Source organism: Lepidothrix coronata, unplaced genomic scaffold (assembly GCF_001604755.1).
Source record: "Lepidothrix coronata isolate B3197 unplaced genomic scaffold, Lepidothrix_coronata-1.0 Scaffold15, whole genome shotgun sequence".
Taxonomy (NCBI): domain Eukaryota; kingdom Metazoa; phylum Chordata; class Aves; order Passeriformes; family Pipridae; genus Lepidothrix; species Lepidothrix coronata.
In genome coordinates, this window is record NW_016690195.1 from 5,531,339 (window position 1) to 5,675,517 (window position 144,179).

The window sequence follows — 144,179 nt, forward strand, 5'->3', positions numbered from 1 at the left end:
GTTACTATGACATTGCAATATATTTATGTCAGACTTACAGGTGTTTGCATTTTGATGTGGGGAAACATGCACAGGAAAACCTAAACAGTAAAAAAGATAAACCAAAACCATTGCAAGGCAGATTCCAGGGGCCTTTGAACTAATAATCAGCATTTATTCACATTCAAGAACTTATTCCCAAGTGTAAATCCATGTTTTAGAATACAGCAAAGTATTTATACTTAAGCTTCACAACAGAGTCATGAACAGGTTAATAAAGAATCTGTGCTTTGCTGTCAGTAATGTTAAAAGATTCTCCTCTCTGGAAGTGTGTGCATATATAGATGCAGATGAAAATACCAATGTACATACACACACAACTCTGGCACATTCAGAATGTAATTAATAGATTAAGAAATGTATTAGTGGAATACACTAGTAGTTAGGGTCTATTCATCATAGCATAATGATGAATTATGTGACAGTCTAAAATGATTAATTTTTAAAAATTTACGTTCCCCTGTTGTTCTTGACAATTCTTTGCAACTGCCAATTGATTTGTCAAATCATACTGAAATATAAAGGATATTTTGCCTAGAGCATTAGATTAGTAAAGATTACAACAAGCATTTTCCAGGTCTGCTTCTGAAATTGTTAATTATATCTATCATCATACTTTGATACTCAGCTACCACTTCATGATAAATATCTTTATGAAAAAAAAAAAGTAATTTTTTTAGGAGTAGCTTAAACCTTTTATAAAGCAAAAATAATATTACTCCAGCAAATACTTCTCCGAGCAAAAGGGACTAAACTTTGAGTTTGAAATGCTTGCGACAGTCTTTGAGGTAGAAGAGCCAAGCATCAGCTAAGCCTTTTGACCTTGCTGATCTTTATCCATAGCACAGATAAAAATGGGGAGAAACAAATCCCACCAGATTTCCAGAAATGTGTTACAAATGGCACATAGGACTGGCAGCACAAATTTTTAAACCAAAATTAATGTGTGATTGACTGCAGGCTTCAAGTTCATCTAGGCTGCATAATGAGAAGCAAAAACAAATTGACAGAAGGCAAGGAAATTACAAAGATCTAGTGGTGCATTATTGAAACAAAGTACAGAAAACTGAAATAAAATAGAAGCTTCAACCTTATTTCTACTCTCACAGGGTCTACTGCTTCATTAACGAAGAGCCACTTTCTGACACAGGACATACACACAGATCAAATCCTTCGTCTCCTTCACTTTCCTGCAAAAAAGGAAGTGCTGAGGTAGGGGAGAGGAAGGAAGGGCAGATCTCCCTCTTCCACATAGAAGGGTTTGCCCAGATCATTTGGGTCTTGTACACAAAAAAAGACACAGGATAAGAGGTGTAATGTGCACTTTAAAACAAGAATATATAATAAATAATGGTCAGTCTTCGTGAGCGAAGATTTGGGAAAGGTCATTGACGCTTCGAGCCTGCGCAGTGGATTTTTTAGGTGAGACACAGCATGCGCTGAAGTGAGCCCACCCTTTAATCCTGAGGTTCATCTGCCGGGGCCGAGCAAGCTTGGACAGTGGCAGTGAGGTCCTCAGGACGTAGGTTTGTTTAGAGTGACCTTCTCTTAGATGGATTGCCTTACAGGGCTGACGAGCTCCATCTGCCCGGGGGGCTGGGAATCGAACCCGGGTCGCAGCGGTGAGAGTCCTGCACCCTAACCACTAGACCACCAGAGGCCCCGAATATATACCTGAACAAGAATATACCTGAATACTTATCAACCCCCTTCAGTAACTACCTCTGTAAATTTGTATGTTGGCAGAAATGGAACATTAACAAGATTTCAAAGAGATAAGTGAGGAGTGCAATAGTGCCACAGTCTTGCAGCAGACACTCTTTAGAACTTTGCCCTAACAGAAAGCTCCTTAACGTAAGTCTTACTTTAAGGATTTATTTCTATTTTTCTATTTTATTTCAGTAGCATAGGAAGGATAAAGATTTGAAATTAACATAAATCCTTTAAAATAATAGAAAACCCCTTTATTAATAAATTTTATATTTTTTCCATTTATTTAAAGTTGTAGAAGAATACATGATACATTTCAAACATGCAGCCAAGGAAAGCACTGAAAAAGAATACTAAAAGCAAATAATGCAAATCTGTAATAGCCAAATAATTTCTCAGAAATTCTGTAAACAGATTGTGATTGGAACCTCTCTGGAAGAACTGTCTCTTAAAATGTTAAGATTTCAAGAAATAAAATCCTAGAAAAATTGAAGCACGATTCTCAGTTCTCAGAAGACCATTTATTTTAAAAATCCACATTCTATACTTTGTATAAGCCTACTCAGGATATGCTGAATAAATGAGCCTTAAATGTAAGTGAACGCAGAAATGGAAATACTGATAGTGAGTGCATCCCAGAGGCTTGCAGCCATTTAGTTATTATTGAATGGTTTGGGTTGGAAGGGACCTTAAAGACCACCTAGTTCCAACCCCCCTGCCATGGGCAGGGATACCTTCCACTAGACCAGGTTGCTCAAAGCCCCACCAGCCTGGCCTTGAACACTTCAAGGGAGAAGGCAGCCACAGTTGCTCTGGGCAACCTGTTCCAATGTCTCATCATTCTCAAAGTAAAGCATTTCTTCCAATCCTAATCTAAACCTACCCTCTTTCAGTTTAAAGCTATTCTTCCTTGTCCTATTACTACATGTCCCTCTCCAAAGTCGCTCCCCAACTCTCTTGCAGGCCCCCTTTAGGTACTATAAGGTCTCCCCAGAGCTTTCTCTTCTCCAGGCTGAATAACCCCAAGTCCCACAGGCTGTCTTCATAGCAGAGGTGCTCCAGCTTTCTGATCATCTTCATGTCCCTCCTCTGGACTTGTTCCGACAGGTCCACGTCTTCCTTATGTTGGGGAGCCCAGAGCTGAACACAGCACTCCAGGTGGGGTTTCACCAGGGCAGCTGGTTTCACATTTTCACCTGGTTTCACCAGGGCAGAATCACCTCCCTCAGTCTGCTGGTCATGCTTCCTGTCATGCAGCCCAGGACGTTTGGCTTTCTGGTCTGTAAGCGCACATTGCCAGCACATGTCCAGCCTCTCACCCACCAACACCCCCAAGTCCTTCTCTCCAGGGCTGCTCTCAATCCATTTCCTGCCCACCCTGCTTTTGTGCTTGGGATTGCCCTGTAACAGCATGCCAGGTTCCTCAAGATAACAAATCTTTTAAATAATAAAATATCCTTAACTCTCATAGAAAGCAAAATAAGAGAGAGAGTATTTAATACATCCCTTTTGAGAACACCATGATTGCAAACAGATGAGTAACATGGAAAAAGGGATGTTCAGTTGTTTCCAGAGTAAACAAGAACTCCCTTGCAATGGACACATTTGGGCAGAATGTGAGTTTTAGTCATTACATATTGTAATATAGCCTCTGAAGAGGTAACCATTTTATTTGTTTCCACTGTTGCCTGAGACAGCAGAGCATGTTTCCAGATATCTACCTCACAGCAAGATGAATTTGACAAAGCTAAAATTCTCATCTATATTGAAGCTTCCTGCAGTAGACCCAAGGTGACAAAATCATGGTGGCTATGAATCCTTCACTCCTCCATTTCCCAAATATCACGTTCTTAACTCCGTGTTCACAATGATTAAATCTCAGGTTACTAAGTAATATTCATATACATGTAAAAGCACTTTATGCTGCAAAGTAATAAGCTATATCAAATCTTTTCTACAGGACCTCTGCTGGAATTCTACCACCTTGTTTGACATTATTGCCCAACAATTAAAATTTAGATGCAAAACAGTCATGAAATGGTAATACATTCACTAAGCCTTTTGAAAAAGCATTTCCAAGATAGTTTTAAAAGAGCAAGGAAAAACTTTTCAATATTAGATATATGACATAACGCTGCTGTAAGGAGAAGGAAAATCAGGTTCCTTGGAAAGTTTCTGCAAGGGTTTTTGCAAGGTACAACTGCTTGCCTCCCTCTTAAATTCTCACTCATTATTTAATCAGTTCACCAATACAAGTCTGGAAAATTTACAGGAGAGTAAAAACAATCACAACTAAAGAAACACTTATTTTTCTCTCAATACTCTTAACAGAGTTCTGAAATGATATCAGAAGAGAGATGCAAACTAGAAGGCCACTTGTATTTGTGACTCTCTCAGTACTTTGGTACCACAGATAACAGCAGCTTTCCTGCCAGTACACAATATATTAGGCATTCTTTGTTATGGAGTTTTAAACAAACTATGAAAAAAAACCCAACCCAGGGTGAAGCTGTCACAACTGACCCTTTGGTTTAAATGTATTGACAATGCCAATCTAAAGAAAAAAAAAAAACAAAACCAAAAATCTTCAGACACAACTATTCAACTCAACCACAGCTGTTTGTCAAACCAAAGCATCCTCACTGGCCTGAGTACTCTTATGTTGCAAATATACCACACCTGGACTTGAGCATCACAGACAGAATGGTAACACAGCATTTACAGTGGGATCAGAGGCAGAAGTAGCACTTCTGAGTTTCCCATCCCAGGTTACAATACCAGTGCTTTTTACAATATTGGTGCTTTTTCTGTCAGCCATTTTCTCATTGTAAATTAGTCACTTGAGATGAAGTACAAAGTCAAATGAAAATGGCACAACTGAGAGTATAACCAGACCTTAACTAATAGCATTCAATGTGTATTTGCCAGCTATACTTTGACTCTTACTTTGCTTCTGGAAAAAGCTACTAGAAGGTATTCTAGTGTCTCTTAAAATATGAACAGATTGCACTGCAAGCATAAGTAAGTCCCAAACCAATAATCTAAAATGTGCATATGCCATGAAATTGCTCCACTTAAGTACCTGTATAAGATACATAACACTCCATTAATTTCATTCACATTTTACTCAATACTACTGAATGTCAAAATATCAAAAGTTTTTGGTCAAGAGTATTTGAATTGGGGATTTTTTTTTTTAATGATACATTCTACTTTGCACATCATACACTTGTAACTCTTTATGCCACTTTTTTCATAGGTAAACAGTGGCATTTAAAAACAGAAGTGAATTCTCAAAATTCAGAATTATGTCAAACAAAGTCATTTGGAACAAACAATGCATAAATCTATTCACATGTGCAGTAGCAGCCTCTGACAACTGCTTTGACAAAGCTGTTGATGCAGAAGACACTTTCCCATAGCTCTGAAAAAGCTTATTTCAGTGGCAGCAAAGTCAAAAAACTTTGTCGCTATCTTACAGACATATTCTAATGAAAAAGTTTGATTCCCCTGTAAAACATCCCCTTTTTGAATTTCAGCAAATTGCACTGAACTTGTCAGATCATCTACCTATCCAGTTCTACAACAAATTGTTAACACAAACTACAGCAGAGCACACTGAATAATTAATTTCCAGAGTTCACCTTTATTAAAAACAAGGTTTTTGTTGTGAGAACAAATAATCTCTCATTTGTAGCTTGAAAGCCTAAGATAGGATCATTTGATTCCAGGGTTGCTACTAGCTGCTTAGCAACCTGTCCTACTTGTCTTCCTTCCTTCCTGTTGTAGAGAACTGTGGCCAGAGGAGTCGGCTGACGATAGATGAAAACTCGTCGCAAGCACTCGCAAAGAGCAGCGTAGGAGTAATCTGGAGCACAAGCCATGAACTTCTTGTCTTGCTTTGATGCTTGGACATAACCTGTGTAGCCCAAAACCAAGCAGAATAAGTAATATATTGGTTTCAAGAGCACTTTAACTGGCCGATACAAAACCAAGCTTAACTTAAAAAATAATATGCAATTAGTAACAAAAAAAAGAAGATATATGTTCTTATTACATAAGGCAACAGTTTCTGGAGGGATGCATTAAACAGTTTAATGCCAATATACAATTCTTCTGTACATCATCTTAACTGGTGTTTTTTATACATATGTATGTACAGCTAGATAAAAGCCCCACAAGGTCTTTCATTTTCTCAGCAGGATCATAAGGCACAGATATGGCCCTTAAGGGCAGTCTTCACCCAATATTAGCAGAATAACTCTTTTCTCTCCCTTTATCTCCCAGTGTGTAATTACATCTAAAAATTAAGATTTCTGAGCCTCTCTAATCTCGAACAGACACTTAAAACCTGTTTTCTATTTAGAACTGACTGAAAAAGATGAGTTACTTTTCAACACACTGTAATTTCCGTTAATACTCACTCGGAGAAAAATCTTCCTTTTTCTCTTTCATTACAGGACTCTATTAGCAATCAGACTTATTTCAGACTGATTTCTTTTCACACTTTTGTAGAGAGGCTTGAGACACAATCTTTGCCAAATGATCTACCATCTTTCTGAAAGGTTATTTGCTTCACTCCCATTGAACAACGCATGGCAATGGTTATGACATGGGACAACGAGACAGCAAAAATCTAGAGGTCTCTTATTAAAACATCTTACCTTAAGTTTACATATACCTAGACACATAATCAATTAACTGTAGCTATTTCTTGGATGTTTTCTGTGTGGGTGTTAATGTGGTGATTGTGCTTTTCAAGTCTCTAATTCAAGTTCACTTATCCAAGGAACTCTCCTTTTAACTGTGCAGTACTGTGCTTGCATCCTGTACATGGTCTGAAAAGGCTTATTTTCCTTCCAGAGCATAAACATTTTATTTCTATGCTCTCTTATGTCTAAAACTAAGCTACCACGCTGCTATCAACAAAATTATAGTAACTTCCAATTAAGATTTAAGTAAGAGAAATATCAACAGAAGCCATACTAAAAGCACTCAGATAGAAAAGTTTCAGGTGTGTGACACAGAACTTAATTTCCTACCTAAAGCATTAAAAGTTGCAATGTGTTCCCACATGTTCTCTGGTTGGTCAGAGTGAGGTTGCCAGAGAAGAGCATCAACATCGTGTCTCAGGCAGAAGCATGGCATTTCTCTGGGATTCACAACAACTGAGAAAAGATACGGGTTGCTTCCAAGATTAATCTGAAAACAAAACAAATATTGATTCAAAGCATAAAAAGCAGATTCTGTTACACATATGCTAAAGTCAGATGATCAACGGTTTCATGTCTGTTAGTTGACAAAATGCTTGAATACATTATGCTACATCCCCACTGGTCAATAGCTCAATACATCACAGACACCTAACACATTTCAAACAGATGCAATTAAGTTCCTTGGGATAATATTTAGAGAAACATTACCTCTAGTATACAAGCAAATGGGAATGTGTTTTGTGCAGAAATGGTTTTCTAGGACAGAGGATCCTAACCTGCAACTTCTAATGTTAGGAAAAGATTCTCTCTAAGTAATCACGTCTGGTTTTCTGCAATGCCAACAGGGAAGGACATACTGTCCCTCTGAGGTAAAAGCTGGTAAGCACTGAAACAAGGATTAGTCAGAATACTAAAACTAGAAAATGTCAACATTTTTAATTTAGTTACAATCAAATAATTACTAAATATCAGATTGGAACACTTGTCAATAAATATGTCTGTAGGAGTTGTGGGTGAAAAGCTGTACCAGCCACATTTGTGAAGGAACGGGCCCCTGAAATGCTAACAAAAACAACTCCAAACAACTTGAAAGAAGAACTAAATAAAAATGAAAATACATTTCTGTAAGATGAAAAATATACTGAAATACTCATATTCCTACACACTCCAACAAGGACCAAAACCACAAGTTCACATAGATGAAGTTGAAACAAAAATCTATCCACAGTAACTGTCCTTTGTCCATAATGCTTGACACACATTAACCTTTGAATTACTTTTATGCCACCCATTTTAGGAACTCTTTACAAACATTTTGTGGAGTTCAAACTTGCACTATAATATCTTGCTGCCCACTAGAAAGCAACCTTTCTTGATGCCATGATCTCATGTTCCTCCTGATCTGGGAAATGTCTCTGGGACACAAAATTCTTACCCTTCAGAGTGAGAAGCAATAGTTTAGGCTCAGTTATTCAGGACTGTATCCAGTTTGGGCTTCAAAACCTCAGGGATAGAAGCTGCACAGCTTACTAGGCAACCCAATCCATGCTACAACAATGGTTGTTTTTCCTTTTATTCAGTTTGAACCTCTTGTTTCTACTTATGCCTGATGTGTTTGGTATATCACTGAATAGCTAAAATCCCTTTGAAAAGAGTTTCTGTAAAATGTCCTCCTACCAATAACAGATTTTATCTACTGACAAATGTCTGTCTATCACACTGTACCCACAAACCAGACTATTTTCTTGGTGGAGCCATGTATCTGTACTGCCAGAGGAAAAAAGACAAGAGATTAAAAAAAAAATCAAGGAAGAAAAAAAAAAACAAACAAAACACCAAGCTCTCTAAGATACAGACGTCAGACTTCTTCTCTAGCTTTTTCAGAGGAAACAGAAAATTATGAACTGAATCAAATCTTATCCTGTAACTATGACATGTTTGTACAAAACAGGTTATCCTACATGTACTTTGTGTGACACAGGGTAGCGATGGGGTGCAAAATCAATGTTTATTACAAGTTTAATAGAAACATCTTGAAAAAAAACCCCAAATGACCACAAGACAATGAGTTGATCTGTAATGTTTTTGTAAGATTTTGCTCTTTCCCACTCTAGCCAGATGACCAGATCAGGTTCTAATTTTACTGTTAGTCAAGGTTGCTTACAGTCCAGATCAAGCACGTTATTAAAGCATTTTGCCTACAATCTGTTATTTTCAGTGTGATTGACAAAGAAGTATCATAAAGTGATCTATGCTCCACCTTCTTGGTAAAAAGGGTCCACTTTCTACCAGGCTATCTGAAAAATTACTAAGAAAATTGCAAACTAAGCCATCTAAAGAATATTATGCCACTGAAAAAGACCCTTTTCTTATAATTATTTTGACATAACTTTGCTTTTTCAAATGGTTGACTTGTGAAAGTATATATATTTTTAAATCAGAACAAAAGGAGCCTTGTTTTTATATTAAAATGACATTGAAGGACACATCTGGGTGGACAATTTCTGTTGCTACTGTGATACGATGTTATGGAAGAAATTAATGTGTTTTCAAGAGTTTGCAATTTTTGTACCGATAACAGAATTCAACTTGCATATAAAAATGTTTTAAAGTACTTCTGTAGTAATTTGCAGTACTTACTATATGAGTAACTTTCAAGGTATCGCCATCAAATCTGCACAAACTTGCGCCATCTTCAAGAAAAGCATCACATTCTTCTAATTCCTGAGCATTACAAGGTGGTTTTTCCTTTTCAGGGTTTGGATTCTGAAATAAAGACAATGGACGACACTGAAAATCCAAACTACAGAAAAAAAAAATATAAATCTCTTTACATAACAACAACAAAAAAAAAATCAACAGAACTGGAAGAATCATTTGCCTATCCATACATACTGAAAGATTAAGCTATTATGAAATTATTCAAAATTAATAGAACCGTTTCTGATGTGGAGGATAGCATGAGTGGTAGGTATAACAAAATCCATTTCAGTTTGAGGAAAGGCACATAAGCAACTAAAACATGGTCAATAAATTCCCTTCTCTAAGTAGCAAAAGTATACAACCCTGAAAACCTATGTACATTTAGTAAATGTACACCAGTGTAAGCTTGTTTCAGCCTGTTATTGAAAATGCTATTAAAAAATGGATTAATTAATTTTGTGAGGAGTTCTCAATACATGCTTCCTTTTAGCTTTGCTAATAAAAATTTTAATTTATTTAAATATATTTAATGTTTTTTAAATTAATGAAAACTACAATTAAAAAAAATCATCATTTTAACCTCAGTATGGGGTACAAAAGAAAAGATATTTGAAGTTCCCAAAGAATCTATAGTCAAAAGATATACTACAATATTTTACTCACAAATAGTGAGGGAGAGAGGAGAGAAATCAATTTGAAGTACTAAACAGAATTTAGTAACACTTTTCAGCCTTATTTAAAAAAAGTAATAATCCAAAACTGATACATCAAGAACCACAATGAATCACACTTCAAAAATTTTAGATGAGATGCCATTTTCTAATTAAACCAAAGGGGAAGTATCAAGCAAACAGCAGTTAAAAATTACATTTTATTTTGTTTTAAGTAGACTTCCTGCATAACAATAATGCCAGAAAGTTCATGAGTCATGTTTTTAAACATGTCATTTACGCTCACCGTATGTAGGTCAAATACAGTATTGCTAACCTATTGATAAACAAGAAACAGACAGCCTCCAAAATCAAATTAACCGCTTTAAAACAAACGGCCACATCCTAAATGGTGGGAACAAAGTTTATTTTCAATGTTAAATCAGGCTTCTGTTTGGTGCACAGACACTATCGTGTAAGCTAAATTGAGTCTCATATGAAGATGATATTACTGTTGAAAATACATTCACAACTCTAGTCCCATTTGTTTGTTAACAGTTTCAATTAAAAATGAATGTAGTTAGGAGTCTGAATAGTAAATGAACTAATGAACCAGGTCAATGAACTGCAAATTAGGATATCAAGAAAAGACGACATGCAAATGTACAAGAATTTTGAATGCTTTATTTTCAACTCTTTACCATTACTTCAGAAGTCAGATGCATCAGGCTTTCAGCTATTTCGGAGCATTGGGAAGGGTCCATAATGAATTCCCCTCTTGTGTCACCAACTATTAGCTCTGGCCACCGGGATCCCTCATTTTTCTTAATTAGAGAAATTTCCAAACTAAAATGCAAAGAGAATACAAAGAGTAGCACATGAAAACACTATATCCATTTGTCAGATTAGTAAAAAAATCCTCTAGATTAGAGCACCTCTCATCAAGCTGAATTAATAATGAAAATCAAAGAAACCATTAGCATTCAAATTATAAAACAAACCATTCTAAGAAAAAAATATTCTAAAGAAAAACAGACCAAGGATTGATTTCTAAAAGCCTAAGCACAAACCTCAGGGTTTTCAATGTAAATGCAGTTTCCCCTGAAGTAGACTCATTAAAATATTTCATATACAGCAGGAGATCACTTGTAAAACAATTTTTTCAAATACTGCCAGACTTTTACTACAGCAGTTTATTTGAAACATAAGTAGTGGTTCCTAGGGCTACTTAAGTGTGGATATCTAGGACAAAAATATTTGTTTTAATAGACTTCAGAAATACTACAACAGCTAATTATATATACTATCTAAAATAATATCTCAGAAGAAGTAAGATTTCTGTAACATAAAAAAACCCAACAGAATAATCATTTCTCAACAGAGAATAATCATTAAATTATTAGGAATAACTAATTAACTAAATGCAAAATAAGACACTTAGCTCAATGCACCAACACAGCAATTCCATTTAAATACTCTCTTAGACAAACACACAGATATAACCATAAAATTAAAGTTAGTTTTATTACACTCAATTTTTAGATACACTTACAGGGTCTCCAGCGAAAACAGCTATAGTGTTTCTGACAGAAAACCCTTTAAGTTACTAACTACTGTATCATAGCAACAACTATTTGGTGAACTCTGAATCAGTTTCTGAAGCAATTTCATTGGTATTAGAAATAGCACACTTTTACAGAAGACATTTGGAGCAAGTTTTAGACTTTTAATCAACAGATTTATAGTGGCACTTCAGTATAAACATTAAGAACCGAGTGCAACTAATTACACTGAAATATGGAATTACTATTTCTCATTAAAGTAAGCCTGAGATTCATGCAATATCACTCACTCAACTGAATAAAAAAATTGAGTTACTCAGCTGAGTTATTTTTCAGCATGATACCTAATAACCAACAAACATGAAGTCATGAAGTTTAATATACAGTATTAGTATATTATATACAAACATATAATTCTTCTGGAGCATTACTGTTTTTTACATTTAACCTTTTGGGGACCTGATCTTGACACAAATGGTGGCCTTTGCTGTAGATAAACAGCTATCAACTGTTAAGTGGATCAACTGGTGATGTACATGTTTCTCCTTGAGTTCATGATAAGAGTGTGACTATCTCCCTGAGTTAGCCTGACCAGTGTGGTGAGTGAATATATGGCTCAGTCTAGGCAGAGTGTGAAAACTAGACAACTCATAAAACAAAAATCTGACTGTTTTAGGGAGATCTGAATTATTTCCCCCCCCATTATTTCATATTTTTATTTCAGAAAGAAAACTAAAATTTACTTCTCAAATAAAAGGATGAATATTTCTGTTTGTGGTCTACAGCATATTAGGTTCACACAGATTCATTTTCTATAATGTACATAATGTATAATTGATTAGGAAAGTATAATAAGGAAATTATAAGTCAAACCTAAAGAATTTCTGTTATATTATTACTAAAAAAGCCTGTTTGTGGAAAGTTGAAGTAAAAAGAGAAATTATTAACACAAACAATGAGATACATTCAAGTTGACTCTGCTTACAAATCTGTGTTTAACATTTTGGTGTTTGAGTGTTTTGGTTGGCTTTTTTTTTTCCTGGCAAGTTAACTGTAAAAGGAGGGTGTGGTGGGGGATTACTTTACAATTAGATAAAAAACCAGTACTGTGAGACAGCATTGCAAAAGACAGTGAACTGTTTTCAGCAGAGGAAACAGATTCTTGCAAGGAGGGACATTGGGTGTAGCATTAAAAGAGCCCATTCCCAGAGAATACGGTATAAACTCTGAAACCAGTTCCTACCAACAGGAAAACTAAAATCATATACAATACCTTTTGTTCTCTCTAATTATCCAGGTGCAGCTTTCATGGTCCACAGATGAATAGAGTTTTCCTTCCATTAAAGGAGGTTGGTCTCTCAGCGTAACACATATGTTATCAGGAGAAAAATGCACTTTTATGTCATCTTTAGTGATGTCTTGAGGCAGATGAACTGTTATGGTCACATCATCTTCGGTCTGCTGCCAGTAATAAAGAGGGTCTACAATTGGAAACATGCAGGAAAATACAAACTAGATTATAAGGATACAAGGATTACTCGATCCCATAGCATACAATGCTGGGACATATGAAATTTTGTGAAAGAGTGGAAATTAACTTTTACTCTGAACAATTTACACAAAATATATTCTGATCATAAAATGAAGAAACACTTTTTTAGCAATCAAGTTTGTCTGTGTCCTTCATTTGGAAAGTAATTTATATTCATGTCTATACTCAAATATGCTGGTAGAGTTATACAATGGACCTTAACTATTACTCAAGTCAATGTAAACTCTTTAAGTTTACTGTAGCATGACAAAATTGATACCCAAAATGTACTTTAATACACTGAAACATTAATGATTAATAATCTGGTTGAAGAGACATCAGGTACAGTGGTACTTCTAAGCTACTGAATGTTCAGAAGTATATGCCATTCAGAGATATGAACAAGTTTTCTTACGTATTTTGCCAGAGGTTATGCTGACTATTCAACAGAAATGATTTTGGAAGACCAAGTAGTCTTAATAAACAACTTTATTAATAGGTTTTTAGATATTTAGTTTTATTTTGATTGCAAAGAAAATAAAGTATGAATGCCTTTTGTTGAAATTATTATTTTTTTCTGAACCGCTTTCCCACTGGAGGAAAGATAATCTTTTACAGGATTCTCATTCTTTGAAAAGGAAAAGGTTTTTTAAAATTATTACTTAAATTTTAGGGAGGAGTAAATTACATATCAAAAAGCTTTCTTAGGAACAACAATTTGAGGGGGTCAATGCCCTCCTCCCATCTCGGAAGATTGGCTTCCTAATTTGAGTACTTCAGCCAGATGCATAAATTTAGGTGTTACCAATCCAACTACTATCAAATACTTAGTATAGTTCTGTTTCCAAAATAGCCTCTTTCTTAAGACAGAAAAATTGTGTCTCCTATCCAAAAAAGCACCTCATATAGGTTTAAGCAAAAAACAAACAGAAGAAGTAGCCAATCTGTCTAGAAGACAGATACTAAAACAAACATTTATAGCTAGAGTTTCCAAACAAATGCGAAACTGACAAGATATTTTCTAAGCCAGAGAGCAGCCTACATAACAGATAAGTCTTACCTTTCTTTTCATTTAATATTTTTGTATCATCATTTTCTTCTAATTTGTCACTTTCACTTTCCATAAATTTGAATGGTTTGTGGGAAACAATCATTAGACCACCTCCACTTTGCTCTATTGCTGCATAATGGGGGACTGATTTTCCTTGTAAAACTCTCCTTTTAATGATTTCATATTTATGAACACCTATAAAAAAAAAAGTGGTAATATTTTTCTGGAAGACAAATTATTATCTGAGAAACACATCACACTCAAAACCACTATGCAAATCTACTGCTTAAATCACAGGACTGTATTTTAAAAGAAAATTTCTATTTCCCAATAAGTTTGTTAAATATTGGATTATTCTAAGATTGCCTTTTTTATTTATGATGTCTTTGTTGATCACAGCTAGCCCAGCACAGTCTCTGTACAAACAAGTTTTCCAAATAATTTTCAAGCTGCTGTAAAAACCTGAGAAACAATGAAATAGCTAGTGGTAATATTTTACTCATAATGGAAAATGCCCATATTCCTCAACTCTTTTAAGGCACTGTTCTCTAAAAGGGAGGTCCCAGATGTCAGCTACTGGCATCAAGGACCACATCACTCCCTACTGTGCTCTGAAACACCAGTAAAGTCACAGGTCCTAGCACGTTTGTTCTTTTTCCATCAGAATCTTACTGCCCACAGTCTTCAAGAACAACTTGATAAAATTGTCACAGATGATAAAATCATCCCCAGGAATTTTAGTTTAGTTTTTCACATTTCTGCTTCATCTCTTCATTAAAAGAAATCACTGTACTTGTAGTTACGACTTTACTTGCAAGAAATTGGGAAATCATTAGATTTCTCAATCAGCAGATACATTAGACAAGACCAGAGATTATGATGGTAAAAATCCTCTATGTCCCCCTAGCTCTCCAAAATGTTTGACCTCAATGTTAAACTTAGAGAAACATCAAAGTCATAGGAGAACACAGATAATAATCACAGAATTACAGAATAGGCTGAGTTGGAGGGGACCCACAAGGATAATCAAATCCAACTCTTAGCCCTACACAGGCCCATCCATCCCCAAGAATCACACCATGTGCCTGAGAGTATCATCCAGATTCTTCTTGCACTCTGTCAGGCTTGGTGCTGTGACCACTCCCCTGAGGAGCCTGTTCCAGCTCCCAGCCACCCTCTGCGTGAAGAACCTTTTTCTAATACTGAACCTTAACCTCCTCTGACACAACTTCAGGCCATTCCCTCAGGTACTGTCAATGGTCACCACAGAGAAGAGATCAGTGTCTGCCCCTCTTCCTCACAAAGAAGTTGTAGACTGAGGTCTCCTCTCAGTCTCCTCCAGGCTGAACAGACCAAGTGACCTCAGCCCTTCCTCAGCCTGCTTCCCCTCAAGGCCTTTCACCATCTTCGTTGCTCTCCTTTGGACGCTGATGGATAACCCAGGTATAATTTAAATCCTCTCAGTTGGTTACCTTCTTTGCTAAGCAAGAAGTGGATTAAAGGTTAGTAACTGGACTATAATGTAACTCCAGTACTTAATGGCGTTAATTAAAGCACCACTCTTTTTCTTAGAAGCTTTGGTTGGACTGAAGGGAGGGCAGCATTAATTGAAGAGATTCAACCATTCTACTTAGAGACAGAGTAAGACATTCATATAATTAGAAGACTCCAAGCAAGAGGGCAACATGCTTTATAACATTAAAAAATTACTTTGGCTTAGATATATAACCAAAAGGAGCATGTTTTTGTTGCAGTGAGCAGTTAGCCACTCTGTGAATAAGCTGTTTTAACTGACAGAATCTAATCATGCACTGAAACATAACAAATTAGTTTGTACGTCTCTCCTACAGCATTTGCTCACCGGTTAAAAGGCATTAAAATATCACAACTTACCGTTGTGTGACAAAACCTTTGTAGAGTATTTTTAATCAAACATCAGAACTTCAAAAAGTTTTAAGTAAGTCTTTATGATCTTTCTGGTAAGTTTATACTGAATGATTTTTCTTGTAGAGAAGGTCAGAAGAAAGCTAATGCCACATTTCCTTAGCCTGATAAAGCAGCAAGGTGGCTCTTCATTTCAAGCTTTTACAGTGAGGATTCCTAAAACATTGGTTAGCTGAAGAAAATAAAGTTTGAAAGGGTATACCTTTGTTACAGTCCTCTGAGGTACCACAGAAGATGTGAACAGACCTAACCACTCCCTCCATTCTGATTTATTTTCATACTTCCATTTTTTTTGTTCTTAGGTAATACAATAGTGGTGGGTGTGATTACTTTGTCTGGCCAAGCAGACATGGCAGAGACTCTCACAGTTTTTAGTGTCAAGAGACATAACTATGTTTTAAGGCTTTGCTTTGATGAATCACAGATTTTGGCAATTTGAGAAATGGCTTGTTGATTAACTACTTACTCTTACTACAATATGATTTGATAAACTGCACCCACAGGCAAAGTTTCAAGAAAAGTTAAGCATAGCAATTGACTACGGATGAAAGAGGATGAAAAGAATTGTAATTCCTCAAAGAAGTTTTGTCTTTGAGACTGGTTCATACATCAGTCTGATTTTTGAGTTGTTTATTTAAATTAACTCAAAACTTATTTTTCTCTTCAGTTTGCTTTGAATCTTGTTATTTACATCTCTACTGACAATAATCTCAAAAATTTTGTCTGTTTCTTGGAAATGCTGGAAAACTGGCAAAACTTTTTGAAAGATTTTTAAATCCACGTCTATGGATTCCATGACTATTTGTCATAAGTTATAAAAACCACATTGTTAAAAAGAATTTGTTCACGAAAATGTACAGTATGAGACAACATAATAAAAATTTGTGTTACTGCTTTCACTAAGCAACAGTCTTAGTTTAGACTGACCGTGTTACTGATTTAGTTTGCCTTCTAAGTTATAACCAGTAATGTTCAGAGGTTTCTTTTTCTTGTTGAGCTGGTCACAAAAGTATAAGGCAGTCAGTCTCATGTGGCTTTCTGTCTCTCTGAGATATACTGGCATCACCCAAGATTTCAATAGCAGAAAACATATATAAAGTCACTGAGGGCAACACAGCTGATGAAAGGGCTGGAAGGAATATCCTGTGAAGAGTGGGTGAGGACTTCAGGTTTGTCTAGTTCACAGAAAATGAGGCTGAGGGGCCACTTCATTGCTCTCTACAGCCTTCCTAAGGAGCAAGAGTGGAGAGCTCTTCTTCCTGGTATCCAGTGACAGGACGTGTGGGAATGGTTCAAAGCTGCACCAGATGAAGTTCAGACTGGGCATTAGGAAGCACTTCTTTAATGAGAGGGTGTTTAAACACTGCAATAGGCTCCCTAGAGAGGTAGTTGAAGGCCCAAGTCTGTCTGTTGATGCCCCAAGAGGCATTTGAACAATGCCCTTGACAACATGCTTTAACTTTTGATCATCTGTGAATTGGTCAGGCAGTTGGACTAGATGATTGTTGTAGGTCACTTCCAACTGAAATATTCTATTCTATTCTATTCTATTCCTACAATATATGTAGGAGATTGAGTAACATTTGACTATTAAGACCACAGGATGCAATCAACTGCTTTAGTTCAAGTATTTAAAGATCTTGTTTCTATCGGTATCAAAATTATACTTCTTGGAAGATAATGAGCAAGACCATATCACAGTCTTGCCAAGAAGGTATATTAATTTAATCCATGCATCTTTCAATCAGACAGTGAAGCATGGGGTCTTGCATCCTTTATGTAAATCATTACATTAATGTATGTATATATGGTCATATTGAACATGAAAAGTACCATTTGCCAAACTTTATTAGGATAATATATTAATAGGTATTAATACACTAACTAATATGTTTTTAATGTGTAGCTCTAAAATTAATGTAATAACTTCATACTTTTATTGCAGGAAAACCTAGAATATGCAGCATTTATTTTTTTATGTTACAGTTGTTATATTTATCTCATACTAATTCCAATCCCACTATGTCGTTAATTGGAAGCTACAAAAACACCAAGAAAATCCATAACCAAAGACACATATCCAGCTGTACAACATTTTGAAAAGTAAACCAGAGATTAGTTAGGAATAGTTTTGTATAACCTCGATTTTACAAGACCAAGCTAAAACAAAATTTCATTTCATAACATCAAAGTAAAGTTCTATCTTGTTTTTTAATTATCTTCACCACACATACATAAAACTTTACTTCTTCCTGCTTTCCAAATGTCTGTCAGAATTTAGGCCTACAACCAATAGCTTGATCCCAAAATGTAAGAAAAAATTACGTATGTAAAATCTAAATTGAACTTTTGGGGGAAAAGAAATATCGGCAGTTGTGGAAAAGCAACTTCTAAGACAAAAAATAAAAGCACAATTTTTATTTTTTTAAACATTAATCACCAGTAATATAAACGTAAAACACTTACCCTCTTTGCTTATCTCTGCAATCGTAACCCATTCCAAGGTAACATGAAATCCACTTCCTTTTGTGTCCAATTCATCTTTTTCTACCCTAAGCAGCAGCACAGCTAGTGAATTTGTATCAGATTTTACAAATGAAACACTGTGTGCTATAATAAATGGACTTCCTAGTTCTTCATTAAACATAATCTAGAAGACAAAAATGTAGAAAAAAGTCAGACAGTTAAACCTGGAAGCCCTGATCTTTCACAGGAAGCAGTGAAAGGTTTCAGTGAATATCAAATTAGTAGCATTTTGCCTCACAAACCTCTCTGCCAATATGAATCCATGAATGTCACACATTTCTGGCTCCTCCTTCTGTAACTGTCAAAATACTATTTTCAAATTTTTTTAGTTACTATTGTTTATATTATACGATCATTATAAGGGTATATTAAGCAAAGCACAAAGATCCCCAAACCCATCTGCATTTTGGCTGTTTACTACCACATATGTGGCGGTACAACTGATCCATATGGATCCTGAGCACAACAGGATCCATAAACACTGTCTATCAACTGGGGAAACAGTCTCACGCTCAAGATGAAAATAGAGGCATTTCCCCAAGGCCCTCACTGCTTCTCTGGACACCCCAACATTCTGAAAATCTTTGTAGACCTTGACATGTGCAAACATGAAGATAAAAAGGTCCAGTGCATCACTGCCAGTGTTTAATTATCAAAAATAAGGGGAGGAGGAGTCTCTTTATTTGGCTACTATCTTTTGCAAAGAGATTCCATTTTCCTTATTTATGAAGTACTATGAAGGAGAGTAAAAAAGAAAAACCTATAATGAAATTAAGAAGCTGGGGTTAGAATTCTTTTAATTTTTATTTATACATACAGATAGGAAAAGTCCATCCAATATCTGATAGGCCAAGTAGATAAGTATTACCGCCATATTGAAAGGCTAATAAGCACCACTGTGAACATGAAATAATTAAACACAGAAGGACTCCACATTTTGTAGCACAAGATATTTAGTATTTGGTACATATAACAGGAAGTTTTAATTCTAGAAACTATGTATTTCAGCTTTTCTCAAAAAAGTATCCATTCAGAGAAACCACTGGGTGCTCTACATACTCAGGAAATCAATTTAAACCATGACAGAACCTCAACATATAAAGCTCATGTTTTTGTTACACTGACAACTCCAATGTAACTTGTAACTCCAACGTATCAGCATTCTCATACAGAACAGAATAAAAACCAGTTGGTATTTATTACCAAGCATCCAAAGAACAGGATGACCAATTTCCTTTACTAAACTCTCAAAAAGTGTAGGGAAAGGAGCTAACCCATCATCCTGAACTCTTCCACTTCACTATATACACCTATATTTCTGCCAGTAGTAGAACATCCTTGATTACTTAGGAAACTTCCCCCTAATTAAGAAAATAGATGCAAAGTGCAGGCATTTCATAACAGATTAATCTTTCATGAACAAAGAGGAGTGCACCACTGAACAGGAGAGTCACAGTTTCAGGTAGGAATGTAACTTATATTTGTTGTGTCCAAGGAGGATAACTAATACCATTATTAATGTAGAGATTACTTTGATATGGATACAAAAAATTGCTACTTATCAAGACTCCTTAAAAGAATTAATTATGTAAATAATTTAATCATAAGAAACATAAAATTCAGCATAAGAAACATACAATCAACAATTTTAATTTTAAGCACCAATTATTTTCCAGAGCTAAGTACACATTATGAAGAACGAGCCCTACAAGAGAGGTGGAAATAATATTGCTTAAACACTATACCTACTTTTAAAGTAACCCTCAGGGTTACTTATCAAAGCTTCTAACCGGCACTTCTGTTCAAGTTTTATTCTAGTCTTTGTGGACGTATTTTTAAAATGGGGTAAATTAAATGGTGAGTATTTCAAGCACAATTACACCCACTGAGAAAAACATCATGCAGACCAGAAACCTCGTAACTTAAAAATGAACGTAGTTTTTAGCTTGGTTGAGAATAATTTCAAACTTAAAAAAAAAATATATTATTCCACAGGCCAATGGAAAGACTAAACAATAAGAGGTGAAAAGTGGGGGAAGAATCCCAGACAGACACATATGAATGGAGAAAGGAGAAATGTTTTTCAGAAAAAGTTTAGCTAGATAAGCACCTAACCACCTTTTAGAAACACTCACTTTTACTTAGATTCCTCTTTAGTGAAAAGGCTGTTCCCTTTCAAAAACTTGAATTTCAGGTATTTTGTTTATAAAGAAATCATTTAGTAATTTAGAACACACTTCTGTATCAGTGATACAGAGTTACGATTTAAAGCTTAATTCTTCAGACATTACATACATGCAATTCTCATAAGAAATGTGACAATAAGAATTACTTGGTAGACATACAAGTCCTAAATATGTTATTGCAGGACTCACCTCCCACTTTTCAGATGCACTGTTTCCACGTTTGCCTGATTTAATTAAATACAGTCTTCCTGTACCATCAGAAAGGGTCACCTGTGTGGGGGATGAGAAGTGTATCGAGGCACAAAGGCGATTATCACACGCAGTCAAGTCTGAAGGCAGCCTGAAAACTTCTCTTGGTTTTTGTAGAGCAGTGTCCTATAAACAAACAGTCATGAACTAAGAGTCTGTGAGGTATTTATTAGTTTCAGTTAATATTACAGACAAACTAAGAATACCAAAATCTCAGCAGCAACGTACCAGCTTCTTTGTGCCATTAAGCATTTTTAGAAAGAAGTGGCTAGCAAGGGTAATTCCCACACATGTAGAAAAGGTGGTGGAATTTCAATAAATTGGTTTCTGTGAGTGTTCCCTAATTGATATTTCAGCACTCTTTTTTTCTTTCTATTTTACAGCATTAATTATATTTTGCATTAAATCAAGGTTTTTCATTTCTTTTCCCCTAGCATTCCCATATAATTAATCACTTACCTCATATAATTCTAGTCCCAGTAAAAATGTGGAGACTTAAAAATAAATTAACTTGGAGAAGAGTGGCTGGAAAGCAGCCCAGTGGAAAAAGACATGGGGGTGCTGGTCTACAGGTGCTGAACATAAGCCAGCAGTGTGCTCAGGTGGCCAAGAAGGCCAATGACATCCTGACCTGTATCAGAAATAGTGTGGCCAGTAGGACCAGGGCAGTGATTGTCTCCCTGTACTCAGCACAGGCGAGGCTGCATCTCAAATCCTGTGTTCAGTTTTGGGCCCCTCACTACAAGAAACAAGTCTGAAGTGCTGGACCACATTCAGCAAAGAACAACAGAGCTGGTGAAGGTTCTGGAGCACAAGTCTTATGAGGAGCAGCTGAAGGAGGTGGGGGTGTTTAGTCTGGAGAAAAGGGGGCTTAGGGGAGACCCTATTGGTCTCTACAACTACCTGAAAGGATGCTGTAGACAGGTGCGGGTCAGTCTTTTCTCCCAAGTAATAAGTGACAGGACAAGAAGAAGTGGCCTCAAGTTGCGCCAGCAGAAGTTTAGATTGAGTATTAGGAAAAACTTCCTCACCAAAAGGGTTGCCAAGCATTGGAACAGGCTGCCCAGGGAAGTTCGTGGAGTCACCATCCCTGGAGGTATTGAAAAGACATGTGGATGTGGCACTTACGGACATGCTTTAGTGGTGGAGTTGGCAGTGCTTGGTGATTCGTTGGACTCTATACTAAAGGTGATTTTCAACCCAAACAATTCTGTGATTCTACTACTCATCAGGATAACTTTATTTAGCATTCTCTTGCAGTGGCACACTGCAATCTTTCTTAAGCAAAACTACAGATAGTTTTTGAGCATGAATAAACAGACACTATAGTGAACAAATTGCGCAGATGATGTGATTCTCCAGTGAACAATAAAGATATGCAGATTTTTAAAAAATTATACATACCACTGTATTTTAAAAAAAAAAACCAAAAACCAGTATTTCCTTCTGTATTATCTTTAAACAAAACAGCCTGATTCAATAATAGTGCAAAATGAATGCTAGATAACCAATTTCGTCTTTATTTCCAGTAATTGTTCTCAGAAGTCCTGCTTTAGTCTTGTGATGTGTTCTTAATTTCCTGCTAATTCTAACAGAAAAAATGGCTTTCCTGCTGAAAATTTGATTTCCAACTATTTTCATTAAGTACAGCAGTATGTCTTCCAGGGTATCTTTTAGGGATTTTTCTTTATCTTGTGCCTTCACTCTCACATACAGCTCCTTCTCTGCTGAGTAAGGCTTTGTAACTCTGCTTGTTATTTGGTTCAAGGAATGCCAGCAATGTCACTGCCTTCTCAGGACTAAGATTTACCTACTTTTTTTGTGTTGAAGTAATCTCTGAATACCTAAGAGGCTTGTTGAGGAAAAAAACCTGATGTCCTAGTTAGGACAGCTGAGACCAGTTCATCACGGTATGGGTGTAACCCAAAACTGTGTATTCTATAGCCTTCCATGCCATTTCCCAGAAATTGTTAGCAGTAGAGGCCTGTAGATGTTCCTGTCGTCATACCCTTTTATGGAATTCCCCGCTCTGAGGGGAGGACTGAGCATTCCTGCCTGAACTGGAGAATATATAAACTTGGAGTTTTGGAACCTTTTTTTACCACTCCTGGGATCCAGAGGAAGACTGCATCTCATCGCTCTCAACCAGACTGAGACCACCACCCTCAACTGGACTGCAATCACCACTTTTGACCAGACTTCAACAGCTCTCCCACCAGCAGGTTTTTCCCCTCTCCCTTTACTTTGGACTCGGGGGGGGGGCAAGGAACACCACTTTGTTCATGCCCCAGGGTGCTGGGTTATACATTTGGGTTTTGTGGGTTAAGACCAATTGTTTGTTTGTATAATTGTACTTATTGTATTATTTTATTAAATTGTTATTCTGACTTATACTCTCTCTTTTGAGTTGAGTTCATTTCCCCTGCTGGTTAACTTTTAAACCAGCACACCTGACAAAATCTTTATGATTTGAAAAGAACTTGGCATCACAGCTTAAAAAAGACAGTCAGGACATCCTTAATCAGCAATACAGCTTGATCTGCTACTCATGATGTTGATCAGGCTGCAGTATTAAGAGAACAAATAAAATATTCTCACAGAAAAATATAAGAAGTAAACTGAAGATTCAGTAACATCACAGTCACATCTCTACAATCTCTCAAATAAATGAAATAGAACTTAATTCCTTTAAGTTTTTCAACTGAAATAATCAGCTGTTAAATAAAATGGGCTGGCAGTCTGTCACAAGTGGGGTCCCTCAAGGATTGGTACCAGGCCCCACACTGTTGAACATCTTCATAAATTATCTGGATGATGGGATTGAAAGCATCCTCACCACATCTGCTGATGATGCAAAACCGGGTGGTGACATAGACATGTTATAAGGGAGAGCCATCTGGCACAGAGAGCCAGTCAGCCTGGAGGAGTGGGATAGCAAGAACATTGTGAAGATAAGCAAAGACAAGTGCAAGGTCCTGCACCTGGACTGAAGAGCCCAGTACAGGCCAGGATCTGTGTGGGCGCACCAGGAGAAGTTTCATCTAGACATAAAAGAATTTTTTTAGAACAAGAACAATCTGTGACTGGAACAACCTCATCAGGCACATGGTAGAATCTCCCTTACTGGAGGTTTTCAAGATGTAACTGAACAGGGTGCTAGATAATCTCATCTAGGCTCCTTTTGCCAGGAAATCTATGATCTTTTGAGATCACTTCCAATCTGGGTTGTTCTATAACTCTAAAATAAACTCCACACCATATTCAGCACCTTGTCCCTTTCACTGATTCATAGACTTCAGGATCTGATTTGAAGACATCAAATAGGTCTTCCAGTGATAAGAAAACAAAGGAATTCTTGTTATGTCTTTTCTATATCTTAGATGAACATTTCTCACTGTTATTATCCTTTCCCCTCATCTCATAGACAGTTTATATATATATATATGTATCATAAACGAAACAAAATTAGATGCAATGGGTTTCATAGATATTTTACAAGCTAGTGTACCACTTGTATTTGAACAAATAAAGTCAACTCTGGAGAAAAAAACAACTGCCTGATTGGCCTTTAAAGATCAATATTTCCCTTTATAAACCCAATTTATCTTTTTAATCCAACAACAAAAAGACTATGTTGAGAACATAACTAGTGGTCATAGAGCTAACTAAACTATTTTCTGTTTTATTTCACTAGGCTAATTTCCAGTCAGCTGATCTACAACTATTTTTGAAGCTCCACAAATCAGAAACCTCTGTTTAACAAGGAAATTCCTCCCTTATTACTAAAATCTGCATTAGTGTCACAAAAAAAATGTATTTAAGTAGAAGTATATTTGTAAAAACAGAAAAACAGAATTTGAAAAATATTACAGGGACAGTTTTGAAGATATTTACAAGTATGCAAAAGGAAGCACAAACAGAAGAATATTTTTGTATTGAAAACCTGAGGGGGAAACAAGTAATTACTTTTGCCACACAAAATATGTCTTAGTCTCAGGCTCATCCTTAATTTAATAAGGCAAGAGACTAAGAAATAGCAGTGAAAACATAACAAACTAAATTCAGCTGCAAACTGGCTAATCATCTTCTGTCTCTCTATTTTCTCTCAAACTATCAGTAGCTTGGGTGGGGGAATAATCTGTATACATATCTACTTCTTGCAAAAGAAACTCACTTATTCTGCTCTGTGAAATAAGCAGTGAAAAATACACATACAAATCACCAACTCTAAAAGAGTACTTAGCACTTGGGTACGTGCATACGATACAGAAAGAGCACACTTGTGAATGCAAAGCACACCGTGGTCTCATTTGTTGAGAATCCAGCATTCGAGGGGATTTCAAATCCTTCACACTTTCCAGATGTTAGTAACATCAGATGTGCATTTAACACATGTTCAAAGGTAAGCAAGAGAAATTGGATTTGGGTAAGTACCATTTTAATAAGCAACAGGAAAAAAAGACCAGATGACAAGCAGATAGCCTGCTTGCCTTTTGGGCCTCCTTGAATTCATATTAGAGATTACTGTGTGCTACATAAAGGTTATGAAACCTGCAATGGAAAATATGCAAATTTGATTTTTAATTATTGGAAGCATTCAGGGTCTGTTTGTAGATTCAGTTGTATCATTACACCCCTTGAACTATTTTAATGATTTTAACACATTCAGTAGGGGAGAATGAAAGAATTAAAATGAAAAAAAAAGCGAAGAGACCAAACCCGCAACCCAAAAAAATATCACACAAACACTAGAATATCAAGAATTTTGGCTTACTCATATTTTACTTAATTTTTAGATTTCACTGAAAGGAGTCTTTTCTACAATGAAGTTGTTCCATGGTAACTAGCAATGACTACTGAGCCTAGGAAAAAAAAGTCAAAATCCCATGTATCTTACCATGAAAATAAGCAGCAGCATTCCTCTTGACAGTGATTTACAGGGCTATATTATATAACATTACAGAAGACCACATGTTTGTTAGCCTTCAAGTGAATCTTAACAGTAAGCTTCAAAGAGTTTTGGATGCAATTAGAAAAAGAATTATCTACTCCTTTGTCTTCAAAGCTCACATCAGATTTATCAGCACTGAGCGGGAATTTCAGAACTCAATAGATCTGAAAAAATGAAAAATAATCTTCACTACAAAGCCCTTCTCTCAATAGGCAAGAAAGGAAATGCTCTTATTCACAAACTTTTTGTACAATAATTTAACCCTAGGCATTTATTAGAACAGTTCTTAATCTCATTCTGATGATGAAAAGGATGGTCTTCCTTGAAGCTGAAACAAAACCTGCCCTCAAAACCCTTCTGTGTCAGATTTGCTTTGTAACTTACTGTTTCTTTGTTTACCAGCTTGTTAACCAGTGTTAATAGTAATTCCCTGCTTCAGAAGTACGAGGGGATAGTGATGTTCTATAGTCATGCATTTTACTAGCAAGAACTGGCTAAAACAACTTCTGCAATTTTAGCAGAACTCAGGTTTACTCACTGCAATTAGGTTTAAATGGCAGCAACACGGTTTCTTTAAGAAAAAACTAGGTACAGCTTCTTGTCAGACTCAGTTTTTCATCTCTCTTCAATTCCTACAAAGATTCTTCCTTTGTTTAACTATTTTTCACTCCCAAGTCTCTCTCTTACCTTTTGCATTGGCCTTCAATTCTCGCTTTGCCCACCTCTACACTGCTTGACAGTGCCCTCTGCTTCCTTTTGGCCTCTGTTGTTCCATTCATCTATTCCAGATTTCATCTGGATGCCTTTGCTATTACAACTACCCCTTTGCTTTAAGTAGTTCATTTGCCTCACCTGCCTATGGCACTAATCCTGATTTTGAGCCTTTGAAGAAGCCCAGGTTTCAAGTTTGTATAAAAATTCTGAGCAAATGGTTCCTCCACAGGCAAAGTCAGGCAGACCAAGCCAGGCTGTGCAGGTACAAGAGGCAAAATGTAAGACACAGGCTTAGAAAGTCTCTCTACTGTTCCTGACTCCCCCATGCCAGGTCCCGTTTAAGTAAGCATGTCTTACCGTCATAATTAAGTAGTAACATTTTACTTAGTTTCTTTGGCATGCCTGTAAGACTTAAATTTTTTAAGTTGCATTAAGAAATTGTATTGTTCCAAAGACACAAAAAGTTTGTCATGCTGTCCTGGTTTTGGCTGGGATAGAGGTAGTTTTCATACTAATGCTTTGTTCTGGATCTAGTATGAGAATAATGTTGATAACACACTCATGTTTTGGTTGTTGCTAAGCAGTGCTTTCCCCAAGTCAAAGACTTTTCAGTTTCCCATGCTCTGCCCATGAGGAGGTACGCAAGAAACGGAGACAACATGGCCAGGGCAGCTGACCCCAACTGGCCAAAGGGATATTCCCTACCATATGGAATAATGCTCAGCATATAAACCCAGGGCAACTGTCCAGCAGGGACCAATCGCTGCTCAGGGTTGGGCTGGGCATTGGTCAGCAGGTGGGGAGCAACTGTACTGTTCATCACCTGTTTTTCCTTGGGGTTTATTTCTCTCGTTCTGCTACCATCCTTTTCATTATTATTTTTGTTGTTATTATTATTATTAAATTTTACTTTATCTAAATTGCTAAACTGTTCTTATCTCAACCCACCGATTTTACCTTTCTGGTTCTTCTTCCCATCCTACTGGAGATGGAAGAGGGGAAGTAAGCAAGCAGTTTCATGGTGCTTAGTTTTCAGCTGGGGTTAAAGCATGATACTTAGTGTACAAACACGTGATATTGCATAAAGGATTTAAAATGAAAATGAATTTTCCAAGGAAAAGACAGGGAATGAGAAAAGACAAAATATACCAAAAAAGAAAGGAAAAATAAAAAACATGTCATATGGCAATTCCCACAAAATAGCAATAACAAATACAAAACTTTATATGAAAAATCAAAATACCTAGGCATTTGACACATCTCTCTAACTGTGAAAAAATGTCCATACCCTGCACTCTGAATAACAAAGAGACAAGTATTTAAAACCCTGAAACAGAACACTAAAAGATTTTGTTATTCTTTACTTTATCTGCTTCCTTATTCTGACTTATTTTAAACAGAATTCCCACATTGTGTCTGGTGCCACTAACAGTTGTTCTGAATTGAAGCTAACTGAAAGTTATGGAAACAGTATTCCACAGCTAATTCTTCTTGGAATTCAAAAAGATGACAAAAAGATGATTCGAAAAATATAGACATCACTTAGGGTTTTAATTAAGCACGAAAAGAGTTCCTGGCACAATTTCTTCATTTGATTATTTGGAAAAAAAAAAGAAACAAAGTTGTCTTTGCAAGAAGAGCTTAAGGTCAAGAAACCAAATCCAAGTATTTAACTGCTAGAGGAGAAAACTTTGAGTATTTTCCAGCTATATTCAAGTACTACAAACAACAAGCAAACAACGTTGAGTCAGATGCAAAAAAATGCCCAACCAAAAAAACCCAGCTCAGTAATCCTGTCACTACTCTACCCATTGGGTCTTTAAAGCAAAGTATCAATCAATGCTTCTTATTGAATGAAAGAAGTCCAACAGCTGTAACAGCAGAATGTTAAAGCTATTATACAGCATTTCCAGCCAAATTAGGGTAACAACTTCCTCAAGTTGGTATAAAAAAACCCCACCCGAATACTCATCAACCAACACTGAAAAACTGCTCATGTTGATCACTTTTCTTTTTTCAATTATGTGTGATTTTGAGCAAGCGGCAAGGTATTACAAACACTTTTTGCCTTCACAGATGACATCCTTCTAAACACCTAAGTTGCAAGGATAATTCATGCTTTATGGATAACACACACACTGTTATATTAGAATCAAAGTTGCAACAAAAATAAGAAATAAAACTGGAAATAATGTGTTAGCCTATGTGTTCTTTCACTCTGGATTTAGGATGAACTTGTTAGCCTGTTCAATCTTCTGTTTTAACGAAGACTGAAATTAATTTTAATTGTAAGCTATACTTGGCCAAAACCAATCTTACTTGTAATATACATTTGACTAATATATGACCAGGCACATTTGTAATGGGACACCTTGTTGATGTTTCTGAACACATATTCCTTTTCATACATATGCAAACATGTTTCCTTTGCAAAACAGCACTCTACTGTGTATTAGGACACAAGATAGTGCCTATTTATTTCACAGTTTAATCAGTTTTATTTCCCAGTTCAGGTGGAACTGAAACTTGTGACAAGACATTAATCAAGTGCCATTATCTTGAAATTGGTTCTGAGGAAGAATATTTCTTATGTCAATTCACTGCCTGTTGCAAAATCCTTTATCTGCTAAGAAATAATTTTACACACACAGTGCCCTCCTAATAAAGGAATGTAGTGGGTGTCTGTGTTGTGAAGGCAGGGGGGGCCTGCAGAGGTGGCCTCAGTGGGGAGGGGCCAGGGCTGTCCCATGCCACATACAGCCACTTCCAACTGGCTCCACGGGAGTCACCATCGGGCACAGTTGAGCCTGTCAGCCAAGACGGTGGTGGGGAGCAGAGGTTTGCCTGCAGCTGTCCCCCTGCAGCCCACAGAAAACAAAAGTGAGGCAGATATTCACAAACCTCTGTGTCTTATTTTCTCCCCATCTTGTTGAACATGGGGAGTGAGAGATTCTCTGGGTGGATATCCAGCAGCAAGCCAAGGTTAACCAACCTCAAGGATAAAACACAAAAAATGAGATTGTGATAAGCAGAAGGCTTTCCCTGGCAAGTTCCTTTCTTTTAGGTGTTCCTACTAGGAATCCAGATGAGTTCAAAAGATTTGGAAGAAGTCCTAGAAGATTATTTTGCCTCAGTAAGAGTCTGCCAAAGGCCCCAACTGCTTCTATATTCTATGAAAAGCAAAGGAACTTTTCAAATTCAGTGATTTAAAAAAAAAGTTTATTCTTACCAGAGTCACTGACAGATTCATAATCCTTCCAAACTGATCAACATAGTAGACATTATCCTGGTACCAGGAATCAAGGTGAAGATAATTATACATGCCAAAAGCACGCATGTGGTCAAGGGTATATTGATCATCATGAAGTTGCACTTCTGCTACAGCTGGAGGGAAAAGAAAAAGACTATTTTAACAATTACTTATTTACAAATTAATTATTTAAAATTCAAACTAATAATTTAAAAATAATGATTCCATTTTCATTCCATAGGTCTGCTTTATTTTAAAAAAAATACATTACATATACATAGTTTAAAATTTCACCATAAAGTTGGAAAGAAAGTCATCCACCCTGAAGGCCACTGCAAGTCATTGGCTTTGATCGTGTAACAACTCCTTCCATTTACAGTGGTCTGTTGTGGTGGCTTCACCCTGGCTGGAGGCCAGATGCCCTCTGAAGCCATTCTGTCATTTCCCTCCTCAGCTGGACAGGGGAAAGGAAAATATAACATAAGGCTCATGGATGAAGATGAACACAGGGAGGGATCACTCACCTATTACTGTCACAGGCAAAACATACTCAACCTGAGGAAATTAGTTTAATTTACTGCCAATCAGAGCAGGATAATGAGAAATAAAACCAAATCTTAAAATACATTCCCCCCCCTCTTCTTCCCTGGCTCAATTTCACTCCCATTGGTCTCTCCCTCCTCTCCTCCAGTGGCACAGGGCGACAGGGAATGGAGGTTGTGGTCAGTTCATCACACCTCTCTGCTTCTCCTTCCTCCCCATTTTCTTCCCCTGCTCCAGCATAGAGTCCCTTCCACAGGAGACAGTCCTTCACAAGCTTCTCTAATGTGAGTCCTTCCCACAGGCTGTAGTTCTTCACAAACTGCTCCAGAGTGGGTCCCTTCCACAGGACCCTCAGGAACAGACTGCACCAGCGTGGGTGCCCCATGGGGTCACAGGTCCTGCCAGCAAACCTGTCCCAGCATGGGCTCCTCTCCCCCTTAGTTCACAGGTCCCGCCAGGAGCCTGCTCCAGCATGGACTTTCTGTGGCATCACAGCCTCCTTTGGGTGCATCCACCTGCTCCAGCATGGGGTTCTCCACAGGCTGCAGATGCATCTCTGTTCCACTATGGACCCCCATGGGCTGCAGGGGCAGCCTCACCATGGTCTGCACCACAGGCTGCAGAGAGATCTCTGCTCTGGCACCTGGACTGCCTCCTCCCCATTCCTTCTTCACTGACCTTGGGATGTGCAGAATTGTTTCTCTCACAGTCTCGTTTCTCTCTCTGGCTGTGGTTGTTCTTGTACAGCAATTTTTACCCTTCTCAAATACATTATGCCAGAGGTGCTACCACCATGGCTGATGGGCTCATCCTTGGCCAGCAGTGGGTCCATCCTGGAGCTGGCATTGGCTGTGCTGGACATGGGGGAGCTTCCAGCAGCTTCTCACAGAAGCCACCCCTTGTAGCCCCCCTGCTACCAAAACCTTGCCATGCAAACCCAATACACCTATCCTGTCTCTTACCAGCATGTGTTGAATTACAGTTTATCAATAACCCTCACAAGATGAAACACATATGCAACAACAATGTAAAACCAACTTCTAAGTTTGTACATGGTTTGTACAGTAAGGGAAAAAAAAAATTCTGCTCTACAGTAACTCCAGAAAATAGCAAGCAAAAGAAATATAACTACATATAACTACATGGCTTTCATAGTCTTAATTTCTGAACGAAGTTATGAACATTTGCAAGGCAAAAGATTAAAAGAGTACAAATCAGTATTAATTCATGGTAATTAAAAAAATAACAACCAAAAAAAAAATCAAAGCCAAAAACCTCCTATGTCCCTAGTACTCCCACTGAGGCTGAAATCTTCAGGAATGTTCAACATAATGCCAAAATTTCAGGTTAAGTTTTTCTAATTGAAAGAGGCTGCAAAGAATGGCTGTTCACTAGAACAGTACCTTCTTAAGGCAGGAAGTATGCCACCTACAGTCATCCACCTGAGCAAGATTTTTCCAAACAGAAAACCTCTACTCAACTAACAGTAGTCAAAACTAGGTTATCTTTCAAAGACTAATCAGGTTTTTATTTAAATTATCTGCAGCTCTTTTTTTCCTATTCCCTATCTATGCAGAGATCAAGCAGCTGTAGTCCCAACATCTTAAAATACATTAGCAGAGGTCTAGTCCATCCTTCTGCAAATAATAGATAGACCAGAACTCCATTTCACTCTCCACTAGTTATCCCAGGATCCTTAGCTTTCCTGCAGAAAACTTATCTTGAACTTCACACAACAAGCAAAATTCTTTAGAAAGCTATAAGTAAACTCTCTCAGTCCATGATGATTAGCACTCAAGCCCAGAGAATGGGGAAAGCACATCAAGGCTAATTCCTTTCATAGCAACAGTTCACAGTTATTTTAGTTCCTAATCATCCAACTTCTGTTTTCTTCTCTTTTCTGCTGAAAAACAGAGCAAGGAAATATTTCCAGCATTTCACTTCCATCTCATCCCATAAGAGGGACCACTCACAACTCTGTGCAGCAGCACTCATCTTAGATTTCCTAAACTCTTCTATAGCACCCACTTAAAACCTACCGAAGCAGAAGTAGTTTACTCCGCTCTGTCAGAACACCAATTACTGCAAAGAGCTGTTCATTTGGCAGTGCCACTGCACAGCTATCACAAACCCAACAATCAGACAGTCACTAGATGGCTCAGAATTGACCCCATTAGAGACACTGGCTATTAACATAAAAGTGGTTTCAGGAAACTATGCAAGATTATACTGCCTGATTAATAAAAAATCCAGTCATACTACACAAAATGCTTTCAAAATGACAGTATAATTAGCAATTAGTCTCCTAATCACTGTTGATATTTGCAAACCAGCAGTATTAATTCCACTCAGCTCAAATCATTATTCATATTCACCACACAGGAGGGATTTCCGTACTTTTGCAATTAATAAATTACTGTTCCACAAGCTATGGCCCTTCAAAACAAGCTAGGATATTAACAAAGGAGTGAGAAGAAAATACACCTTTGTCATAATGGCAAAGACTGCTACCCATTCCCATTTCTATTTTAACTAATTAGAATATTTTACAGTAAATTACACTGTAAAAAAACTTAAAAGAATATATTGTGAAAGTGCATTTTAAAGCTGTTTATATAATCAAGGTTTATCATAAGATATTTTTCCCAACAGGACAAGAGATGACAAGACATGAACATTCTGTAAACAATTAAAGACCAAAAGAAATATAATGCAGGATAATTATTTTCAGTGAAATCAAGCACATGTCATCTACTTTGTGCATAGCTACATTAACTGATCTTCTGAAATTAGAATACACATGCATAAACACAAAGATTTTTAGCATAAAAATCCTAAAATTGTAAGGCTTCCTTTCACCACTTCTCCCTCCCCACTTCCCTAGATATGTTGCTCCTGTCAGAACTGCAACTAAAACACATACAAATAGTAAAACCAGTCCAAATTAGATGAATGTATAACTTTTCACAAAAATTATGGGAACAATATACTATTGATTAGCTGATTGTAGTGTTATGAACTTTATAAAAGCTGGAAGAACATGAATAGATTCTCTGTCCTTGAGTTTTCCAGCCTGTAGTCCTAATAAGCCCTGAATAATAAGGGGGGGTCAGGAACAGGAGATCCAAATCCCTTGTATTATTGCAATATGTAATTAATTCCACATAAACAGAAGTCAGAGACTATACAATTTGTAGGCGATTTTAAACCAGGAAATCAATCAAAGGTATACTGTCCTGTCATGAAACATTTCAAATGAGGTTATCAACTGCTTTCAGAATGTATCACACATATATGTTCCATATATGTCAAGATGAAGCAATTAAAGAACCTATTCCATCCTCCATTAACTGAAACCCATATTGTGATCAAGTGAAATCTGTGCACAGCTGCCATCTGCTATCACATACCATGTGCTCAGATAGCTTATATAGGAGATTCTACACTAGGATGAAGTTCATTCCTTCCTTTTTACAGCCTTCAAGGTTTCTTGATGGTCCTTGGAAAAAAGAAGAGAAAACCAACAGAGCTGAGTGAAAAAAAGTAAAGGACAAAAGAAAGAAGAAATGAAGACTTTTACTGAAGTAAATTCAGAGAAAGATAAGTTAATATAAATGGAAAATAAGAAATACTTCAATCAGATCATCACCTTATTCAGTCTCACAGTTACACAGTTTTGCAGGTTTTTATTTGGGTTTCAGTCAGGATTTTTTACTGGTTTGTTGCTTCATTTGGGGGGACGGTTGTTTGTTTTGGTTTAGGGTTTTTGTTTGGGTTTTTGGGGTGGGAGTTTTTTGTTGTTTATTTGCTTTTTAAGAGTCAGACTAATTAATTCAGTAGCTTCAGCTGTTTGGGTTCAATTAAGAAACAGCAGTCAAAGGCAGGTATTCAACAGAATGATACATGGCCTCTTTCAAATTTCTGATAAATACACTAATAACTAATAACTGCACTGCTAAAACCCTAGAAAAAAAAGAAAATATAGAAAATATACAAATTAAACCTCAGCTTTTAATATTATTTCCCAACAACCCTAGTTTGGTGGGATATTTTGGACCAGTACAAAGAAAAACACAATTTGAGAAAAGTAGCATGGTTATCTCCAGTTCCATGCTTTAAAAAGTCATTTGACTCAAAATAGTTCAAAGATAATTAAGCAAAGATTTTCACTCACAATGCCTTTACTTAAAAGCAAAAGCACTAAATACAAAGCAATTCAAAACAATCAACAGAAGTAGTAACATATCCCTAACCTAACTGCTATAATAAAGTCCCTAACTGGATATTATAATCATTATTGCTCTGCACTGCAAAAAAAAAAAAATCTCTGAATGAAGAACGCTATCAACAAACTTATACTTTAAATGAATAGAGAAGTCTTACATTTGCCATCAGACACATCCCCCACCACAGGCCCTCCATTTTTAGATGTTTTACTGAATACACCAAAGCAACTTTACAATACAGCCAAAGATGCAAAGTAATTATATCAGCATATTTTGTGGCATCAAATATATGCTTGCATGTCATGCCTTGTTTTGCAATGCCACCCAGTGGAAGCAATTTTGTATTTCATACATGCTGATCTACTGGTGGAAGAGATAGTTTATTTTCTAGTATCAGCATTCAAAGATCCTTCTAACCCTGCATTAATGCTTTCTTTTTTAATTTAAAAAAATATTTTTTTTATTGTTAATGGCAGTGTCATCTCATTGCTGTTGTTGAGTAAAAGTACAAGGCTCCTTTAATCTACTGCAATAAGTATGTTAATAGAAAAAAACAAAAACAAACCTGACTAATGAACAGGTAGCTTGCTGAAAACAAGCACGGGCTGACGGACACCATGTAACGAACTGGTTTTGCCTGATGAAGTTATTTACACAGGTGTGAATTCAACAAGATCCAAAAACTAGCAAGGCATTTGTTAAAGTATCACTATAGCAATGCCTCGATTGACTATAGCTGGCACTGACTTGTCCCAGCTGCAAGAATCATTTTCTTTAACAGCAGTTCCAAGGCAGAACCTGCCTCTACATTATTTTTTTTCCCCTCAAGAAATAAAAGTTCAACAAAACAGATACACACATGCCTGAGACACAAACCTTTATGAACTACAGCTGTAAATGTCTGCAAGAGCTCACAATTCCATACTATTTCCCATACATTAAGACTTTTTTCTACATTTAATTTTTCAAATGAAAATGGAAAATGAAAATATCCAAGTGTTTGAAACATATCAGTGCCTTTTGCTCCATAAAACTTCATTACAAAGCTCAATGCAAATACAATGTTTGAAAATAAGTTATGGAAATAAACTAAAAAAAAAAGTAAGGAGAAAGAGAGACAAAATTTAGGATGAGGAGTTAGGAATTAAAGGCACAATAGTGTGAGACTCATTACTAGCTGAAATAAGTTACCAGGATGAGAGATGAGACAAGAAATGACTGTGAAAGTTTAGAATTAACTAGGGCAGAATGGGTAGGAGTAAGGAAGAAATAAAAGAACATGCAAATCATAGTATTTAAAGGGGAAGGAAGGGTATCAGAATTCCCCCATTCTTCTTCTCTGTGACCATACATTTTAAGAAATTCACTAGAAAATTCCCTTGTACCACAGATCAAATAAATAAATAATTTAAAAAAATTTATTTTGGTGTCAGTTGCACATCTGACAACTGCAAATTCCTGGCAACCACAGTTTGACAGCTGAAGGCAAATTAGAACTGAATACTAAGCTGAACACAATGGTCAGAAAACGAAGCTCACTGTTGTCCACATGAACATGACAATCACCACAAGTTGTCACACAGTACCACATTCTGCTATCTACCTGCTCCAGTGGTAGAACCCTGCATCAATTCCATATGGCAATTTTTTTTATTTTATTTTATACCTAGCAGTGAAATTAATAAAAATAGATAAACATAAAAACACAGATACAAATATTGACAAAAAAGATTGATACTTTAAAACTTAATATGTAAGTTTGTAATAACATTGCATAAATACTTCAACTACAGCTGAGATAAAACTCAGTTTTACTTAAGAAGGAGCACCTATTTCTATTTATTGTCATGTATTTCAATTACTCTAAACCTCACATATTCCTCTTACTGCCATAAAATTTGGGATGCCACACAGGCAGAACTTCAAATCTCAGGTCATTTGAGACAAGCACTCAAAAAGTATTTTCCTGGAAAACAAACAAAAAACTCAACAGCCTTTTTAGATTAATCTTCCAGCCTTTTAACATTAATCTTCCAGATTCTACTACCATATTTGTTCAAACAGTTGTGAGTAAAATCAGAAATAATCATGCTGATAGAGTTACTAAATATTTGACATTTCTTTTAGCTTTTGTATTCAGTCTCACTTTGAGGAAATCAAATCAAACTTTTCACACAGTGACAATTATTAATTTAATAACCCACAAACTACCAAGTTCTTCATCATGTTCCAGAGGCTTTGAATCTGCTCACAAATGTGCTGGAAAGTAGAAATTCTTGGCCTTTTCACACAGTATTAGTTTCTTCTCACATGCCATAATTTGAAAAAGTCACAGCCTCCACATCATTCATGGTCTCTACAACTCAGCCCATTTCTCCTGTACAACATAAAACCCAAGTTTTGGAAGGAAACCCTCAATTTAACACATCTGTAGACCACTGACACCGGGAAATAAAAAGTTCAGGTACAGAACACCTCTGCACTGTGAAGAAACTGCCTTGAAAGAAGCAGAAAAAAAACATCAAGGAGGAAGAGGCAGCTTGAAGGCCTAAGAGCAGGCCAAAAACAAAACATCTAGAAGACAGCTATAAGGTCTGATATACTTCCTGCTACTAACTTCCAAACACAACAACAGCAAAACCTTTCCACTGTCCAGAGGACCTATATCTGTACTTATATATACATACACACACAGAGAACAGAATAAGTCAGTTAATGTTAATGAGTCTGTAGGACAGATTAAGTAAGTTAGACTGAAATGAGTCAGGGTTTTTGTGCTGTGAGAAATGGGGAAAGAAAATACAGTCACACATACCAATTCTCTATCACACCAGTTACTGCAACTATTATTTAAAATGTCTGAATGAACAAGAACTGAGTAGATCCACCTGTCCATTAGCAACTCCATCATTTGTGTATTATAATGAAAACCTGTAAATCCTCACACTTTAGAACAGGTGCACAACTGACTAGCCAAGAACCACAAAGCTTGTTTGATCATAGGCAGAACATCAAATAAGGGACAAACTAAAAGACTGCACCTACGCTATGCCATTGCCACCTTTGACACAACTGTAGCACGCCTCCACACAACTACATTGGACTCTTTTGAAAGGTGACACCTAAATCAGTCTTACAGTAAAATTGTCAAAATATCTAATAAAAAAGTTACTCGTTAGATTTTCCACTCCCACCATAGACAGTACCACCTCGGTTTGTTCCCTTGTCCTTCAATACACAATTTACCTACAACGTCCATCTTACTGCAGACAATTCAGAGTGGCAAACATACCTCTCCGGTCCACTACTGATACAATGTACTCAACACAGCTAAAGTAACATATAATGGGTAACTCTGTAGACAAGTATATTGTCCAGTAAATATATAGAGACAGCAATTAGTATATTACAGTCTCAGCATTATTAAAAAAACCAAAAAACTAATTCATCCACCTTACAAAAGACTTAAATTTCACGAATCACTAAACGCACAGTGTTGAGAGATTTCAAGGGGCATGTTGCAGGCACATATTCAACAGGACTTAGCACTAATGTACTCCTCAGTGAATTAGCCTATTAATGGAGCAGCATCTAAAATACTGATGATGCTTGGCAGAAAAAGCAGGGCATAGAATGTATAGCCTGAGGATCCACCTCTGAACTGTGGGCAGAGCAAGAAAGAAAAACAGCTAATTTGCTGAAGTTCGTATAAGATATTAATTTCACGTGCATTTATCTAAATTCCACATTCTCCGTTCACACTCCACCCTGAACTACCTCAGGTGGTCATCAGCCTCAGCTCGTCTGCACAACCCAAGAACAGATTTAGCACAAGGCTTTCCTCACCCATTTAGAAACTAGCCCAGACTTCCAGAGGCAGGGAGCTGCGAGGCAAAGATCTGACAGAGACCTCGGCCCACCATGAACCCACCCGAAGCTGAGGAGAACGGACACCACTGCCAAACCGCAGCCACTTATACCGAGAGAAGCCGATCGGTCCCTTGAGCCCCCACGGGGCTCCAGCGGGACGGGCTGTGCCAGCTCAGGGCACCTGCACCCAGGGCCGCTGCCGGGCCGCGCCGCACCGCCGGGGGGACGAAGGGAAAGGCGGGCGGATCCGGCCTCCTGTGCTGCCCAAGGGATGCCCGGCAGGATCAGCCCCAGGCGGGATCAGCCCCGCGCCGCGCCCGCCCCGCACCCGCTGCTCACCCGCGTCCAGCCCCAGCTGGTAGCAGGCCAGCGGCTCCAGCGACAGCTTGTACCCCTCGAACTTGGGGTCCAGGAGCAGGCGCTTTGCCTGCAGAGAGCAGTGAGCGGCGCCCGCCATCCCGCGGCTCTGGAAAAACTTCGGGAAGCGCCGCCAACTCCGCGGCCCGCGGGTAACGCGCGGGAGACGCCGCCGAGCTCCACGGGAAAGGGGGTGCGCGGGAGCCGCGGGGCACACTGGGAGTCGTAGTTCGGGCACGGCGGCGGCCGTCAGCCCGTGGCGCGCCGGGAGCTGTAGTCGCCGAGAGCGAACTACATTTCCCGGCGGCGCCCGCGCGGCAGGGGCGAGTGGCCTGTTGTGCGTGCGGCCCGGCCGCTCCGCCTCCTGCGCTCCCGGAGCGGCGGCGCTGCGGCGGGTGAGGGGGGAGCGCTCCGGCACCGGGCCCTGCCCCGCTCCGATCCGGGGCGCCGCGCTCTGCGGGGGCGCCGCCAGTCGGGAGAGGCACCGGGAGGGCGGGCCGGACTCCTGGGAGGCCCGGCGAGGGGGGGCCGCGCCCGCGCGGGCGGCCCGGTGGGCTGGGGCAGGCGGGGGGGGCTCCACGCTATGAGCTGGCCACACGCCGGCGCTCCGGTCATTGCCCGCGGGGGTGTGTCAGTGCGGACAGCGCGGCGTGTCATTCTGCCTCGGTGACTTTGTGTTGTGGGAGTGACACCAGCGCTCGTCGAAACTCTCCTCTGCTCTCTGTGCAGGTTTGTGGAAAAACCAGATTTCCAAAATGAATAAAGATGCCCAGATGAGAGCAACCATTAACCAAAAGCTGATAGAAACCGGAGAGCGGGAACGGTAAGTTGGCGTCCTACTCCGTGCCGGTGAGAGGCTTTAAATACACCAAACATGAGCTACACTTAGAAGTAGAGATTAAGTAAACTTAACTCTAAATTCTTCAAATGCCTGCACGTGAAAGTTTTAGGCATTATATAAAGCCATTTAAAAAATGCTTTTTGAACAGTTTCATTTTAGTTTTACACTTGAAAAGAGATGCTGGGGAAGTAAAGGATGGGGTACTTGGCTTATGAACACTTATTCTGATATTTTATGTTGAAATACCCTTGATTCATATAAAAATTACCACTGTTATTTCCTGATTAAGAGAATGAGACAAAACTTTCCTTTTTGCTTTTAAGTTTTTCTTATGTTTCTATCTCTTCTAATGTTACAGAAAGAAATACATGGTAGAACACATAAAACAGCACTCGTGCAAGTCATTGTAGAGATCTCGATAAAGACAAACAAGCAAATTGGGCAATGTAATGTGGCAGCCAGTTCTTGGCCTTTTGTTTTCTCTTCCCTCTGTTTTATTTGCATTGCATTTACATATCATTAGCATGCTTATGACATTTCCCTCATTGTTTCACTGTGCTTGTAACCCCATGCACCAAAAGCTCTGTTTGCTTCATTTTCAAAGGCTTCTATGAGGAGTTTTTTCCTGGGTCATGGTGTAGCCCTGTACCTGGTGTAACCTTTTGCAGCCTGACGTGGTATCTGTGCTCCACTTATTTCCTGTTTGTGACCATCCCCTTGTAGATTGCACAGAGCTTCAGCAGAGCAAGTAATTTCTTGAAATTATATTGGAACCTATTTTATCCTAATTTAAGAGTAAGAAGAGTTTTAACAGAATGTCAAAAGCTGTATTATAAACTGGCTTTGTCAGAGCTGTACTGTGATCAGAGGCAGAGCACTTGGAATTTCTTTAATTAAGAAATATCCAGAAGCAGTCCATTTCACCTGTATTGTTACTCTGCTTTTTGTCATCACTTCATCTGCCCTCTACACAATTCACTGAATAAAAGGGATTAGACCTGCACAGTTCAGCATTTGCTGCAGTCCTTTCATTTATAAAACTGGAGTTTTGCCAAGAGTTATTTAGGATGATACAAGATAAGCAGGATTGTTAACTGATGGAATAAAGGGTAAGATATTAAAGCTTATTTTATCATAGTTTATTTTCATTTTCCCTTCTGATTTTTAATACTAATTTACACTTTTTTAGCTTGCTTTCAATATTTTTTTTGGTATATGGAGGTAGTGTGTTACTGGGGAGAGAAGCCTGCAGTTGGAGACAGTCATGCAGAATTCTCTTTTCAGAAGGCGGGGAGAAGGTTTTACTTATTTTGAAGACTTGGTTTCAAGTGAAATACTCCTGACTTTGAAAGTTAGCATACATCTGCCACTAGAGTAGACTCAGGCAGTTCAAGTGATGCAAGGGCTTCTACTCCTTTGCTGTGGCTGCAGCATCAACGCTGCCTGAAGAAATTCTGTGAATTAGCTCCTGAGCCACCAAGTCCTCATAGTCCAATGTGGTAAACTGAAATTGGTACTCATTTGGTTTAGGATTCATGTGCTGTTCAGCCATTTCTGCTGCTGGTCTGGGAGTTCTTGGTTAGTAACCGTAGGCTTAACTTTCACGCTGAGGCATATTTAAGCTGTCAGGAGTGTTTGCTGTTCCTAACAAGTTTGTATATTGTCTTAACAGCCTTAAAGAGTTGCTGAGAGCCAAATTAATTGAATGCGGCTGGAAGGATCAGTTGAAGGCACATTGCAAAGGTAACTGTGGTCAAGTAATTAGTATCCTTTGTAGTCAACTGAGATGAAGGCTGCACTGCCTAACAGTCAATTTAAAGGAGACCTGGGAAAGAGGAAAGTATCCCTGGCAGTTAGTTTTCCACGCAAGAAAGCGTTTCACTATCTTAGCAAAAAAAATCTTGGAAGAACTCTGATCTGAACCTTATTAAGCTTCTGAGACAAGGGTAGGAATTGATTCCCTAAATATTAATGATGATACAGCTTTTTGTTTTGAGAGAGATGACTTCATTACTACAGGAGAATAAAAAAACAGATAAAGGAGAATTGAGCAAATAGAGTGGTTTGCAGCTTAGAAACTCTGAACTTACAGAACTTGCAGCTTACAGAACTTTTTCCACACATGGGATACAAATAAGTGCATTTGGACTCTTTCTGAATACAATTCTTGAAAATAAGGTGATCTGCTTAGAGGAGCAAAACAAGCAGATGAACTTCTACATACTAAAATCTTTAGTTTTGAGTTAAGTGTTTAGCATTACTACAATTCACTGATTTGTAAATCATATGAAACTGTTATAAATACTATTTAAGCATCCAGGAGTATTACCATGGGATGAAATTTCCTTAAAGCGAATAACAAATCCCTTGAGATTTCACTTTAATTCTGATTTGGTCTATTGTGCCTGGAAACTCAATATTCCATTACAAAGTTGTTTGTTTTTTTCTGTGGGGCTGGGTGTGTTAAATTGTTTTCATAGGTTCAGCAGAGAAGGCTGAAATTATTCACGCTTGCAGTCGTCTGGCTGATGCCACTGCCAGAGATTATCCATTTCAATAGTACAGATAATGAAAGGGATGTTTATTTGCCTTCTCAACTATATGCTTTACACTCTGCTATAGTAAAGAAATGTAAAATTATTTGGCTTACATTAGTACTTTGAACTGTAACTGCAGCTGCTGAGACTGGAAAAATATAAGTTAATTTGTCTGCTTTAAGAGCCTAATAACCTCCAAAAGAAAGGACAGAGAGACATGGAGCTCCTGGAGTGGGTCCAGCAGAGGGTGACAAAGATGATTAAGGGATTGGAGCATCTCTCTCATGAGGAAAGGCTGAGTGAGCTGGGCCTGTTCAGCCTCGAGAAGAGATAACTCAGAGGGGACCTCATCAATATTTATAAGTATCTGAAGGGACGGTCTCAAGAGCCAGGTTTTTCTTGGTGATGCCAAGCAATAGGACAAGAGGCAATGGGCAGAAACTGAGCCACAGGAAGTTCCACCTGAACACGAGGAAGAACTTCTTTCCTGTGCAGGTGACCATGCACTGGAACAGATTGCCCAGAGAGGTTGTGGAGTCTCCCTTACTGGAGACACTCAAGAACCGTCTGAACACAATCCTGTGCTGCTCGAGGATGGCCCTGCTTGAGCAGGGAGGCTGGACCAGATGACCCACTGTGGTCCCTTCCAACCTTAAACATTCTGTTATTGGGGAAGGTTGTTTTGTTTTGGTTTTTTTTTTTTTTTTGGCTTGTTCCAGAGCTTCTTGCCATTATGGATTAGGACCAATAATTGAGCAATCCAGGATTAATTTCAGGGAGTTCAGCCAAAAAAAGCAGTTTACAAATAGTTCATGTGATAGCAGTTCAGAAAACATTTACTGTCTTGGGGACAAACAATCCTATGTAGTGACATACAGTTAAAAACATGTATGTTTAAATAATATTTTAGGTTCATGCTACTGAATTGAGGTTACTTCTCAGCTTTGACTTCTGCATTCTTCACTAGAGTGCAAGGCACTATAAGTAGACAATTGTTTAAATACAGATATGTATTAATCATACACTATATCTTAATCATCACATTTATTTTGCTATAGTTGTATTCCTTTCTTCCAGAGATACTTTTTGACTTTGCTGAAATATAGAGACATGTTGTTTAAACAAGACAGGAAGAATAGTAAGGATTTACTGTCCATGCTCTCCCTTTTTGTATGTTCCAAAGTCTTTTTCCAGTTGCATCTTTCTCGCTATTATGTAAATAATGTGTTCTAAGAGATAAGCAGCCAACTTGTGCTACAATACTCCAATAATAGCCACATCTGGTAATGCTCAGATGAGATAAAACTTTGTAATGTTTGCTTTTAAAATATGAGCTGAACAAGATGCATCAGAAGAGACAAGTTCCCATCCTTAAACCTGTGGCATGAGTGAGAAACTAATCCACTGTAAAATGCAGTAGGTACTGAGTTAATAACCTATATTTAGGTAATTTGCTACTTCATATTCTCTGATGACATATGCATGCAGGTTTTGTATTCTAATCGCTGGCACAGGTTTTGTCTTCTAATGAATGGATTAAAAGACTTAAAATATTGGTCTTGGTCTTCCCCAGATGTCATTAAAGAGAAAGGATTAGAGCATGTTACTGTTGATGATTTGGTGGCAGAAATCACTCCCAAAGGCAGAGGTAAGAAAATGCATACATGGGTGTGGTAGTACATCGATAAACATACCTGCCTCTATTTCATTAATGTTTTGAAAGCAACATTATGAACTTGCCTGTGTTGGATTCAAGGAAAAATGTTAGTAGCCTAATTTTAACAACAAATAAAACATGTGAATATGTATTGTGTAACAGTCATTCAAAATCTGTAATGAGCTGTGTGTGTAGACTACTTTGCAGCTTACATTATTTAGTCATGTCTGTATTCATTTTTATAATTGACTTAATGGTCCCAAGAAGAGTTGGAGTATGTAGCACAGATGTTTTAAAATTCATGATCCTTTGAGATGGAAAATCTGGACTAACAGCTTTAGTGTAATGGGAATGGGAAGAGTAAAGGACACAGCATACAGATAGAGGAAAAAGTGGAATCACTTAAGTCTTCTTTATATTGTTCCTCTTGGGCTCCCTAATAAACTTTGATGTTAGTGGGAGAAACATCATTCAGTTTTAAATAAAAATAGGCTTTCAAAATAACTTGCTGGAGACCTTTACTCTGAGGTCATGGCTGAGATTTTTGGTTTTAAATTTGTGGAGAAAAAAGTTGGGATAATCACACTTGTTGTGGTGATTATATCCTGTTTACTATTCAATAATCCTTTCCCTCAAACTTTCCTATTTTCTGGAGTATGACTAGGCAAAAAAACCTACCAGTAACAACAGTGTTCTCAATAGACCTCAATTTTAGCCGATTTTTAATGGGAAAAATATAGATGTGCTATGTGAAAATCAAGTAGTTTCAGTTACTCAATGTATTAACAGAACTGTGAGAACAAAAAAAGGATCGATGTCACTGTTATGAGAGTTCGGTATTGGCACATGTTTTGTTTTGTCTTTTTGACTTTTTGCCTTCTTATTTGTGTTTCAGCATTGGTACCAGACAGTGTAAAGAAAGAACTCTTGCAAAGAATAAGAACCTTCCTTGCTCAGCATGCCAGTCTTTAACTTTGACCTTCATCTGCGTTACAGTGTTTCTGTTTCTGTATTGCATCAGTTGCGTCAGGATTGGAATGCAGTTTACATACTTAAGGATGGAAAACCATTAATTTTTTTTGTATGACAAATTGAAATTTCTTTGCACTGCATTGATTTCTTAAACTTGGTGTTATTTTAATAAAGAATTTTGTGGACTCATGGCTCTAAGGCTCTTCTCTCTATGAGTGCACTGTAATACGGTGTCACCTGTTCCAGTTTTTAACAATCTGTAATTTTATACATTTGTGAAACCTTGCTCAGATTTTCAAAAAAGAAGCGCAGTTAACAAGTATGGTGACCACGAATGTGAAAGGGTGTAAAAATTGTGGGAAATGGAATATGACATACTACTGAGCATATTCTTTCTGATGAAGAAGTTAAGACTACATGAAAGTGGTGGTGGTGTGCCTGTCGGTAACATTTTTTTAGAGAAGGAGTTGTTTGAAGGCTCTGACTTGTGTTACAAATATTTACTCAGAAATTCATAAGAGGTTGAATTCTTCAAAAAAAAAGGCAGTTTTATCTTGCATCAATAATTCTCTTCTTTTCACATTTACTTTAATTAAAGAGTCAGTATTCTAATCCACAACAACTACAATTTTCTAGCTTTGCCCATATTACTGGTAATTTTTATTTATTGGATCTTTGGAGCCTTCTGAAATTGCAGTATAATTCAGTAATTTGCCAGCATAAGTCTCTTAATGTGATGGATTTTAAATTCTTTGAGGTGTTTGATTGACTATGAAGTGGAGGAGAAGTATAAGCAGAAACTGAATGAGGAATTGGATACTGTTGTGTCTCGGTGGCTACTAGGAAAAGTTAATTGACCCAACATAAATATTCATGCTCCTAACTACAATACTCTGAAAACTGCCATTTAGAAAGTCATTCCTGTGGCAGTGGGCTGCGCCCGTTCCGTGGTCGCTGTGAGTCCCAGCCGAAGAGCCGCTCGGGGGCACCCGCGCCCCACTCATGGGGAGGGCGGCGGCTGCTCCCCCTCCGCTCTCCAGTCCCTCCTAGTCCTGCGGCTTTCGGAGAGAACAAAAACTGCTGTGGTACAAAGCCAAGTGTGCGCTGCCCGCGCTGGAGGCGAGCGGTGCTAAGCCGAGAGCATCACCTACACTGGGCTGGAGCGAAACAGCAGCGGCAGGATGTCCGTGCCAGGCTGAGTGTGCTACAGTCTGCTCAAACTGGGGAATAGCTGGGAGAGAAGAGTCTGGCAACAGCCAAAGGTGAAATTTGGCACTAGACAGGAGTCTGTATAACCAGGGCAATATCAACATCAATAGGACAGGATGTAATTGGTCATGAATACCTTTTGTCTACTGAAAACTGTAATATCACAGGAGCCAGGATCAGCAATCTGCTGAAGATATTCCTCCTGACAACCTAGGCTGTATTGTTTTAAATCTGTCTTCATGTCAGTTTGAGCATACTTGCTGCATGTCACTGTCTCCATGCTGATAAATAATGGTGGGTGTCAGATATAAGAAAGTTCTTTCTTCCACTTAAAGGTCCACCTTGTTTTTGAAAAAGTTTTTTTGCATTCAATTATGTGTCATGGATTAACCCCAGCTGGCAACTCAGCCCCACACAACTGCTTGCTCACTCCCCCCTCGGTGGGATGGGGCAAAGAATCAGAAGAGTAAGTGAGAACACCCATGGATTGAGATAAAGTCAGTTAAACAGGTAAGGCAAAAGCCATGCACACAAACAAAGCAAACCAAGGAATTAATTCACGACTTCCCGTTGGCAGTCAGGTGTTCAGCCATCTCCAGGAATGTGGGGCTCCTAAGTTATTTTGGAAGACAAATGCCATCACTACAAACATCCCCCCCTTCCTTCTTCCCCCAGCTTAATGTGTTGAGCTTGTCATCATATGATCTGGGATGTTCCTGTGGGCAGTTGGGGTCAGGTGTCTCAGCTGTGTCCTCTCCCAGCTCCTTGTGCACCCCCAGCCCCCTTGCTGGTGGCGTGGGGTGAGAAGGAGAAAAGGCCTTGGCTTTGTGTAAGCTCTGCTCAGGGATAACAAAAACACCCTTATATTAACACTGTTTTCAGCACAAATCCATAATAGCTACTATGAAGAAAATTAATTCTATCCCAGCCAAAACCAGCACAGTATGTTAATTCAGTTTTGGACTGCAACTTCATTTGCTACAAGTATGTTCTGTCTGAATTGCATATATGTAATTTTTTTCTGAGTTCTTCATTCTACACTTGATTTACCCAATACTAGTAATTGATGGAGTACAGAATGTTTCTTCACACGATCTAGCAAAATATATGCTAGCTGAGTGTGTTTTATATATGTCAAAGCTATAAAATACCATCTGTAGTCTTGCTCTTAGAGGTCTTTGCTGATGTAATATATTGCATAGGATTTTAGAAGTCTTTGCTTGATGAATGGCTGCAGCATGTCATGGACACACAGCAACTTGCTTCAGTTTCCACTTGATTTCCTTCACTGTGATGGGAGAGGCTGAGATTTAAGGTATTCATACAGTTAACTGTGGAAGGCTTGTTGTCTAATTAGAAGACATTTGAGATTCCACCTAGAACATGACAGTTCAAGTGCAATTGCTATAAGTGCAGTGTAGTTCTCTGCAGGCAACTCATACTTGGCACAGAATGAAGACTGAAGGCTGTATAAATTTTCAGAAAATTGTGCTGACCAATCTGAAGTTAAAGGTTTGACAAATAGCTCTTTCACTGGCTTCCAAAAATAAGCTGTAAAGTTCTGCCCAGAGCGGCTTTAAATGCAAAGGCGTTCAGAGACCCAGAAGGAAGGGGAGAGAGTGACTGCCTTCCAGAGATATACCAGTGGCTCTTGTCTCAGATAACACTGGCTGCTCTCTGATACAAGCAGCCCAACGCTGTGTGTTCCCCACATGAGTTCTGTCAATAACACCAGTGCAGCCTCCATTCAGTAGCTAGGCAAAAAACATGTCGGACAACATGTGCAGACCCAAATTACACTGGACTGTGCTGGTCAGAGGTATCTTGATGGATCTTCTAAGAATGAAGTCAGATTGGGAGTGATATCAGCAATGGGAGATGGTTTCTTTTTACCTGCAGGTTTATTCTCAGATGCATAGGCTAGCTTGTTCTGCAAACTGTTCTCTGCAGAGCCTCAGTTTCTACTCATTTGGTTGAGTGTTGAAAACAGTAACATTCAGGAGTCAGTCAGAACATTGTCCTGATGAGGTTTGTTTTTCCACACACTGAAAAATAAGATGATCTATGTTGTTAAAGGTTCCATACCTGTAGCATGATACAGACAGATAGATGCATTAACTGATTTTTCTTCAAAATTTCAGCATTTTCAATGTCACTAAATACATCAGTTCCTTACAGAGGCAGACAGCACACAGAACTAGACAGCCAAGAAGTGACAACTCAGAACTGATGTGAATTACCTTGGCTGTGGCCATATACTTCTTTTAGCTGGCAGCCCAGTGTATATACACTCTAGTAGCTAATTTAGCCCAGTCTTTCTGTAATCAAGTCTGCAAAAAAATAAAACCAGTTTGTACATAGACAATGAAAAAATGGGTTGGATAACAGCTAGAGTAAATTGGTATAGCTCTGGATGCACATTAATCCAAATTCTATGTGACAGTGAATTGAATAGTTCTACTGCTGTCAATGAAAGGCCAATAGAAAAAAGTTAACTTAGCCTCTCCCTTGGTTAGGCCCTGAGGGGTATGAAGTGCACAATGAACTGAAATTGGTTAGATTCTAATTTGTTTGATAATTATTTTCCCATGAGTACTTCTCCATATTGACATAGTCCAGTCAAAAAATGTTACAAACCAGTGACATCACCAAGAAATTCTGCTGGCATGTCAAACTTACTTCTTAGACAGATCATTGTGATTTTGCCATCACAAGTTTTCCAGCTGGTTTTGGGGGGTTTATTTCTCTCCTTTTTTCCTCGTTGTTCTTCATTCTTGTTTACTGCTGTAATGTTTCAGTATGGACCTTTACCACTTGGAGAATAAGTACATCTGAAATCTGCTCAAATTCAGTAAGAGTCCATTAGTGCCATTGCAAAATATTTGCTGCTTCTCATTTCTCTCTGGAGGGTCCTTTGGGGTGACAGCTCTGCAATACCTTGCCCATGTCCTCATCTTATGGAATATCTTTAATTGTAGTGGCACCTTGAGAGTTTGGCTTTAACTTACTTAGTGATTGAGTTTTCATTGGAGCAATGAAAATATCCAGTCCTTCTATCTGCTGTATTTCTTTGGCTTTATTTAAATTTCTAAGTATTTGCAATTGAAATCAGAGTTGTGTTCTACTTGGCCTGTTTTTTCTCAGCTATTCAGTTTCTAAAAGAAACAGCTGTGGCTGCAGAGCCAAATCCGTAATGACTGGAGCTCAAGATGAGGAAAAATAAATTCCTTTCCTCATAAATAATTTATACTTCACCACTTTAGTGTAATAAATTGGTTAATCAGCATTCTGCTTGAAATGACAAAAGGCCTAATCTCACTTCAGTGTATTTCATATTTACCATGGTGCTTTCCACCTGAACAGTACTATTCTTAAAAATGTTCTTTTTGCTTACCTTATGACTAGTGACGTGATTTAGTAGCAGATCATAAAAAATTTCTAATAAATCCCTGCTGATTCCTGTTTGTTGAAGTCACTAGGAAAGGGGTATCCATCCTTTAGATCATTGATCCTGAGGTGAGGTATAAAGTTGCTGCTGATAAAATCTGACAAGGGCAGAGCAACCTGGCCTCTTCTGCTGGCTGGCTCTGATCCACTGCCTGTGTACAAAGTCAGTGTAGTGTTGGGCTTTCTCATCTAGTGCGGAGGGCAAAAGCAACACAATTCCCTGGAAAGCAATGACACTGGAAATCATAGTGAAAAAATCATCTGGTTCCATGGGATCTTTGAATACAAATGAGCAGAGATAACACTGATCTTAGCTTTGCACGCTGCATTGGTGAATCTGACACTCATAATGTACAACTCACAATTTTGAAAGGAAGAAGGAAAAAAAGGAATACTGCAAGAGAAAAGAAGTTATTGAGGGCTAACACTGCTAGTTAAGCTTTAAAAATCTCCCAATGTTACTCTATTGAAAAGAAAGCTGATACAAAATATGGTTGTGATGTGTCATAATCTCCTCAGGGAGACAAAAAGAAACAAAGGGCACTTTAATCTAACAGAGAATGGCATAAAGAGTAGCTGGAAATAGAAGCCAGACAGATTCAAATTTAAAAGTACAGCTGTTTAATTACTAGGACAAACCATGAAGAAATATGGTGGATCCTTCATTTTTCAGTGCTTTCCTGAGTACAACATGTCTTTATGGAAGAACTTTCTGGAAATACAGTACTCGCCAATGCATGCTCCCTTCAGCTGGCAGCAGCTGCTCAGTTTCTTCCAGCAGAGAAAGGAAAACCAAAATACTTTCCATAAGGAGAAATGTTGCTTTAGTTGAACACAAGCAGAAGTTGTTAGCCTCAGTACCAGTGTAGCTGGGTGGAACACAATGCCTTCAGAAGCTACGATGAAAGAGATGGTAACAGTTAAGCATTACAAAATCTTGTTTTGTAACTTGGATTGGAAAACTACAGCTAATGTTTGTTAACTTTTTCACGCTATTTCATTCTGAGATAAGATTCTGCCCAAATCCTGGATCAATTTGCTGACATTTGAGTTGTTCAAATTACATTTCAAAATGCCTGTTGACATATATTTTGCAGGAGGTGTTTCATCAAATAGTCAATGGACAGAAGAGGATTGTTCTTCCTTTGTTGAATAAAGATCAGAAAGAGTGTGATCTAAGCCCCGTTTCTGCCTACTGACTGCTGTAATGATAAAGATAACTTAAAATGCTTCTTCACCATCATACAGTGAACAGAAAAACTTGATAATGAAGGAGAAAATGTATTTCTTTCCCTTCATCATACCTCGTCTTTGATTGCTGTCTCCCCTAGGCTGTATATACATGAGGTTACAGAGCTATAATCAAAATGAGTTTCGGTTTTTTTCCCCCATCAAAATTGGGATCTAGATTTCCCAATCCAAATTTTACTGAGACAATAAAGTTTGTTTGAGGCTGGCATGGATTTCAGACAGATTTTGGGAACTCAACACTTCCAATGGCCACTTGGTCTTGATACATAGGTGTATGTATAAAAACCCAAGTTTTGAAGTTTGGGGGCTATAACATAGGTCTTTTTTGCTGAATTGATTTGTTTTAAACTGGGAAAAGGGAGAATTTTTTTCTATTAAGTTCTTTTCCTAACTTTAGAATAATTATTTTGAAATTAGACAATAAGATCTGGCAAAGAGCATGAATAAAAGAAACTCATGTTTTACCAATAAGTAGAAATTCTTCTAACTAATGCTGAGGTATGAAGAAACAAAGAACAGTTTCATTATTCTCTCCCCTCAAAAAACAAACATACAAAACAACAACAACAACAAAATTAAAAAGAAATTTTTTTTGCCTTCCTAAACGCATTTGCCAACAAAATTTCATGACCTTACCTTTCCATACTATTCACTCTCGTTTCCCTAAATGCAAATCATATACATGCAGGCACAAACACACAAGCATATACATGTGGATAACTATTTTTATAAAGCTACATGCTAGATACTCAAGTATTTAGAGGATTTGAATTCAAATGCTAACACGATGCCTAAGATGCAGCTTCTAATAACTTGAACTTACATATTTTTTTTCCTTGCTAAGAAACACAAGAAAGGTGTGTGAGTCAAGCAAGATTACTTAATATCTACATACAACAGGATGGAAAGGAAGATTTCCTATTTAGTAATGAAGTGATAAATTAGCTGTATAAAAAAGAGGTCCCATTATCCTCTCCCTAATTTGTAGTTGAAAAATATGAGGAATATTGCAGGGACAGGGAAAACTGGGTTCTGGCACATATTCACAGCATTCTGTATATTAACTGACTAACACTAAGTACAGAAACACCCTAGGAAGGAGAAGCCAATGCTGTCAACAGAGAGAAGGACCCAAATAATATCCCCGGGAAATTTCTCAGCATCAGGTTAAAATCACACATTCTTCATAACCTCTAAGTTCTTTACAGCACTGAACAAACCAACCAACCTGTTTCAACCTGAGGTGGGTATTCTTCTAGGCTGACTGGGAGTTCTGCCCCACAAAAGGTCCTGTCAGCTGTCTGGGCTCCAGCATGAAGGTCAGTGTTTCACAGAGAGATGCTTAAAGGAAGCAGGATGCTGAATCATTCTCAGGGGAGCAACAAAATTGCCCACTCCAGCAGAGGACCAAACCTGCACAGTCTCCTCTGAGCTCAGGGAGATCTAGGCAGTCACTGCTGCTCTTTGGGCTCTCTTGGCCACTGCTTCCAAAAAAACTACTTGGGGTATGCTCCTTTTCAGTTTTGAACATGATTTTTTATATGCTTTTTATATGATTTTATTATATGCTTGATAAGAGTTGGTTGAATCTTCCTACAAAGGCCTCTCACCAAGATCATTGGCCTGGAAATTTCCCCTACAAGGCACATCAAGCCTTAGTGGGAATAAGGGAAGGAATTTAAGGTATGCTGGCAGACACAGCAGAGAGTAGAGCTTCAGCCAGGAAGACCTGTAGAGTGAAAAGAGGCTTTCATGAATACTTGACTACTTACTTGGGAAAGGGGTCATATTTTCTACAGGCTAGGCTACATACTTGCCTAGACTTAGTCAAACTCTTTGGACAGTGCTTAGATATTACCCAAAATAGGCACTTAGAAATACTACAAAGAAATGGAAAATGTATCTAACAGTGGAACTGCCTCTTCTCATCTAGAATTTCAACATGACAAAATTTCAAAGAGCAGAATACGAATTTGTATCAGCTGTATAGAAAATTACTTCTGAATTTTGTAGTAAGAACCTGTAATTTTTCTGTGATTAGAACTACGAAAACCCTACTTTGACCAGAATCAAACACTTGTTAAAGGTAAAATTTCTTCTGGAAATGTGAAACTTGAGGTACTACACAATTCAACAGGACTGTAATTGAGGAAAGGTACCCTTAGTTAAAAAACTATTTGTAGCTTTAATAAAAGACTTAACAGCAAGAGAGCACACAAGTAAATGAAGTGCATATCCCGTAGGAGGGAGAATTCATATTGAAAGAGAATGTATCCCTTTTACAGACAGAATGAGGTTATTAAATAGAAACATGAATGTATCAGGATGATGGAACCATCAGCCTCTGAAATGACGGAAATTGCTTTAGATATAAAAGAAAGGACACTAACAAACTTGTAAATTGTCAGATAATGTGGTTCAATATGTTTATGCCTTAATATCTGTAAAACAAAAGCATTAATTTAAAAAGAATAGTTCCCTCAAAAGCTTGATTAGTTTACTGTAGCAGAACTGCGTTGGATGTGGCAATGAAATATCTAAGATTTCAGAGGATCTCTTTAGGAAAATTAATTGATCCAAAGGAATCCAAGTTTAAAACTTCAGAGCTGAGGGTTAATGAAATTTTTAAACAAAGAAGTATTTATTCATGTGAACATTTCTTTTATAAATGATGTTTATATTATTACTAGTTTTGAAATTGCATAATTATGTTTTTAAGAAGGCAGTTATTTTTCATTAGTGGTCTGCCAATTTCCAGGATTTTTTCATTGATGCAACAGCCACACATAGGTCTGTTGTGCACTTGGGAGGATGGTGTGGGTGAACCACTCCGGCAGTTTTTATATTAAGTGTGGGTGTTTATACGCATATGTTAAAATACTTTCTTCTCACTGTGTCATATTCCCTTTTGAGTATATAGACAGTAATGACACAACCTGAATGCATTCCCAAAAGAAATGGAACTGGCTATTGTCATAACCTAACCTTTCCCAGTGTGTCATGCTAGCAGTTTTGCTTTTCTGTGTGACTGCAGATGAAGATTATTTTCTAGTTTCAGCTTTAGAAGGAAAGCTATACTGAGAGGTATAACTCTGCTACACAAATGCTTTTGACATGGTCTTAAAACCAGAGTTTCTCTTATTGAAGGCAGGTTCTGCAGGCGTAAGCGTTTCAATCCCACATGAGTAACACTGTAGAAGTGCTTGAGCTTGGCCACAACTGTGCCCTGACTCGCTAGGGACTCTATTGATCTTGGACCAGCACACTGACTCTTGGCTCGTCCTCAGATCTGCTCATCACCAGAATCCTGCCCTGCAGGCTGGACTCTGAGCTGCCTCCAGACTGCCCTGCCCCCATCCTGGCTGACGAGGTCTTTGCCCCACAACCAGCCATATCATGCTTGGCTCCGTGTCCCTTTGGGGCCTGTTTCCTGATGAAAGGTTGGGGAAATGCAGTCACAGTGTCTGTCAGATCATGGGACTGTATGATACCAGTGCCTTCTCACAAGAGCCATCCCCCTATCACCCATCTCCTCACTGCCAGAACCCACGGTACAGAGAACAGCAGCAGGCTGGCTGACTGTACGAGCAGAAGAGGAAGGGTTTAAGGGAAAATGCTTAAACAGTGCAAAGAGAGCTGGGCATCATGGCTTGGAGTTGAAGGGAAATTATATTAGTGCTGCCCTAGAATTGACTAGGTTTCCCTGTGAGAAGGGGACAAAACCTCCCTTTACCTCACGTACCGAATGAAACAGAAGCGGAGGCTTAGAGAGCTCTGGAAAATCTTACGTTAGATCACTTAACCAGCCCGTTAGATCACTTAACACGGACAAGCACTTCTCGAATCACCTCGGTGAACAAACTGGGACGCTGAGGCCGCACCTGTCAGCGGTGTTTGTTTTTTAGTAGCAACCACATTTACAGCTCAGCATCCCGACGACCACACGGGAACATTTACTGCCACGTGTGCAGCACCTTGAGACCGCTAAAGCACAATGTCCTTTGATCGCAGTTCCTCCAAGGGACAAAGACCCGGGTGGGACTCCCCCGCGGCTCGGCACAGCGGCCGCCGGTCCACGCGGGAGAGGCGGGCGTGGTGAGGCCGCCGGGGGCAGCGCGGCCCGGCCGTGCTCCGGGATCGGGACCGAGAGGAGCGGCGCGGCCGGAAGGGGCGGGAGCGTCTCCCGGGTGACGGGGCCGAGATGGCGGCGCGCGAGGCGGCGGCGGAGCGGCGCGCGCCCGGCTGTGGATGAGGGGCGGCCGGAGGCTGCGGGAGCGGCCGCCTCGGCCCCTGGAGCCCCGCGCTCTGCGGCGAGGCCTCCCCGCCGGGGCAGGTGAGCGGGGAGGGTCGGTCTCGGTCCTGCGCCGCCGGGCGCCGCTTCCGCCTTGCCGGGCAGGGGCCCGGCCTGCGCGCCTTCGCGCCGCGGGGCAGAGCCGCCCTCGCGCTTCTGCCGGGCCCGCCGCCTCTGCCCGGCTGGTCCGGGCCCCGTCCGAGGAGGAGAGGGGGGAATCTCACGGACTGGGAAGAACGTGGAGCGACGGGCGAGCAGACAGGCAGCGTTTGGGGAACTGGGAGGCTTGGCACCCTGTGTCAAAGGGCGGGGGGCGCACGTCCTGTCAGAGCTGGCAGTGGGACGGCGCTGCTTGGGGTTACTTGGTCTGAAACTCTTCATTGTTCACGCTGGCCGGCAGGTTTCATAATAGGTAATGTGAAGGTTTCTTAGCACACTTATAAAGTCTTGGGAATCTCTAACAGATCACAGAAAAATTAAGTGCTACCATCTGGCTACAGTGCTTTCTTCAATAACACTAGAGCCTAGCCTGGTCGGGAGAACGGTGGGACACTGTTCCGTGGTCGTGAATTCACAGCGTAAGTGCCTTAGTTGCACTAACTAGAAACGTTACTTTCATTTAATGAGAAATAGCATAGCTTGCTGCTTTATAGCTCTCTGGCAATACAGATGTGCATTGCAGAAATTTCCTGTAGGCCGTCTTGTAGTGTACATTCATTGTAAATAGCTGGTGCTTGCTGAGACAGCATGCATTGCAAGGTAATTTTGTGGTAGTAACAATGAGAACGTGTTAATTTGTCTCTGGTGTTCCATGTAGTTACAGAAAATTTAAGTCCAGGGTGACAGATAATGACTGGAACAGAACTGGGGTCTCTTGAACTCTGGTTCTGTGTCTGACAACTTTTTCAGTGTTGCGAAGTGATTTACATGAGTTAGTGCATTATGTAAAAGACTTGTTGCAGAAGTTGTAGTGTAGTATCATGGGACTGTGTTACTTCAGTCTCTGTTCTGCATGGTTTTCAGAAGACAGCAGCATATGTAGGTAAGGAATTGTCAAAGAATGACTATGATCAGTCAGTGGACATAAACTTTCTATTTTAACTAATGTTGCCTTGAAGAGTAGAACTTATTCTAATTCAGAACAGAAAGCTTCAAGAGTCCACATTAACAAGATTCGAGCTATATTCAGTTTCTTGGAGAGGAAGGGGTGAGATGTGGTGGTATTACTATGGTAGTTTTATGGCTCTAGGAGTGACACGTTTAAAAAAGAGCTGAAACTCTGTATGTTTTATATCAGAGTGTTGGGTGTCTAGGAGTAACTTAGGAACTGCCTGCAGTCACAAATTTTTGTTGCCTTTAGTTAGAGAGACAAAATACTGTCTTGAATTTTGGTATCTTCTCCAGCTCTTAATAGTCTTGAAATCTCTTCCTGGATTTGAGCACCTTGGATGACTTTACCTGTGATTTATAGGAGCGAGCTGTCTTTCATCACAGCTACCTCAACTGCCTAGTTAGGATGCTTGCACTGAAAGTTGGAACTTTATTGCTGAAACAACAGTCCTTATTACAGAGATATAATTAGATAAAGGAGATGCCTTCTGATCTTCCCTTTGGGTTCTGCTCCTTTGTTTAATGGCATGGTAGCATGGCTTCGAGGTTCAGTCATGCTGTTTATCTACCCATTTATCAAAATCAGTGGTCAAGACTGTGGTAGGTTCTTTTTCCACCACATTCAGTGTTCCTAATATTATGTTTCTATATAAAGAGATGAAAAAACAAGCAAACAACCAAAGAAAAAACAAACACAGAAATCAACCAAGAAGAGGGAATTTGAACCTCTGATTAGGCTATAGAATCATGGTGGCTGTCTTTGAAATGCAGGAGATGCTGGTTGTGTCTGTTAGTACTTGACTGACTGCTGTTCCTGAATCATTATGTTGCTGTTTTCAAAATACAGAATGTCTGTAGCTCTTGTAATGTACATGATTTGCAGGAGGATTTGCGTGCTTGAAAACAGGGGTTTTAGCTCTATCTACTAATTTTCATGAAATTCTATCTCCCTATAAACCTGCTTGCTCATCATCAGATTGACGTGGCCACTCTACTTTTGTAAAATTTCATACAAAATAAACTTTTAAGAAATCCTGTCCTTGCCACTGAAACCTTGCTAGGTTTCTATCAGCTGTTCTAGTGAAAACATAAAAGCACCACTTAACCAGTATGGAGTTTTCGTGCTGACAAATGTAAACACTCAAGGCCATGTTAATCTTTTGTACTAGGAAATGAACTTCTCCTTTTACTTTAGAAGGGTGAGGCGTTTTTTGTGGCTCCTTATGTAAATATGTACGTGGAGGGGAACCTTTCAGTTTCAGACAAGTTATTTTTAATCTTGATTTAGAAGCCATACTTTGGCTATTTATCTAGCTGTGTTTAATATGGGTTAAAGTCACTGATTCCAAAGTGTCTTCATGTTTTCATTCTAGAGTCACAGATGAGCTGATGTGAAAGAAAATGTAATCAATTCACAAGGCACTAGTAATTCAAGGCAGAAATTGTCTTTCAAAGATGATATCTAAAGTAAGCTGCACAAATCAGTTGGCATGGTAGAAGAACAAAGGAGAGCAGGATAGGTGCTGTGTAATGAGTATTTTGGCATCTTTTTCACTGACAGTAGTAGACGAGTCCATTAGGAGAAAAAAAGTTTCTAAAGCAATTTTAGTGCCACAAAGTGACTTTATTTTAGAATTAAATTTTGTCTGTTGAAAAACTATTTAAGTGGTATTTGTGTGTACAGTTAGATATGAAAGAGGAAGTGCTTCTCCAGGTGACAGTGTGCTCATTGTGCAGTGATGGTGAGAACCTTGCTCATTGAACCATAGTTGACTAACCAGTCCATCTGAGGATGGTCTGCGCTGGCCACTTCTAGTGAAATCAGAGGTGCCAGGAGTTCTAATGAGGCCACTGCTGCAAGCTGAAAGCACTGTAAAAATGTTTCTGTTCAATAAACTTCTGAACTTTCCTTCCCTTCATTCTGTTTCCTTTATGGATCCATAAAATGTATAAGTTGCCTCATTCCTCTGGCTTGGCTCTAAAGTGTTTAACATCTTGCTGCTGCTATCCTTTAATCCTTTCTGTGTTCATCTTTATGTGAGCAGCTGCTGTGACGTTTTACCAGTGGAAGGCAGGATGAGCTGCACAAGTCAAACTCCATCGAAATTTGACATCGGTTACAAAATTGTTGAGTTGACCACTAGTATTAATTTAATTAGGATTCATGTCTTGATTTACTTGCTTATTTATGTCTGTTGTAAGGAAAGTTCATTTCACAGTAAGTCTGATAAATGTAACACATTAGAAGCAATTTCAATAGTGGGAGAAGGAAATCTCTATCCTATTTTATAAATTGGAAGCTGAGGCATGAGGTGTGATTTGCAGAAGGTTGCATCAGGCTAACAGACAACTTCTGAATTTTAGTCCAGTGTTTCACCTTTGCCTCTATCTGTTAAGAAATGTGTTAGGATTCTTGCTGCAGCACTGCCACTTAGTACTGTGTCTCTGTCATCCTGTGTCATAGTTGACTGCTGAGGCAGTTGTAGTTCCTTTTGGGATTGTTTATCAAGGAAAGGCTTAAAAGAAAAGGAAGACAATGTTGTGGCCCTGCCATTCATGAGAAAGGGAAGATACATGGCTGTGCTTCTTTCCACTGTCTGAGAAGGATGGACAAGAAAAGAATGAAAAGCTTGTTTCGCATAACAAGTTTAGTGTAACAGTATCAGGTGAATAAGACTTGCAGTGAACTGAGGAAAATTAGGGTTCTGTGTACATCTGTATTCATACAGCTACTTCAGAGCATTGCTTACCTTTGAGAAATTTAATTACCTTAAAAAAAATCCCAAACACAAAAAACTCCAACCCCAAAAGCCACAAAAGAAAACTCAAAACCTTTAACTTTTCGGGTAGTGCTGTCCTTAGAGCAACAATGCACGTTTCAAGTGCAGTTTCAGACACAGGGGACAATGCTTGACCTGTCCTTATCTTGAGACAATAATTGGGTCAAGATTGTGTTTTAAACAGCTTTTAGCATGTTGCTAAAATGAATGCAAATATACTGCTTCATATCTTAATTAGCAGTATAAAAACTAATGTCACTATGGTTACATGATAGCATATTGTTGCCGAAACTCTGGTTGTGCATCTGACAATTTCTAGTTTACAGAGCTTAATTGGGAAGACTGTAGTCAACACTTGGAGAAGAGGTAGACAAAACAGTGCCTACTGTCTTGAATCATAGAATTATTAAGGCTGGCAAAGACCTCCAAGACCATCAGGTTCCACCCTTGAAGGGCCTAGTTCTGCCACATTTGAAGTGAAATGCAGCTCTAACACAAATATGTTAAGTGGCTGTGTGTGTCTTATTGTAACTCTGAAATCTTTGTGTGACACAGAGAAAGTGGAGAGGCACTAGTTATCTGGTTGTTGTGGGGAATGACAATACCTGTTGAACCCTGCCAAACAAGCATGCTGGTGATATTGGATGTAGTCACTCATCTATAGGAATGACCTTGGAAATGGATTAAAATGGATTAACTTCTGGTGGCTAATTCTTGTCAGCATTGGATTTCACAAGCCTGCAAGCCAGACTTCTTGTGGATTCTGTTGGGTTTTTTTCAGTTGTTTAGCTTTATATTGAGAATAAATCTAAAATAGAGTATGCAGTTTAATAAAAGAAAAAATAGAGATGAGTTGAAAAACTGGGCTTATAAATATATATGCATACATATATACATACATATATATATATATATATATGTCATTGACACACCTGAAGGTTTTTTTTTGGTTTTAGTTTTGCTGTTAGCAACCTTCCTAGTCCCTTGACTTGCAGCATAAGTAATATTGAGTCTGCAGAGGTTTTTGAGTAATGGTTTCTTCCTAAAGCAACCTTTTCAATCAATAGTTTGGATGTGTTTTTTTTTAATTAAGCATCTGTCTGTACTGTCCAGTGTGGCAGTTAGGTAGTCTGAACAGGGAAAGATGGCTTTACTCTTTCAAATATTGAGTACTATTCTATGCCTTGTCTCCTGCCCTCCAAGCTGGTAGAAAAGTGAATTCTGCTAGAGTGGAGTGAGCTTCTAAACAAGCTTCCTTTCAGAAAAGGTATTCCTTTATTTTTATTTCAGCAGGTCACCTGCTCTTCATGGTAGGTAGATAGCTTCTAGTTATCTCTTCTAAAAATAGTATTTTCTTTCACCAATTCAGTGTTAGTTTACAATAATTTCTACCTGTAGAATAGAAAAATTTCCATCTAATTACTATCCACTCTGCTTTCATTAACTTCTGTTATTTCTGAATCCTTCAAATTCTTGACTGATGCATTCTTTGTCATCTAGATATTGTCAACATTGCTCATTGTGAAAGGTAAGGAAGTGCTTGAGCATGATATGAAATGATGGTCCAGTCTTTTAAACTAAAAGCTAAATGTCTTGGATGATATCTGCTCTTGCTTCTTTGTGGGAAGTCTGGCTGCTTCCTATTTCTGTCAGATGAAGAGCTGTTACGACCCGCCCCAGAAAAAGGGGAAGGGGGGGGGTAACTCAGGTTTTTATCAATAATTCCCTTGGGGTGGATTAAAGTGAAACGACACTAAATAATCAGTGTCTGAAAACAAAGTTTATTTTAACAATTTTGTATCAACAAGTATGCTAGCGTTTTGGGTGTTGTCATAAAACAATGCAACATAGAGATAACTTTTGGAGGGGGGAGAAACTGTTTAGGGGAGAGGAAAAACAGGATGAGAGTAAGGGAAAAGAGAAGCTGAGAGTGCAAAAGAAATGGATATAGTCACTGCCCACTGGATCCAGTGATGCTTGAGAGCAATGGTCTTGATTCACAGGCGGTGGGGGAGAAGGAGAACCCAAATTCCCAAAGTCACCAGTCAGTTTATATACCCTCAGCATGCTTTTGCACCTCCCCGGGATGAGGAGTTGTTTGCCTTTTTAGGGCTTAGCACTGGAGGGAGGGATGGGCCCAACTGCCCACCTGAGGTATCTTCTTGCCTTTTTAGGGCTTAGCCCATCTGAGGCATCTTCTTGCCTTTTTGGGCTTAGCACTGAGGATATGGGCTTAACTGTCCATCTGGCGTATCTCTGTGCCTTTTTAGGGCAAAAGTCAAAGCCTGCAAACTCCTGGAATGCATAAATCATTAACCATTTCAGTCTCTGACAAGAGCCAACCCACTACTGTATCAGGTTCTCTGTGTTTTTAAGTCTCCCATGAAATGAAATAAGACAACAGTAATGTTGAAGTAGAGTTGACACGTGTCCTATGAGGCCTTTCCCCTGAGCTACAGCTCGGCAGTGTGGTCTGTAATTTGGTGGTTACTTACTGACTTAACCTTCAACTTCGCAGTAAAAGGGCCTGTTTGTTTAAGAGCCACCCGGTATGATTTTTCAGTAGCAGAAATTCCTATTCTGGACTCTATGTGAAGCAATATTTCCAGTACTGTAATTACTGCAGTGTTTAATAGTAGTTACATTATGTAGCAAATGAGCACCAATAAAAATAAATCTATGCTCCGTGAAGCTCACAAATCCCATTATGTACCTTTTTAATAAAATCCTCAGGACAGTATTGGAGCAGCCTACCTAATGATCCACCTTCCTGACTCTTCCTAACTTAAAGCCTGGAGTATAAAAAGTGATTTAAATGCCATAGCATATTTGAAATCAAGCTGTCCTTCCATGGAATACTCATGGCCTGAGGAAAATGTCACAGGGCTGCCTTCTCTTCTCACCAGGAGGTATGTTAAATTTGCAACAGAAAATGTTGTTACAAGTGTAGATGTACATAATGAAAAGCTATTTGTGAAGCCTAACCTCTTATTCTTTACTCTGACATGTTCACCTGTAGAAGAGAGAAAAGGGATCCTTGAATTGCATCAGATTATTCTGAGTCAGTCTGTACCTATTGGAGGTGATCTGTTGGAATGATGTGGTATACTGAGTATAAATTCTCTAGATTATGAAATTGTCACTGAAAAATAGCTACCAACAGGAGTGGCCTCAGCCAAAGATTTTTTTTCTGGGCTGAGTTTGCTATCATGATCCAGTCTGGCATATAAAAACCCATAGATCTGGGGTCAACTGGTGCTATAGTGCACACAAATGAACAGTCTTTCTTTGATGATGATTTTTCAGTGACACTGATTCTAAAATAAACATTGTTTATTCTCATCATACATTTCTCTCAAAATTAAAAGTAAATTTAAACAGCCAATTTTGGGTTTTGACTTAATGGCTAAATTTATAATTTGTATATGCAAGACATGCTCAAGCAAGCATGAAGTTCTCTCTGATGCTTATTCTGTTCTTTCATTGCCAGTGTTCAGTGTGACTGGCAGTGTCTGAAACAGGTCAGCTGTGCCATCACTGCAACTGGTTGCCTGCATTCCCCTTTAAAAATGTCTTTAACTATGACTTTCTCTGTGATTACGTGCTGTCTCTTTAAAGGCCATATATATTAGATACCTTGTATTATTTACATCAGTGAAATGCTCTGATAGTAGGCAGGTAGCATCTTTGTTCCAGGTACCTCCTCTCTTTTCTTGCATTAATACAGTTTCACAGAATGCTCCTTGCTTAGCAGCAGCTAAGGTAGTTGGCTTTAAGAACTGTATAAAGATGTATAATCCTCTGCATCTAACTTTTTTCTTTTGCAGGAAGGGTTTCTCACCATGGCCATAACACAGTTTCGACTCTTTAAAGTCTGTACTTGCCTGGCAGCAGTGCTTTCTTTCGTTAAAAAGTTAATATGCAGGTAAACATGTCTTATTTAATTTGGTTGCATTTTCTTTTTCAACTACAGGTTCTTACACTTCTTTCCTTCTCCCAGCACCCACCCACCAATTTTCCCAATTCTGATTTTACTAACTGCAAAACAATCAAGACAGATGAAAACTAAGTCAAAGTAATTCTTTAATTTGCATATTCCTTCAGAGTTCCAAAAGTCTGTGTAGTGCGTTTGTGAGTGTATTTTGTTGTATGATAGCTGAATGAGGTTTTCTAAACAACTATGCTAGGGTTTTAAAATAGCCTTTTAAAACTATTCCATGACAAACTAGAAGAAAAGCTGTTCAGTTAATGGCAGCATCCACCCTGTCATCAGGCAGTTGGCTTTCACTATAAATGTAAGCAATTCTTATCCTGCTTTGCCAAAAAATGGTTGCCTGAGACTTCAGATTCTTCTCCCTGTTGAAGATTCTTTCAAAAGTTTGGAGGACAGTGATGGAAACTCAGGGAAACTGGTTTTTGGGTTTTTTTTATGGTGAATAATGACTTATTTTTTGGTTACTCTTGTAAGTCATACGTAGTGTTCTTTTGAGTTGTAGACCTGTGAATGCAGCATTGTAATACTTAGAAACATTGTCAAAACCCTCAAGAGTTACAGTTGTGTGGCAGTAGAGTTCAGTAGTACAGTAGCAGAGCACCTGAGGCAGATCTTGGCACTGTGCTGTCATGAACTACTGTGCTTCTTGCCACTCTTGAAGCACGTTGTTTTACATGAACAAATAGCAATCTGGAGAAATGCATTCTCCTCTTGTGTATGATGATGACAGCTTTGCCAGTGAGGTTAAAGCATATGCAGAGTATATAGTAGACCGAAAATAACTGTTTATTTCCTCTTTGCCTTTACTTGTTCCAAAAATAAGGGGAAGCTCTCAACTTGTTGGTGAATTCACGACAGATCTAGTGAAGCTTTAAAAAGATACATTTTAATGCTTCATACAACTATATAGATGTCAACGTTAGTTTGTGATTTGAATCCCAAATTAAATTAAGAATACTTCTGTTCAAGTTCTGAAAGAAGTCAAACCACTGAGTTGATAACTTCTATATTATATGGGCTGCTCATTTCTCTAAGTGTGTTTTTGTAAGCCGATAATTGCTTTGTAGATGTAATGACAGTATTTTCATAGTTTTTTCAAATTCTGAATGAACTAAAACCTTGAAATGAACAGCTGAGAAATTGCTTGGGAGTAAAAAAAATGTAGAAAACCTTTTATTTTGTGAATAGCATTTAGTTGAAGGAATGAAAATTTAAAATCTTTCACATAAGCAAGTCAGTGGATCAGATTAATTCAGTTCACTAACTACAGATGTTTCTCCTGTTTACTGTCAGCTGAAAAGTGTAGCTTGATAAATTTTGTGTTTTTGTAATGCATCCCTGCATATGAGTATGCCTGATAACCAGCAAATGTGATTTGATTAAATGTGCATCCTAATTCATTGGCTATGAGCTAGTACTTACTTAGATTATACAAGTACCTGTAGAGATTGTGCATCTTCCTAGTAAGCATAGAGCCTACACAGAGCATTAGTCATCTCTTTAGTGAAATCTTCTTTTGATAAACGACAGCCTGCCTGAATCCAGTTTCCAGGAAATAAAAGGTATAAGTATAAAAAGAGATGAAACGTCTATCTGTTTAAACTCTCTAGTTACTTCCTCCAACTGAGAAATGTGGATGTTGCTGATTAGTAAGGAGAAACAAAACCAAGAATTCTTGTGGCATTTGATATTCAGAGCAGTGATCAATATCTGTCTAATGATGGTTGTGAAGTAGCTCTTCCTATAAGCATCTTGTTCCCTATGTAGAAGTGGAGATACGTAGCCTTTCCTCAGTACTGCTCTGTGTAGCATATTCTTTCCCATGTTGTATGACAAAAGCTTTCCTCCTACCTTCACCCTTGTTAGTGTAATGATTTTGACTAGATGAATGTTTGTTACAAGCCATTCCATTGCTGGAATCTTCTAGTTCATATAAACAGAGAATACACGTAAGTGCAAAGCGATGGCTTAGAATAGTATTAAAGATGTGTATGTTGTACAGGTCTGAAGGAGGATGCTTCCAAGCTTGAGTTTCCTTTAGAGATGTCACCTAAGTCTAGTCAATCAGAAGTCTCTACCAGAAGTCTCTAATGTGTTTGAGGAAACAGTGTTTTCACCTTCCTTTACCCTTACACTCTGTTGCTTTGCAGCTTAAAGGAATAGTTTGTAAAGGGGCTAGAATGAATCATATTAAAGCTTGAAAATTTGATGATAGCACCTGATCTTTCCTAAGGAGGAATCTATTGGGCCTAAAGTAGAAAAAATACATCTAGTCACTTACCAGCATACAGAGAGGTGATATTACAAGCAATTCAGCTAGTCTGAGTAGATGGTAGTATGTTCTATAATACTGAAACTAATGGATAGAAACTACAAATTGAAGTTTCCCAGTTTTATTCTCGTCAGTAGTAAGAACCAAAACTTAACTTTTCCAAGCTGAATAAGGTCAATTACATGTCTCTTTTGCTACAGGAGCTTAAACTCTTTGGGGAAAACATGAGTGTAAGCTATAATTTCATTCTTTTGTGTTGTAAGGTTTTAAAATATAGTGAATGTCAGCTAAGAATATTTTAATTATTATTTTGATGTTTGAATACCGTCATTAAGTAAATATCTAGGTGGTTTATCTGCAATGCATTAGTGTTTGTTTTCAATTAAAATTATTTGATATAGTTGCTGAAATGCATTGAAACAGTATTGTTTTAGTAGAAGTATGAATTGAACAAAAGCTGTTGACTTGCATAATCTTGTATTAGATTTTGAAGGAGAAAGGACTTTAGAAGGGCTTTCAAATCAAGCAGCTCAGAAAGCGATTTGCTAGACACAGCTTAACATCCAAGACAAATAGAAAAATTTCTCAGTGTACAGCAGAAATGGTTCTTTGACAAATGTGTATCGCTAGTGCTTGCTTTATAAACACTGACAATCTAAAAATTGTAACTGACTTATGCAAATAATTGAGTTAGTTTGTCCATTTTCATATTTCTCAGAAGTGTGTCTCCTCTATTTCCACTGCAGTTAGAAAAATAAATTGCACTTCGAAATTCATGTGAACACCACTTTAAATTCATGATAAAATTCCTTTGCTTAGCGGACTTTTACAGGCAGTAGTTAATACTAAGGTAGTTGAAGCACTAAATGTTTTAGCCGTGACTATTTTCAGTAGTGCTGTTCTCAGACTTCCTTTTTGTTTTTTTTAAACTTAGTGCTCATGTTTTCAGAGCTTGGAGGAATCCTACATTTTTCTTTCAGGTCTGGAAGAGGGCGAAAGTTAAGTGGAGACCAAATAACTTTGCCAACCACAGTGGATTATTCATCTGTTCCTAAACAGGTAATTGTTAAAGTGGTAGGTGATTTAATAGATAATCTCTTAACAGAGTGATTATAGCAGTCCTACAACAGCATTGGTATATTTCCAAGAAAGATATAATACTATTATATATGCTGTATAATATTAAGTATATATCTTAGCAAGATATAAAAAGACAAGTTTTTACTTGCAGATAGTATTAACTTGTACCATATACTTCTATTCAGCCTGAAGTAGAAGACTGGTCTTCATGGGATGAAGATGCACCTACCAGTGTGAAGATTGAAGGTGGAAATGGTAATGTGGCTGCTCAGCAAAATCCTTTGGAACAAATGGAACCTGATTATTTCAAAGATATGACACCAACTATAAGAAAAACTCAAAAAGTAAGTATTGCACTTTCAACTATACTTATGAAGGGTTTTCCTTGCTTTAAAGTAGGCTGTAAGTAAATCAACTTATAGAATGTGCTTGTTAGTAAAATTAAGCTGACCTGTTGAAAGGAGAACAGATGCTTGTGTGTAGTCTAACATGTCCAGTTAAAAATGCTGACTTTGAGATTTTAACAAATGTGATGCTATTTCATGTGTACATCTTTAGTCTTAATGTTATTGGAAACTTAGGAATAATTTCATAGTCTGAAGGTTCTGGGAAGTATAGTGTGAGAACTCTCTAATAGTGGAACACTGCACTAAGATGCTTATGCTCATACCCTTCCATTATTTGAACAGAGACATTCCATGTCCTAGTCTACTGAAGTCTGAGGGAGCAGCACTGCAGTTTCAGAAAACAATGGTTACTTCTTTAATGAAGTTATATTGGGAGGCTGGAATTAGGGGACTGGTATTTCAAAATAGCTTGCTCTTCAAATATCTGTTTCTATTATGGAGACAAGACAAGGTCATATCTACAGGAGCATCAACACTGTAAATAGATGCTGATTGAACTTCTGGTAATTACAAGTTTTGTTTCTATGTGCAAATCTTTCAGCTGGTTACTTACAGGTCTTTGAGTCAGTTGGAAAACCTCACAACAAAGGCTGTCAAGTACTGGAACAAGTTTCTAGAGAGGTTGTGCAGGCTCAGTCTCTGAAAGTTTTCAAGCCCTAAGTGGATAAGCCCAGATGACTTTCATCAGCCTCTGAGCTGACAGTGCTTTGAGGAGGAGGTTGGATTACAGACCTTCTGAGGCACCCTCCAACCTGAATCTTCCTGTGGTCCTATGAACTGGAGGTGATACTGGTGTCAGTTTTCTGTACGTTCAGGATCTGCAGTATTCTGCAAACTAAATTCTTCTAATGAATGATTTTGATCTCCCAAAATCTGAGGGGCAGAGGAGAACTGAGGAGATTTCTCCTTTATATCTACAGACATTTTTTGCCTAATAGAATGACCTTCAGGTTCAGAACAAAACTGGAGAAGAGTCCATGCTGTTTGAGTACTGTATACTGGGTTTATTTTAAGTGTATCTCGGGATGACTGCATGCACTGTAAAGAATATTCCTGTTAACTTGGCCTACTTACTTAGATATGAATTTATGTTTGTATTCCATCATATGTTGCCTCAATATAAACCCCAAGATTTGAGGTAGAATCTACTCGTGTTGCCACTCATCTACACTCACCTATTTGGAAATGGAACTTCAGTCAAATAACAGAGTCTGTCGTTGCTAAATAACACTGTCTAGTCCTGTTTCCTTTCTTGCATTGATACAGTCAGTGGAACTGTGAATCTGCCTCATTGGGAAAAAGCAGAGACTTAAAGTGGGCAAAATGAGGTAACTTTATGACTTGAGGTCAAGACAAGGGAGGGAAACATGATCTTAGCAACCATGTTAAATTTCACAGAATCATAGAATCAGGCGAGATGGAAAAGACCTCTGAGATCATCAAGTCCAACCCTCGATCCAACACCACCGTGGTTACTAGACCATGGCACTAAGTGCCACATCCAGTCTCATCTTAAAAACCTCCAGGGATGGAGAATCCACCACCTCCCTGGGCAGCCCCTTCCAATGCCTGATTACCCTCTCTGTAAAGAATTTCTTCCTAATATCTAACCTAAACCTCCCTGGCACAGCTTAAGACCATGCCCTCTTGTCTTACTGATAGCTGCCTGGGAGAAGAGACCAACCCCCACCTGGCTACAATCTCCTTTTGGGTAGTTGTAGAGAGTGATGAGGTCTCTCCTGATCCTCCTCTTCTCCAGGCTAAATTTGCTAATACACCTTTTAGGAGAAGCACTAGTGCATGTTTTTCAGCCAAACCAGTCCAGTATGGAGCTTTACTAGATGGTATGATAGAGAATTACTTTGCAGCTATTGAAACTGTCTGCACAGATATGCTGTGAAAGTAGCTGAGAGAGCTCACACTGCAGTGCAGTGCAGCAGTGCAGACAGCACTACCCTCAAGGGTAGTATCTTACAGTGATCTATCACAGAAGCAGGATTTCTCCAAGGAATATGTCATGTAGTTGACAGCTTTTATGAGTTCTAGGAGATATTTGATCTGTAATTCTTTGTGCCCGTTCTCTGTCTTGATACAGTCATAGGTTTCCATGTGACTAAAGAAAGAGCTAATGTAGGGAGGGGGAGTTCTTGTCTTTTGCATTTAGCATCTTTCACTTATCGGTTCATTTAGCTGTACAGCTTCCAGGACCTGACCAGGTTTGAGACACAGTGTGGTGGTGTGTAGCTGTACCTTCACAGGCACAGAGTTAAATGATCACCAAGGAATCTGTGTCGTGCTTTGATTTACTACTTTTTGTTCCTGTTTTTGAATATTTTCAGATAGTTATTAAAAAACGAGAGCCTTTAAATTTTGGGATTCCAGAGGGAAACACAGGATTCTCTAGCAGATTAGCAGCTACACAAGATATTCCTTTTATTCACCAGTCTGTAAGTATGCTCTAAGTATCGATCTTGTATTTGATGGTTAAATGACTGTTCTGTAGGGGAAGGAATAGTCTATCTAAGGTATGCTTTGTGGGGAGTAAGAAGAATACTTGTGGAATAATGTAAATTGTTTTAAAATTGAGTCTTTGATTCAAAGAATGAAGTAGTTAGTCTAGTTTTAACTAATATATTCTACTGAGAAACTTGACAGAGAAAAAGGTACTTCTCTGCTTGCAAATCTGCTAAAGCAATGACCTATAGGGCTTTTTTGGTTCTACCTAGTAAGTTACTAACAAAAGAGTGGATGGCTTTTTTGAAAGCCTCCTGTGTTGCCTTTATTTTATTATCTTGGACCCAGTTTTAACTTTCTACTTTTCCCTTTCTGTAGGGATTGTCTTCTAACAGTCTCCTAATTTTTGCTTTTTAGCCTTTGAAAACATAGTCTAGTTACCTATCAGCATGACTATTTAGCAGGAGATGCTTTCCCTCCCTTGCCCTTTGCTGTCTTTAACAGTGCTTCTGCTTTAATTAGCAAAGTGCAAAAAGGGTCTAGGCAGGAAGCCGTACAGGATGGTTGTACCACCTCCCTGCACTGTCCATAATGAAAATAGTTCAGGAAAGGACTTCTAGTGAGTAAAAGTATCACTCAGCTGATATTGGGCATACTAACATATGGATATACATGTTGGTTTGTCCATGCGGCTTCCAGAAATCTTCTACATTATCTACTTATTTAATCTGCTCAATTTATCTTCCTCTTCCCAAAAATGCACTCCAGTACTTCCTTCCTGCCTTTGTCCAAAAACCCCTTTGACAACTGGAAAACCTCACTATTACAGCAGGAAAAAAGGCAATAATAGACAATAATTAATAGACAATAAGTTGAGAAGCACTGCCATATCTTAAATACTTCTGTAAATCTTAAGCACTAAGGTTAAAAATAGATATTAAGGAAACTTTCCTGTCTCTACATCCAGGAACCACACCGATGTTTTTTCTTTTTCCATGTGCTTAGAGCTTCTCTTTTGTTTCAGCCTGAACTGGGAGACTTGGATACTTGGCAAGAAAATACTAATGCCTGGGAAGAAGAGGAAGATGCTGCCTGGCAGGCAGAAGAAGTTCTTAGGTAAGTGAAATTGATGTGACACATGTGAAAGAGTCAAATTCGTTTGCTTATTTAACACCTTTCTGGTAAGTGCTAAGAATTGTTAAACACTTCTTAATACAAATTATTTTTGTGCATCTAATCTCTATGTAACTGGCAGTTGACAGAGGACATTTTGGATTTAATCAGTTTAGTGGATGAGATAGTAGGGGAAATCCAAGAATCAGTGGAACATCGGAACAACACATTAACACATGCACATGTGCACTAAAAACCAGCCCAATGATGCCTCACCAATCCCAGTGACTTATTATGTGCAAATAACAGGTTTCAACTTGGTTAAGTAAAATACCACTTGATGTCCTTATAAAAAGGATCATAACCATGTGCTTAAAGTAAAAGTAGTTCAGGATAAAAGACGAAGTACTAAGTATATTCTTGGAATCCCTATAAGAGCTATGCTTTTCTAGCCAGCTTAACTAAACTAGCTGATAAGGCTGAATGTAAAATCAAAGTCTTGCACAAAGTTAGAGTGAATACTTCATCTATTCTGTCTATGTTCTTTTTTTCCCTTTTAAGAATGCATAGAAGGAGTATGGAGGTTAAAGAGGTGCAAATTGAGTTTAAGTTAATCACACACAATGATTTCACTTTGCAGTGACTTAGGGTTTTATCAAACTTTTATTGGTTGCTTCATCATCAGGTAACCAGCCTCAGATAGCTGCAGCTTCCTAGACTGTTCCCATTTTACTCACAATATCACAAGTACATGGCTTCAGTGGTCCAGTAGTGATAATAAAGTGAAATAAAGACGTGATATATTAAAAAAATCATTCTAGAACTGTGAATCTTTAAAGGAAAAAAGATAATTTCTGGAAAAAAAATTCCAATGAACTATTTATTTTAATGTTTTGAAAAACTTATTTTTTTCAGTCTGTGGAATAAGATGAGGGAATTCACCAGCACACTTTCAATGCAATATTCTTAATTGTTTCTGTTTAATGTCTCTGTTAGCCTTGGTCTACAGCAGCTTAACATGTGAGAAAAAGATTGTACTGCAAATATTCTTGTAAACTTAAGCATTTATGTGTACATTCTGGTCAATATATGTTTTTTTTTTAACTTCAGTACTGTTTCAGTCTTGTCTTTTGGTAATGCATAACAGAAGTACAAGCTTTGTGATATGAGTGATGTGTCTTTGGGCTGGTTTTGTTCCAAGGATAGTAGTTTTTTCCATAAAAAATAACAATAGGCTCAGTAAGGTCTTTAATCTCTGAAGTGCAGCCTACTGGGACTTAAATGAATGACAATGAAAAATGCTGCTCTTTTTGAGCTGAGAAGTAAAACAACTACTTTTGCTAACTGCAGAGGCTGCATAGTACTTTACTTAACCCTTGCCACATTTCATTACAGATGTTTTTAGGACTATCAAAAGTAGCATTCAAACTTTCAGAAGCAGGGGCTTGTCCTATACAAATTAGCTACTAAAATGATCTGGTGTATGTATATGCCAGTTTGTCTCTGGCGTGTAAAATTTGTGCAGTGGATATTTCCAGGATGGTCAAAGGTATATTGTCTGCCAACTGTCAGGTTTGTGCTCTAGAATACTTAGGAAGAGAGATCTCTTATGTGGCAATAGCAGTGGGATTTTCCCTAAACCTTCATTTTTCAAAGTGTCATGTTATTTGGTTGAAGCTATTATAAAGATTTCAGCCCATCTTTACTACTGAAAGGCTTCAGCTCAAGTTATTAATTTTGATGAAATTCCTTCCTGGCCCCACTAAAAAGTATCAAACTTTACTTTTTATAGAAGGGATGTGCATGTGTCTAAATATTTCCAGTAGCTAGAACATGATTGGAACTGTAGCTGTCTCTGTGGCATACCACTTGGTTACCTCAGTACAACTGGTCATTGTGTAAGCTGTATCCCAGCTGTGTGAAGTAAAACCTTTGTTTTATTCATGACATGCAAATGGCAATGTTTATCTGTAAATGAGCGAAGTGCCAGCTGATTTTTAGCAAGATTGATAGGAAATACCTGCTGGGTTTACACTTTCTCTTTCAGTAGACATCTGTGATATATTTAACATCTGATATTAATGTAAAACTTTAGTATAGTACTTGACAGGCCTGGCTCTGTTTTTGACGGACTGTAATAAGGAAGTGGTATGGAGTCTACTCTTAATGCTGGTCTGCAAAATGATCTGAAGATCCCATGGCCTCTCTGGTGACTCAGTGCACAAGGATAACAGTTGAAAGAAGTGTGTGTAAGATGCTACTAAATGGAGGAGAGAGTCCTCCTAACATTCCAGAGTGTTAGTGCTGACTGTACTCCAGTGGTGCTTTTTGAGAATAAAATGAGTGTGCAGAAAAAGTAAAGGTCTCCCTCAGCTAGCTGTGTCTGGGTACCTGTTGGTGCTCAGTTAGTGTTTAGAAATATCTTAAGACTAGAATAACTTTTGTGTAGTAATGGAGTGCTGATCAATCATGGAAAAATGGGCTGTGGCTTGCGAAATAGCAGAGAAGACTGTATCCTGTGGCCTCTCTGGTGACTCAGTGCATAAACATAACAGTTGAAATAAGCATGTACAGTAAGCCAAATGCTCTCTGCAAAGCATGCAGAAAGGCAGTGCTGAGGATTAGGCTACTAGTGCCTGAGAACTTCCTGTAGTCTCTTTTTTTCCCCACTATCCAGCAGGTTCTGGGCTGGGATACATTAAAATTTTCCAGTGATGGATGAATCAGTGTAGCAGATGATAAACTGGATTTTCAGTTATTTGAGTCAGTTGGAATTTGTCTGCAAATTTTAGATACCTGTCTACAACTTAAAACTTTCTATTAGCAATGAAGACTTTTTCCCAGTGGGAACAGTTAAGCTCGTGCATTTTTAGTTTATAGTAGCTATTTGTATTTTCGGGTGACCCGTTGCTCTGTCCGAGGTGACATGAAAGGTCTCTCTCATTTGGGTGTAACCGAATACAATTTCTTGGCCCGTAGAGGGCGCGGAGGCGCCGCTGTGTCATCACAGGGAAAGAAACCGGAGCTGCCGTGATCAGTGGCATTGCTTAATGCACACCTCATGTGGCTTTTTGAAACTACTGTCTCTACATATTGGCCGGTGCGCAAAGCACTTCTTCCCCTCTGCATCAGTTCAGAGGTGTGGGGAATATAAGAAAATTTGCTACTGTAAAGTGACAAATATTATTACTCTGTGTATGCTCGACTGACAGCACTGTCAACTGTCCAGCTTTCAGGTACAAGGTAAATAGTACCTCAAAAACCCCAAAACTTTTGAGTTACTGTTAACTTGGGAGGTAGATCCTGATGTGAATGACTATTTTCATTCTTCCATGACTGACAGCAGAGCAGCTTAGTAGAGTATAGGAAAACTTCTAGCCATTAATAATCAATCAAGGGAAACAAGGTATTAAATAAGTGCAGTCTGTCTCCTGTTCAATACAAAGATAATATGTAGACTTTGTACCTCAAATATTTCCAAGTTTTGTGTGCCCAGTTTGTCCATAGTTGGAATCTACCAGAGAAGGTTGCTTCAGGTGATGATACTTTTTAGCTCTATATGTTTTACACACCTAAGTGGATGTGCTCAGGTAATGTAGATACATTTAAATTTAACTCCCTCATCAGTTAGAATTCTTTATTCTCTTTTAATAAGCAGTTCTTTATTCTTACTAAAACTGTGTTAAATTTCACCTTTTCAAGTTAATGAAGCTTCATTTTTAAAGTCCTCTTGCAAGCAATTTAGGAATTTTTTCCATATCTAATAAACTGAATCCAAAGCAGGAGTGACTTACTTAGATAATACTGGAGAGAGCTCCAATGTGTCACTTGGAGTATGGATCCAGTTGTTGGTCCTGCACCACTCAGTAATGTGTTCTAGCTGAAGCAGGGGAATAAAATGAGTGAATTTTTCTGGTGTTCTTTCTTTCTTTGCTGTAGTCAGCTATGTATTTGTTGGAATTGCAAGACAGATTCTTTGAGCTAAGAGAGTGATGTCTGGAGTTTTATAACAATTATAATAATGCTAAAAGGATACCCAACTGAAGACTTACTATTTTTTTTTATTTCCATAAAGACTATTGTTTATATTTGTAGCAGACAATAGTGTACAATACAGATCCTCAACTCCTGATGGGGAGTATTGGAAGTTACCATCTCATCTGATCATGACAAAAATGTTTGCAGTACTTGCATTACAAAAGGGGTCACTACTGATGCTTCTGCTGAGGGAAAGGGGGGACACAAATCACTGTTCTAGACAAGTCAAAGTGGTTTGGTCTGAATTTGAAAAGATGGGTGCTCTTGCTACTGAAAGCATTACATAGATTTTTATTTTTTGCATTAGCCCTTATAACTGTCCTAAACTCTCACTGATTCACTTTGAGAATTTAGTGGCTTTTAGATTACTAAATAATTGAACAAATATTACTGCCTAAGACCAAATTGGATGAGGTTGGATATTAGAAAAAAGTTTTCACCCAGAGGGTGGTTGGGCACTGGAACAGGCTCCCCAGGAAAGTGATCACAACACCAAGCCTGACAGAGTTCAAGAAGCATTTGGACAATACTCTCAGGCACAGGGTGTAACTCTTGGTGGTGTCCTGTGCAGGGTCAGGAGCTGGACTTTGGCGATCCTTGTGGGTCCCTTCCAACTCAGGGTATTTTATGATTTTAGGTTAATTTGAAAAGAGGACTTCAGCACCATAAAAGAGTAATTGTTCTGAGTCTAACAACAGTAGACTGAAGCTCTGTTTTTATTAGTTATAATAAACTATATATTGACAGAAACTTAAGGTATGAAGTCCTTATCCATAATGAAAATTGGATTCCTGTTATTTAGCGGTTCATGTTTTCTTTAATTGCAGACAACAGAAGATAGCAGAAAGGGAAAAAAGAGCAGCAGAACAACAGCGAAAGAAAATGGAGAAAGAGGCACAAAGGCTAATGAAAAAGGAACAAAACAAAATTGGTGTGAAACTGTCCTAACAGAAACCAAACATCAATGGCAGTGCTGGTGAAAAGAAAATTTCAACTTTACAACATACATATGGGTATTGATTTAACTATTTATAGGACTTCAGCGCAGTGCTTGGTTTCAGTGCATTCTTCAGATCATCTCGGAAGCCAGGACTTTCCCAAAATATCTTGAACTACTAGTACATGGTTCTTAAAGGAGAAAAACCCCGCAGAAAATCATGCCTTGATGGAATGTTTCCTGCAATAGTTCTATTCCAGCACCATTCCTTGGAGCAAAAGTGATTGACAAGGACGTTGATTGAAAAACACTTAATGAACAGCTTAAGCCTAGGGAAAAGAATGTAAATATTGAGTGGTGGGAAATCTACTGTATTGTCTGTGCTTACCTGAAACATGTAATTAAACAGTTTTAAAGAACCCTTTGCTTCCTACCTGATAAAAAATGTCTGCTTTTGCCTTTTTATCAATGTATTTATAAACATTTCACAGTTTTTCATGGGAGATCATATTGACCTGTGCAGGAGAAAATAACTTGTTATGGATGGCCTGCAACTCAGAGTGTGCTCCTGGTAGGTTATGCAACAGTAGAGCACAAGTTACAGCTGAACACTAAAAGTGGATTTCTTGTCACTGTCACTTGCAGCTTCCTGTGCTCCCTTGTTCATTTACATGTGACAATGCAATGGCTACCAGCAGTGGCATCAATATACAAGAGTGGTGCACCTTTTTTATAAAGGCTGATGTGAATGTAAGGGAGTGTTTTAAACACTTGTGTTGGTAAATTTGTATTTCTGGCAGAAATTCTTATACTTCCTACATTAAGGAAAAAAATCTTCACCCCTTACACTCATTGCATAGGTAGTGTAGTTGAGAAAAAAAATCATGTCCTGCTGTTAAAAATGCTAGTGTGAAAGTTCAATTACAAGCACTTCAAATTCCATTTTTTTGTACACTTACTGTATGTATTTACAGTAGAATTCCCGGGTAAAGTATGCATGGTAAATGTGCAGCAGAAGGCAACAGTGCTTTAGTGAAGAAGAGAAGTTCAATGTCTGCTGGAAAGAAGTGTGTAGGAGGAGGGGGCTCTGTGTCCAGCCCAGTACTTTGGTGGATGCCTTTTCCACTGTTGTGCAGATACTACTATCCTGAATTCATGGGTTGTATGGATTACTTACCTTGTGATAGAGGAGTGAAGTTAGCACATTCTGTGCCTGAGAATTTTTTCCTGTGCCTGCAGGGAACAGTGAAGTTCTAAGAGAATGGGAAGGGATAGGGGGCCATGTGACTAGATCTTACCTGCCTAGACAAATAGAATTTTTAACTAAGTTGTAGTGGGTTCTGGCACAAGTTTTGCTTAAGAAATAAGTGATTGAGAAAACAAGATAGTAAGAATTACTTTTAATGGCCTCAGTCATGGAGAAAAGTTTTCAAAAATGTTTTGTATGCTTGTCATGTAGCTTTAAATCTTGCACAAGTTGAGTGATTTGACAGCAATTTTCAGATGTTAAATTTTAGAATATATTTAGAAGGCAACACTGCTGTGCGTATTTTCTGCACAAGTGTTCTGGCTGGAGTAGAATGAGTTACTTCAATGCAGACTAAACAGCAGTATGGCAAGTAAATCTGCTCCCACTACACACCTCCAAAGTATTTGACAGTGGATAGGAGATGAGGAAGTTTATGAATAAACTTCAGTAACGATCTGTGTTTGTCCTTTTAAGACCACTGAAGAAGCAAGGAGGTACCAGTCATAATTCTTTCACTATTGCTGACACAGGGCAAGAAAACTGACTTATCTGCTGCCTGTTTAAGGTGACACGTGTTGGAAGCTGCATCTCATTTTTAAAAAAATAGCGCTATTTTTGAGACAATGTAAAGTAGATGCAAATCAATACTATTTATTAAAAATAGCAACAGATGAGCTAGTTAATAAGTTGCAAACAAAACCCCTGAATACATCATGTAAGCACATCTGATTTTTGAGCCTTCAGCCGTTTTAAAAACCTTTGGGTGCTGCCACCTTTCTGCATGTCAGTCCTCCTGCATTGCTTTTCCCTTCTGCTGTTACTGCTTTGCTGTTCTTTTGTCTACTTTCCCATACTTAAGCATAGCTGCTCTAGAGATTCCTCCCATTTCTGCTCTGTGCTGACATGAGGGAGGGCACTGGTCTCAGAGGAAGTCTCTTCCACGGTAACAAGCCATGTGTTGTTATCTGTTTCATCTTTTTTCTGTGCTCTCTCTTCTTTCCTTCTTCCTATATCTTGATTTTTATCCTCAACAAACATGAGAATACTTTTGGTAAACTTATTGTGAAGCTGCTGTGCTGTCTTTTCCATTGGTTTGGTTTCCTTGAGGGATCTGTACACCCACTATGTACACTTGTTTTCTTTCCCTCCTGCTGCCATAGGTTCTTCCTTTTCTCTCACTTTCCACCTTACCCATTCTATGATTCTGTGAAGGGTACAGGTGAATCTCTGGTGGCAAGGGGGTTACTGCTTGAGTCTCAGCTTTCAGCAGCTTAGGGGCATGTTGGGTACCTCTTGAGGTGCATATTAAAGAAAGGCTTTTTTTGTTCCTGGGTTAGAAAGAAAGTGTTTATTGGGATTATAAATAGATGTCCCTTCAGCCTGGGAAGGAACTGACTTGGTTCCTGTGCTATAAGCCTGAATTCAATAACACATCTGCTATTTTACCCTTAACCTGTGTGCTGCGTGTCATCCCCACCTGCACATTTTGAGACAAGACTTCTGGTGTGAACAGGTGTGGGTATGAGCATCTTCTAAACTCAGAAAAAAAGATGGGAGTTTTTATTGAAGTGCTTGGAGGCTGCTGTCCTCTCCTAGCTACTCTGTACAACACCAGCGGGATCCAGGTGAGACATGACTAAGACTAAAGTGTAATATTAGAGGGGAAAAAAATTAGGATGGTGTGTTTTTAACAATTGGCATATCCTCTATAGATTGTGGAACAAAGCCCAGTTTTTCCCTGAAGTCTGGGACTGGAGCATTTATTATGGTACTTTTAGGCCTCTTCTTACAAAGGGCTCCTTAAGCTGTCTACATCCCTGAAGCCGGAGGAGGAAAGGTGGAGGTTTGGATGCGAGCTGAATTTTGGATAGAGATCAGAGCAAGGACTTTTTACCAGGAATGTTGGGAATTCTGTCACCTCTTGCTGAGTGCAGTTAAATGCCTTATGAGAGCTGAGCAGACTGAAAGATATTTAAAGACGGGAAGAAGCTTTGATGTTATGCTGGTGTTAGTCTTATGTCTTAAACAGCGCATTTAAAAACACTTAAAAACATTTAAAAACATTACTGCTAAATGTAGCCTGCCCAAAACATGGTTTGAAATTAGTTTGGCCTATTGACATTTTTAAGTGTAGGTTTGTGCTGCTTTGTTGCCTCTTGCTGCAAATGAAACCCACATAGTTGCAGGTGAATGCATCTCCTAGAACTGAAGATTACTTTTTCCTCTGAATTATGCTCCATTTCACGATCCCTCAAAGTGAAGATCACTTAAACAATAGTGGCAGTAAAAGAGAAGTCCGACATTGTAACATCATGTATAAAATACTGCTCTCTTGGCCTTGCACAGACATACTTCGAAGTAGGAATAATAAGGCATTTTCTGTAATATGTTTCAGTCCCAAGAGGAGATATCTAGGAATTAAAAATTTCCATGGTTGTGTAAAATTTACATTAATCCCTCTAACTATTAATTTTGACTCTAAGTCCATATAATTTAAAAGCTTTTGAAAGTGACCTTTGAGCAGTATCCATTGCAGCAGTGTCACAAGGCAAGCCAGCTGGCTGCAGGCACCCAAGATGGGAGAGCACGGAAGAGGAAGTTACGGCAAAGCAAGCACGATGCTCTCATGTCCATCTCTGTGAACTCTTGGGGACTGACTATTTACATCAAATTATCTGTTAGATTTCTCTTAATTAATGTAATGCTTAATTAAGCCTCTGGAATCTCTGTTGCAAACACATAATAATTCACAACCCAGGCATCACAGGGACATGAAAGGTGCCCAAGTTGCCTGTGTAAGTGTCAGTGCATATCACCCTCTTGAGTGTTGCAAATGCTCCCTGTACATTGGCCAATTAATTATATTACTCCTTTGTGAATTACTCATAACTCCCTTCCCAAAAGCTGCAGAGCAATGTACTTCAGTGTCAGGCTTCACTGGACCCCTTCTGCTCTGGGTTGCACAGGGAAATACTACCCTTGTTTTGCTGAAGGGGAAAACTGGAGGCCAGTGAGGTTTAAATAGCCAGAGGTGGTGTTGAAAGCTTGGCTGGAGTGAGAGAAACCGCACTGTTTCATCTGTTGGGTAGTGTTCCCCTCCTCTGATCTATCCACAGATCTCAGGTTTTGGACATGGAGAATAGTTTGATGGTCACAGTGTGCACACTGAGAGTGCATGACTGTCAGCTGGGTTAAATGAGGCCTCCTGGACCTCCATTAAATGCCAGAAAGACTGATATTGTCCTGGGATTGCCTCAATGAGAAGTTCCAGGTTTCTGGCTGATCGCATTGGGTTAAAGATTAGGTCACATCTGTGAATGCAGCCTCGGGTGGCAGAGGGTGTGGTGTGTGCATCTACAGACCGACTGGAGCCTTTAATGAGCCTGGCTGAGTGCTTACACTTGGAGCTGTACTCAGGTTTCCTCAGTCTAACTGTTTCACTGTTACAGGACCTGATAGAGTACTTCTTCCAGCTCAGGCTGTACCTGACAGCTCAGCTGGGATGGGCTATTTTCTTATATCTTTGCTACAGTAAAACTCTCACACGTTTGACATTTCTATCATGCTTTACTTAATTTTGTGATTATAAAGATAATTTACAATTAAGCAATTAAATAAACAATAAGTTAAAACACAATACATTTATACATAGTATTTCAAAGGGCTCAAAAGACTATCCGGTTCCAATACATTAAGACTTTAAAACAACATTAAGAGTCAAAGTGTATCCACGCCTATACTTACCATTGTAACAAGTGTGAAGACTCCCAACAGTGTACATTTTTGGTTACAGTCCCTGTATACGCACAAGACCAGTGAAATGCTCAAGCAATTGCACAATTGAGAAGAGCACTACACAAGACAGGCACAAACGATGTGCTGGAAGCTGCCTGGGGAATACGGGTTTTACCTCTAAGTGGAATTGACACTTGGGACAACAAATGGAAAGCGCTAGCATGCTTTCAGGAGCACAGGTGTGATACCCTACGGGGAGTGAGTCTCCATGTCACTTACTTAACACTGTAGTTTCACAGATGTTTCAGGTTAGTGCTGTTTAGAGAAATACCCCACCCTTCTCTGGCCATTTGTCCCCGTGCACATCTCACGCCATCCTTGAACCAGTGCAAAGTGCTTGTACATCTGCTGAGTGAAGCATCCAGAGAAAGTGACTGAGCTTAATGCTAACTCAGCAATCGGACATAAGGAGCACTAGCTATAGCTCCTGATTTCCCTGGTCATGTTCACTGTGCAGATGCACTGGCACAAGAAAGACACCAGCATAGGGGAGGGATCCGTGCCTGGGAGCAGGAGGAGTATTTCTGTAAGCAGCAGTACTGTTAAAAACATCTGTTAAAAACATCTTCATCTTTTTTATTTTGAAACAAGGAACATGTTTTTGAAGTGATTTATAGTGCAAATCAAATAGTCAAAAGCAAAATGATGGACTCTGCCAGAATATACAGTAACTTTTTATAATCTATTTCATCCCTCCTTCTCTCTGCCATAGCCAGTTAGTGCCCAGGGACAGAGTAGACTTTAGGTTTTGATATTGAAGGGTGTTCGGCGTAAAGAGTGCAGGGCCACCAGGCAGCAACCACGAAGCAATGCTCCAATATTGTAAATAGGATCTGTTCCTCCTCTCTGAGTACTCAAAGCCCACACAATAGTTGGTACAACAGGGGCTGCTACAGCCAGAAGATCTCCAAGGAGACTGCTGCTCCAGTATCTCCTCTTTATTCCTGTATTGACATACTCAAAGCCTTCATCATCATGAGGTTCTGTAAAATCAAGTTCTTTCATGAAACGATTTTCATTAACTCCGTGCTCCACTTTTCTGCATGGAGACTCCATGGGAGACAAAAGGATGGCAGAATTGGGATCACTTGGAGTTAAGTCCACTATGATACCAGAATCACTGAAGCTTTCAAGAGAAAATTCACCCAATTCCTTCAGTGAAGAAGGTGGGCTTAGAGGGCAGGTATCTTGAGCTCTGAAGATGTTTTGAATGAGCTGCTCCACATCTAGGCTATATGGCACCACGTCAGTCTGGATGGCCTGCTCCACCATCATATTGTTGCTTTTCTCTGCTTCCTGGCAGTAAGTTAGTTTTCCGTCCAGAACGATTTCAAGCATTTCTTTAGTTACAGAAGCACTGAAGTGAGCAGGATCACTCAACTCGGAGGTTGTGGTGGTCAAACTCCCTCCAGATGAGTCAGTCCCATGAGCTCTGTCTTCACTGAGAAGCAGCTCACTGTCTGCCACTTCCTCCAGAGTTTCTTCCTCTGGGATGAGGCTGTCTGGCACAGTGGCACACAATGCTAACGGCTTCCCCTCTGAGTCGCATGTGTATTCCAGGCACTGCTCATCCCTCACAGAGTGGTTTTGAGCAATCTCCATGCTCTGCAGCAAAGATTCCAGTTTCTTGTTTTGAATGTTTATGTCTATGAAGTATTTCTGAATTTTTTTGTCCTTCTCAGCCAAGCTGTTTTTCATGGTTTCAATAACCTGCTTGAGTTGTTTAATTTCACTTCTTGCTTCCTTTAAGGCAAGCTCTGCCTCCACACGATTGCACTCTTCCTCAATCCAGTCTTCCCTCATCCGTCCCAGTTGAGCTTTAAGCTCTTCTATTTCTGTTTCCCTGTAGCAAAATAAAAATGTTGTAACACTTCTGCTGACTGATCAGTTGAAGTCATCATGAGGCTTCATCACACAGGCATGGCTATGCTGCAGAGATGCTCCAAAAAGGAAGGAAATTCCTCCAGGTGCTATTTGCAGCCACCTCTGAGAGAGCCAGGACATGCTGGTTGATTGCTAATCAGTGTCACTGGCCCTGCCACACAACCAACAGCTTTGTGGGCTGTGCCACATCTCAGACATTTTGAGGCACAGGTGGTCACCTCTAGGTCAGGTGTAACCAGTGCAGTGCTTAACATCTCACCTACTGCCTCGCCCTAGAGGAAATGGGAAACAGCTGCCGGGACTCATCCACCATGCCTGCCAGCAGCTTTTCAGGTACAGCCAGAGCCAATGCTGGCCTCAGACAGCCAGGTGGGTCACGGCTGCAGGCATCTGGCTTGCTTTTCCCAGCATGGAGCCAGAGCCTGCTGCAAGCAAGTGGGGTGTGGGGGCCCCTATCTGAGTTGCAGCCCTTGCAGATGCTGAGATGGACCATATGGGATCCTGAGGACTCTGTCTTGGGCCTCCATTCACACTGCCCTTTGTACCCCCTTGGATTGTCTGTGCTGGAGACCCAGTTCTCAGAGTGCAGTTTTTGTTTACACAGTTTTTGTTTACACATCTGTTGCTGTGTAATGCACATTGTCACTTCTTTGTCAACATCCATACAAAAGGTTATTGTTAAAAATTCTGTATATAAGCGACAAAAATACAAGCGGGCACACTGGTTTGAGTGTGAGGGGAACATTCACAGTCATATTTCACTGAGAGAGGCAGAACAGGACACTAAGGCAATATATGCTGGCAGGTAGAAACTGTTCTATGTATAAAAGGCCTCAGTGCTAAATCAGACTTGTAAAAAGTTATCCTTTGAAAATATTAAATTATGAAAGTTCCAAAAAGGGAGAAGAGACAGCTATATTTATAACTGAAGTGCTTGGTATGAAACTTGAAACACCTGAAAACAACCTAATCATAATGATCATATTTCAAATTTCTTAATGGAAACTTTATGTGATCAAGAAATGAGTAAAAACATTCAGGACTCCCACCCCCAAATGTTCCCAAATAAATCTTTCCGACACTGATTTCTGAAGTGAAGTTTACCTTTCTTTAAGTTTGCTCTCAGATTCTTTCAGCTTGGTTTTCAAATGCCGTACTGCCACTTCTTTCTGCTGCAGAGGAGTCAAATACTGCTCTGGATTTTGTGGTTTAATGCTGTGATTGTCACCACAAGAATTGTATCTCCCTGATCGCCTGAAAAAAAACCCAAACAAACCATCACATAACATCACTCCTACAGTTCTTAAGTCTTCGCAGAAAGAAAAACATCCCATTGACTGATAAATGCAAAGCTTGACTCATTTAGGGCTTCTCAGTGTCCATACAAGTGACTCCTCTGGCAAATCAAATTACTTGAATGAACAGCAGATCTGAGGCTATAGCGCAAAATGTACTATATATGTACTTGGCTTCAGTGTCATTACATCAAATAAGACTTTAAAATAACTAGCCATCCCTTCACCCAAAATGGATGGTGTGTCCAAGAGCAGACAGCTCGGCCCCTGGCAAGGGCACCCAGCTGCAGACACAGCCAGGAGAGGCAGCACAAGGAGTTCAGCTCTGTACAGGAGTTAAGAAGCTGAGCACGCTGAAACCTACATTCATCCCATCTAGCTTTAGGTGTGTGTCTGACATGCTTGGCTGTTAAGTTGTCTGATAGAGAGACTGAGGGAAACAGCAGCAGCATGGTGGCAATTTCTTCTCTGCAATACGTGTCACGTGTTCTGGCAGGTATCTGTGCTCTTTCCTGTACAGGAAACTGCACTCCTTAGGGAGGCAGGCTGAATTTTCACCCGAGTGTATCATATTTCCTGTACTACCCCACCCAACTCTCTTCAAAGTGAAAGAACCCTACAGCAAAAGAACCAGTAAATTCTCATGAGAACTGATGACATGAAAACGCATGAAGTAGCCTGCCTTGGAGTGAAAACCAACTGCAAAGGGCTTGGACTTACAGTAAACTTGAATTTTACAGTGGTGAAACAATAAAGCTTTTACATGGTATGGAGCACCAAGTTGACTCTCAAGCCAGCAATAAGAGGAATCACACCTATGCTGAGGAACAAGGTCATCTGCGCAACAACTCCTACAGCTGATCCCACACTACAGTGTAGAGAGGGTAAGTCAGCGCGATGAACACCGGGAGGCTGAAATACAGACTTACCTCATCACTGGGCTGCTGTCGCTTCCTTTGTATGAGCCTGAGTTGCTGCTGCTGGCTGAAGAAGCCCTGTAACTCTGATGGATATTAGCAGGATTCAGATGGGTTTTGCACAGTGTTGACGAAGGGTCCTTTCCATGGGAAGCAGGTGGGCTGGCTCCAGACTTGTAGGATAAGGATCCGTTATTCCGACCATAAGGGCCACGACTGGAAGAGAACCGAAATGGTGAAAGCATTATCCTCATCACAGAACCCATTATATGTCTCATTTTACACACAAAGTTCTCTAAACGCTAAACCAGAGAAATAAGTGAGTGGCCGGAAGGAAATAAAGTCCTGATGTTATCAGACAGAGCATGTTCTTTCACTGACTAGGGTGGTCTCAGTCTGAATTACGTGATCTAGGGAGACCTCAGCCATTTTCACATTTCTCTGTGGACAGCACAGTTCCCAGTGACTCTGTCAGATCGTCCATGTTCTCTGAATGTCCTTTAAGTAATGAGAGGCCTGTGGTCTGGACTAATGCCAAAAGAACCACACTTCAGCTTTCCCTGGCCAGGCCTGTGGAGTGGTGCCTGCATGTGGAGGATTGCTGTAAGGCTGCTTTCATGCTCCTCGGCAAGCAGCCTGAGAGATCACAGCGTGCAGTGAAAACAGATTTTGTTTGGGCCACTGTTCTTTTCTGCCTTTGGCATAGTGGGTGCTTCATCTGTCATGGTCAGCTATTCATTCGCTTAGATATGGTTTGAACTCCACAGAGAGCAGGCTGAAATAGTATTAAAATAGACAGTAGGAAACACAGCCTTTTCTTTCTTTCACCCAGTTTTTCTCATACGTATCTACCTTCCTTTTCCCACTCTTTATTAAATAATCTATCAACTGTGTTTGCTTGAAATGAGTTGGTACCCTCACTGCCTGACAGCTGCCCAAGGGCCGGAGCACTCTGAGGACAGCTTCCTGGGATGCATTACTCTCCTGCCTCCTTGATTTGTCATCCTGCACTACTACACTGCTTCCTTCATTCTCCGTGGAAGTTGTTCTTCTAAATGGTAATTAAAGGGCAGGTTAAAAAAAAAACCACAACAAAACCCCTAAAACAAAAACAAAAAAACCCACAAACCAGAAAAAGTTAAATCCATTCAGCGAAAGAGAAGACTTCAACATAAAAATTTAAATACCACAGAACTATGAAGCAACATCTCTTCTTTAAATTGTTTCACTTGGTTTCCTTCCTTCTCTGAAATGGAACAGTTTATAAGGAACAGATGGTTGAGTGGCTGCTGTGAACCTTCATCACACTGCTGTGGTTTGGGTGATTTTATAATTATTTTACTATGAAATGCAGGACTGTGGTTTGTGACAACACTGAAATGTTTCACAGTGAGTTAAGTCAAACAGTTAAAAAAAAACATATTGCAAAGGAGATATCTCTTTCTACTTAATACAGTGTATCATCAACTCTGGTGTGCAGCAGAACTTGCACAGGCTGCTTAACACAGCAATGTATCTGAAGGAGCCTTATTAGAGAGGACTTCTGTCCAATGAAGTAGGTCAGTATGCTCTAATTTAAAGTTATATTAAAATGCAAAGTAGTACATGAAATGATACATAATCTTAGTGAAAGTAAGGTGATTAATCTTACTGAGGTAAGGTGATTTTAGGGCTTCAGATTATACTTAGTACCATTTTTTTCCCATAGCCAGTAACTTTACTTATTAGATGTAATCTAGAGAGAGCGTAAGTAATGTTTATTTTTCTAGCAGTCTCATGATACAGATAGGAAACCACTCATTAAGCATCATTCTGACAATCTCTGTATGCTGGGGCACATTGCAACCATGAAGACGTCTGTGGGACTCAAGCATACGGGTATCCCGCTGCCGGTCCCAGGCTGCCTGCCAGCTCTTTCACAAAGGGCAGGAAACCAGTCCTGTCAATTTGAACTCTTTCCTCCTACTCCACAAAATATAACCAGCAGGGATTGCGGGGGCAGAACACAATGTGTGCTGCTCCATCCCAATGCCCCTGTATTCGCAAGCTGTCTGAATTTGCCATTCACACACGACAGGGAGAAATCTTACAGAAATCTTTCATGAAAGGTTCATTTAGAAACATGATTTAAAAAAAAAAGAATTGCATACAGTTGTGGTTATCTAAAGGTTGGGCAAGGGTATTTCAGAAAAAAACCCCAACAACCCAACAAAAAACCATCAAAGGCAATATTGTCTACTTCTTCCTAAAAAAAATGAGATCATGATCTCAAGGGTGTATGCCAAGCTGATAATTTATGGCAGAGATAAAACAAAGTGATAAGACCAAAAGGTTTAGATTAACTGGCTACAAGTACTGCTGTTAACTAACATAAACCCAGTTGCTCTCTCCTCTACTGCAGCCAATGCCTTCTCTTCCTTACCTAGTTGTATCTCCTATACTTGTTTTGAATACACAAAAAACCCCCAGTAGTCAGCTGATCTGGCATATGGACAATTTTTGTGCACCAAACACAGAATTCTCCTTTCTTATTTCACAGTTCTCATCAGTGTGCTACCCAAGAGCCTAGTCCTACCCTGACTGTTTTAAAATGCAAGACCTTACACAGTAGTCTATCTTCATACTGGCAATATTCAGTAAAAATTGCTTTGCTTACTTGCGAGAAAAAGAAGATCTTTTGCTTCCAGCAGCAGACATATGGACTTCAGGTGCTGAAATACTGCCCGTGCTGCTTGAAGAGCTAAAATCAGCTTCACTGCCTGGAAAGGAAAAGGGAAGAGTAAAAACATGATGGAAATTATAACTCAGATTGTTTTCAAAATAACAGTGAATCACAAGCATCCTTCCTTTGTCTGTTCTGGGTGAATTTCAGAAGTTGCATGGATTTTCAAACATCCCTGAGGACAAGCACTGGATTTGTTCCAGATTTTCAGTATTTCTTCAGAACTGACACTTCAACAAGAACAGAAGAAACATTTGGACACAAAACCCTCACGCTACAGAAGCCATTTTAGGACTTGGATAGGAACACTTGTTGTGACAACCTGTTTGTTTTCTCGCAGCCATCAATAGAAGAATGAGGCTGTTCACGTGGTTCCTTAAGGAGCACAGTGATTATAAACACACAATTGTAACTGGATATTTCTCATGCTTTAAACCATACAGAAACACTGCTTCCTGCTTCTATTTTGGTTTCTGAGATGACATACACATACATGTATATAAGTATAGATGAGCATAGGCTAACAGGGTATTCATATATGTATGTATACACACGTGCAGGTTTCATGTAGTGCAGAAGCATAGTGAGGCAGTTCTAATAACTTTAAAATAATCCAAAACCACATGTAGCTCTCAAGTCCTTCTCAGTTACTAAGTCATCTTTCTGATGACTGATTTTCTATGCATCACGGTTTTTATTTCCCAAGCTCTGGCATGTACAAGGAAAACTGCTCTCATTTTGCTAAGGTCAGTAGTAGGTAGATATACTAAGAAAGTCTTACTCTCTGGAGAAAAAAAACAACACCTCAAAGTTAGAAATTTTTTCCAGTCTGTCACTCAAATGGCAAATGTCCTAAGCCATACCCCAGTCTCTTGCTGTAGAGCCACAATAGTGAATGGTGACTTCAGCCGAAGGGATGGAAATAACTTTCCAACATCCTTTAAGCAAATAATCAGGAGGAGCATCTCTCACCTGCGAATTTCTGGGTGCTGTCCCATGCACAAATATCCCCAGACAGCAGCTGCAAACTTACCATTTTTGCTGTCTTTTCCATATAGGGGAGATATAGCTGCAGCTACCACCATCCCCACTGTGGCAGACGGACCTTCAAGTGCTCAATTTCTCTTAAATTCTTCGCAGAGCTGATGGTGATGGGCGCATCTTGCACCCCAGAATACCTGAGACTGGGAAAAGGCCTTCAGAGCCTGGCTTCACAGCCTTAAAGAGGCTGAGACAGCCAGCAACCATGCTTACCATCTGGCAACACTTAGCAACTGGCCCTAGGATCAGGCATGTTTGGATTTAACCCAATACTTTCCCTACCTCATCAGGTCCAAGACCAGCCCCCACTTCTCTGTGCCTCTTCATCAGCCCAGCCCAGAATATTCCTCAGCCCAATTTCAAAGTGCTCAGATGCAAAGCTTATCTCTTCAAAAGGGGATCCTGGGGACCCAGCTCTACCACCTCTAACCAGCTCTGTGTTCAGTACAACACCCCTGGTAATCAGACCCAAATCATCACAGCTGTAACCAAATCAGAGCTGAGTACAAATTTGCAAGAGGAGGGAGAGTAGCAAAGCCACTTGGTTTCACAGGGTATTTATATCATGTCTACAGATGCAGACATGATATTGATTGATGCATCATTTTGCCCCCCCCTCTCCTTGGGGGGGGCAAAATGATCATGATGTCCAAAGCTGCAACAGAGTTTTCCTGATAAACAAAACATTCCCATCTACAAGACTAAAGTACACTTCAAATAATATCTCAGTACCACACTACACCCCAAACTACTTTTCCAAACAAGGCCTGAGCAGGTAAACATGTCACATGGATGTCATACCTCTGGAGTTTAGGTCCCCAAAACATTCCTGCGCTTGCAAGACACCAGTAGCTTTCCCAAGGCAAGTCCTGGCTGCAGCACAGAGAGCAGGAGCCCCAGTCAAGGCTCATCTCTGGGTAAGTAGATCACATCATAATCAGATCTCGCTATCGAAAGCATTTCAAGGTAGCAAGGCTTAACAGTTGCCTCTCCCTGACCTGCCTGGCTTGGAGCACCAAGAGCTGCAGAAGCTGGCACAGCTGATAAGAGCCATCGGAGCCTGAAAACACAACCACACCAACAGCAGAGCTTTCGGAAAGACTGAGCTGCATCTGAGACCAGGAACTGTGTCTGCAAAGCACAAACTAACCTTTCTAGCCCCAGTTCTAATAACAGCTACACACAAGCTTAACACTTAGCATAAGAGACTACTTATGTTTAAAATTAGACATGTGGCTATTTATAGGATCTTTGAGAACATTTTATAAGTTAAAGGGGTCACTGCTAGTAATGATTCCAAGTGTGTAAGTGATGTTCAAGCCAATTTTGTGTGTATCAGTGCTTGACAGCAATGCTATTAGGAGTCTTTAAAAAACATTTTCTCTCATTTGGTAGACATCTCTAAGCAAAACAACACAGCGTCTGTCCATAAAATGTCAATTGCAACATATTCTCCTGGGTAACTTCTGTCTAACAAATATTTTAACAAAAAGGTGAAACTCCTTGTCTAACAGCAATGTGAGCAGGAGCTGAACATGACCTCTCGTTCTCCTAACGCCATTCTCCAGGCTGAGACCTCCCTAAGGATGCCTGTTGACTATATTTGTTACTGACAATGCGATTGCAAAAGCCCCAGAACAGCCCACTAATTCAGCATTAGCCATGAAAGAGACTGACATTTCTCAAAACCACATTGCTTTTTCCTAACTGGCCAGAACACTTGTTTAACTCTGATCGGAGACTTTCCTGCTAAGGTCTTACTAACCCTTTCCTGCAAAAGATGCTACAGATCGAGTCACCAGCTTCGACGGTGTCTCCTTTGGAATTCATTCATACATATTCTTCCGTGCTGCAGCCACCAGTGTCACAGCGCACAGAGCCTGCCGGCAGTCGAGCCAGCCCGGGATGCGATGCTGGGAAGCTCCTCGCTCCGGCCTCCCCCGCCTGGCAGCGGGCTCCGAGCAGCAGCACGCCCACGCCATGGCAGTGGAGCTGTGTACTGCGCTGTGCAATGGGAGGGACAACACAAGGATGGCCAACAAAGTACCGTCACATTTTCCAGGATTGCTGCTTGCCGGGAATGAGTATCTGAGAAGCAGGAATGAAATCTTGTAGTGTCTAGTGCTGTCCCTGCACTTTATTGCCCCATGGGCAGTGGTCCAGAGCTAAGAGTGCGCTTCAGGCAGCATCACGCCTTGTGCTGCCTTTTCGTCTCCTCCTGCCCTGACGGAATCACGACAGTCACCGAGCTCAGCTGACACGGAGGGAGAAGAAGGGAGCTGTGACGAGGCGTGCGGGCAGCGCGGGCCGGCACAGCCCAGGCAGAGGCAGGGAGGGTGATGATGGTCCTGCAGCCGTGTGTGCTCATCTGCGACCACAGCTCAGGGAGCTAATGCTGTCCTGCCGCAGCACAGGAATCCACGGGGAAACCTACTACGAATGCCTCCAGGGCAAATTTCCCCCTTGCATGTGATGCAATTACAGATTTCGGGGCGGGATGGAGGAGATGGAGAAAGCTCCTTGTGCAAGGGCCAGTACGCCTCCAGCTGGCACTACTGCGTGTTTATCCCACTGGTGCAGGGCAGCCACCACGCCTACGTTTTGGGTGTAGAAAAGCCTCACCTTTAACTCTACCCTCTGCACTGCCTCAGCCATAGTGCAAGGACAACGACACAGTACAGTGACTGTATCGCACACTGCATTCACAGCTTTTACAGGTAGAACAGATTAGGTACATCAGGCTTACCAGGACAGTATGCTAGCACAAAAATACCATGTCAAATATGTATATATGTATATAGACACAGTATATACCCTTCTTACACAAGATCACACAATAACCTCACATGAACTCCTGGAGTATGGCATCCCAGTCTTCTATTTCTAGCCATTACAGATGCTTGGAGACTTTGTTGTATGGTCTTCTGGCCACAAAATCTTAAAATTTTGCATTTAATGTTTTTCCTTCTGTAAGAATAAAGTTCAGACTTTCTTGTGTGCCTTTTGTTGCCCATTTGCCATCAAAATACTAGATTAAAATAAGGTAAAAAGGAAAAAATTCAAGCAATATCTGTGACAGGAACACTGACAGCTCATCAGCAGAACTGGACTCCCCAAACTCAGAATGCATATGGGCTTATTAAAATTTTGGTTTTTGTGTATGTCTTTCCTATTTGCAACTTCACCATTGCTTCATAGCTGCCAAAGTATATAAACCACAAAGCTTATCTATTTCTGACTCCATAACATGACCTCTTTATAGGTATATCTGTCTTGAAGCAGGTTTTGCATATAGTCAGTGAAACAGAGCTGTAAATAAAACAGTGCTGACAGAGACAGCTTGTCCTCAAAATGTAAAGCACTTAAATTTGCTGAACCTTCTTGCCTTCATAAGCACCTTGTTATACAGCAAAGAGACCAGAATAAGCAAACATTTTCACCACTTTGGTGCAGCTACTAGAGGAACAGGTGGCATGCTGTCTCCCTAGAGAGCTTTATTTAGAGACCCCAGGGACAGAATTTGGGCCTGATTGCATAAAAAAATTCCCAGAAAAATCATTAGAAGCAGCTGAAAAAGTAGAAAGAATTCAGTTGTAATATCTGCTACTGAAAAGACTTGTATTTGTAAGAGATTTGGTTTAATTTATCTTGAGATATTTAACTTGCAGCTACATGTCTAGCTCCAACATTTTACAGCATAAGCAGTATATATCCAGGAAACATTAACACTGCTTTTATTTTTCTATTTAATATGGAGTTGTTCCTGCAAGATTGATTTTGCACGCCACAAACAATCTAGTAAAGAAAGCCACATGCATTGACGGATGTAAGAAAAAGAAGCTGCAAAGAAGTGATGAAGTCTTGCTTTAGCATTTCAGGCTTTTCTTCAGATGAAACCCTTAAAAATGATCCATTTCGAAGGCAAGGTCTCCTAGTGGGAAATGCACTGAATTCACACTGTCAAGACCATAGAAGGGTTCCAGTCCCTGGCCTTTGACTTAGTACTTATTTTACTTCTATATATGAGGCTCTTATCTTGGATTTAACTATTTTATTTCACACCAAACAGTAACTGGGTAAAACTAGATGTAACCTTGGGAGCAAGGAACAGGACACAGCTCTCCTCCATGTGGACTGCTCTAATCTTTGGGTGGCAGAAGCTGCTCCCCCACACTCTGCCTCTGCCTCTATGTGTTTTCCACTATAATGAGGTCCAGAGTCAGGGGAAGAAGCTGAGGATGCCCAGTAGGTCACATTGGAGGGCACTGAACACAGATCTTTTCCTCAAGTTCTAACTGCTCAGCTCTGGCACAACACAGCTGGAAAAGAGGCAATCAGACGGGATGTGAGGCATAGCTCTTGGTTGGCTCTCTATAAATTGTTCAAACCTTCTGCGTGAGGAGATCCAAGAGCAGACAGAAGACTTTAGGGAAGGACTGCTACAAAGATCCTGCTTCCTCGTGTTTGAATCTAAATGTGCTTTTAAAAATTATTATTTATCTTGATTTTTGCTCATCTTTCTTGCTTATGCTTCTTCCTTTGGAAGGATTGTTATCAAATAATTAAAATTTATCCCATTAAGCAGTTTTCTGATCTCATCTAAGTACTATAGTTTTGGTAGTAATCTGAACCACACTAATGCAAATTATAAGCGCTGCAGATCTCAACATGAATACAGAATGTGATTTAGTATGCTGTGAAACCACAATCAATCAAGCTCTTCTCTCAAAACACAGTCACTACAAACTAATTACTGATATTGGCTGAGAGCCATCATGCATATTCTGCATATCACTATGATCTGGGCTTGTGTTTTTCCTAATTGTTTTTAATTCATGGATTTGTAGAGCAGCCACAAGTGGATGTTGTAACAGACAAAGAGCATTACAAGTTGGAGTTTTTTGATGCTTTATGTATCTAAAGGAGATTCTTCATATAGAAATCAACCTCACCTAATTATTTTTTTCATGCTTCTATATGCAGTTTGACCCATTCCAACACCACCTTAAAAATGGCTCCCATAAATTTACTCTTCTCAGCCTGAATGACCTTTGTTAGGGGGAACATATGCTCATGGAGCAGAAGGGAACAATCTGGAGAACTTATCTTCATGTTCAAACAAAAAGGTTCTTTGTTATCAGAGGTGGAAGGATGCTGCTTTCCTATACCAACCTCAATACAAACATTGAGACTGGAGATTCAAAAAGTATAGTGAGAGTTGTATAACATGACACTCAACTTGCATTCAACAGTTTTATAAAATATATTTCTAAATCCACCTAAGGACAAGTATTTTTTATAAGCAAGCATGTAGTATCACCTTGGGAGATTTTTTTTATGTACCTGGCAGTACTATTTGGTCTGTTTGAAGGGAAATGGATCGGTTGGTCAGAAGTATTTTTAGAAACTGGAAAATATCATCTCTGGCAGGGATGACTTAGCAGTACACAGAAAGGCAGAAAAGTCCATCACAGACTGGGAAAAGATCCCAGCCCTCCCATCACATGGGTGGCAGAAGTTTAGCAAAGGGCTTTCAGAGGCCCCTTCAACACACATCCTAAATCTGGTTCCCATGCATAAGGAGGAGAGAAGCTGTCTGGGGCACAGCAATGAGCTGCAGAGGCACACGTGCACAGCATACATGCAAATGCATGTAATCACATGCTAAACCCAATTCAACTGAAAACTTTTGCACAGTCACCCTTAATACAAGACATATGGCTTTCATTATAATGTGCATAAAACATTTTAAATCAGTTTGACATGTTTTCAACAGGCAAGAAAAAACCTCTGGAAGGATAAATATATCTGGGAGGTAACTGACTAAACAACCCTGCAGTCTCAGAACGAAAAGCAAAATTTGTCATAAGCTAATCAAATATTTACTGATTATAAAAAACTATTAAAGTTCAAGTGTCATCTATAGAAAAGAACAGTAAAACCTAACCCAGTATATTGACTGGTTGCCTAAATTATCTTTTTTACAGTAACAAAGCCAAGGTAGGTCTGAAGGCAATGCATTTCAAGATATGACTGCTGTTATTTGCTGCTTTTTCCCCCCCAACAGCACTCTTACTGTTAAGAAGCACAAATGACAGACAAGAAGTCTGTGCTTTTTCAGCTTATTAATCCTTGTGGGTTTGTGGTCAAACTGTATTCCACCAGCTCTAGCAAACAGTCAGCCTGCCCAGATTTCAAAAGTCAACAGCTTCCTATTATTTACAGAATTTCAGAAGGGTAGAACACAGACCTGTAATGAAGTGCTTCAGCATGGAAACAAGACAAGGCTTGTAATATTAATAAAATATGAAACAAGTTTGCCAGAATTTTCTTTTCTTTTAAATACATTTTATGTAACGGTATATCTAAGATACACTGTTAGAAAGTACATTTACTATTTAGTTATGTCACATTAAAGGCTCCTTGGGGAAGTGATGTTCACCTTGCAGTGGCTAGAGACTGGATGTATGAAAGGAGGCCAGGTCTCCAGCTCCCAGAGGAATTGTGGAAGTGGCACTGCCATCTCAACTCAGAAACAAAACCCACCAGTCTCAATCAACAAAGCTTCTCAGCTCTGCTAAACTCTTGTTTCTGGGCATGCCTAGAAACAGGTCAGCTTTAAAAGTGCTGAACAGTTTGGTGCCTCTTTCTAAAGACCAGGGTGGGTGTTTCACACTACATCACATAAATCAGGTTCCACACAAAACAAGTTCAAGGAAAGCTCTTTTATGCTGCCTGCTTTGCTGGGGAAAGAAAGGATCCACCTGGGATTTTTAGAGACAGGTTTAGCTTTGAAATAAAGGAGGAGGCTGCACGTCATCTCCCCATCACACCTCCAGGAACTGCATCCAGCAATAAGAACTTGATAAAGTCGTTTCAGCTTATCATGCCCTTCTTCTCCAGCTGCTCAGTAAAACCACTCAGTTTGGAATGCATGTCTTCATTAACCCTCCTACATGGGTGATATCCATTTCCCACAGCTCCCACCTCCATCAGGAGAGGCCCACTCAACCCTGCACACAACACATCTGAGAGAACAAAGCTGTGCCATCTAAAGTTTTGGAATGAGTTGGACAATCTCTTTCTAGTTCTTCTTCTGGCTGCTGGGTTTTATTTATGATTATTAACTGTGGTTTCTTTACTGGAACAGGGCCCGGACATGCCTTTTTTCTTTCTCGTAGGTTCTTCCCAAGCTCAGAATCATTAACTTCAAGTGAGAACCAAAAGAGAGTGAAGATATCTAAACCATGGCTTCGTCAGGATTTAGATTATCTAGGTACATAAAAGCAAGAGAAATACCACTGCTTAAACCAGCCAAGAGTTCAAAATTATGAATATCTGCAAAGACCTAGTAAGTTGTTTATGATTGACCTTCCACTTTGGAGCCCAATCACCACCTACTCACACGATGTCTTTATAGCACAGTGAAATCATATAAGTGAGATTTGCATGACTAAAGACATTCCCTTAGCTTTCCATGCCTATGTATAAATACAGATATACAAACACAAGGAATATATAGGCTAATTCTCTCAATATTGCTCAAAAAGTATTTAAAGTAATGACTCTGAGGGAAACGAATATTTTAGGTAGTAATCTGGTCACAACAAAACAAAGATCTGAGAACACTGAAACTATTTGAAGTCAAACATGCGCAGAAAATGGAAAACCACTACTTTCTGTTTGAAATGATGCTTTAATTATAAAACTAAGAAATTTCTTTATTCTTTTAAAAAGGCAATAAAAACATAAAAAAACCTCCCCAAAAATTCAAAATATTTTAGATTGAATATGGTCTTTGTTCAGTCTGAAATGAAGATTTTCTTCAATGTTTTGATTTGGCAGCAACCCTCAAATCAGTTATTTACATGGCTCCTCTTTGAACATAGTAAGATATCAGACAAAAAAGCAATAGGGAATGTAAGGGAAAATAGAAAAGGAAATAATCTATCAATTCTTGAGTAAACATTGCTCAGAAAACAGTTTAAATCCCAGGATTCTCATTAAAAAGGCATTAATGACATGGAGGAATTCCAAAAAAGGTCAACAATAATGATAACAGGATTACAGGGCACTGTTTATGAAGAGAGATTAAGAGAATGCAATTTGTGCATTCTAAGATAAAAATGAACACTGGCAACATGGTATATCATGGAAGGAGGAATGCAGCAAGAAAACTGTAACAAAAACTGTGTAACAGCAACACAGGCTTCTGGCTGCAATACATGTTATTTTGTGAAAAATTACTTGAAATAAAAAGTGATGGTGAGTGGGAGTTGTGCATAGTAAAAAGTATCTGGAGTAGGTTCAGAATACTTTAACTGGAGAATCAGGAAGCTATTTTAAACATTGGCATAAATAATACAGATTGTAATTTAAAAGCAGAGCACAAAAAACCTCTCCTAAGGGAAGATACATAATGGCTTCTTTTGTATGCACAGTATTTCTTTCCGTGGAGGTGAAGTGGGCTGAAACCCACAGAAAACAGCCAGAAGGAGCAGAAAAATCACTACAGTAAATATAGAAATTGCAAAGCATGTTCTAGCTTGACCTTACACACATTTTAAAATAAATACTTAAGAGTGTGAATAGGATTGGTTTCTCCATTTTGGCTCATATTCTACTCTGGATTAGCAGAAGAGGAAAAAAAACAATGAAAAACGAAACCTGCTTGACCACACAAAAAGGTTTTTTTCTAATACTAAAGATCACAGCTATTGCCATGTTCCATACCTCCTTCAAGCCTGACCTCTAAACCCCTGGGTTCTTCTTATGCCAGGCTCTCAGCTGCCTCTTCCTGATGCAGGAGCACATCCCCACAAGCCCCATGAGACCTTAATCTCTACCAAAAGGCATTTGGATCTAAAAGATGTATTGTCTGGCAGGGATCTCATCCTGTGCAGCATCCCAGGCATTCCCTGCAGAAGTCCCATATCCACATCCCCTACTCACTCTGATTTGCAGTTAGAGCCGTGGCTCTCTCCTGGACCAAGTGCCAGGCTAAGCTCGAGGCTGCGGGCATCCTCAGGCAAGAATCTCCCTTTAACAGTGGCTGTCCCACTTTCTGTATGTCTGGAGCAGTATCAGGACGATTAATGGGCCAGGGAGGAAGAGACAAAGGAGTTACGGTGTGCCTGCTGGGAACTCGGCTTCAAACCACCAGTAAAAAAGTAACTAAATTAAAATGGAGCAGCTTCCCTGGGAGCAGACACCCTGCATCCCCTTAGCCTGCCCAGCAGTCCTGTATTAGGGCACTCCTCTTCTTTGTGCTAAAGCCCATCCCCAAAAAGACACACAAGTCTAAATATAAGTTTCTTTTTCCTTTACTGAACTAAGTAACAGGGACCTTCTCTAATTTATTCATTTATTTTTATTTTGTAACAAAGGAGTTATTATGTAACTGCAGAATATTTGTGTCCAAGACCCTGAATTGCAGGTGGCCTGTGCCACCAGCCCACATCTGGGCAGGTCACCATGTAGGACAGGTAAGATTCAGGCTTTCACCTTTTACTTGCCAATTCCTCCTCTGCAACATGCTGGCTTCCTTTTCGGATCCTCTGTTTTTGCTGAGACATCTGGGCACTTGCTGCAGCCTACGAGTTTTCTGAACAAAAAGAGAGATATGCCTAGAGAGGCCACAGCCCAACCACTAATTACCTATGTCTCTACTAAGCACCATCCAAAATAATTTTTCAGAAGGGGGTGGATTATAAAATTTGTGACACAGAATTAAAATATTGTTTTTCCATGCCACTTTAACAGGAAATGGCAGTTAAATACTATAAAACGCTTCAAAGTCAAATCATTACTTGTAGCTGTTATTTTGCTTATTCATGTTTGAAGTAAACATTTAGCTATTTGAACATGTTTTCCACATCAATTCAAGCAAATTTGTTCAAATTCAAAGTTTAAATTGACAATATATATGAATACAAACTAAAAAAGTAGTACTATGCTAATAATTTTAACCTACCTTTCTAAGCGTCTTTTGCTGAAAATATTTGTAGTCTTGTTATATTCCAGTATTATCTTTCAGAAGTTACTGAGTGCTTGTTTCACTTCAGTGCCATTTAGTTAGCTTATGCCCTAAAAATACTTTATTCCTGTGAATCCATAGTGCAAAATGAGATACAGAATCTCCCTGTGCAGTGCTAGGCAGCTTGGGTAGCAGTCCTCAGAAACAGAACAAACAGAGTGCCTAAGGTTATCGGGGATGAACAGAAGAGGAAAGGGCATCTAATTAGACCTATTTGAAGATCCATGTATGATCTTCAAGCACAAACTTTCTCCCACAACCGAATATCTAAGAATGACTTTCCTTTCCATTAAAAAAAAAAAACAAAAGAAAGAAAGAACTAAGGAGAACTAAAAGCCACAGAGACTGTGCCTGCCTTCAATAAAGGCTAACAGCAGAATTGTCAGAGATGTGATGAGAACATGGGAGATAGGGGTAGGATTCACCTGACTAAATGTGGATGTCTCCAGTGTAGACACTCATGTCCAAGCCAACCTTGGTCCTATTTTTAGTCAACAGAAAGTTAGTCACCATAACCAGTGAATCCTGAAGTAAATGCTTAAATATTTGGCCAGAAAGACCATGCACCAGATTCACTGGTTTCATTTGTTCTACCTCCTTTAAAACACAATAGGACCTTAGTGCACTCATGCAGGAAGAGATAATTATCACTACATTAGAGATTGGGAATTGAGGTCAGATAAATTACAGGCCATCTCTGCTCTATTCAGCTTGGCTAAAGACCGTGAATTCACATCTTCCTCACCTCCAAAACAGTTCATGTAACCCCCAGAAGGGAAATGGCGGATTCAACTCTTAAAGCTGTTCCGTGTCATTTGAGCAATGGGACCAGTCACTTGGACCAGAGAGTCAGCCCCCATCGACAGCCCACAGCTCCTGAAGGTTGTCTAAGGAGATTTGTACATTCAAATTTCACCTCTTCTGAATCACAAAAGCCAAGAGATTTATGCCAGGCAGAGAAGCTCCAATGGGATCTACTGGCTGCACCGTGTCTGTTGACCCAACTAGAAGGAAATATTCAAAACTGCCATGAGGACCCAGACATTCTTAAGTATGCTGGGGAGGCTGGGCTTTGCAAATGGCAGACCCCCAGCAGCACCTCCCCCACCGCCATCCCCCAGACCTCACAGGCTGGCCACCTTCCAGACCTCACAGCACTGACTGCTACAGTCACCAAATCTCCACAGGGTGACACCCCTCTGGGCTCAACTCCAGGACAAAAGCTATGAGGACGGGATGGGCTTGAACTGAGACACAGCATCCTTGCTCCTGGAGGATGAGATATGCATGTGCCTCCCCTCAGAGCACAGCCTGGTCCTCTGGGACCTGTGGAACCAAGGTCTTAATAACTCCCTGTGCTGGCAGGTCAGGTAAGCAAATCTACACAGCACCATAGCAACAGACGTGAAATTAAAGCAGCTCCCACCAGTAAAACATGCAGGAGGGCTCAGTGCATACAGAAACATTTTTGTTTAGAAAAATCAGCAGTAGCTATTTTTTGTGGGCCCAAAATGAAAGGTGAAGAGAAGAAAGACAAGCAAAAGTAACTGAAGAAAAGGAATAGGATTGAAAACTGCAAGAATTGTATTTGTTAGGCTCTGTATTAGAAAAGATCTCAGAAACTTTAGTATCACAAATAAAATTATGAAATGCACATATAAGAAAGGGAGAACAGTGTGATTAAAGCTGTACAGGAAATAAATGTTGCATTTGTTGGATTTGAGTGTCAGAATGGTTACAGTTGCTGCTATCAGGTGTGGGACAGAAGTGAAGCATTTGAAGCATGTACCTACATCTGAGAAAGATGACACATGCTCAAGTGCTTCCTCTCTTTTTACTGGTAAAGTGCTGTTTTAAAAAACAGATCAAAAGCCTTCCAGAAGCACAAGTAATTGACCATTGTGTATCTGCTCTTTGCCAAATACCAAGCTGCTTAAAGATCTAATGCTCAAATATAAAGCTCTCCTCATCTGGTTTAAATTACTCAGGGAACCTGGGCTTTTGCTCTTCCTCTTTTCACTTGCAAGCTTCTCTGCACCCCTCAGAGAATCTATGCTTTACAATAAACATGTTCAGATAAAGAGATTCATTATTATTAATTCAAATACTTTAAGGGGAGAACCTATAATTGGTCACAGGCAAGATGTTCCATCATTTTCTATCAACTCACTTCATTTGGTCCATCTTCAGAACATTTTTTTGTTCCATGACCATTTATTTAATGTACACTGAACCTGGTGTATCTCATTTCCTAATTTCAGCATTCTTATGCATGTGACACCAGTCACATATTTAAGTAATTGAATATTCCTAGAAATGGAATTTCCCATCTTCACTAGTCAAGTAAGGTTATGACTGGTTGCAGCATGGGAACATGGGGTACACTGACTAAATACTGCACTTGTAACTGGATTAAATGTTCCATGACATACCCTTGTTCTTAATTATCCCTCCCGCAGAAAAGGGGCAGTCTTGGAATGTGGGTTATGAAGTACTGCTATATAAGTCACAGCAGAAAGAGAGACATCAGTCTTCTCATCACTCTTACTTTTGTGAGATTCTGCTTTTAAAATGAAGAATGCCAATATATTTTAGGGATCAGTCAAGCCAGTTTGCTATCTCCAAATATGGGTTTTCCATTTTCTGCTTTTTTTTAGTTTTGAGTTTTTTTAAACAATCAAACAGTGTGACTGTGTCAGAATACATAGTACACCACTGGCATTTTTAAAATGGTTTCAACATAATAAGTACTGGCTAGTAGCTATAAAGAACCATAAATTTCTTTGCATGCCATAGGAACTGTTCAAGTTAGCACATTCTGTAATGTGATTTTTGTATTCTGTACTGTTGTTGCTGAACAACAAGGACAACAGTTCTATTATTTTTCCCACTGCTTGCAGAAATTTGGTACAGAGAATGAACAAAGTCATGAAAATACCAGATACAATATTCTTGGATAAATGCACCAGTAAAACATGTCTTTTTAATATTTTATCAGACTTACCAAGATAAAGTCCTACTTTTGTATCCTTTTGCAATCAGAAAGAAGTTCTTGAGAGTGAAGTTTATTTCCAGAATTACCTCTAAGACAATCCTCTTGCAGAACTTACACACAAACTCATCTGTTTTTCAAGTGAAGCACATACATATACATATATCAGAGCCAGACACTGTTATTCCTTCCCACACTATCATACTGAAATGAGGGAGTGAGTTAACAAAAGAGCTGTAAAATGATACAGCCAGATGTCAGGAATATAACCTAAATCAGAGCCTTTTTGTTTTGTTTTTAAAATAACTGAAGTGACTGCCTTTAGAATACAGACACATGTAGAAATAGAGTGGCAATATGGATAAACTTATCTTCTAATTTTATACTACAGATTAAGTAGTCACTACTCTTTGCTTTAACAGAGGACCTCCAGAAATAAGTTCCTGGACATTTAGTGTCCTGGGAATCTAATCCTCACACACCAGACACTAAACAAAATTTAAAAAATCAAGAAGAGCATTGCATTTTAACAGCTAGACATTTATAACAGATAATCTGCAGCTAACACCTGCACTTTCTCTCTGATATGTTTGGCTTATTTAAGATCTAAGCTTAATATTCCCAATCATCCACAGTAATTTCCTTTGCCTCCTTTTTGATCACTATCAGCTCCAACACTGAATAAAAAAGCACCTGCACCTACTAAATACTAACAACCAAATAAAGCCAATACATTCTGCTTCACNCTAAAAATCCTAATAGCCCTAAAGCTTTCAAAGATTAATCCATTCAGACTGGGATATCCTGCCCCAAGGCTCATTCATTCATGACTTAATATATTCACTAGGAAAAAGTAGGAAAGATCATTCTGACAACACATGTTGAGTACAACGCTACTTACTTTGCCTTGAAGTAAAATGGCATTTTAAATTAAATAGTGATTCTTAAAAGTTACTTTTTAAATATATTTTCATTTTTATAAACTTACACAGCCAAGAAAGGGCAGGAAAAGCACAAATTGTGCCTTTCAGATCTGGGTGATTCACTATTTAAAGGAAAAAAAGTCTAGCAACACAGGATTACAGAATCGCTGGGAGGTGAAAGGAACCTTTTGAGACCACCTAGTCCAACACCCTGCTCAAGGAAGGTCAGATGAAACAGGCTACCCAGGACCATATCCAATTGAGTTGGAGACTCCACAACTTCTCTAGACGATCTGTGCCGGTGTGTGATCACTGTCACAGTACAAAAACTGTTTTCTTGTGTTCAGATTTGATTTCATGTTTTTCAATCTCTGCTCATTGCTTATTGTCCAACAAATGTAGATGCTCTATGTGGTGAAAGCCTCTGAGATCTTCCCACTGGTTGGAACAGAACAAAGTTTTAATGCCTAAACTCTCAATGGTGATCACCCTTCATGAAAAGTAATACATAGCTGTTCGACGGCACTGTAATCCAAAATGTTGCTATTTTAGCCAGATGCAGTAATAGACGGACAGATGCTTTATTAGCAGTGAAAAAAAATAACTTTTTTTGCATAATCTGCTGCTACCTGGAATGGTTATTACTGAACCAAGCTGTGAATGACTGACATCCAGTCCTTACAAGGTTTGGGAGCTGACCTTAACTGTGGCTCAGTTAGGTCTCCTTTCGTGCAGTGGTGCTTACACCTCTACCCTGTAGGGCCCTGAAGGGGTGATAGGGTCTGGAACAGCATTAATGCTTTTTCTTAAGTCTTAATAATTTCATGTGAAATTTCAGAAATTCCATGGGCTCTAAGAAACAGCTCCAGCAGTAATCTCAGCACATTCAATAAACTGCCCCAAGTGTGCCTATAACATCAAAAGCAAGAAAGACCAGACCTTTGTCAGAAATGCTGAACACAGGCAGCTGATCAGGTGCCCCTCTCAAATTCTCATGCTCACAGAGATTTAAACACAACTCTGTGTTAGTTTAAACATGCAAGGCTTTTAAAAGTTACTGACACAACTACCACTACAGATTCTCTTCTTTATCCATGTCTTTGAAATCAGTACTTTGCAGCTTGCAGATCCAGACTTTGACTCCTTTCATTAAGTATTGTAATGGAAGTCAAAAAAGAAGATGAGAAAGACTGGTAAAGGAAGCAAAACAGTTCTTGCTGTTCTCAACAGGATGTGGACATGAGCTGCAGGAATTCAAGATGGATCCTTGCAGGAGGACTACACCAAGAATGCAAATATGTAGAAGTGTTCATGATCCTGTTTATACAATTACAAAAACTGTAGGATTCGGCACAGCACTTTGATACAAAACTAAGACTAATGTTAAATAAGTATTTTTGTGCCTTCTTGCAAGGGTATTTTCTGCAACACATTTTGCATTTCTTTTAATATTATATAGGTGAATCACATGCAAAAGAAACAACAGCTTTTAAAATCCAGAAATTTAAAGGCTTGTAACTTTCTCCTGGAGTGGATGTTATATATCATCCTAAATGTTCCTGCCCTGTCCCTCCTTCCCTGGGAAAGTAGGCACCGTTTTAAGCCAAATTCACTTCTGCAGTGCTGTGATTTGGCTTTAATGCACAACAAAAACAATTATCAACCCTCTCAAATCTATAATTTCTCCATGATTATAAATATTTTAGAGGTTTAGCAAGATGCATTCCAGGATTATGTATGGTTCTCTATGCAAACAACATAAATTATGAATGATATCCCAATCTAGCTTGTTAATGCTTCAAGAGGTAAGATGACTTAGATCCATATAACAAGACCTTAGGCTGATAGAGAAAAAGAAAAGACCTTGTATATTTTGAAGTCAGAAAAGAAAGATGAAGTGATGAAACTAGAACAGCAGAAAAATATCAGAGCTTGGGAACAGCTTAAAAACATCTCAGGGTTCATTCTCAGTGCTATCCCATTCTGACATTTCCTGAGTTATCTAAATATTTATGTATGTATTTCTTCTGACATTCAGCATGTTCCAAGAAAACACTCCTGGAAATGGATAGATTTTCAGCAAAATGATAGACATTTTGAAAGTGCACACTGATTGATGTACTTGTCTACAAAAATGTAGCCTAGGACATGGCAAAAGATAGTGGAAGTCTGGATTTTTGTCTCTCATGTGTGACTTATGCTATGTGGTCATTATCACAAGACATTTCAGATAAGTATGAAATAATCTCCATAAATCAAGAGAGGATTTTGGTAAAGAGAAAATTATGCAGAATTCCCTTTATGTATGACAACGTGTATAACGCATTGTTGTTATTCTCCTCCCGTATCCCATCTCCCTTCTACTAGTTCACTGTTAATCTTTGTGCATTTTGCTACAGGGTGATGCCTCCTCTTTCACAAGGGCTAGATCTTTCCAACTGAGTCACTAGAAATTCATGCCAGAGAAGGTCATGGGGAAAAGACTGGATTCACTTGAAGCCAAAAGATAGCAATGGAAGAGAATCACATTAACCTCTGTGGCCGTCACTGAGGAAAATGAACCCTGGCTGTCCCCTGTCATGCTTTCCATTTCTGAAATGTTCCTCACTTGTGTCAGCTCTCACACTGACTATGACATGATTTTGAAAAACTTTCCACAAAAAAAAGTGTGAGATATTTGGCAGGAGGAACGTAGAAGTACCCTGTAAATTGAACCCAGTTGCTGCTCTGAGAGTTTTAATAGATCTCAGGTTCGACACACATGAAATCTAGAGACAAGTTTTGAAATCTTAGAGATCAATGCAGACGTACTGATGGGTATATAGTGGCCCACTTACAAGAATATGTAAACACCTAAATTAAGTCTGTTCAAAGATTTGAAATAATGCATTCAATAATATGACTTCTGACTATTACAGCAAAAGGCTAATAATTTGATGTTTTAAGGCAATTTAAGTGCAAAATTGAAAACAAATAATTTATCGAAAAAGTTGCATAACTCTTTTCCTTGTGTATAGGATTCTCCAGTAGAAACAAACTTTCGCAATTCATTATCCACATTTTGCTAAGCCACGTTCATATTCACAAACAAAACTGTTGTGGTAGCCACAGCTGCAGATTTGACTGTCTTACAACACATTCACTGCATTCTGCCTGCATTAGATTCCTTGATTTTAATGGAACAGAAAACAACCTTGAAAAAAATATTATTTATCATTCATTATGCACATCAATAGGAGACTGGGAACACTCATGTAACATGGTGCTATGAAATGAGCTGAAGAACTTGCAGGGATAGTGGTAAATCAGAATGACCAATCCCGTGAAGAGATTTTGCAATAGATTCTCTACTGTTTCTGGATTAAACATGGTACTGGCAAATCTGAGCTGGCTTTTCATGAAAGTATATAAATGGCTTCCAGAGGTAAAATGACTCTGAAAACAATATAACCAGGAGGTACCTGAGCCGATAAACCATGTCAGTTCTGCAGTTGGCTCTGTACAGGGCCAGATCTGTCTCCATGATTAATTAAATAACAGCACAAATATCCTGACCATTTGTAATCAAGAGCTGCCTGCACATGAATCACAAAAATATTTTATATCTACTCATTAAAATTACAGCAACCAATGGCACAGCAGGGTATTTAGTCTTGGATGTGTGACAAGCAGTTGCTGATGTAGCTGGTGGTCTGAGGTGGCCCATTAGCCCAAGGCACAGGGAAACACACTCATGATTCAGCCAGTGCAGTACTCGGGCCAAAAACGCCTGACTCCCACATATGGACTGCCCATCCTCTTGCCTTGGTCTGACATGTTGTATCTCCAGAGCTATCACAGCCTGGCAACCTAAACTTTAGGCAGGATTCAACAATAAATCTAAGAATGTCACAAGACTTTTATTTCAGATTAAGAGTCATTTATCTTTGGGAAGTGAAATATGTGTGCAATTACTATGAAACATGGTAAAATCCATTTCAGTTATTTGACATCACCATTGAGCCTCACAAAAGAAAGTGAAGATGTCAATTAATTATACTTCCATGAAAAAGACAATACCAATAGTGTTTTCACATCTTGCAGGTGGCTCCATAGCAAGAACCCAACTATTTTTTTTATTTGCTATCAGCATCAGTGGTATCACAGGCAGCACAACGCCATGTATGTAGACATCTGTAAATGTACCAGTCAATTAGAAAGCGTAATTAAGGAAATGAAAGGAATGATACTCACCGGGCTTTACAAGGCTTGTCTTTGTGTCCTTCTTATATCGAGCCAGCTGTATGTTCCCTTCACTCATTGACCCTGGACTGAATTTCTTCCTGGAGAAATCTCCATCGCTACCAGTGCAAAAACTGATTGGACTTTTTCCAGCATCAGGAGGAGTCTTAACTGGAGATACTGACTGGCTACTAGGACAGCCAGTGTCATCTGAAGAGAAAAGGGAAAACATCAACATTTTTAACTAATAAGTACATTAAAGTTAGCAGAATAAAAGGGAGTGTTTGAACTACAACTCTTTACAGTAAGTGATGCACACAACCTTGCCTCTGAAACCTGGTGAGAAGCTAGTTGTTTCACCTATTTTGTGAAGAAGACTTGAATAACTTATGGCAGACTAACAGGGCAACTATTTGTTTTGCTAAGTCTGACAAAATACAAAATCAGGGGCTACCTAATGAAAATTCATATTTAAGATTAATTCCTTTAGCTAGGTTAGGGAACATTATAGCATGAAAATACATGAGACACAAAAATGCACTGGGTAGTGCATGCTGGATGCAGGGCAAGCGTAGGCCACATGCTCTCCTTCAAGAAGTGTTCCCCTATCTGAACAACAGACACAAAAGAACAACCTACAGCCCTTATGCAAAAGTCAGGAATTTCATTTAACTGGAATTAATAAGGGTTCCTCAAAATTGTCTTTCCTTTAAAAGCAACTGTGAACACAGAACTCTTCCATTCTTGACCAAGTGTCTGTGTGGTACCTAGTTCTGAAGAGAGTGGGTTATACACAGGCTGCTTTTGTTTAATGCTGAATTCCTCTGAGGGCACACCAACGCTCCAGGGCATCAGCAGCTACCTAGGGAACAGACCCGAGTTCCTGACCTCTGGGGAAACAAACACTCCAGCTCTTAACAATTGAATGCAAAGTAAAGAGCCTGATTCTAAATGAAATCCACACATCAACCCCTGCTTCATCTAATCACATCCCCTGTAATCTGGAGTAATCGTGGTTCCTCTAAAAATCATGGTGGCTAAGTGATACACATCAAAACCAAACATACTACTCTGACTCTCCTGGAAAAATGTAAATGCTTGCTCTTTCCCAGGACAAAATGAAAGCTGTCATCTAAATTATGCAATTGCAATCTTCTCCTTGTGCATTATCTTTACCTAACATGAAACCCAAAGAAGTACCTGCAACTGAGCCAAGTAATTTGCATGACCATATTGCACTTACCACTTCTACCCTTTTCATAATTTAGGTCAAGCTTCATCTTGCACTGAGTTTTGCATGGGCAGATTGATTTAAAATTCAATCTATGACTGCGCATTTATGAGGCAGTCCCATATCTATCTAATACCTCCCTGCCCACCTCCCCTCTGCAGGAGAGAGCAGCTTTTGCTACTGTTAACTACTGCTCCCTCAATACAGTAGAAAAACCTCATCCTTCCATGTGATCCAATTTTCCTTCATGACTGGCCAGTTATTCTACCCCCACCTATCTGTTTCAATGTTCTGCTTCCCATTTCTCCATGTCCTGCCTCCAGTCCTGAGCAAGGCACACATGGGTGCTGACCCTCCAAAGCAGAGCTTGTAGGAGCAGCCAGTGCCCTGAGGTGCTGCATCCCAGGTCTCTGCCAAGTGTCAGGCATGATGCCAAGCCATGGGGCAACCCAGCCTACTGCCAGAATCATTTCCCAAGGCACAAAGGACAGTAAGAATACAAAGCACCTCATACCGCTTAATCATATTTAATTCTTTCAAATCATCACAATTAAGCCAACAGGCATCTCCTTTTGCCATCTTGCTGCTGCCTTCTGCAACTCAGAATATGTCCCTAGCAAAATAACAGGAAATAGAAGAAGACTGCTAATGAAGTTTTCAGCCCATCCTCACATTCGTCCTGACTGGATTGCTGCCCAAATGATTTTAGTTTACTTTTTATCCTTTCCAGTCCCATAAATATCACAATATAACTCAATACAGAGAAAAGAGAAGGTGACAATTTCCTCACAGATAGGCACCCATTTCCTTTTCTCCAGGGTTCAGAATCTCTTCTGCAGGCAGAGTGAATGCTACCTACAGGGCAGTCGATCAGCATTGTTGAGTGAGCTTCTGAATTGCATTTAACAGCTGCTTTAGCTATGTCCAAAGCATCCTCACTTTAGAAGCATTTAAGCAGCTTCTTTAGCTATGTCCAAAGCATCCTCTCTTTAGAAGCACACAAATATTTGTAATCAAATATACTCAGAAATTAGTGACAGTTTGTGCAGTTTATTTTTAATTTTGACTTTTCCATTCAGATGTTTCTGTATGAGGCAGCATTTTCCTAACCTTGTGTTAAAACAAAAACAACAACAAAACCCCCCCTGCAACAAACTATTTACTTCATCTCTCCACCAATAAATTTACTGTGATACCTGTACATGTTCTGCAGACCTCACAGATACATTTTATATGGGAGATTTTATAATACAAGTAACTTCCAAAGCTATAGAGATGCTACCTGGAAGAATCGCAGGGGCTGATAAAACTTTAAACAATGAAAGAAACAACAGTGTTAAGAACTGAGACATTAAAAAAAACAAATGTGTAAAACTAACTGAAATAATGAAATAAGGTAGCTAAAGAATGAATACAAAAATAGCATAAAAAATATTTTATTTTCCACCTGCTGACATTGCCTCTGATATCATACTGGTGACACTGTGCCATCAGATTATGTCATATCTACATATCCTTGTTTTACCCTTAATAACTTCAGCTTTCATTTCAATGGGGCACTTTTTAAAGGAACAAATGAGCCTGGCACAAAGAAGAACAGCTCTTCTTTATTCGTATCCCTCGTGACCTTTAGATACACCAAGAACCAGGTGAGCACTCCCATTCCAGCTGCAGTAAATGAATGGTTTTGTTGTACTCCCTCTCCTCTGATCACTTGTTATTTTTTATGTAATGTACATCTTCTACTCCTTCTACTTTGTATTAGCCAGAAACATGAACAAAATTATAAATTTTCTGAAACTAGGGCAAGCTGCAGGGAAACATTTTTGTACGTCAGCCTTTTGAATAATCCAAATGTTTACTACAACAGAAAGGAAGAGCTGCCTACGAAATGCTGGTGCTCACCAACAAAGGCAAGCAAAGCTCTGCTGAACACTGGGGAGATCCACCTCCCACCTGACCCACAACTCACTGTCCCGGCACAAGGAAAAGTCCTGGTGAACAGTGAGGTGCTCTCCAGCTGTTCACATACCTGCACATACCTCTGTCCTTCCCTGCTTCCTTCCTCTGTCCTCCTATCAAAGCCTTAACAAGTATTTATCTGTACTTAATGCTGTAGGTGAACTCTCCCCCCACGGAGAGCAGCAGACTTCCCTGTAGACCCTGACAGCACATCAAGCTGATTCCCCTCCATCTCACAGCCAGCCTGACATCTGCCCTGCTCACTGCTGCAGTGAGAACCTCTGCTCCTCATCTGTACACAGAACGATGCAACTGCGGCACTGTGGGCTCAGTATTTCCAGCAGAACTGTTGGTTCCTCTAAAACCCTGCTGAGAACTCTGATGGAAGGAGGTGAAGACCTCCACCTGCCTGGAAAAGGGACCAGATAAGGAGTCTTTCTCCAAAAATAGGGTAACAGGAGCATATGAGCCCACAATGGGATTCACTTTGTCCTGAAGATATGATATATTTGTAATTTTCAGCAAGGTCACCTAAGGATTTAGTCCTGTAACTCGGCAGGAGTTTTGCCCCAGTAAGGATTTCAGGTCCAGACTTCTCAGGACTACAGGTAAACCTGATTTACCTTCTCAGGCACATGAGCATCAGGAAGACAAAGGACAGAAAGTTGGCAAATAGTGTTGTGAAAGCCTGTACTTCTGATCTTGCCTGAATTATTTACTTGCACAAGAAGGAAAATGACATAAATTCATAACGCACAACTTTCATTGCTTTCTTTCATGGTGTCTTTTTTCCCCAGTGGCCTCCTAAGAGCGTTCTGGGAGTAGGCTTTTCCTTTGAACATCAGCTGGATTTCATCACTGAAATTCTGTGTCCAAGCCCTCTCCCAGATCAGACACGCCTGCCAAGTTTCAAAGCCAAGCATGGGATAGTGTCTCCTCACACAAACAATCAGAAAAGTTGCTCAGAACACTCTGACATTTGCATGCACTGACTGACTTTTAAATAGCAAAGTCAAAATATAAACAACAGAGTGAAAGATAATAATACTATTAACAGCTGACAAATATATTGTTCTTATAGACTTTTAGGCTATATGTTTTGATGTGATGATTTTCTCTGATTTTCTAGGCACAGAGGCTTTAGAAGGTTCACTGGAAAATCCTTAGAACATTCTTCAGAAAATTACTGCCTTTTCCTAAAGGCTTCAAGAAACACTGAATATACAACCTCCTTATATAACACATCCAAATAATTAATGATGCTCTCGCTGAGGAAGCACTGACTTCTTTCTGCTTTCACTCTTAGCTGCCAGATCTAGTTAGGCACTCCTGGGAGACTGAACTCTCCAGTTTCTACCTGATCCCTATTCCACTGCCCACCTTTCATTTCCTTCTAGGGTTCTCTTGACCAATGTTCAGGCTGTACATACTCTGAATTTCCACCAAGAAATGTGGATTCCAGAATTAAACATGTGACTCTAATGAAATTTTAAATATTCAGCGTACCAAGACAAAACCAAGTTCCTGGCGGTTCCCTTTCCATTCATCCCAGGATCTGTTAGTTGGGGTAGCCACAGCTCTGCCGTGATGGTGCACTGCAAGCTGGCTTTTGACAGTGAGGGTACCACCATGGGTATTTCAGAATTTTTCAGGGTAATCTCCCAGCCTGCTTGTCTGCCTCACATTTTTTGACCCCCTACAAATGCTTTGGTCTTCTTTTCATGATTGGTCTTGTACCACAGAGGTGTTTTATGCAACAATAGAAGTTGCTGACGGACACCAAAGCTTTCACCTGTAAGGCTCTTCCTGTATTAAACAGAAAGAAAGAGGCTCCCCTGGAGAGTGAGTCATAAGGACAGACTAATTCTGAGTCACTGCCTGGAGGATCTCTCCTCTCTCCATGGACTAGCCCAACCACTGCTCTGACTTGGGCAGCTGAACCAGTGAGGGCTCACTGCCCAGGCAGAAAACAGTGCTAATGGAAGACTCACAGCGTCCTTCTGGAATAACTGGGAAATGCAGTAAAAGTAGCAGATGAAACATAACAGTATAAAATTAGTAGTACACGAAGAAAGACAGAGGTAGAAGCATATTAACTTCCACACCATGAGGGTCTCAACAGGCATAAATCTAACCTCATCACAACACAGAATGGCCCTCTGGAGGCACCCTCATGTGCCCAGCAACCAGCACAGCTTGAGGTAAGAACTGTGAATATTCTCCTCAGCTCCTGATTGTACTAAAACTTTTCAATTTTACTGAAGCAATTCCAATAGGTGATTTCATGTACTCTATAAGGTTAATCATTTGTTGCTAACAATTTGTCACCTGCAAAATGACACAGACTGTTGTAAAAAATACTCAATAACTTCACTAAAAGTAGGGTCCTAAAAATGCTACTAGATTTGGTCATTCTGATCAGTTCTAAACTCATTTCATAGTTAAGAAACTTATTTTAAAAACCTTTTTGGCTTGGTATTTAAGAAAATGTCCTAGAATATTATGTTCTTCTGAGGCAAGTGTCTTACCAGAAGTCAAACACACCAAAGAAGGACAGAAGGGCAACCAAAACTATAGCCCTGTCAGGAAAAGAGAGGAGGCCTACTTATACAAAATGCTGCTAAGCAAATTAATTCCACATTTAATCTCAGTGTCTCTGCAGGCAGAACTGGAATTAACTATGCTCCATTTTGCTTGTGAACAAAGGCAATCTAGCAGCTCCACCACTCCCTGAGGTCACCTACAGAGGCTGGGCAAACTCTTGTCCTTGAAGGGTTTCTAGTCTCAGAGTCTCAGCTCTCACAAAGCCTTGGCTGCTGTGACTTAGTGCTGGAAACAGGCCGGCTTCAAAAGGGAGGCTGGATGAAATCATCTCCAGAGATCCCTACAACCTACATGTTTTTTCTTTACATTTGTAAGATATTCCACCCTGTTATTCCTCGTTCGTCTTTCAAGCTGGAACTATTGATTTTAATGTTCTAGTCATAAAATCTAACCCAGTAGTCAAGTCAGTAAAATCAAGACTAAACATCTTTGATTTCTTCTGGTGGTTGCTGAGGTTCCCATCATTGACATACAGGCAACTTTCACATCTTTCACATCTTTCAGCTCCTTTGACCTTTCTTCTGTCACACCCACAGGGTGACCACTAATGGTCATTGCTGAAAATTTAGCATGAGAGCTGCTCACTGAATTTGGTAAGTGGTCCTCTCTGCTCAATCTCAGCATGGCAGGAATGCTGACAGGATAAGATAATGCAGAAGAGGGGAGAGGAAGGTGAAAAAAGAACAGACCGACCTGCTCCTACAGCTTGGACATCTTTTACAATGCAGGATTTCCCATAAACATGTCCTTAAAGGTATCTGCTCTCAACATCTAACTGTACAAAAGCTAAGTCATACTGAAGTAGCAAATTTTAATTGACTTCAGCAGTAAATCTACTAATATTCGTTCTATTTGAACATTTCCCTAACAGGAGGGCTGATGTGAGTTCTGTGAAACCATGTGAAAAAAAGGACTCTATAATTGTGGCTTTCTGGCCCTGTCATTACATTTATAGCCCCACTAATGGTATTAGCATCATGAAACAGAACCATAAGGGCTTACCAGTAAAAATATCAATAAAAATAGTACTGTTACTAGGAGAGCACTGTGGTCGGGAATAGAACAGCTCCTTGTCACAGATAACATTTGGACAAGGGGTTTACGATGAAAAAGGATGAAAAATCTTTTTAAAATTTTTATAGAAAAGTTTCAACTAAAGGTAAGGTCAGGAAAGAGTCTAAAAAAGAGGAAGAGTCTTTTCTATTTGGTATGGAGTTTTTTAAGCACTTCAGTAGACCTTACTAATCTTTCCTGAGGACAATAGCCAGAAGCAGAACCACTGCTCCTACCTTTATTGGGAAAGCATTGACTACATCCAGTATAAGAAATACTACCCATTTAGTATTAACATTATGTGAAATATATACATACATATAGATGGGTTTCTGTGTGTGTGTTTTAATGTGTTTTATTCCATTATGCAGCAAAGTAAGAAATTATAAATATTCTTTCCAATTTTGAAGGCACCATTTTTGAAAATAAAAATTTTCAACAGACCACATAGAAATTTGTACTTGGTCCTCAAATGTTGCAACACTTTATACTCCTTTGTTCCCATACAGCTCTGCCTCCATGGCTGACAACAGCATATGACTGTGACCCTCACAGCTTCAATATCATCTCATAAGGTTGCACTGTTCACCTTCTAATGGAAGGAAACTGCCTATATTCTATCCATTGTTGGATAATGCATATTTTTTCTTAAACTGTCCTCAAGCCAAGATTGTCACTCAGCATCACCATAGAACCCACTCACTGTAATTGGTGATTCATACATCTCAAAACACTGTTCAAAAATTTCAAGGATATATATTAACCCTATAAATTCAGGGTTAAAAATGTCATGTTGAATTCTCTTAAAACATCAAGATTCTCTTTTAGCACAAAACAAATCAAAGACTTTTGATTAAAGTTTCACTCCTCCTACAAGTTGTGATTTTCTTCAGTATGTGTGACATCATTCAACTCAATAGAAAGTTGTATGAAAAGCACTGCAAAAAAAGTATTAGATTACGTATTTGTGGTGAAGAAAATACACAATATTATTTAGAATTCAGACTGTAGTACACAGCAAGCTATGACAAACAGGGTAGTAGGAAGGGTGAGGTGTAGTAGAAAGGGTGACTATTCTCAGGACACCATCCAAAATGTGCCAGAGTGAACAGGAACTGTTCTACTGACCTCGGAAGGCTCTGGCTCAGGTTTTAAAGGTTCACAGTACTGACAGACGCATTAAAAGGTGATAACAAACATTCAAAAGGTCAAATATTTTGGTTTCCAGATGTTGTTGTGTGGCAAGAGGGACAAAAGGATTGTTACTTAGTAAGAGAGAATAAATAGTGATGTTGAAAAAGAAGCAGGGAAATGCAAAAAACTGAGGAACGAGCAGGCTTTGCTCTTTAGTACCTAGACACTTTTCTCATTTCCATGTTTGGAACAGATCTCTGTGCCATGGAAACAGAACTTGCAGCTCAAAATGTAAAGCAATAATAAATTATTGCGCGTAAGCCGACCCAGCAGGAAATTCTCTAGGGAAGCAGCAGTGAGAAAAGGAAGCATGTCACCAGTGTCACCCTCATGCTAAATGTCCATATGTGCATTTTTGAAAGCAGACTTGGTTTCAACATTTTTGTAAATTAATATCACAGTAGTCACTGAACTGCCTTACAGAGTCCAGCAAACAAGCATGCTGGAGAAGACCTCCACTTCAGAAGTCTGAAAAAAAAGCAAATGGACTGTGGAAAAGCATAGCATAAAGGACCGCAGGAAAGAGAAGTTAACTTGCAGTATCACATACTTGTGAACTTTTAAGCATGTCTCTTTGAATCAATAACTCAGACTAAAAATCAAAGGAACTATTTAGGCAAAATACTTCCTCTGATAACCAGAAACACGGCAAATGGGAGAACTCACTATTTCCATAATAATACATACACACAAATAATAGGAGAAATTATTTTCAGCCATTTATACTAACTCCCTGGCCTCAAACTGTGGACTTGTTAAAATACTAAAAATTTGTTTTCCTGTATCTATTTCTATTCAGGAATACATATTTAAGTACACATACTTTAATAGTGTAGCCTCCAAGGCTAGTTGGTTTACAATGCAACCTCCTTCAATGCTCTAACAAAGAAATGATTTACTGGAGTGCAAGAAAGTACAACTTTTTCTTCAGCAACACCTGTTGAAACCCTATTCTTCTTGTCTGTGGCTATCAATATGGGTTGCACATACACATGGACTTCAATAAGCCTGTCTAAAGCCTACGTGCTCTTTTTGACACCCTGTGAACTCAGCCCCAGCATGGATCAATAGCAGAGCCAATTGGCAAATTATCTCTGAGTTTGAGGGGACTGTGCACAGGAGCAAGTGAGCAGGGAATGGCAACACTATGATTCCTGCTGCAGCACCCAAACCCCCTGGCTTACAGTGCAGCCACTGTACAGATGCACATTTATTGTGTCACACATGCAAAGGAAAAGATTCCAAAAAAATGGTTACACCAGGAAAGAATGAGTTATGAAATAAGGATTGAACATGAAAAAGCATTGAACTAAATCTTGAAATTTTAAAGAAAAAGCAAAAAAGAAGCTTCAACTCTTATTTCTGAAGACTGTGTTGGAGAGGGTCACAAACATTGAAGTACAGAGATGCTACTGGTTTTCAATAGCCTGTAGGGCTATTCAGTCTAGGTAAAAAGATGATTTACAGGTAAGCCCAAGAAAAGAGGAACTGTTTGCTATGGGCATAAAACAAGTCCTCTGGCTCAAAAATTCTTTTGCTGAAGGAATTCTTATGATGAAAATGGATAAGTGCTTCCTGAAAAACTCCATCTCAGTCACCAAAGCTTCACTGCAGAAATTCAGGTGACTGGCTTCTGAGAAAAGGCTGAAGGAGAGCTTGGGCATTGTTATAAAGGTAGCACATAAAAAATCTTCTTCATAAAGAGGAATTTAAAAGCTGAGCTATTCAGAAACTGATAGTAGAAACAAAATATATCACAGACTAAACTCCTTTTGAAAAGAAAAGCTAAACACACTGTCTGAGCTTAGCATGTCCAGGCTGACTTTGAATCAATAAGCAACTGGTTTGGTATCAAATGGATATGTACACCAAAATCAAGGATAATGCCTTGCCCAAAGTTTCACATTTCTTACAAGGCAAACACTGTAACTGGAATGACCAAAGGCCCAGCAGCTGCTCTGCCATGGACCCATCAGCAGATGGCTTGTTTGGGTGCTTTAAATGGTGTTCTCTGCCCGACTGACAAGGTAAGAGCACACAGCCACTTTGAAGCAAAGTGCAACTTATGAGAAAAACACGCGTGACACGGGCAAATGCTCAGTAGCATTTGAGCCAGACAAAGCTGCTGGGAGAGTGCTTTTTCATCGTTTGACATCATATGAGTCCTGTGGCTGACATCCAAGCCATAGAAGAGAAGTGCTCCCATATCAAATGACAGCCAGGACCCCAGATGCTCTAAGATTTTAAGGAAGGATTGTGCACGGTGAATACTGATACAAAGGCTTAGCTTGCCTACACAACATCCAGACAGCATCCATGTTCACTTGGCAGAAACAAAGAATATTAAAAACATATTTCAGGAATATCACAGAGAAGACTAACAGTCTCACCGTGCTTCATATGGACTTACAAAGCAAAGCTGACATAAAGTCAACTACAAATAATTGACCAACATGGTCAAGTGAGTCTCTGATCCAGTTAAACAAGACAAAGAGGGAGCTGATCATGCAAATTTAAAACCTATCACAGCCAGAACTAACAAGTTCTTCAAAAGGAACTAAGCATTACGAAAACTGTCTCTTTTCTGTTGCCAAGAGGTATTTTTGCTGTTGCCGCCATGCTTGCAGCATTGCCATGGTTCCTAAAATAACATTAATAATACCTAGAGGATCCCCCTACTCTCATTTAGAAAGAAAGAACTCTAAGCCTTCACCTATGAATTGGGACCAATGTAAGCACACAGGGAAAATGGACAACACCAGAAGCTCTATGGAATCAAGCAGAAAAAATATATTTAATGGATGAAGAGAAAAAATATAATTTCTACTGGGGCAAAAAGAAATCTACTGATATAACTACTCGGTGTCAATAATAATGGAAGAAAGGTAGAGAACAACTTGAAAAGAAAGGAGAGGAAAGAGGAAAGGAATTATTTCGGGGATCAGTTCATACTATCTGCTGCTTATCAAGAACATTTTGGAGTTTAACGCTCCAAAGAAGCTATAAAACAGACATTTATCCAAATGCTCATGAACTTTTTCATACTGCTACATTATTGCTCATATGATACATCTGGTCCTCTCTTTGACTGTATTACTTGATAATTTTAAATACTGTTTCTGCACATGTCACTTCTCAATTAAGATGAAGCACTAGGAGAGGCAGGGTAGAAGCTGAGGCCCCTCCACTCACCTCTCCAAAGGGCTCTTTGCCATCTCCTCCCCAGAAACAGGAACCAGCAGCCCCCTGCTGCTGCTGGTGAATTTCAATCTAAATTAGACATACTATGATAAAGAAGGATCATAAGTGGAAGATAGGGAAGAGATGTCAGAAAATGAGGAAATCAAGTTAGTGACTGTTGTCATACCTGCATCACAGTGAAAATTCCATCAAATCTAACAACAACTGACAGGTTCTGACATGGAAAGTAGTGCCTTGGCTGATCCTTGGCTGCAGAAGGTCTGAAGACTCACAGCACTGTCAAACTGTGTAAGCAGCTTTAGAAGCACAAAGCTATCAGCATGGGGAAAAAAATCAAACTAAATCAATGCAACATTCATGGAATAATAAAAATTGAATAAAAGAAATAAAAGAGATGAGCAGCTGTGCTTGAGATGCAGGTAAAGAGACCAGCACTGTACTCTCCAATAATTCTGTGAAAGGTGCCCTAAAACTGTCAAGCCATGAGATCAGACACACCCAGACTAATACAACATGCTGCTGGGACTCAAGACAGCCTATATAGTGCAGTGGGACAGCAAGGGTATATGACTCTGGCAGCTACACGTTAAGTAGATCTGAAGAACATCGTACAAACCCAAAAGATGAAAAAAATGTCAATAATGAAGATGAAAGGCTTGTCAACACACAGGGAAAAAAACGAATGAAAAGCAGCCATTTGGGAGAGATCATAAAAAATAATGTATTTCTAGAAAGCTTCAAAAGATTTTATTTCTTTGGAACAGGCAAAAAGGGCTTTTCAAGTAGGTAAGGTGAAGGGATTAAAAAAGCATGGGAAAAAGACTTCAGCATTCTTATAATTCTATGATGTTTGTTTAACACACTGCATTGTTCATTAAACAATAACCAAATAGATCATTCCACTGAGACTGAATTGCAAAATCTGGCAAAGCTAGACTCAAACATGGATATTGTGTTTCTCATCTAGGAAAACTTTTACGCTCCGTTCAATACACTGTTTTTTGCTAAAGGAATTTAAAAAATTATAATAATCTGATCCACTATAGTGAAGACCAAGATAAATATGAGCATTTTGGTCTGTTCCCAGGAAAATCTCTGGTAAATTAAATACTTTATGAATAAAAAAAAAAAAGGAACATGCTCTGATATTAACTATTACAAAAATACTTCTTATTATTCTGGTTTTTACTTAGAGGTCTTTACAACCTAAATCTTTCTATGATTCTGTGATTTTCTAAGGTCATCGAGTCCAACCATTAACCAAGCACTTCCAAGTCCACCACTAAAAATGTTATGATCTCCGAAATATGACTATTGAAAACAAATTTTTGACACCTAAATACATTTAAAATTACCATATGTATATACAGTCCGAGGTGTTCATGATGTGACTCTCAATTTTGTTGTCCGTATGCGTAATGTCGTACATGGTGAAGAGTTTCACTGAATTAAAAAATCACTCACCACTAGTAGGCATCTGAGTCTTTTACTGCTAGTTGAGGCACTTAAATTGTGCTAAACTCCATTAAGGGCAAATATTTAACATAAAAAAAATCTAGTTTTAAGTTGTTTCTCACTTAATGGGATGTACTTATTTTGAAGAGCAAATGACACTTTGGTGGTCTAGATTTGGAGAGTAAAAATTTACTTCTGATCTATCGCCCAGCCATTGCCCTCTCTGTGGAGAATCCATCATGCCCAACTCTTTTCTGGCAACACACTCACCAGGAGAAGCCTAAATTCTAAAATAAACAAAACTCAATTCAATATGGCAGCGAAAACTTCAGCATATCCTGTTCTGATTCATGGAGGTCATCGTCACAAAACCAAAAGGAATTGCAGTCTGACACCCTTAAAAGCAACTCCTCTGTTCTACAGACTCTTGACTTGAGGGCTTTTCAAAATGCCTCAAACCCATGCTCCAGTTTTTAAGGCACATCTCTCTCTTTAAAGCAACTCTTTTGCCGCAATAAAACCGTCAACTTTTTTAGCAGCAGATAGCAGAACTCGAAATGGAAACATCTGGTGTCGCTTACGGACATATATTAAAAGAACAGATACTAGATTTCCCTGGAAAAATCAATGGTTGCTCTTCTTCATCTGCAAAGCGGGCTGCTCATCACGGCTCGATACGAGCCCGACACACAGAGTCTGCGTCTGGGTATGACAGCGAACCCTCGGGGGTCGGCGCGGTGGGCACACCGTGTCCCCCGGGGACACCGCGTCAGGGGCGTCTCTCTGCGGTACCTGAGCAGAAGCTGTTGCTGCTGATGGTCCTGCCGGAGCGGCCGGAGGAACTGGGCGGGTTGAATTCCCGGCTTTCCTCTTCTGAAAAGGGGGATTCGGAAGCTGGGGATACCTTCTGCTGCGGCCGGAGGACCAGGCGGGGGATGCGGCTGCGGGACACCTCCCTTTCCAGCTGCGTCTTCTGCTCCTGCTCGGGAAGGGACACCCCGGCGTCAGGGACCTCTCGGATGTGCCCTCCTCTTTCCATCATCGAGGCAGGGGCAGGCAAATCCCGGCCCCCCCCCGCCCCCCCAGGGCGGGGGCAAGACGAAATCTGCCTGCCCCTGCCTCTCCTCGCTCCCCTCCGCGAGAGGAGCCCCGTCCCTCCGCGGCTCCTCACCTTGCCGCTCTCCCGCAGGGGCCCCATCGCTCCTCAGTCACGGCGCGGCCGGGAACAGGCACCTGGCATGGACGAGAGGGATGCGCTGAGCCGGGCTCTGCTTTGCTTTGCTGCCGCTGCGGCGCTGGGGGTGGCGGCGCCCGCCCGGCCCCGCCGCTCCCCGCCCCGACACGTGGTGCCGCCGCCGCAGCGCCCGCGGCCGCCGCCGCTCCGCCGCCCCAAGGGCGCCGGGCAGGTGCGGGATGGGGCGCGTCCCCCCGCCCGGGCGGCAGCCGCATCCCCTCGGCACCGCTGTCGGTGGGATGCCCCGGAGGGGACCCCGCTGCCCGCCCGCCGCCTGCCCTCCGCCAGCCCCTGCTGCCGGGCCGGGCCGCGAAAGGCAGAAAGGAACGTAAACATACAGAAATGAGGGCAGGCCGAGTGCGGTCTGTGTGTGCCGCGTTAAGGTACCAAAGCAGATGCGTAACAGAGGGCAGATGTTACCAGTACAAATACGATGGATGTTATATAAGTAGCAAAATGCGTCGTCAGATTTTCCCTGCTCCTTATTCGTAGAATCACAGAATGTTAAAGGGTTGGAAGGAACCTTAAAGCTCGTCTAGTGCCAATGTCCCTGCCACTAGACCAGGTTTTTCAGGTCCTTGAACACTGCCAGGGTTGTGGCATCCACAACCTCCCCAGACAACCTGTTCCAGTGTCTCACCACTCTCACAGTAAAGAATTACTTCCTAAAGTTAAGAATTTCTTTCTATTGTTATTCAATAGGAACATGTAGAAAGAGAAAAACTTACTTGCTTCTCAAACATAAAAATGTTGATTCTCAGATAATACATGGCACAGTATGTTTAATAATAGTATTTTCTCTCTCACCTTCCATTGCAGTAGTTGTCATGACCCTCCTATTGATTAATGCACATGTAACCTTGTTCATCTGCTCCCCAGAGCATGCATTAGCAGGGCTGCAATCTGGCCTGTATGCATATGCACACAGTGGTTGAATAGGACTGCTTTTCCACAAAAAGAATGATGAAATTCTTGATGTGAAGTTCATTTGAGGTTCCACATAGATGTGTACTTACAGGACTTAGTGAGCTTGCAGATGTTATACTTTCAGCAATTGTATTTTTGGGCAAAGATTCCCTTTGCTTCCTACTGTCCTGGTTTCATCTAGGACAGAGTTAATTTCCCCATGGCACCTATAAAGGGCCCCAATTCCTGGTGGGAACTTCTGTTTGCTATTAGAGCATAAATATTAAATACTGTCTAAAAAATAATTAAGAGCAAATGTGCCTTTAATGTGTAGTGCAGAGAACATACTGGCAGTAACAGGAAAGGTGATGCGTTCATCTAGACCTCAAAGAGGAAAGAGGACACTGGTGAGTACTGACACACTGATTGTTGCATATCCAAAGAGTTATAATTACTAATTTATTAACCTGGCATCAGAATTAGATCCATTACTTATGTAGAGCTCCAAGCTATGCTCTGCCAAAAAGATGATACCATCCTCCCCTGGCAGTGTCAAGACATCTATAATTCAGAGAAGTGAGATAGTTACATCTGAAAAAAAATGCTTAAAATTCCTCTATTAAAATATGTGTGCTTAAAAAATATATTCTAAGCACTGGAATCTACCTTCCCAAGACACAAAAACGCAGGAAGAATCTTGAACCTTTCCCTACTGCTCCAAGACTGTTTCCATGGAAAATTGCAAATCACATATTTTAATCACACAAATTTGCTCTTCCGTTCAGTAGGCACCAGGGCACTTGAGACCATGGGCTTCTCCTGCGAGCATGTGCCACTTCCACCCATGGCACATGTGGGGTGGAAATTTCCCATGTACATTTGCAAAGCTCTTTTACCAGTAGTAAGAGTAAGAAGAAGCTGTGCAGCAGCACTGCCATTGCCATAGTAACTCAGCTCCGGAGCTGCTGCTGATGATTCAATTGTCAGAGCCTGTTTTATCTTTTTCCATTTCAAGCTCAAGTTTTTCCCTTGCTAAGAAACAAGATATAAGAAATGAAGTCTTCAGGCTGCCTCAGGGTTCATAATGGGATGTGATTCCCTTTGATCTCCTCTCAGCATAGAGATTTATAGCCTTATCATAAATCATAAAACAATCATTAACTTTCAAGCAAACTTTTACTCCCCCTTACAGTCATGTGTATCTAATAAATATTGAAACATTAAGTCACTTTTCAGTTTATTAAGATATTTTTACTAGTTAATCGTCAGTACTGGGAGGAACACATACTTGACATGAGCATGTGATACCACTCTTATTCCTCTCTTATGTCTTTTACAAACCAGCAGCATCTCTGTAATACCTATAAAACTAATTTTCATAACCAGTGTGTAATTCTGAACAAATCTGTATTTGCTGTGTAAAGAAAAAATGTTATACATTTATGAAGGCCTCAAAAACCCTACAGAACAGAGTGTATTCTTTGCCTTTTTCTTGCTTTACTCCCTTCTGAAAAATAACAGCTCTCCAGGAAGCCGCAGAGGGCTGCAGATTCAGCAGGAGTGCCTGGACTCCAGGAGCTGCCAGGGGAAGCTGGGCACTGCGCCAGGCCCTGGGGTTAGACCTTATGCTTTCCTGAAAGGGGAGCAAGGTATATGAAGCAGTTTTTGTTCCAGGCTTTGCTACCAAGATCTTCACTCTGCTAGAGTGCTCTTACAGAAAAAGTTGCAAAGGAGAGAGGATGGGGTGAATTTTAGAGGATCACAGAGTATGTTTTGCTGTCATCTCTGCTCCTGTTTTACTGCCACCTCTGAATCTTCTCAGCTGGAGGGGGAGTGGGGTTCTGATGCAGCAGAGTTTTGCTGATTTTGGCCAGCAGTTAGCTGTGTCCATCAGCACAGTCAGAAGGAACTCAGTGCATTGCCACTTCCACATCTGAACTGCTAAGAGAAAAGCTTTATCTAATGTTTTTGCAAAGCTTTCTGTGAAATTTAGTTTTCTAAGTTTATTTGTTCTATCTGATGGCACACTGTTTCTAGACATCTGCAAATGCTGCTTTCCAGTTTGCTTTCTTGCAGTATAGTAGTTTTGCTCTTGAGCTGTCAGAATAACAGCAGGAGAGCAGTACAGTAAAGGTCCCAACATCCTAATTAGGTATCCAAATACCTCTGTTCATAATTGGGCACTTCAGAAGAACAAGCAAAAAACCATAATGTACTCAGGACAGACTTGCCTAGAGCACAGCAGTAGGTACAAGGGTCCCTTTGCACAATTCCACACAAGTGGTTTATTCATGCTGCTAGCAGGGACCAAGTCTCAATTTTGACCTTCTCGGTGGTACAGCCTTGCATATGACTTTCTGATTCCATGAATTTTCCTTCTCTTCTGTGCAGTAGTTGAGCTTCAGCAAGAAGGATTTCACTCCTCACTTTTCTTTTGACCAGTCCCTTTACAGAGTGGAAGTAAGCAGGACTTGTAGAAGGTCAGAGGTTGTAGTCATCCCAGGTAGCAAAAGGAGTGGAACATCTACTTCTTGGTTTGTTTGTTTGGGTTTTTTTGTTTGTTTTTTTTTGTTGTTGTTGTTGTTGTTGTTTTTTCTGTGTGTGTGTGTGTGATAATTAAAAGGCTGAACAAGGATTCTTGCGCTATGTGAATTATTACTCAACAGTCACCTCATGCACCTTTGCTATTTTTATGTTGTCACCATTTGGTAGTATTACATATACTTGCAAAATTTGACTTTGTGGGGAAGTGGCATGCGTCTGCACCCCGATTTTCACCTGGAGGATGCTGGTCCAAAACCGATCTGGCTCATTGCTCAGGCCAGGACTTACAAGTTTTTGTATTACTGAAAGCACTCATGGGCATTTGGGATAAAAACCAAAGAAATATTTTGTAATCCTATGTTCATTAGGGTTAGATGGCTTTCTTGCAAAGTTATTTTGATTTGTAGAGTTTTGGTGCCTAAATCTCTCTAAATTCAGTTTCAAGTGGCTGAATTTTTCTTATTGGTTTGGCACTGGGCTTTTGCAGGTCAGTAAAGTGCAGACAATGATTATACTGATTTAGGACTGTGGGCCATGTTTTGGTTTTGAATCACATCACCCTCTGAAGTCAAAGGAATGCTGAATGAGGCAGAGGCAGAGCTGGGCTCTGTAATCCCAATACTACGTGATTTCACTAACGCAGGCACATAGCTGATAATGTTCCTGTCTGACTTAAAGAGCATCTGTACTTTGCCAGCTGAGGCAAGTTTGCTTATCAAATGTGTTGATCCTGTTTTTCTATTCAGATGGGTTGTATAATATCAGCAGATATGACTCAAATGTTACACAAATGCTAGAAAGAAGATCAGCTGGAGGTAACCATTTTCACTGCAACGGTTTACGTTAGAGGTCTTTAGAGAATTACCTGAAAAATTCTGTCATCATCTTTCAGAAATACTGGAAAATGAGGGAAAGATGAGAAGACTATGAATATCATTATAATATATAGAAAAAAGAAAAAGGGAAGCATTGCTTCTTGCTGATCTTGGGCAAAACAATAATATAATTAATTTGGGACCATGGCAACACAAATCAGAGGTTGAAAATATAACTAATAGCTATCAGGATATCTTCAAAGGAAGCATATCTTGTAAAAATTGGAGCAAATAGTAACATTTTAAAACATACAGTCAAATTCAAAGAATGACATCTGGGACAAATAATAAAGCTCTGCCATCAGGATGGGAAACTGTTTTGGAAACTAAATACCCATAGTAGCAAATAACTCAATATGTGTTCTTAGACCATGACTGTGGTTAAGAGAACTAATGTTGAAGAAATGGAATATTGAGCTGAAATAGGGGAGTGATCTTGCCTGTGTGCACAGTATAAGATGTCTGCTGGAACAGTGTGTTCAGTGCTAGTGGGAAAGAGTTCAAGGCAGATCCTTTTTTTCTGCAAGACATTTATTTAATCTGACTTCTGATAAGAGTTGTGTGATCTGTTTGTACTAAACAGATCTCTGTCAGTACTACTCAATGAAATGTAATCCAGAAAGCAAGCTAAAGCACTGCACACTCTCAGATGTTTGTGTAGCAGCCTATATATGTAGAAGGGATTTGAGCTGACTTGTCTGACTTCAGACATCTGAAGTTACTGTGTGAAATTATGAGATCTATAAAACCAGAGTCATGACAAGCAGCCTTATTCCATGCCTGTGCCCACACTGGAGATGGAGGTGCAAGGAAGGATCTGTGGCTAGCAACTGCCTGGATTTAAGCTTCTCTCCCCAGGGGTCCCAGAGCTCTGCCAAAACTCATGACTCGGCTCTGCATCCAAACAGTCTGGGAAACATGTGAAATTTGGGTTAAAGTGCAGTTTGGTTCTGCTTTTAAAATAATGTAAACAATTTAAAAAATCTCTCTAGAAACAATTACTAAACTGCCTTACTGTAATAAGCACTCACATCAAAGGCTGTTAGTTTGTAAGATGCACAGTCTAAGTAGCACAGAAATATTCTCTGTGTTTTAGACTTCAGCTGTGCCAGAGCTCTAACAGAACAAAATCTGATATTTCTATATAGGTCCAATTTATCTAACTCATGAAATGGTTGTACGTAGCAGGACATGTATTTTGACAATCTCTGAGATTACTGCTTGATCCAGTCTCAAAGTTTAGGAGCGGCCTTGTTATGATTCCTGAAATCCAACCATCTGAGGTCAATAATGGTATCTTACTGCACCATATGGCTTTTTTATATAATGTAAATTCTGTACAGATTTGCATTAGAGCATGGGATGTGGCTGTGGTGAGGTCCCGAAAAAGATGATGGTGTGCAGCTATTTCTGCTAGTGATCCCTGGTATAATCTATAACCTCAACTGGTTTAGGTTTTGATACAATACTGCTGAAACATAAATACTCAAGAGAGATGGCTTGTTCAGAGATGGGCATGTACATAATGACTCTACCTAGTTTTGAAAGCTTTTTTGCTTTGAAGCAAGTGTTTACTTTTAATTTGACTCGGTGGGTGTGAGCCAAGATTTATTTACACTGGTATGGTGGATCTGATGGACACATTTTTCATATTAGGTCAGAATGAGTGAGAAAGTAAGTACTAGTGGTACTCAGCAGTTAATTATATCTGAATGCTGCATCTCCTAGGGTTATCAAGGAAATAATTCAAGTGTCTTGCTTTTTTTTTTTCTCAGTACCTTACATACGTTTATATAGTATATAGCACTTGCATCACAGAGTGGATAGAAAAAACATTTCATTGAGAATCTGGACTGAAGTACCACTCGGAGAGGCATAGTTGATGTGTTTAGTTCTATCTGGAAACAAATGTAGTTTTTGAAAGGAGTTTTATGGCCTCAAAATGGGTGTCTGAGAAGTATCTGCCCATTTAATTTACAGACCGAATGGGATTTTTCTGTTCTGATGAGTAAAAGATTTATTTCTGAGCTATTTTTATTCTGTTCTTAGTACACAGTTAGAGAAAGTCTGATTTCAAAAGTTCTTCAGTGTGGGAAAGACAAGGGATGCAGTGAAATGTGTATCAGAAAGTTTCCCAGGAATTGGGACACCCTTCAAGAGATCTGTAGGTGAGCTCAAAAGTGGTTGAAGACATTTAATATAGTTGAGTATGAGCTCTCACTGACCTGGAATCTAACATGGTTCTTAGGAGCTCTCCCCTTTGAATCAAAGTAGTGCCTTGCCAATTACCACATGCCTCTGGCAAAATGCAACAGTTGGAACCAGTACAAATGTCATCAGTTTATGGGAACACTCACACAGGAGCAAAAGGCGAAATGAGAGACTGTTGTGGTGTAGAAGATGACATCTAGAACGTCCCCACAGGCTCCACTGTACGAATCAGAAAGCGCTGCATGTGCTGTAGCCAAGTGAGATGTGATACAGGAGGTGACAATCAGTTCTATGTCCCTGGGGGTAATGGGAAAAGGATATCAAGGAAGCAAATGTGACTCAAGGCACTGCTGATCAAAATAGTATGACTTCCCATGCTCCATATATAAAGCACGAATCCATCTAAACTGCAGCTGAAATAAGACAACCAGCATAAACAGTACATAATTGCCAATGTCAATAGCTACTCAACTTAAGGGAGGAGCAGAAACTGTATTAACAGAACATTGTAATTTGAGCTCAGGATAACTGAATTAAATTTAACCATATTTCACAAAAAATATCAATGATGAATTGTCAAAGCTGAGGCATTTTACCTCAGTCCTCCTGAATGGTAAAAATAAGAACAATACTTCTCCCACACACATACTAAGTAGACTTTAAAGGCTAAGAATCTTGCAAACTTTTTTATACTAATCATCTTATTATTAAGTGCTGTATTAGTTCTTCTGAGGCTGCATTATTAATAAAATGTGGGATATGCATGTTTTCAGTACAGAGGTTCTGTGTATATTGATGGTTATTCATATATAAAGTAGTTCACGAAAACTTGAATAGCTCCAAAGAGCAACCAGAAACATGTTTTTTTTATTTATTCAACTGGTGTTATAATAGTTATATTTTGATCTTATTCTTTGAGCCTGGCCTTGTTTCTACCCACTTCATAGTATCAATATATATAAGCCAAGGAGCATATCACAGTTACTTTCATCTTCCTACCCTTGTTCCTTTCTGCTTTAACTGATGTTCTTGCCTAGACACTTACTCAGAACTGTCCTTCCCAGAGACAATCTATGGGAAGGTTTAGAGGATTAATTATGAACAAGGACAAGGTCTTTTGATCTATTTTTTCAGTATCTATTGCGATGTGGTCTTGAAAAGGGCCCTGAAATGCTACTTCATTTAAACAATAGATGGTAATATGAATAGGAGTAAATAGTGCAGCTTAATGCCTTCAACATTAAAAAGATGGTTGGGATGCCAGTTCGGCTACAAATTCTTCCAGTAATGAAACAGATTGTGTAATCCTGGATGGTTTCTAAATCACTGGCATAAGGATCTTGTGTAGTTTGTGTATATGGTTCTTGACAGGTACATTTCTGCTTGATAACATCCCCCACGTGAATGAGTTATATTATTACCATCGTCTTGTTCCCTTTCAACAAGACAATTGTGCTATCTGGGGCAAATGCCACATTTTTTTTTTATTTTTTTTTTATGTAGGTATCTACTTTAAACAATGGCAGTATCACGTTTTCCACAACTATCAGTGAATAACAGTAACACTGATTTGATACAAAAGCTTGTGAAGTCTCTAAGAACACTGTATATATATAGTACAGAAATTAGAGTGCTCCACTTTCAAGAAAAGATGTGTGTTTGTAGGGTTGCTGAAAAATCTTAATGTTTATAAATGTCAAGAAGAGGAAATGATTTTTTTAATCTTAATTTTGCATCTGATTTGACAATTTTATTTACAATGTAAGTTTGTTATTTTATTTCATTTTTCTCTGAAAGAAGACAAGATAAACAAGAAAATATTTCCTACTGATCCTGAATTTTCCATTATGTCAAATATGTTGTTGATTTACAGTCTGTTTATTTAGCTGAAAGAAACGGTTGCAGTCTGAACCATGAATTATGGGCAACAGTGAAGGGCTGCATCAGCCTCCCTTACCTATTTATTGGGACTCAGCTGTGTTTTGCAGGCATTGCCCTTCTCTCTGGACAAGGCCTTTGGCTGTAGCCAGGCACGATGGCAAAACTCCTGCTGAGATATGTGTTGGCTCATGCTCTGTTGTTCCAAAGTGGCTGAAGGCGCCCAGCCAGCAATCCCCAGCTGCACATGTCTGACACCCAGTCCCTTGACTCAGTTTAACTGCTAATTGCAACAAATGCCTCCTAGAATTTGAGTGCAGAGGGATCTGTGTAAGTGCAGGGGCAGGAAAGAATCCTGCCAGAGCTGATTTCATATCCCATGCCCCGTGGGAGGCGCCCTGGGTACAGTGCCACCTGGCACCAATGGATTTCAGCATTCCCTCCTGCAGCACAAAGCAGTTCTGGGCAAGCTTTAGTACAGCAAAGACTGTAGGATTGGGCTCAAATATTTCTGAAATATGATTCAATCCCACAGTCCTTGTATATCCATAATTACCAGCATAGCTGAAAGGCTATGTCCTACCCTGCAGTTCCTACCTAAAGTAAAGGCTAAGCTTTGAAAATCATTTACTGAGAAATTCCTCCAGATACTAAGAGTAACTTAAATGAATACAATTATTGTGCACGCACTGATGGTGCGAATTTCAGAAGATTCAAAATCCTTGTTAGTAAAAAATCTGTTATTAAAAATTACCTATTTTATGGATTTGTTTTCCTTATTTTCTTGTACTTTGTTCTCTTAATCTAGATGTCAAGAGATCAGTGGGCCTTGTAACTGACTTCGGGGTAACAAATGCAGGTTCAGTCTCAGTTTCAAAATTGTTCATTTTTCCTTTGGAAAACTGTATCAAATGTGTTTAAGTATATTAAATTGTATATTCCCTTTATTATTCCATACATGTTTTATTTTTTTTTGTCATTTTCATGGACATTTTCTATTTAATATAGATATTTTGTAAGTCATTATGAGAGTATTATTACTGTTTACTGTGGGCTTGAATTGATTTTAAGCAGTCAAGTGCACCCACTCAACCCACTGAAAATACTGGTCTTGAATTTTCATGGAATGTAGATTTAACCCACATCGGCATGATTCCAAAAATGCATGAGCTTAATGCAAGAAGGACTGTCATTCTGTTCATCAGCAGTTATGCACTGGCAAGTCTGCAGGATCTGACCTCAGATCAGTATTAAAATTGTATCACTGATGGAAGATAACTTAAAATCTTCATAAACAATAATTAAATAACACCCAGTGTTATTTTTTATGGTATCAGTAGAGTTAAAAGAAACATACTTTGAGCCTGAACTCAAGAGACTTGTGACAAAATGAAATATAGCCTGCTGAAACCTACTGTAAGCAAATACCACAAGCTGTGCCAAACAATTATGTTACTTTCACATTAAAAGTAAAACCAAATAGAAAGGACTTGCATATTCCTGTCACCATTGTTTTTAAATGGTATACCCATGAACAAGGCTAGCAGTCATCTGGCAAAAAAGTCAATAAACCATAATCTGTTTATACAAATATCCAATACAGATAGGAGTTTTAAAGACTTGTTTTTTTAATAAGGAAAAAATGGATCCAAATATTAGAACTGCTTTCTAATACCATTTAGGAATATTAGAAACACTTTTGTTATTTCAGAATTTAATTTTCATTACAGTTTAAATACTGGTTGGCTCCTCTGATCCTATATACATCCAGACTATTTTGATACTTTTCATTTAGAAATGTTATGGTGTAATGCATCTGCTCATTGCAACAAAGCAGGAAATACAGGATTAGTGTTTAGTTCATGCCTAGTATATTGTAACACTTGTAACTTTATAAATGAATTTTGGTGGACCCCACTGAAGTGGTGAGGTTATATCTACTTAAAAGAGCAGGTGTGGAATACGTGTGTAAAACCAACAACTTCTGGTGCACTCTTGCCTAAAAATACTAAGTTTTATTTGCTTGTATAAGAAAAACAGGCAGTCACCTGGTCTGGGATCTCATGCTCGTGGCTCAGGGACATGATGCAAATTCTCATCAGATGCTCCAGTGCTTTTGCAAACAGTCTGTATCTGTGACCTGACCTCAACCTCCAAAGAAACTCCCTTCTCCACTGTAGCAGATGAAACTGGATGTGACTGGACAATACAGGGCTTGATAACAAGGGGCATTTTATCTTTAGAGTTTGTCAGAACACACTGGCAACAGTTTTGATTTCAGAGATGAGTTCAAATTTTTTTTTTTTCAAGGAACCCTTTGTTTTTACCAACTAGGAATCTTCACAAATAGGTTTAGCAATGCTTCAACAGAAACACAAATATTTCAAGGGGTTTACATCTGTATTTTTAAAAATTTTGTATATTGATTTTTGTTTGTTGCCCCAAATATGTACTGGAATGCATCTTTCCCTTGTACCTCACTAAATTCGTTTTTCACAGTCCATCATGAGTCAAAATTATCTACGTCACTAATCCCATAGTCTAATCTCATCAAAAGTTACCGAATTTGGCCATTTTTTTGTACCATTTAGCAAATCATTCAGTACATTTTCAGGGTTCCCCAATTCATTTTCTCCTAAGTATGTACAATTTCTCATTCCATCTTCTGTCTACTTCAATCTGTAAGAAATATTAGTTCAGGAATCTGAAGTTTGTTTTAATCTAAGATAAGATCATTTGGGGGTTTTAGAAGCAAGTAGGTTTTTTGTGCTTTGTAAGGTGGAAACATGTACTGACAAGGTCCGCTTTCAATAACAGGCAACTAATAGCATCAGCAGACGTGGTGTTACTTCTTTCTTCTCCAGTTAGAATCTCATGTTCTGTAGATATAGAGAAAGTAATTACATCTGTTACTGGATTTGTATTGTAATGTGTCACAAATGCTGTCCATTCTCCCAGGCTTTTTCACAGTTCTTCGATGATGTGATGCCTTCTCTAATTTTTCTTAATGGTCACTTAATTTTGCTTTTATTGAAGACATTATGAACTTTTTCCAGCTTCTTGTCAGAAGCCACTATTCAGTTCCAAACAGGACTAGAGAAAAATATGAACAGTATGAAATCATACTTGGAATTCTTCCCACTTAGAAAATGCTTTTAGATTAAAGAATGTGACCTCATTTGATATTTAAAATAATGGCAATATTAAATAAACCTGAATTCACTCTGTTCTATGGAGTGAAGAAGTTAAATGGCACTTTAATCCGCAGAGCAATTAGGAAGTTTGCATGGGAGTTGATTTCATGTTTCTAAAAACAGGACTTTTTTTATCATCCTCCTGCAGGTTCTGGATCTTGGCAAATATTATTGTTTTTGTTATAATCATAAATGAATTTGAAATGTCCTAAGCAGCAAGATGGCATCTTGTTCTGTTGCTTCCTACAGGGGTGCTGGAGAAGCATGAGAGAAGCCTTGATTCTGCAGTCACAGTGATGTGCATTTGCATCCCCCAGGGCTGTGTAGAGGCACAGGCATGTGCTTATCTGGAGACACTCAGATTTTTTGTTGCTGCATGTAACAAATCAGGTTCCTTCCCGAGTCATCAGTGTGTGTGTGTGATTTGGTTTTCTCCTTCCTCAATATATCAAATAATAAATATATTCTCTGTAAATGGTAATAAAAATTATTCAAGGAGTAAGAGTTTCAACTATATCTATGTTGATTATGGTAGACACGTCTAGCTCGCTCTTAGAAGTCTCCAGCAATGGTTTCCATTATCTCCCCAACTACATTATTCTTCCACTCTTAATTATCTTTACTTGGTATTTGACCTTTCTGTGCTAAAGTGTTAAAGTCATTACTTCTTGTTCTGTCCTCTACAGCTATGAAGAAAGAACAGAGTGCACTCTGTCGTTGTAGCAATGTTTTATGCACATGAATATTTCCTCCTGCTTATCTCAGTTCTTCCTCATTCTGTTCAGCTTTTGATTCCTTCATTAATTTTCATTTATTCTTTTTAAAACAGTCATCCTATTATAGTAAGATGATATAACTTGTTAGGATTATTTTAAATTCTAGTCATTCTTCAAAGCACTGACAGTCCTGTTCAGCTTGGAGTTGTCTGCACATTAATAATATACTCCTTATTTCATCATGTAGGCTATTGATGGAACTCTTTGCCAGACCCAGGACAAATCCTTGAGGACCCCAGTGAAATATATGCTGCCACTTTTACAATGAACCATTGATAACAGTCCTCCCAGTATGATTTTGTAACTGGTTTCACACCCAGTCAATGATATTTTCACCTCTATCATGTGCCCATAGTTTGCTTTGAGAATGCACTGTCAATACAGTGTCACAAGAAGTACTAAAATCAAAATATATGACTTCAGCTGTTTCTCTCTTATCCACGGGCCTGTGACCCTCTCACAAAGGAATTTATATTGACTTGACATGATTTATTATTAACTAATCCACATGGACTCTTAGTCACCTCCTTTTCCTCCGGATGCTTACAGTTTGTACAAAAATGACCATTTTGGTTAGGACTGGGGGAGGGAACTGAGATGAGCCCAGCACTGTGGGCAGCTGCCAGCTGAATGTTGGTGTATATTACCAGAATAAATTCTACCTCTCTAGGTTCTTCACCCCAGTTGCCCTTCAGACTGCAGCAGGAATCCTTGCTGCCTGGGAGGTCAGTAACAGGGCTGTGTCTGTGCCAGTCAGACCTTGTGCCAGGGACTGGTTCCTGGCGCATTTGTTTGACTCCTTGGGATGCAGCTTCAGTCTTCTTAACCTCTTGCATCCCTTTTCAAAGCTGAGATCTTTCACAGTTCTCACCAATGTTCTCACTTGATTGGCAAGTGATGTTTTCAGTGAAATGAAACTTGGCAGCATGATTTGTTCATACCCACTGAATGCTAGACTAACAGTTCAGGCTTTTCTCTTATGATTAAAGTCCTCCAAATGTCCGTTGCATCACTTCTCCTTTTCACTCGTATCAGAGCAACAATTTTGTCTTGCAATTAAAATCTGTTATTTGATAGTCCTTTTAGAGTGAATTTCCATTGAAGTGCTGGCCAAAGTGCTTATTTTCAATACATCATGTGACAGCTTAATAAGTATATTCATGTCACTACATTTTAAAGCATAATGTATGATATATTTTTTTCAGAAAGTGAACATCCCAAAGATGAGAACATATAATATAAAACTAAATATATTTATATTTATTATGTATATATAATAAATATTTTATCAAAGAATAAAGTTTTAAAAAATAAATTAATCAAGTTTAATTTAATGAAGCTATTTAATTATATACTTTATTTTACTCCTTAAAAGAAATAAAATTGATTTTTGTGCTAGGTAGTAAATATAGAAATATTTAAAAAGGCAAAGTAATGAATAACTATCATCTCCCTGCAGAGTATTATAAAATATGTCTGCTAATATTACTCCAGCTAAACAAAATTTTTATTAAATGAATAGAAATCCTTCCTCCATATCAAAACCAGAAAAAAAATCTTCCTTTAGAAGGGATGCCTTCCGGCAGGTATTAATGAGAAATGCAATAATAATGCTAAAGTTGAATATATGTCTTGAATATAAGGGTAAAAGCTATAAGCTAAAATATGATACTGAAAGGAAGGTTTCAGAATTAAACAGTCATAAAAGTGATGCTGTACTGTCAAAATTTACTTGAAAAATTTTGAGAATAAATCAAAATTTTCCTCTTGGTTTTTAAATTCACATTTATTATGTTGCAAACACTTAAACAAATAAAAACCAAAGAAAGGCCATAGGAGCTCAGTCTAAAGGCTGTGGGACGGTTCCCCTGCCACTGACCAGCACTGCATGCATGCAAAAGGATAGAAGGACAGGGTTATGCATACAGTGCTATGCTTGCAAAATATTTTCTCAGTCTGTGGCAATTTATAGGTCAAGGGCTTTCTACAGCAGAGATGAAATTTCTGTATTTTATAGGTCTAGCTGGATTTTATTCCATTAATTCACCCAGTTGTTTCCTCTAGCAATCTCTACAGTTTTGAAGTCCACCACCTTCTGCAGAGCAGCATTCTGTAGCTTAGTTAGATGTGGGGTCACATTACCATTTTTTGTCTGTATTTCCTCTCTGGTCACTACTTTTCCCTATGACCAGTTGCTCATTCCTCAATTGAACAAGTTGGTCTAGGATGGAAGAGAATTTTCTCCCACCCTTAATCCCTCCCTTCCCTTACTTACTGCTTCTCCCAATATCTCCAACACAGAAAGGATGGGACATGCATTGACATAGCCTCTGGTTGTTGCTGACACATTCCCTGAATGCTCCCTGCAAACAAGTTGCAGTACTGCCAGCCAAGGCAGTCTGGGGGATGGATTGCATGTCCTATAGACTCAGGCCTGACTGGTGGAAAAGTTACCTTGGGAAGGTTGTAGCTGTTATTCAATTCCCAGAGCCATACACCAAAAAGGTGACTTTGCTGTCTCTTGTTCTGTCCTCAGATGATTCAAGTGATGACTTATATGCGTTGCCTCCAGTTAGAAGTTTGCTCTGCCAATGTGACATGGACCAGGTGAGCTGAGTTCCTCTGTTTGAAAACTCACACACATTTAAAAATAATTAATGATAATTTCAAAAGCAAAACAAGACAAAACAAACAAAAAAAAAATCAGGTGAACTTAGGAAAAAAGTTTTCCATATGTGATAAATTATTTGTTTCACAAAAAGTCATTATGCAGTTAATTTTAACAATATGTCAAAGAGCTCTCTTATTTGCTTTGATGGATCACACAAAGGTGTTTCTGCTATTAAGACAGGAGACATTTACAGGTGACTGCAAATGTGGAAGCTTCTGCAAATAATTACAGCATGGGAGAAGGGAGCTCATAAACACTCTGTGTTTGTCATAAATAGTTATTAGCCTGGATCTTTTGTCTGCCTGAATGCAAAGCCATCTTTCTTGGGTTTGTTCTTTAATTGTTACTGATGTTTATCACTTTAGGAGGTTAAGAGATCATAGTAACATTTATAAAAGTAGGAACACTGTACTAGTTTACGTGTATCTAAAAATATTAGAAAATTTCTAATTTAAAAGGTGAGATAGTGTACTTTATCTAAATACTTCCCATTCCAGAAGACTTCTGTTTCCTAATTCTAGGCTACAGGCTAAGAAAATGAATAAATTAATAAAATTAATAAATTTGCTTTTTGGAACTTGGACAGACTATTTGATGGATAGGGAATTTGCTGGATGACCTCAGTTTTGAACTACAAGAGAGTAGGTTTAGATTGGGAGAAATTGTTTACTGTGAGGGTGGTGAGGCCCTGGAACAGGTTGCACAGAGAAGCTGTGGATGACTCATTCCTGGAAGTGTTCAAGGCCAGGCTGGATGCAGCTTTGAGCAACCTGGTCTAGGGAACAGCGTCCCTGCCAATGGAAGGAGTGCTAGATTATTCTATGATTTTATACATGACCTTTAAACAGGTACATGGGTGAGACATGAATTTGTATTTAACACTAGAAGATGTTAAATCTTTTTGAAAAAGCAGGTGAATCCATCTCAACAAAAATTCCAGATCCTAAGTCATCTGGGTATATTATTTCTCTACACTTGTAATTCGCTGTTTGAAAAGGATGCAGTAGGTAGCAAGAAGCTTGAATTAGCAAGGCAAAAAATTAAAGAGATAAGATAACAGAAAAGCATAATAACTGGAATGGACTTTTGTTTGTGTTTTTAGGAGTGAAATTACCCAGGGAACTGTTTGGCAGACTGTGTTCTCCTGCCCCCTCTCCTGGCTGGCTCGAGTGGCACTACAGCTTGGAAAGTGTCAGGTCTTTCGGGGAAGGAGAGGATGGCAGACGGCACCTACATTTTTAATGGAAATTCAAAGTGGAAATGAAGTGGATGAGAGAAACAAAATTATTTTCCTCTTTCCTGTAAGTACCATGAGCCTATCTACAGGATTGAAGAGGGGTTACATTTATCATAAATTATTATTCGTAGTCACTTGATAAGGTTGTGAAGGAAACGAAATCGTACAATTGCATCTTCACATGCTCAGAAACAGACCCAGAAAAGGGTCTGCACAGAGCTGGCACTGCAGAGAATTCAGTCCAACGATGTCCACTTCCCTTCTGCCTTCCCCAGCAGTGCTGCCATGGCTTTTAGTCATTAACCACAGTGTACCCCAGGGAACACAGCAGAGGGCTTTTAGCTGTAGTTCTGTAAGGAGGGGAGCAATAAAACAAAATCCATGTACCACAAAATTTGTTTTCCTGCCTAACATGAATAATTTCAACAAAGTAAGCACAACAGAAAGAACACTTTCTAATCAGGCAACCACTTACTTGCAGATATAATCATAAAATGCAGTAATTGCATTAGTCTTTAATTTCATTTGGTGCATACGAATGCATTCATGTCATGAAATGAAAAGCAGGACTCTTAGGATCAGGCTGCTTTATGAAAATGTTGACAAATTCTATATTGTAAAAATGTATCAGATAAATGAAAATTATATGTTTTTCGTGACTTTGAGAGATTTTGTAAGGATGTTTATACTTAAGGTGTATGAAACACATGAGTCAATGAATCATATATATGTAAATAAATACATATAGAAAACTTTGCATCTAAAAGAAAGAAAATATGTGTTTAAATTACTTTGAAGATGTGAGTGATTTTCAAGGCTTTTGGCAGCCATTTTCTCATACCAGCATGAATAAGCTAAATGCAAGGCTGTAGTTCACCAGAGATTTGCTATCTTTGATCCACGGGTATGTCACAAAGGTACACAAAACCAACTTTACGCTGATAACTAACTTAGCCACATTTTAATTCACAATCAAAGCCAAAGACCAAAAGTAGCACACGAGGGTAACCATAGTGACACAGCAGTGAGAATTTGCAGGCTATAGGATTGGTGTGCCAGTTACCAGTCAGGATGTTAGAATCATAGAGTCATGGAATCCCTAAGCTTGGTAAAAGACCTCTAAGATCACCAAGTCCATTCATCAGCCTTGCACTACCATCATTTTCAGCATTAAACCATGTCCTCAAGTGAAACATGTCCACATTTTGTGAATGTTTCCAGGGATGGTGACTCCATCACTTCCCCAGGCAGCCTGTTTCAATGCCTGGCAACTCTTTTCACGAAGAAATTTTTCCTGATATCTAATCTAAACCTCTCCTGGTGCAATTTGAGGCCATTTCCTTTCATCTTGTTACTGGGGAAAAGAGACTGACACTCACCTCATTCCAACAACTTTTTTTATAATCATTAAATCAGTCTTTCCCTCAGAGTAATGATAGTCACACACCAATGTCTCCATAGACATGAATTTGACACAAAATCACACCCCTTGTGCTGCATGAACAATGGGAAAGAGGAAATTTTTTTTTTCTAATGCACATCTATTTCTACTGTTAGAGAGCTATTACTATCTGAATAAGAACAAAAATTAGTTGGAACTCATTTATCAATATTCTTTTCCTTTGCCAGCTATTTTTATGGTTTTAGAGAAATCACTTTTGTTAATTTTGCAGGGGAAGAGAAAGTCCCTTGAAGATTTACTTAGATGTTGGGGGGACAAATGCAACTGTCAAACCTTTTAATCACAGAGCAGTCTCACAGGACTAAATTGCTGGCAACAAACTTCTGCATAAGTGTGACAGAGGCTTTTAAACTGGAAAGCTCAGAGAACAGAAAGAATCTTGCTCTGACCAGAGCTGCCCAACATATCTGCCTTCATGGGCTTCATCACAGATCCTGACCTATCTGAACTAATGATTTTTATTGGGCAAAAGCACTTTTCATTCTCTTAATAGACTCTGAAATTTTCTATGAATTGTGCTAGAAATTTCTGCTGATCAAAATAAATGTAATAATTACATCTATATGAAGAATAAAGTATAGATAATTCCAATTAACTTGATAATCTAGGGTGCTGCAAAAATTCCTGCAGTAGTTAACACTCATTTGCCAAAGCCTTCAGCACTGAGAGGGAGGATAACTACTTTCCTCCCATCTGACATTTAAATAAAAATTGAAGTAATATAATTGAATTAATACAAATATAGATATCAGATTCTAAGTTTTTTAAAAAAATAATAATCAGATCTGTTACACTTCCCTTTTAAATCCCTCATCTGCAGTTAAACCACTTGCACTATCACCTTTCAGAAATACTGCAGAAAAGTAGGTCAGGAAAATATACAGTGCTACTTTCAGTTTTACAGAATTTAATGGTAGTACAGAAGTTTTCAGACTATCAATTTTTATATCAATTCACTGAATTAGCACTATTTGAGTGACCCAGTCACCACAGCACCACTGTAGCTCATGCGACTTGAATTAACTTATTATTTAGGCTCATAGAAATCTAATGAATAATATTTTCAATTCTATTCTTATTAAGATTTAATGATAGATTATCTTCCAAATCTTAGCATTTAACAAATCTGTAGTAAAAACTCAATTGATTTTTATGCCTTATCAGCATGCTAAATTCTTTTACCTTTATAAATAATTTTAAAGAATTTAGAACTAGTTTACTATTCAGCAGCTCTTCCTTTAGGCAAAGAAGAAGGCAACACAAGCCATGCAACCTTTGAAATGCATATAAAGGAATTTACTGTTTTCTGAGGAAAGAATAGCATGCAGTTTTTGGTGAATATGTACTAGGAGTGGTGCTCTGCTAACAATTAGATAGTGGGTTAGATATGGGCATCATTTGCAATTACTAATCAAGCAGTATTTATTTAAAAATCCAAGGGAGATCCTGATCCAAAATGCTTTAAACTTTTGGCTTAGGAAGAAAGAATCTCATAAAAGAAGTAGCATTTCATATCCATGTATCTGAATGAATGCTTCTTCATTATCTAATGTAAGACACTGGCTGGCCTTAAGACTTGTCTGCATGAATGGGAGAAGGGACAGTGGAAGTATGGAAAATGACTTCTATTGACTGGCAGATGCACAGCCACCTGAGATTTCACAGTGCACAGGTAATCAACATCTAGGACTGTTTTGCAGCCCGCAGTCTGGGTCACTGGCTCTGAGGACAAACTTACTGAAATATATCCTCCACATGTCCCCACACATATAGCTGATGGCCCAAATGATTGAGTACATTGTCTTGGATCTTGTAGTTCTTCCTTTACCTTAGCTTAGGAGTTGTCTCACTGCCAAGGAAAGGACAACACCTGAGGGCTTTGATAATCTCCCAGCCCATTTGCTATAGCCATTCAATCAGTTGCAAAATACTCATGGGAGCCAGAAAAAAAGATGCCTGTCTAAACAACCCAACATTAATTTCCAAAATTATTTTCCAAGTTATTTTCTTGAAGAACATTAAAAACTAAGTGTCAAATTCTTTCCATGAGGAGAGAACTGAAGAAATTTGCCACACTACCTAACAATTTTTCACAGAGGCACTTAGGGTCTCCTGATGGGCAGTTAGTGCAATCTGAGTCAATTTACCTCTTCTATGCTAATATTTATTGATGTAATTTTGCTGCCTTCATTGTGAATACTCAAAATCTTCAAACGCAGAAAGGAAAGAAAAAAATTTCTTTTGCCATTTTCAAAATCCACGGCATACAAATGACACATGGTCTTTATTAATTTCTCAGCTTTACATGTATTGAGCACATCCTGGAGAAAGGAAATCATAATTAATTCTTTCACAAAACTGATAACTTTAGTATGGTAATTCTATGAGAAATAGCAGCTCCCAAGCAAATAACCAATATTTATAATCTCAAAGCTCATTATCGTCAGGTGAATTATCTCTTTAACCACCTTTGGTCCAAGAGGATATATTATGTTGCCAGTGATCTTCCTTGTCATTGTACAAAGCAATTTAATTGAGTTCATAATAAATTCCTCTTCTGTTCCCTTACAGATTTGATGTGACAAATGCAATTAATTCATTTTTGCAATATATAAATTTTAATAAAGTAAATAAAATATGTCTCTCACAGTTGTTCTGCAACTCCTGTAATTTGTTTTTATTACAGTTAATGTCTTTGGTATGGACACATCAGAAATTAGTGGATTTCTGTAAAACTCCATAAACCTCAAACCCAATGCTATCTTTACTTGTAAAAGCACAGAAAACTGACTCCAGTGAAGTCACCATGGTTCTGTTCTAGGTACATTTCTAAGGCTGTGCCAGGTGCAATGGAAAGTTACAATTTCACAGCCTGACATCTTGTTCTTTTCCATAGTCAGCGCGGGCTGCGAAGCAGGGAATAGAATCTTCTTACTGTCAAACCTGTGTGTGCACAGCTGAGAGCTGTACAAAATTACTGTCATATTCCTTCCTCACAGGTGATGAAGCAAATTATCCATATACTAAAATTGGTCCTTAAATGATCCTAATAAAAGAAAGAAGTCAGGCACAAAGCTTCTATAATATAGCAAGTTATGTTGCATTAATTGAGCTATAATGATGAGCTTCATGCTTATTTTTATTATAGATGCAAAGTCACTTGAGTTAATTCAGCTATTTTTCAATGCAGCCTAAAATGTCTTGAATTACATCACCCTTCTGCCAGATCAGGAAAGTTCAACCTCTAATTCAGCTGAAAAATTTGAATACTTGTTTCAGTTGCCCTTTTGTATAGAATATTTTGTTTGTATTTTACTTGAATAAATTAAGATACTTTAGAATCTCTGTATTAAATTTAACCTTTCTGAAGACTAATTTATGCTTATACACTTATGCACACTGCTTTATTTATTTCCTACCTGTAGAGACTTAAAATCTAATCATGATATTGAGTATATAAAAATAGTTCAAAATTCTGAGATATATAAAATTTGATAAGTATGACCAGTGATTCAGAATATCCCATATTATACCACTAATCATAAGTCTCCCCATGCACAAGATGGTTCTAAGCTGAACCAATACATCAACATGCTACTGTACATCAATAGCTTTCCAGCAACTGGCTTTGGAATTGTTTGCTTCTCTAAAATGAATGGGGAGTAGCCTTTCAATCTATAAAGGGTAAGATTTCTTAAATTACCTCATAATTTTTAGGGGATAAGAGGGCACATAGACAATTACTGTGGAAAAAATGTTGTGTAGTTCCTTATTCTGTGCACTCAAACTCCAGTTCCCAGTAGAGCTAAGCAGTATCACAGCCTTCCCTGTGGAGTACTGACAGGGAAAGAGAAAATTACTGTAAATTATTAGAGGACCTTAAAGTAAACAAGCATGGCAGAGAAGATGGAGCATCTTTTCCTTCTTAAAGTCCTAGCCTCGTTGTTGCTAGAAGCATTTTTTTCTGAACTGATTCTGAGAATCAGTTATTTCATCAAATAAGGATTCAATGAACTCATTTTCTATAATTTCAGTGTAAGTAAAAAGAGTCTACGGAGAACCTTTTCTTAGGTTTTTTGAGCAGCAAAGATTACATGTGGTTTTGTGACAAAACTGAAAACAATAAAGAACTGAGAGGATATTTGATTTCCCAGATGCTAGATATATTAAGATATCCATCCTTTATAGCACCTAGAACCAAAAAATTATTCATAGAGAAAGTCCATATGAACTCCTTATATGACTCAGATAATTCCAGTAAATGTCAAGTGAGACTATGTGTATCTATATTGGAGTAAAAGCTGGCATTCAAGGTCATGTACTTTATTTATGCTGACTTCAGCAGTGCTAACTGTGGAATGCAGCAGAATTTGAGCATGGCTCAGTGGAGCACATGGCCGTGGGCATCCTTGGCATAGGGATCTTAAAATATAAATGAGAATTTCAGCTTTCATTTTCCTATGAAGATAGCACAGAAAAGGAAACCCAGCTATTTCTGTGTGCAAGCTTATGGCAGCAAAACTAGGGCACCTGTGTGTAATGGTGTTGCTTACATTTTGTTCAAAGTCATAGGCTCTTCCCGTAAAAATTCACTGCTATTCCTTTCCTCTCTGTAATATATTTACTACTTAACATCAAGGAAGAAAATAATAATAAGCTTCAATATATACTCTCAACAAATCAAGTCAGAAAGAACAGCACATACCACATGCTGCTCTTCTGAACTGCACACTAAGCACCATGAAGACCTCATAATTTAATGCAAAATGATATGCCACTGCTTGTGAGCCCACATTTCTAAAGAAGAACATGCTGCCTTGTCAGTTAGGCAATGTTGATCCTAATGAGTTGAGCACAGTTAATGTTCACATTTACACATTTTGACCTTCTAAGGTACTCTGACTTCAACACTTTGATGTTAAATGTCAAGATTTTATGAAAAGAAAAGGATAAAAATTATTTACATCAAATCAAATATCTATGCAGACTAGACCAGATTAGACCAGACTAAACTTTTTCAGTTCAAGGGGACCTACAATAATCATCTATCCAACTGCCTGACCACTTCAGAGCTAACCAAAATTTAAAGCACGCTATTAAAGGCATTGTCCAAATGCCTCTTGAACACTGAAAAGTATCACAACCTCTCTAAAAAACCTGTTCCACTGTCTGAATACCTTCTTGGTAAAGAACTGTTTTCTTTATACACTTCCAAACTCAGAAAAATTTAAAAATAATTTTTTCATATATAGGACCTTTCCAATACAGTTTTCACTTCCTGAAAAATTACAAGGCTAAATAATATAAGGCTAAGTAATAAGTATATATATATATATATATATATATATATATATATATAAGAGATTTGCAATCAGATTGATAACTACTGTTTGTCTGTCAGACACTGTAGTTATGCTGTATTGTACAGCAGATGTGGGTTGGTTTTCACACATGTCAAAATGCTGCCTACATTGATAAAGATGATTAAAATTAGCTATTTTAATATGTATGAATGTGTGTATTGTGGTGGTTTGGACCTTGGTTTTTACCTCCCTCGTGAGTGCTGGCAGAAAGCCAGCCACAGCTGCTGCATGCATGAGAAGAAGAAGAAACCTGCTGCCTTAGAAGATGCTGCTCAGAGACTGGAAGGGATCTGTCCTTCTTTCCCTCCTGGACTTTTATTTGGAGGGGAGAAGAGATCTGATCATTGTAAATACTATATGTCATGGTAGAGATATTGTGATCGTGTGTATAATGTGATATGGTATTTATCTGTACAGTCATTGTAATATATTCCCTTTCCCCCATTCTGAGTCTGGTGTGTTTTGTCTGGAAAAACCCATCTCACATTAGGTTGAGATGTGGGAGAGGGCTTAGACTAGGGGATTGGATTTTGGGGCTATCTCAAACCATGACAGTATATATATATATATATACATATATATATATATATACATAAAATGCTCTCTAAAAGGCCAAAAAGTATCTAAAATAATATTTTAAGGATTATTATAACAGTCAGAGATTAAGATTTCTTTGTTACTGTCTGAGATGAAACATGCTGATTTCTTGATTGCTGTATTATTTTGAGCTATAAATGTGAAGAATTTCCAAAATTATTTGCCTCCCACAGCGTTATTGTCTTAATCTTTTTAGTACTGCTTCCTGGAACAAGTCCTGTTGATTTGATTCAGGGAAGCAAGCAGAGCTTGACCAGCAGTGTCAGTACAATAGGAACGATAAATTTCC

The 144,179-nt window shown here is 39.0% G+C and overlaps 4 protein-coding genes and 1 long non-coding RNA gene across 11 annotated transcripts; 2 read left to right on the plus strand and 3 right to left on the minus strand.

The window, feature by feature from the left end:
- Positions 1-2,869: 2,869 nt before the first annotated feature.
- NUDCD1 (NudC domain containing 1) lies at positions 2,870-38,959 on the minus strand. 3 transcript variants are annotated; one of them, XM_017806502.1, is made up of 11 exons: positions 38,760-38,857; positions 33,735-33,823; positions 29,761-29,915; positions 20,807-20,992; positions 18,372-18,555; positions 13,971-14,156; positions 12,653-12,860; positions 10,519-10,663; positions 9,105-9,230; positions 6,792-6,951; positions 2,870-5,668 (listed from the first exon to the last, which is right to left on the minus strand). In XM_017806502.1, exons 3-11 carry the CDS (start codon positions 29,866-29,868, stop codon positions 5,376-5,378), a joined length of 1,596 nt encoding a protein of 531 aa, XP_017661991.1. In that variant the 5' UTR covers positions 29,869-29,915; positions 33,735-33,823; positions 38,760-38,857; the 3' UTR covers positions 2,870-5,375. The 3 variants fall into 3 exon arrangements, with proteins under 3 accessions (XP_017661991.1, XP_017661990.1, XP_017661992.1); XM_017806501.1 differs by lacking the exon at positions 33,735-33,823 and having other exon boundaries at positions 38,760-38,959; XM_017806503.1 differs by lacking the exons at positions 33,735-33,823; positions 38,760-38,857 and adding an exon at positions 25,764-25,981 and having other exon boundaries at positions 29,761-29,866.
- A 115-nt stretch (positions 38,960-39,074) lies between these two features.
- ENY2 (ENY2, transcription and export complex 2 subunit) lies at positions 39,075-44,975 on the plus strand. Its single transcript, XM_017806528.1, has 5 exons — positions 39,075-39,172; positions 39,507-39,600; positions 41,291-41,361; positions 43,729-43,803; positions 44,708-44,975. Exons 2-5 carry the CDS (start codon positions 39,533-39,535, stop codon positions 44,782-44,784), a joined length of 291 nt encoding a protein of 96 aa, XP_017662017.1. The 5' UTR covers positions 39,075-39,172; positions 39,507-39,532; the 3' UTR covers positions 44,785-44,975.
- A 21-nt stretch (positions 44,976-44,996) lies between these two features.
- Positions 44,997-54,812, minus strand: LOC108493280. Of its 2 annotated transcripts, none has more exons than XR_001873427.1 (6): positions 54,434-54,812; positions 51,920-52,032; positions 49,388-50,336; positions 48,673-48,831; positions 48,234-48,323; positions 44,997-48,038 (listed from the first exon to the last, which is right to left on the minus strand). It is a non-coding gene; the product is annotated as an uncharacterized LOC108493280 (long non-coding RNA). The 2 variants fall into 2 exon arrangements; XR_001873426.1 differs by having other exon boundaries at positions 51,920-52,420.
- A 43-nt stretch (positions 54,813-54,855) lies between these two features.
- Positions 54,856-75,605, plus strand: EBAG9 (estrogen receptor binding site associated, antigen, 9). 4 transcript variants are annotated; one of them, XM_017806421.1, is made up of 8 exons: positions 54,884-55,024; positions 61,606-61,781; positions 62,700-62,797; positions 66,073-66,197; positions 66,404-66,562; positions 68,965-69,072; positions 70,104-70,195; positions 75,058-75,605. In XM_017806421.1, the coding sequence occupies exons 4-8, from the start codon at positions 66,078-66,080 to the stop codon at positions 75,176-75,178; spliced, it is 600 nt and encodes a 199-aa protein (XP_017661910.1). In that variant the 5' UTR covers positions 54,884-55,024; positions 61,606-61,781; positions 62,700-62,797; positions 66,073-66,077; the 3' UTR covers positions 75,179-75,605. The 4 variants fall into 4 exon arrangements, with proteins under 4 accessions (XP_017661909.1, XP_017661910.1, XP_017661907.1 ...); XM_017806418.1 differs by having other exon boundaries at positions 54,932-55,024; positions 66,119-66,197; XM_017806419.1 differs by lacking the exon at positions 54,884-55,024 and adding an exon at positions 55,280-55,394 and having other exon boundaries at positions 66,119-66,197.
- Positions 75,606-80,783: 5,178 nt separating this feature from the next.
- SYBU (syntabulin) lies at positions 80,784-120,532 on the minus strand. The gene is made up of 8 exons (XM_017806417.1): positions 120,515-120,532; positions 120,114-120,175; positions 119,735-119,921; positions 106,255-106,452; positions 86,964-87,066; positions 84,320-84,523; positions 83,200-83,349; positions 80,784-82,054 (listed from the first exon to the last, which is right to left on the minus strand). Exons 2-8 carry the CDS (start codon positions 120,138-120,140, stop codon positions 80,953-80,955), a joined length of 1,971 nt encoding a protein of 656 aa, XP_017661906.1. The 5' UTR covers positions 120,141-120,175; positions 120,515-120,532; the 3' UTR covers positions 80,784-80,952.
- Positions 120,533-144,179: the final 23,647 nt, after the last annotated feature.

What these genes read in the sequence shown, in the direction of transcription:
- EBAG9 (XM_017806420.1), top strand. Translation starts at nt 62,715, where the DNA reads ATGGCCATAACACAGTTTCGACTCTTTAAAGTCTGTACTTGCCTGGCA. An exon ending in GTTAAAAAGTTAATATGCAG is followed by an intron (nt 62,798 to 66,118) that starts GTAAACATGTCT and finishes TTTTTCTTTCAG; the next exon opens with GTCTGGAAGAGGGCGAAAGT. An exon ending in CAGGCAGAAGAAGTTCTTAG is followed by an intron (nt 70,196 to 75,057) that starts GTAAGTGAAATT and finishes CTTTAATTGCAG; the next exon opens with ACAACAGAAGATAGCAGAAA.
- NUDCD1 (XM_017806501.1), bottom strand. Translation starts at nt 38,877, where the DNA reads ATGGCGGGCGCCGCTCACTGCTCTCTGCAGGCAAAGCGCCTGCTCCTG. An exon ending in CCAGCTGGGGCTGGACGCGG is followed by an intron (nt 29,916 to 38,759) that starts GTGAGCAGCGGG and finishes TTTTCCCTCCAG; the next exon opens with CTGTAGCAGAAGTGCAACTT. An exon ending in GTGCATCTGAAAAGTGGGAG is followed by an intron (nt 18,556 to 20,806) that starts GTGAGTCCTGCA and finishes TTTGTCTTCTAG; the next exon opens with ATTATGTTTAATGAAGAACT.
- SYBU (XM_017806417.1), bottom strand. Translation starts at nt 120,140, where the DNA reads ATGGGGCCCCTGCGGGAGAGCGGCAAG. An exon ending in AGATCTTCTTTTTCTCGCAA is followed by an intron (nt 84,524 to 86,963) that starts GTAAGCAAAGCA and finishes GTTCTCTTCCAG; the next exon opens with TCGTGGCCCTTATGGTCGGA. An exon ending in GAGAGCAAACTTAAAGAAAG is followed by an intron (nt 82,055 to 83,199) that starts GTAAACTTCACT and finishes ATTTTGCTACAG; the next exon opens with GGAAACAGAAATAGAAGAGC.
- ENY2 (XM_017806528.1), top strand. Translation starts at nt 39,533, where the DNA reads ATGAATAAAGATGCCCAGATGAGAGCAACCATTAACCAAAAGCTGATA. An exon ending in GAAACCGGAGAGCGGGAACG is followed by an intron (nt 39,601 to 41,290) that starts GTAAGTTGGCGT and finishes TTGTCTTAACAG; the next exon opens with CCTTAAAGAGTTGCTGAGAG. An exon ending in GTTGAAGGCACATTGCAAAG is followed by an intron (nt 41,362 to 43,728) that starts GTAACTGTGGTC and finishes GGTCTTCCCCAG; the next exon opens with ATGTCATTAAAGAGAAAGGA.